Source organism: Desmodus rotundus, chromosome 10 (genome assembly GCF_022682495.2).
Source record: "Desmodus rotundus isolate HL8 chromosome 10, HLdesRot8A.1, whole genome shotgun sequence".
NCBI classification, from domain to species: Eukaryota; Metazoa; Chordata; class Mammalia; order Chiroptera; family Phyllostomidae; genus Desmodus; species Desmodus rotundus.
Window position 1 is genome coordinate 19,159,453 of NC_071396.1, and position 103,463 is coordinate 19,262,915.

Sequence of the window (103,463 nt, forward strand, 5' to 3'; positions counted from 1 at the left end):
GGAAGGAAGGAACGGTCCGGTGGCGTCCGTTTGTTCCCGGAGACCCGCGCCGCGCGCCCCACGCAGTGCGCCCTGGCACATAGTGCGCGCGGTGGGGACGCTGCGCCCTTCACCTCTCAGTAGTGCCGCGGGTGCTTGGGAGCGCAGGGCAGCGGGCGGCCGGAGCTGCCGGACTTCCGAGGGAAGTAGCACCGCTCTCTGGCCCTGCCTCCCATTGCTATCCAACCCGCCCAGTAGGGCTGTCCCTTCGCCGGACCAGCAAGCCCCACGTTTGCTGCGGCTCAGCGGGCGGCTGCTTGGAGGCAGTGAAGTTGACTTAAGTTTTTGTCCCAAGACGCCTCTCTAGCCTTATCCTGGGGGCGCGGGTGGTGTAGAGCGCTCTGCGCTAGGAAGGGATGCCCCGCTTCCTCTGGAAGCATTTCTAGGCGAGCAGTTCCCGTATACAAAGAGAGGAACCCGATTCTTCAGAGCGCGGGTAATTTCTTGTGATTTAGTTTCTTCTCTTAAGTTACTACAAGCTGACCTTGGAAATACTGCCGGTTCGGTCCCAGACCAGCACAATAAAGCGAGTGCTAATCTTTTTGCTGGTGGAGGGTCTTGCCTTCAGATCGTAAAAAATACAAAACGTGAAGCCCGATAAAGGGGTGTGCCTGTATCAACTCCCTACCAGCTATGTGGTCTGTTTCCTAACAGGGGTTCCCCAGAGCCCGAATCCAGCCCTGCTTTCCCTCCCATTTATTTAGTGTTTACACCCTCCCAGAGTGCTTCAGGTGCTCATCAGGGGCAAGTGTACCTTTGGGGGCAGGTTCTTTTTCTAGTTCTGCTACCCTGTCCCTCCCTCCCTATCACTATTTAAAGAGAAAATATAGAATTAGTCTCCCCATCTCCAATTTTGACCCCCTCTATCCACGCTGCACAGAGCAGCTGGAATGCACTTTCTAAACAAATCTGACCATGCCATTCCTATGCTTACATGCCTTTCACCTTCCCCTCCTTGTTCTGAGGATCAAGTCCAAACTCCTACCCTAGCTTGTCTGCTGAACTCTCTTAACAGGAGAGTTAACACCTCTTAACTCCCTGGGCCAGGAAAACTCTCTCCACCCTGTCCTCCAAAAACTGAACAAATCCTCTTCTGTAAGGGAGTCACTTCCTCCAAGAAGTCTTCTCAGACCACACCAGCCACCGTGCACTGAGGCTTAGGTGAGGTGTACCACCTGTGCGCTTACAGGGGCACTTACAGAGCATCCTTGCATGTTGCCAGTCACCCCACGTTTAGGAGCTTCCTCAGGATAGAAACGACGTGTTGTTTAACAGTGTCTTCCTGGTGCTTGCCAGGACATCAAAAAAAAAAAAAAAACAACACAACACAACTTTCTATTTTATTATACTGAAAAGAATGTAGTCTGTCATTAGAGGCCCCAGCTGTGACAAACACTACGTCCATAGTGAGGACGTCCAAGCATTGTCTCTCTCTTTCCTGGAGTCGGTTGTGCAAGGTTCCACAGCCCATCCTTCACTTGGACGCCATCGTGCAGCCTAAATCGTGGACCCGCTGAAAAGCCTCCTTGAGGTCACAGCCCTGTAGGTTCACAGAGTTTATTTCTCACACTACAATTTGGGTGTTTCTCACTAGCATCTAGAGTAACTGCCGTTCCTGGTCTGCGGTCCTCAGCGTGATGCCCTAAGGAACATGGAGGTGACTGCGATTTCTGCAGACGGAACTGCAGCGTGGCGCCAGAGCTGCCGTAACTCCGAAGCAAGGCGGAAAGTCCTCCTCGCCAGATGAGATTAAGCAGCTCTTGGAATTCTTTGCTTACTGGGAATGAGAAAAACATCATTTTCCTTGAGGGGCCATATTGATGTCACCACCTTACTGAGTTTATGACAACCTGTGGCCACTCTCCAAGACCTGTGCGTCTTCCACATCAACTGGCCCGTCGTGGGGGCGTTATAGGAACTTACCACTCCTGTGGCATTCAAGCTCCATCTAAGATTGGTATGGGCACCAGACTGTCTGTTGTCCACTTAGAGAACTTCCGGTTTGCTTCTGTCGCACAGGCTATTGTGTAGACCATACAGGGCTGCCCATCTGTTTTGGTCCTAGGGGCTCACGATTAATTCCTTTCTGTCAAAGATATCTGACAGGCAGGCATGTCTGATCCCCAGACTGGTCCTGGGTGTGCGCGTGGTTACCATGACTTCTACTGAGATGATCTCCCCTCCCCTGGTGGTTACAACCCGCTGGCCTCGGACAGCTAGGGTCCTGGGGTCTGTTTAATGCCAGCAGCTCTCCACAGCACCGTGTGTCAAATAGCCAGGACGGGGCTTAGGAGAGGTGTGGCCCTTCCCTCACCAATGTATTTCCCAGTGCCTCAGTGAAAGGAGTATTTTTTGGTCCCTCTCAGGGGCCAGGGTTAGGGGATTGGCGAGCGGGTCAGGCACGATATGTCCCCACCGACATTCCTAGTTCCGTGGATTCCTGCTCCTACATGGTGTTAAAGAAATTCAGGCATCTTGACTTCCCTTGGTGTGGGTCACCAGGGTTCATTCAACCGAGTTACGCTGTCTTGGGAAGGAAGTGTCCTGTTCTTCTCTCCCAGTGAAGACCCTCAGGATTGGTTCCCATGAGTGTTCCCAAGGCTTTTACCAAGATAAAGAGAAAAATATTACCATTCCTTTGGAATAGAATCTCCGCCATCAAGGTTTGGTTTTGCAACATGAAGGACATGTTAGTATCTACCTAGGGTTTTGGTCTGAAGACAGAAGAAGGAGGCACAACGGGACTTGCATTCCTCCTTGCAAAGTGACTTCCTGTGAAGTAAGGCAAGAACACTACGGGTCTTGAAGCAAATGGGGAGCAATGTCTCCATCCAGGGAGCAGGGAAGCTGTGTGCTTCCTGTGTCCTCAGTCTCCTAGGTCCCTGTTCAGAGTCACCGACGCTCAGTTTCCAGTCAGTCCCCTAATCGTCAGTGGGACAGGAGCAGGTCGTGAAGTGAGCAAATACTGTGATCAGGAACCCACAGACCTCCCTGTTGGTTTAGCTGTGGCTGCAGAAGTCCCGGTCTGCAGACTGCCTCGAGCCAGGATTCAGGGCCCTGCCGTTCACTTCCTAAGCTTTCCAGCCATTCTCATCTATGGCCCCTCCACCCACAGGTGTGGTTTCTCGGTGCCCTAACCTCACTATGCTGGTGGCATCCACTGCAAGTGACCACGGGGATCGTGTGTGCCCGGAACTGTCTCAACACTGCCTGAATTTTTATTGTCCTTACATCCAACCAGACCACATAATCAATCTCAAATCCTCCCCACCCCTGAGGGTGTGTTGCTGCCGCCACTCCTGGGGTCCGTTTCTGAATTTCTCAGCATCCTTGATGGCAAGCAACAGAAACAAACTTCGGTTCATTTTTTCCCCGGTCTCTGCCTTTATCTTCCCAGTGTTCTGTCCTTGTCTAAATGACCTCATCTTCTTTTTTTTTAACGTCGGTGAATTTAAGCAGAAAAGGAATGTACTAAAATACATGTTACGTAGCTCGTGAAATCTTCAGGGCTTCAGAAAGCGGAGTGACCAGAAATAATGCTGTAGAACTGGTTCGACAACACTGCCCCCATGCTGGCTGGGACGCGCTGGTTCGCACCACTGACCAGGCGATGCTGGACACTGCATTACTTCGGAATGGAGACAGTGGCAAAGAACAGAAAATCTGGCAATAATCGTTTAAAAGTAAATGCTTATTTTTTTCACATATCTGGAAGGCAGCTGTTGCAAGCATGGATTCAACCACCTAAAAAATTCTGCCAGGGACCCTGGCTCTCTCCATCTGCTGTATTCCCCTGAGCTTGCTGGCTTTAATCTTCAGAGTGGTCCCCTCGAGGCTGCAAGATGGCTATTGCAGCCCTAGATGCCACATTTGCATTTAAGGCAGAAGGTAGGAGAAGACAGAAGGGTTCCTATGTCAGGAAGGCAAGAGTTTTCCAAGAAACCTCAAGACAGACCTCCACCTATAAGGCCCCGCAGAGGTGCACCGTGAGCCACCTAGAGATGGAGACAAAGGAGCATGGGAGTTCGCAGACTTCCATCCTGCGGGCCGCAACGGGGCAGGGTGTAAGGGCGCGTGAACCTCCCTCTGCGGTAGGTTATGTGTGCTCCATGCACTCTGAGTCAAGAGCTTTCAGTGCAGAGTCTGGGCAGTGCCGGCCGGTTGGAGAGCCTAGCTGTGTGCCCCCACGCCAGCAGCCGCAGTGGCCAGGGGCCTGGAGGCTGGCACCTTCAGATCTGACTTCCTAGAGAAGGAAACTCCCCCATGGGCCGGCACGATGACAAATGTCTTCCCACATGGTTATCGACCTTTCCAGTCGACTGTGTGCACGTAGCTAAAAGTTTAGCATTAACTTTTTGGGAGACAGATATAACATTTGCTTGAAATGCCTTTTTTTATTGTCTGTCAGCTGTCCTCAGAAATTCTTTTATTTAAAAAGTGAGAAGAAGGTGTGCCAAAGATGAATTTGTGTTGGCCCTTAGCAGACCACTCAGGTCCAGCTACCACCAGGCATGTCTCCCCGCTCTGAACTTCCTGTTCCTACTGAAACCGGAAAAGGCACTCACGTTCGGACTGCCTGTCACTACCAAATGCAATAAGCAATGACAGCGACTGAATCTTTATGGGCACTTTATTCAGATGGCCGGTGATCTGAGAAGATGGCAGGTTCATACCCTAACAGACCATCTTGTCTTTTCTTTCCAGGCCAAAGCTTTTATAGCAGGGAATAAACAAGGTGCGGTGAGGGGTTTTGAAGGTCAGGGAGGATTAGGTAGAAGAAACTGTAACGTTCCCGTCCTGGGCAGTTAGCTGTTCCCAGGGATGGGTGGTCATCTGTCTCTCCCTGGAACACAAAGGCCCAGGTGCCTCTACTTGCCCCCAGGGGGTAATCTTCAGCAGCACCCCAGGAGGTCAGCTGTTTTCCCAGCAGCCAGGATGGGCCTTATCTGTAGTTTCTGAAACAAAAGCTTTAACATATACATTACTTACTAGGCTTATAACTTTTTACCTTAAACTAAAATTTGCCAACTCTTGAGTCCCCTATCACTACTACACACCCACCTATGGTAGCCTGGGACCCCCCCACTGTGCAGCTGCCCTGGCCACCTGACCACACTAGGCCCAGCTCCCGGCCTTTGTCACACCCCACCCTTGCTCCAGGCCCGGTGAGCGTATCTGCCTGTTGCTCCACTTCTGAGACTTCCCAAGGTGGTGAGTAGGTGTTCATTTCAATAAATAAATCCTCGCTCATATTTTCCTGGGAAAGTGGCCTCTGTTGTATTCTGTGTGGCTGATTCCTGCTGCTGAGCAACATGATCCCGAACCACAGCCTGCTCAGTCAAGGCCCCAGAAGGGGACACACGGATCAGGAGTGTCTGTCACTAAGAGGGCATGCCCGCTGGACAGTAGAAATGACACACATTCATATTGACAGGTGGACATTGTTAGATGAAATGACTCAGCAGCTACAGGAGCCACAGAGTTATGCTTTTTTGCATATTTTAAATTCAACCCCTGGAATCTGAATTCAACCCCTGGGTGTCCCGTGGCTTCAGCCTCCAGATCCCACTCCTAAAACATCTGTTTTGCTCTAAGCAATGCTCTGCCATGCTTCGTCAGGCCAAGACGCCAGAGACACGAGAGCTCTTCATTTCCGTGACTGACACGTGTTGGGTATTTGATTTACTATTGAACGAGCGACTGGCTCGCTGGCTACAGCTTTGGTTCTTAGCCGTTCAGGACACCGTTAGCATTCCTTGTGGGTTTTTGGTCTAAATCGCAGGCTTAAGCTGTGAATGCCAGGGCTTGCAAGGTTTCGGGATGCTGGGCCGCTCCAGGGGGAGTGGGAGAGAATGTCCAAGCAATGAGGGCTTTGCAGGCTAAGGTCATTCTGGTGTAAAATGTCCCATTTCCACAAACAATTCTGACTTTTTGTGAAATACGCACCTATTTGTTTTTATCTCATGCTTGTAATTCCTAAATTTAAAGGGCAGGAAGCATATCAGATTTTTTAAAGAACTTTATAGAATCATAAAATTCACCCATTTCAAGTGTGCCATTCAGTGATTTTGTCGTAGTTTTACCCAGGGGTGCATTTTTCACCACAGATCCGTGTTAGAGATTTCATGTCCTGCCCCTCCCCTCCCAAGCTTGTCAGGTTTGACCTCAGCCAGGCGGCCCAGCGGAATTATTTATAACAAACCCAATCTAGGGTAACTGTTGCCCACTGACGAAGCAGGCAGGTGGGTGGTGCTCAGAAGTGCTCTGTCAATGGTTCAATAATCTCATTAGAACTTGGGTAGTAAGTGGATCTGGGGTAAAAGGGAACTTAGTGTGAACTGGGGCCCACAGTGGTCAGGAGTTCAAAGGCTTCTTTACCTGAAAACAGACGAAATCTCCCTCTCGGCCCTGGGCAGCCACTGTAAGTGGTTCGCCCACGTTGTCTCCTCAGTCCTTGGAAAGGCCTTGAGCTGCCTGCTGTAGCCCACGTGCTTCTTCCAGGCTCCCGTTTTCACCTCCAGAAAAAACGGTGTGTTGAGTCGCACTAGCAGGAGAGGGAACTACTCCCACCAGGAACTCTGTCCTGGGACTGAGGTTTCCAGGTTCCTGCCCAGCAGGGGTCTGGCTATAGTGACTGCCCCAGCGCTCCCCCTGTACCCCTGCCAAGAGCTGGGGTGGCGGGTGGCGGGGCCCAGGGTGCCATAGAGGAAGGCCTGCTGACAGCCTCAGCGGGCGACAGGCAAGGGCGAGGGCGAGGGCGGGCTGGGAGAAGTGCTTCGGAGAAAGCATTCAAGAGGCCGCGCCACCGCCAGCGTTCACGGATCCTGAAGCCTCTTCAATGTTAGAGACCCTCTTAAGAAAAGAAAAATAAAACTGCCCATACAAAATAGGTACTGAAGTGAATATTTATTAAGAACAACCAATTACGAATTTTCAGATGCTGACCAGTACTACCAACATCACAAAATCCAGAAGAATCATGCAGCGTTTTTACTCACTAATGGTCTGAGGCATCTCTAAATACCCCTCAGCTGTGTGGGGGACCTTTGGCTGCGTGGTCTTGCTCCTGTAAAAATGAATCTGCAATATCACTTTCTGTGGAGAGAATAGAAAGCTTGTTTTTTTTTTCTCTTGCACAATTGATCCAATACTGCTTGTATTATTGACATTCAGGAGAGCTTCAGCTTCACAACGTGTTCCTGTTAGTTCTGTAGACCTTTAGGGTTATTGTCGGTTGGGAAAACGGCTGTGAACTTTTCTGTCACTTCTGACCCCTGGTCTCCCGGGCACCTCAGGCTGCCTTGTGCACCCACCACTCTTTGATGGCCTGTGAATTAGGGACACTCATTGCCCAGTGTGCTGTGATGTCTCGCTCACAGAGGATGAAGTTTTCCGTTGTCTTTCTGGTTCAGGCCGAATCTGCTGAAAGGGAAAACACAGGCTGGCCTCAGAAAATGCAAGCCAGTGGGTGGGCCTGGCACACCCTGTGCCTCACTGGCATTTTCCCTCTGTGTGCACAGTGGCCGATCTGTGTTTAGAAAGGCAAGAATTTGTTCCCTGTCCACGTGCCAGGAGGCAGCCTCCTGCGTCTCGTCCTGTGGAGACAAAGCAAGCGGAGGAGGAGGAGGCAGGGAGGCTGACCAAGGGGCCCGGAGGCGGGGCAGCTGCACCTGCTAGGACCCCGGATTCCAGCAGGTGCCCTGGGATCAGACTGTCCGACTGACCCTTCTCAAGTAGACAGAAAATGTACACCTTGTTCAGGAGCATCTAGAAGTAAATCTTTAAAAAGTACTCGCTAATTGTGCTCTTGAAACGTGAAAACAGCCCCTGGGACAGTAATTCCAGCAGGAGTCACGTGTGACCCCTTGGACTGGACTGAGAATCAGGAAAGTAGCCATGTTCATTTGCTGGGGCCACCGTGACGGGATGCCGCAGACTAAGGGGCTCACACTACAGAAATTTATCTCCCCCCAGTTCTGGAGGCAGAAGTCCCAGGTCAGCGGGCCAGCACGGTGAGGGTCTGGTGAGAGACCTCGTCCTGGTCTGCAGATGGCCACCTTCTCACCGTGTCCTCACAGGGTGGAGAGAGGGAGCTCTCTGGTGTCTCTCCTTGAAGGGGCACTAATTCTATCCTAGGGCCCCACCCTCACGTCCTCACCTAAACTCAATTATCTCCCAACTCCATCACACTGGGAGGCAGGGCTTCAACATAAGGATTTGGTCACCCAGTTTAGCAGAGGGAAGGAGAAAGCCCAGGAAAGGGGCTCAGGTGAGTTGAGGAGAAGCAGTCGTAGGTGTTGAGAAGCACTTTTGGGAGCCGGTGGGAGGATGAATGGCACCCCCTCTGCCCACAGGAAGAGCCGCCCTGAGGCCGAAGTGGCCGCAGCTGCCAACATGCACCGCCCCAGCAGGTCTAGGTTGTGGGACTTTGCTGCCTGTGTTTTGACAAGCTCAACAGCCAAGCTTCAAGGTGACCCGCTCCACCACCGCTGGTGCATTAGGAGCCCCTGCAGCTCTGAGCGCAGCCTGAGGTCCCCTGCAGTGAGCTGAGTGCAAGGCTGAGCTGGAGCACGTGGGGGCCTCCCCCGAGGAGGAAGCAGGCCCTTAGCACGCTAAGCTGCTGAGGCAGCAGGTGAGTGGATCTGGGGTCTGTCCGGGATGGACAGGTGCTCCCCTTGCTGATTCCACCATAGCCTTGCAGATCACCACGGCTCCTCTCGTCCAGACTAGACAACCAGCCTCGCAGGGCTGTGGTGACATTAAATAAGACACGCACGTGAACGCCGAGCCCTGCGTCCTGAAGAAGTCACTCACTCAGAGTGGTGAATGGCGCTGCTGCGGATAACTCCGCCAGGGTGACGGGGGCTACGAGCCGCCTTTACATCCGTGGTGAGGGCTGCGGGCTGGGCTGTCCACCTCCTCTTACCTCATTCCCTCTGTAACAAAAGTGACTCAGCTGCACATGGCCCTGAGATGCGCAGCCCCTTAGGAGACATGTGACTCCCCAGCTCCAGGGCTGAGGGTCACGGGACCGAGAAGCAAAGAGAAGGAAGTAGAGAGCTGGGGCGGGCTAGAGGTGCAAGTGGGAACTGGGAGTGTGAGCAGGAAGAGAAAAGTCTGGTAAAGGGGAGAGATGAGGGGTCTGATGTCACAGGCTGTGTGGGTTGTCAGCAGGGACAGCAAGCAGGTTTGGGACCATCCTGAGGTCAGGACATGGGAGGTGGGGGTGAGGGGGCCAGGGACTGACGTCAAATAGGCTCGAGGGAAACCAGGCAAGCAAACAATTTAACAATCATTCTCGAGGTGTTAGACTAAGACATTTCAAGCACAGTATTTCATTCATTCCTAAGCACGCCTCCATCACTCCACACTACTGCTCTCTCTGGCTGCTGGGTGAGGAAAGGCTCAGGGAGGCCAGAGGCCTTCCCTGGAGGCGCGCAGCTCTCTGAGGGCAGAGAGGGCCTGGGAAGCCTGCGCCCAGTGCTGAGCACTGCACAGGGCCGTCCAGTGAGCACAGGGCCCCACCACACCCCGGATGAGCCCCCATCTGGCCTGCCGGCTTTTACTAGCAACCAGGCACTGACTCCAAGTCTGGGGCCAGCGGGCAGCTGGCTCTGTCCCGCCCGAGTTAGAGCTGCTGGGCACCCACGAGCAACGACCATTGTGTGGTGGCATTTACACTATGAGCTGCCATATATCTGGTCTCAGCCAGGGTGCACTTGACTTGATGCTGGCCTGTGGCTGCCACTTCTGTGAGCACCCCAGGGGCTGAGGGACAGGCCACCAGGAACCGGCTTCCCCAGCTGATTAAATGTGCCATGCACCAGGCTTTGTGGCAGGTTCTGAGAATGCAGAGGTGGTACTACCCTGGCCTTGGCCTTGAAGAGCTTAAGGCAGACAGACACTCACCCATGGGACATGCGGAAGGAGGAGGAGAGAGGCTCCGCCCCTAGCAGCATCTGAATGGCATGGCCAGGGTGGTAGGCCTGGTGGGTGTCAGCAGGCAGTGAGGGCAGCTCTTCTGGTCAGTGCCCTGTCCGAGGGCCCAGATGTGAGAGCCCCCTGGCACAAGCATGTCTCTGCACTAAGGGGGCAGAGCGGGAGGGAGGCCGGAGCCCAGCCTGCAGCCACTGACTGGGAGCGGCTGAGTCGGGGTCTCATTCTTCAGGACAGTATTTGTGGGGACTCTGTGCTGCAAACCTAGTAAAGCATCTCTAATGAACTTAAGCACAAAGGGCCCAAAGGTCTGAGAGGACAGAGGTGAGGCTGGCCTGAGAGGTGTGGGCTCCTGGCGAAGGTGGGACCCTGTGTCCTCCCTTGGTCTTCCCTCCGTGTGTCTGTCCCAATCTCCTCCTCATGTAAGGTGGCCAGTCAGATTGGATTCGGGTCCGCCCTCATGACCTGGGTCACCTCTTCAAAGACTTCTATCTCCAAATGCTCTCACTCTCTGAGCTCCTGTGGGTTAGGGCTTCAACATCTGAATTCAGGGGACACAGTTTAGCCCAGGACATAGGATTAACAGGTCATTTGGGGTGAGTGGCAGCTGGGAGGTAGTGGCGGTGAGAAGAAGTGTGACGGTAATTTCCAGTGCTGGGGTGCCAGGCACTGTTCTAAGACTTCCTCATGAAGTCACTACTTTCATCCTTGTAGCAACCAATGAATTGCTTATATCCATTAAAAAAAAAAAAATGGAACAGATGCAATGGTTAGTCCTGGATCAGAGCTGGAAGGTCTCGGGCAGACTGTGCTCCGGGTGGGTCCACAGTCCGCCTGTCCTCAGGTCTTCTTGTGAAGTTCCATTCCCTCTAGTCCCATACCCACCCGTTAATCAAACTCATCAGCAGGTATCTGTGGAGGATTCGCTCAGCACTGGGCCCAGAGCCCGGGGGCTGGAGAGCTTGCAGGTACAAGACGTGGGCCTGCGGGGCAGGTAGTTTCGTGTGTGCCTGGACTTCAGAAACCCAGAACCCGGAGAAGCTGACAGCAGTGGTTCGCTGTAGGTGGGACTGGGCAGACGGGGACAGGCTGGTGAAGGAGGAGTGTCACTGTACCCCTTTTTTGTATATTTTGATATTTTTGAACCACATATCTATCTATATGGCCTGTTCACAAAACTTAAGTTAAAAAAAAAAAGGTTATACATGAGCCCATCCCTCAGAGGGCCAATAATTAGTCACGTTTGTATCAGACTTTAACTTTAGCAACACAGTGAGTCTAGAATTGTCCCATTTTCTTCACCTTTGAGAATATGGAGGGCTGGAACCCTTGACCTCTTTGCAAGTAAAGAGCCAAAGGGAAATAAAGAGACCCCATGAGACAACAGCAAGGTAAATAAATGTCTGTTCAATGTGGTATTGTGTTAAATACTCACAAAATAAGCCTTTCACTTTTTCTGCCTGGAGAAAGACATCTCCCGGTGAATGGGTTTAGCATATTAAACGTCACTGCCTATGGACATGCTAAAGGCACCGGTGAGGATGCCACCCCCGCTCCCTTGGATGTGGGACCCAGCACCCTGAGGTGGGTCCCTCGACACTCGGAGATGCTGCTGCTCAGAGCAAGGCCACTCGGGACAACCAGGAGCTGATAAGTAAACACCCAAAGGAACATCAAACAAAAAAAAAAATGAAAGAAAAAAATGAAAGAAGCAGAAGAAGAGAAGAAAAAACAATCAGGACATAGTTTAGGACATAGTAAAAAAAAGTTCCTCCTACTCATCAGAGATTCTCAGATGGCACTGTGCGATAAAAAATTCACAAAACAAAAATACCCCGTTTATCAATGTGGACATCTCATAGACACGTGGGAAAGAATAACTCAAACAGGTAGCTTAGGACTCCAGTTTATACACGTTCAAAAAAGAATACGTTTACAGCGGAAAGGAATAAAAACCCAGAAAGAGATGTCCTCGGAGGGACTAACAGGGATCGCACAAGATAGAGAGTGGGACATTTCGGTTGTGGTCTCAGGAGCTGCAAGAGGCTCTGACACACGAGGTGACTGAAGCTGAGGACCCAGCGTCGCTCCATGAGCCCGGACCTGTGGTCGTAGGTGGGTTTCCTGCTGGCCCGTCACCCAGCGCACTCAAAGTAATGTGCCCAGCTTGGCCAGGTCATTTGGGATGAAAAACAAGGCAGGAAACTTTGACTTGAAGAAGCGTAGCCCTGCTCGAAGAGGTGAAAGTCACCGTGGGGCAGTCGTAGCAAGTTGGAGGCGGATGGCCCCGGTGTGGTTTGCTCAGCAGCTGGCGGGATGCGGGGCCCGGCGGGCAGAGAGTGGGGTGCGCGGTCCGGGTGGGCAGAGGGGCGGAACGGGGCCCAGCGGGGCTTTGAATGGGCCGAGGGTGACACAGTGCAAGTTATTCCTCCTCTCCGACTCCCGGTTTCCTAACCTGGGAACTGTCTTGGGTTTTCCACGCCTTGCGTGGTCGTGAGTGTTAAAGGCAGTAAGGTACTACGGCCTTGGGGGTGAAAGCCCCGCACCCGCAGCCACCTAGGAGAGGAGCCGGCTCTGGGTAGCGCGGGCGAGGCCCCGGGAACTGCGGGGCCACGGGCTCCGCCTGCTCGTTTGCACCCAGCGCGGAGCTGGAGACAGCGGTCCACACTGCGCCCCCTAATTGAGAGTCCTGCCTAACAGATGGGTGGGTCTTGTGGAAACCACGTACAGCTGCTAAGAAAACCGCCTGGGTCCGAGAGGAAATCGCCCCGCTGCCCCCCACCCCCGATCCTCCCTCCCTTTCCTCGCCCGCCCGTGGGCAGGGCCAGAGCTCATTCAGGGCCGGGGCCACCCTTCGGAGGACTCCGGGCGGGGTCGCTCTCACGTGTCCTAACTGAGTGTTCCCTTTACTTCGGCTCCTCGCGTGTAAGGATGGGTCGGGCTGAGAGCACAGCCCTTCCTCTGGAGAAGCGCCTGGAGGAACCTGGGCCCTGAGAGGGCGGCAGCGACCCAGAGGCAGGCGGTGGTCCAGGAGGGAGGGGGGTGCCGAGTCCCAGCGCCAAGGGGAGCCAGCTGTGACTTCGATGCCTTGGCCAACGTGTGGACCAATTTAACCTTAAACGTGGTGAATGGTCTCCCTGGCTGGTGTGGCTCAGTGGATTGAATGCCAGCCTGTAAACCAAAGGGTCACCGGTTTGATTCCCAGTCAAGGCACAAGCCTGGGTTGCGGCCCAGGCCCCCCAGTAGGTGGCGCTGGGGAGGCAACCACACACTGATGTTTCTTGCCTTGTCTTCCTCCCTTACCCTCTCTCTAAAAATAAACAAATAAAATCTTAAAAAAATTTTTTTTAAACAAAGTGGTGAACACTCTTTAAAGGCAAATGTTTCCTCTTTCGGAATTTTCAAGTTGGAAGAGATCTAAACAGCCCTTCGGGTTGTACATGCAGAAAAAGGCCTCCTGGCCCCAGGCCGCTCGGTCGAGGGCAGGTCTAGGCAAGCAGTACCGAGGTGTCCTGATGTGCAATGGCCTCCCCTCAGCCATGCCTCCCTGCCTCCTTCCAGCCTCGGGGAAAGGCGACCTGTCAGAGGCTGGACAGAGGGGCACCCCCGCCACAGGTGGCACCTGCTCTGCCTCTCGGGAGGTGGCTTTTGTGCTCTGGCTTCCAGCACGCCTGGCCCAACTCTGTTCGCTCCTGCGCCGTCTTAGGAGAACAGGGTCTGTCTGCTGAGGCTGGGAGGCCTTCTGATTTTTCAAGATGTTTTCAATAAGAAATAGCCATCAAATGACTTGAGAAAACATCCACCTGACAGATGGAAACACTGAGCCCCGGAGGACAGAAACCTTTGTACTAAATAATAGTATATGAGAAACGCTTACTCTAGTCTACACCAAATAGAAAAAAAGATTCGAGGAACGATGGCTTTGAGGAATTATGATTCATCCTTGAAAATCTCTGAGAAAATTAGCTGGTAGAAGCCGGAGGCAAACATGAGAAGAATATAATTAAAGAGGCCAGTGATTGGACTAAAAATGCTTATTTACCTCAGGAGCTTTTCAAAGAGAAAGAAAGAAACCAAGAAACAGTCAGTTGAATGTTAAAAAAAGAAGAAAAGAAACTAGTCAAAGAAAATCTGCCATAATAGACTAAGTACATACCTCAAAAAGTCAGAAATATAATTAAAGAGGAGACTCTTATTACAGAGCATATAGGTTTGAACTAATCAAAAGCGAACACATTTGGAAAGAGAGGAAGATAATGACAAATTTGGAGAAAGAAGTCCAACTGGCCCAAGAGTTACTCATCCTCTTGCCTCGGCTTCCTCATCTGTAATCATCCAAATTTAAAATGCAGTAAGAAATATGAGGGGGTTTTTTGTTTCTTAATTTCTGAATTTTCTTATTTCTTTATTTAAAAAATGTTTTATCCTCACCTAAGGACATTTTTAAATTGCTTTGAGAGACAGAGAGGAAGAGAGAGCTCTCAGCTGGTTGCCTCCCATATGCACCCACACCGGGAATTGTTTGCACCTGGACCGGGGATCAAACCCACAACCCAGCTGCGTCCCCTGACCGGGAATCGAACCTGCAATCTTTTGGTTACGAGATGACACTCCAACCCACTGAGCCTTATTTCTTTACTTTTAACTAAAACAATACATAGGTAACTTTTATAGAAAAAGTAAAATGTACATCTGAGAAGAAAGGTCAATTAAAATCACTCATCTTATCACACAGAGAAAGTTACTGTGAGTACACGAATGCACGCTCTCCCAGACTCATATACAAATACAGGTAATTTCGTTATTGCCTGTTCTCAGTTAACAAAATATTTCCAGGGTATTTTTGGGTCACAGCTGTGTTTCCGTGCCATTGTTGCGGGTTGCAGTTTAAACAAAGGTATAGACAGTGGCGTTTGCTGTGGTACAAATCGGAGCGTGTCCAGAACGGAAGACATGAAGAAAGTTGAGAGGGGAAAAAAAAAAACCAGTGTGTGATGCTTCTGTTTTTACACAGAAGCTTTCTAACCTACAAAGATGTTGTTAATCTCTGTGACTGCCCGGATAGCGCAGTGTCTAGCATATAGGAAACGTCAGTAAACAGTGTTGAATAAATGAAGAAATAAGTGAATATGTATTATTTGATGTATTCCTCATAACACTGGGGGGAGACAGGCATCATTTTACAACTTGTACTGGTTGCCCCTGCCACCTTGCAAAAATCCATCATGGTTTAGGCCTTTTGTGTAAATGCATCTCCTTTGAGCTACAAACCTGCTCTGCAACTAAGCAGAATTTAATTGCTTTCAAGAGCGATGGAAACCGAGGCAGTGGGTGGGGAGCTTGACCTTGAATCCAAACCCATGACACCTCCCGTTGCTTCCCAGCTAGAAGCCTCTGTTCCTTGTCTGGGTTACGATGGGACAGAGCCATGGGAGTGCTGGTTTAACACTGGGCTCTGGGGGTGGGGAGCCCTGATTTACAGTGTCTGCTGCTTTCCCCGGCGTAAACCCTCTGACTGTGGCTGATTTGAGGCTGATGACATGATGTCGCTGAACTCAGGGGCAGAAGGATGTGACCACCATCAGCCCCCAGCAGCCTGCTGACTCTAACAACTGAGTGTCATAAACTTTTTTTCCACCTAACTATCCATTTCTGGAGCTTAGGGATTGTATATCTTTTCGGTTGCACAATGCCACACTCGGAGGCAGCAATAAATAGATACTTTCAGGTAAACATCTAGCCTGGCTTTGCTGGTTTGGTTTCTCACTCTCTTTAGCTTCCACACCCAGACTTGGGGGGCTACATGGGACGGTACTGTCACTTTGGTGTTATCCTTTCCTCCATCTCCATTTGTGTCCTGGCCATGGCCTGGGGCACAGTCCTGGGCATGATGCAGGAGAGGCCTCGGGAGTCACAGTCTCATGCTTCCCAGTCTCTTAAGACCAAGAGTATTCCTAGGGTCCTGGCACCTCGCTGTTCCCAGAAACATCTGGGCTGTTGCTCTGACGGGGTCAAAGGGTGGTGGAGATGGCAGACGGGGTGGGGTTGGGGTGAGACTGATCAGGCCTGTTGATGAATTTCTTCAAAACTGAACCGGCACAAAATCCATAAACAATTTGGAAACCAGGAAGTTGCTGATTCTACCAACCAAGGCTACAACTTTGGGGGCTCTTTTCCCCTAAACATCTCACTGGGGAATTTCTGCTGTGGATCTTAGTTAGAGCTGGTGTCTGCTGATAAAGAAATTCATTTTCTTAAGCGTGAAAGGTGCTGGAAGACAGTCAAGAACCAGGAGGAAGGAGAAAAGACGCACTTTGGCGCCATCTGCTGAAAGCTTCTGTTTTTACATGCCGTGTATGAGTTTAATTACATTGACAAAACAGAAGTTCTGTGTTCTGTTTTCTGAGACATGGTTGATTTTGAACATCTCCCATAAGAAAAAATATGGGAGACATAAATTTAATGAAAACATTACTTAATACTAACTTCTCCCCCCCAAAAAAACATTTATCAAATCTGCTATCAGATTGAATTTTAACTCTACTTACTTCCCCCTCCAACCCACCCTCCCTTCAGATACTGATATCCAGTGGGACAGCCAAAGATGAGGGAAGAGACAGCGGGAAAAGCCAGGGCCGGAATGGTGACTGGCCTGGAAAACTGTGAAAAGCTGTGGTCACCCTCGCCAAAGCCTGGGTGGCTGCTGTCCACCCCCACCCAGGCTGCTCGAGCAGGAGCTGGGGAGGGAAAGCTGCAGGGAGGTGCTCAAGAACCCCTGGACCTAATGGCAGGGGGCGAGGAGCAGGTGGGGTGGGGTGTTGAGTGCAGCGGTTCATCGTGGAGCTGCAACTGAAACGCAGGTTCGGCTGCCAAATGGAACAAATCCGAACTCGCGAGGCAGGTGCTGGTGCAAAAGGAAAGAGGTTTACTCAGGTGCCGTGCGACCTGGGAGACCGGTGGACTCCCGTCTCAAAGACCACCTCTCCTTCCTGCACAAGCCCTCAGTTCTTACAGGGATGGGGGGGGTGCTTTTTTCCTTCTAATTATCTTGCAGGATTTTGGTGTGCTCAGGTCCTTTCCTTTCATCTTTCTAGCTTTTGGTGGCTCAGCATAAGAACCTCCCCCTGTGCCATCTTGGCCAAGAGGGGAGACTCCTCAGCAATCCCTGACTGGCTAGGGTAACAGAGCCAGGATCCAAAGCCACAGTGACTCCCGCGTGGCCCCATGGGGCTTTTAGTTACACCAGCAGGTGAGATGGGTGTGAATAACTACTGTGCAGGTTTTTCCCCACACCAGTGAACCCTCCAACATCAGCTGGGTGTGCTACAATTCCATTCAATTCTGACACTACCTGAGGGTGACATCAGAGGCCACAGGCTAAGGGCTCACTCCTGCAAGACTGCTCTGCGTCTTCAGACAACAATGGCAGGCCCGAGTCGTCACCTGTGCCTCTGACCCCCTATAAATCAGAGGTTCCTGTGACTCCTCCTCAGTCATTGGCTAAAATGGCTCCCAGAACTCAGGAAATAGTTCACTTACTAGATTACCGGTTTATTATAAGAGGGGTATTTATGACAAGGGGAAGGGGCAATTACATCAATAGAACAGATTTCTGTAGGGGCAATAAGCTAACACAGTGATGCTGGATGTAAAGAATGTGTTTAACTTCCAGTCCGGAAGTCGTTTAATAAACAGTTGTTTGGAATACAAAAGTGCTTTAAGCTTAGTTCAAAGGTTGTTTTGTCCGGTTTTAAATCCAAAGGTTTGAGCAGAAAGACGTGCAAGACCGTCCCTCTGGTGTGGCAGCTCCAATTTGAACTCCATGATCAAGTGGCTCCTTCCCATTATTCCCCGCACATCCCGTGAGAAACAAGGCGAGTGCAGGGAGGGCAGCTGGGAGACAGAAGCATGCAGAGGCAAGCTGTGGTGAGGGTGTGCGGTCGCGGGTGGTGATGGAGAGGTCAAGCTTCAGAGTGCAACATCTGAGTCTCGGTCCCGCGATCTATTAGCCTCCTGACCTCGGGCAAGCTCTCTGTGCCTCCGTGTCCTCGTTTATAAGAAGCTGCCAATAGGAATACCCACTTACTTTGTATGACTGGGTAACACGTTAGGGATTATACAATGTCTGACACACAGGATGTGCTCAATCATATGAGCTCTAATTACTACTACTGATTAGAATGGCGAAAGTGGGACTGGAGAAGCTGGGGGAGATGACAGTTTCTAGATGGAGCCAGCAGGGGAAGGATGAGGAGTCCAGGTGAGGGGGGAGAGCACACTTGGGGAGAGGGGAGAACTGAGGGTGTTAGAGGGAGGGTGCTGGGGACTGTTGAGAGGGAGTGAGACTGCCCAGCAGCAGCACTGCCAGAGGCTGGGCCATCCCCCAGAACCCTCTGTGCCCTGCTTTCTGCTCCCAAGAAACTCACAGGAAGGTGCCTGGAGCTACAAAGCCTCCCTCTAATGGGCTGTGATTATGCTTTAGGTGTCTCTTTTCTTTTTTCTCTCTTCCTTATCACTCGCAATTTCTCTGCCCATTTCTGCTTTTGCTTTTAGGGTAGCGCCCAGAGGCTCAGCCCTGGGGTAGAGCTGGTCTACTGAACACAGGACCCGGGGGGGCTGGGCCGGCCAGGCCACCTGTCTGCGCAGCCTGCCAGGTACCGGCAACGCATCCTCTGCACATGCACACCGCCCCACCCAGGCGGGAAGTGGAGAAATGAGTTAAACACCAGCCAGGAAGGAAGGCAGAAAATGTTAGAGGTCTGTGAGAATGTATAATGCAGCTGCTTTCGAACCTCTGGCTTTGCAAAAGGTCCATGCTCCTCACAGTAACTTGGAAGCATGTCTAGTTATGGTACAACAGTGCCATACACGTCTAGGGCAGGCAGAAAGCTCTATTTGTGTGATTCTACTTGTTAAACATCACCACGTATTCAGAGGGTGAGTGGGAACTAATAGATGGGAACCCTCAGCAGCTTAGCGTGGAGCTGTACCTCTCCTGCCTGTTACGGGTCAAATTCTTCCCCACCTGCCCCAGATGCTGCTGAGAGCTCCCTCTCGGAGGAGACCGCGCTGTCCCTGAATGAAAGTCTGGGTGTCCACGCTGTGCTGCTGACTCTTGTCCCCCACTCTGCTGACAGGGCAGGTGCGCAGGCTCGGTATGGTCTGAACAGGCATTTTTGGTCCTGGGTAAGGAAATCTTGGTGCCCAATGAAATACAGTTAGTTTAGTCAACGTACAGGTGCATAGTGAGGAGGGATGAGGGTGACAGTTCAGGATTAAACACATCCCTAATGCTGGATGGACCAGCTGTCATTTCAAGCACTTGACCTGCAACGACTGATCGTCACAACCAGATGAGGCAGATGCTGTTACTAGCCAATTTAACAAGTGAGGAAACCAAGACAGGAGTTAAGTAGCATGCCCAGACTGCACAGCAGGTAAGTGGTGGAGCTAGGATTTGAACCCAGGCCTCAGTGTCCACCTCTCCGACTGCATAATTGCTGCATCTCTCTATAGTCCCGTGTGTCTTGATTAGCTTCGCACAGCTTTTTTAAAAGTGGAGATCTCTTTTATCCTGTCCCTATGCCCATTAGCTCTCTAGCTCCTACTCTTGCTAATTCACATGAATTTTCCCTTTGTGGCCTTCTGTTCACTAGGGCCTCACAGCTACTGGGTTCCCTCTTTCGAAAGGCCCCTTCTGGCAGATGGCCTCTCACTCACTGCATGCGGACTGTCCCCTCCATGTCCGTCAGTGTGAGGAGGGTTGTGCCCGAATGACAGAGATGGAGGCACTACCATCTATGGGTAGGAGGGGCATTGTTGCTAAAGCCCCTCCCCCCCGAGTTGCCACATGGGAAAGGGCAGCTTTCTCCTCTGTAGATGAAAAGACATGAAGACTCTCGTATATTATTGGGGGAGCCAAATTGATTCAATATTTTCAGGGCGGAATTTTGTGCTATGTAACAAAATTTTACATGCCCCTTTCCTTAGCAACCCAATTCTCTAAACCTATGTTTCAGACCTATTGCCAAAAAAAAAAAAACAAAACCAAAACCACATTGCAAAAAGTGTCTGTGAAGAGGACGCCCGTAGCAGCTTGGTCTGTAAAAGCAAAAATCAGAAGGAGCGTCAGTGAGCGTCAGCAAGGCCCCGTGCAGTGGCTCGAGGGGCCTCTGCTCCCTGGGATGCAGTGGGCTGACGTCGCGCACTAGATCTGTGCCTGCTGACCGACGGAGACCTTCCCCCTCTATTGCTGAATGAGAACGCCGTGCAAAAGCAGTACATACAAAATGTATCATTAAAGACAAGTGTGGGGGCAGGGACCGGGTTGTTTGCCAGCATTCCTTCTTTATTTCCTTTAGGAATAGATCTGGTGTCCCTCCACCCCCACTACCTGGGGGTGTGGTGAAGACCCAGGGACCGTGGAGCCCAATCCTGCACTTAAGCAGCAGGCAAAGCCTCTCTCCAGCAAAATTTGACAGAAGGTCTACAATCTGGCCAACAGGATGTGAGCAGAAGTGGTCACATCCTCCAAAAGGAAGCTGGCTGTCGTCCACTTCCTCTGTCCCCTTCCTGCCAGTGGACCCCAGAGATACACCTGTTGTAGACAGGGACCCCTGCTAGGGGATGGAACTTCATGGAACCCAAGCAATTGCCCACTTGGTCCCACTCCTCTAGTTGCTTCTAGACAGAGAGAGAAACTTCTGTCTCGCTTGTCTGAACTACTGTAGTTTGGGGTCTCTGTTACAGCAGTTAATCCTATTCCTAAGTAACGCAATGTGTGTTTATAATATTCCCACTACTACTACTAATTAGCATACACTAGTGCTTATTATGTGCCAAGCGCTGTTCTAGGCATTTGACATGTAATAACTCATTTAATTTCACAACAACCTTGGGAGGTAATTGTGGACATTGAGACCGAAGGTACCTACTAGAAAGGGCTCCTGGTCACTAACTGAGCTCAAATTTTCAAGCAGAGCCTAGCAGCCATTTCTGCATAGAGGCCTCTCACACAAGCCACCCTTCAGGGCGAAAGGAGGCTGCACCTGCCTCTGCACTGAACTGCCTGCCTGCACTGTTCCTGCCACCTGAGCCAGCCCTTAGAGAGGAGTTCCTGCAATCCTATTTCAACCAACAGAACTGACTTTCCTGTCCATTCCAAGCTGTGCAGCTATTTCCCCATCAGCATATTTACTGACCAAACAAAACAACTCCATTCTGTCCAATCAGGAAAGTGTCTGTTGAACCAATAAAACTTTGAGGACCAGGAGTACTCATTTGCATAACGACAGACCAATCAGGGACCAGGGGTATGGATTTCTCTATATAAGCCAGCTTCCCCTCTTCCTCTGGAACACATTTTGCCTCCCCAGCAGAGAGTGAAGACTGTTTTCTGGGCTGAGCTGAAATAGCAAAGATGTTTTGCTGTTTCAGGAAGCTCAGGCCCCAGCAGACCAAGGAGGAGCAGAGCAGAGCTGAGCTGTCCAGCCTGACAGGGGCCTGGCCCCAGGACTGCTGCACAGCTGTGCTATATCACGACCGAGCTGTTTTGCACTGAATAAAGTTTCCTTCTTCACCACACCCCAAGTGGGGATTCCTGCTGGCGCACCAACAACCTTCCCATGACAGTAGCATTATTATCCCTATTTTACAGATGACAGAACTGAGACGTGAGGAGAACAAGTAACTTGCCAAGGGCCTTCCGAGACACGTGGCGGAGCAGGAGCCGCACCCAGGCCCTCTGACTCCAGACCCTGTTCCTGAGATGGGATCCCAAATTACCCCTGGAATATGGGATTTGGGGAAGCGAGAGGACAAGTTCCCTCTTTGTATACATTTCCGAACGTTTGCATTTTTGTAACAGTTATGCATTATGTTTACAACATTAAAAAGGGGAGGTTTTCTTAAAGAAGTCTAAATATTTTAGTGAAAAATAAACACAACGGAGAGTGATAACATTAATTTAAAGTGCAACTACAAAAAGAAAAAATATGCTCTTCAAGCCCGATTGCTGGCTCCCCCTCAGAGAAGCAGGAAGGGCGCCTTGGGTGAGCCCTGATATTATAACAAGACGCGTGGAGGGATGGATTTGATGCTGAGGTGAGCCCAGGGGACCGAAAATGCCCCCAGACCGGCCAGAGGAGCCAGCTGCTGCTGCTGTGCAAACAGCCCTCTGAGTCAGCAGGCCTCCCCGAGAGTCACGCACCGCCGCTCTCCACATCTGTAAATATTTAGTGCTCCGGTTCCTGGGGGAAGAGAAGTACTGCAGTTCTGTAAACTTCCCCGTGCTGTGTGACAGCCCCGAGGGGCACGTATTCTGGGCCACGCTGTTGCGCCATATTTGGGATGAAATGAGTAGACGGGTGAGTGTTTTAAATCTTCTAACTGGAACAGAGGACGTTCGGTCCACACAGTTTGAATGGACTCGAGGGTTCTGTCCAAGTACTTATCTGAAGAGCCTCTGGCATCTCCGTCCACCCAACAGCCGAATGGGCTCTTGTGCCTGGTGGAGTTTCTGAAAGCCGAAGAGGCGGCCTGGCCACGTGGGGAAGTCAGCATTATTTTAAAAGCAAAGACAGAAAGTCACTCTTGGTGGGAGTTGACCTTTCATAGCTCTGTAATGGAAAGGACCCGGGCTAAAGAGCAAAAACGAAAAATACCTGCACTTGGGTGAGGTCTTTTGCTGCTTTAGAATTTTGAACAAGTCCTGAGCACCATTATGATGGTGGGAAGCCAGTGATGTTTGGAGTCAGGATCGCGCTTTACCCTCAGCTCCGCCAAGAGCAGCTGCTGAGCCCTGGCTGGTTGGCTCAGTGGGTTGAGTGCCAGCCTGCAAACCAAAGGGTTGCCGGTTCGTATTCGCAGTCACACACATGCCCAGGTTGCAGGCCAGGTCCCCAGTAGGGGGTACTCTAGAAGCAACCACACACTGACGTTTCTCTCCCTCTCTTTCTCCCTCCCTTCCCCTCTCTCTAAAAATAAATACATAAAATCTTTTAAAAAAGAAAAAGAGCTACTGTCTGACCCTCTCGGGCCCAGGTTCCTCACTAGTGAAGTAGCCGTGGTCATACATACCTCCCAGGGCTCTGCAAGGATTAGATGACATCACATACATGACCACGTAGTAACTGAGCCAGTCCCCAAACCTCACGGTTTTCCTGGCTGGTGAAGGCTGAAGCCGGGGAGCCAGAGGAGGCAGGCAGTGCAGGCTTCACACCTGAGGAAGAGAGGGGCAAGGCACGAGGATGGGTGGGAAGACCCTCAGGTGCAGCGTCCGGTCACTCGGCGGAGGGGCGCACATCCGCAGGAACAGGCCTGCACAGCCCCCACTGGCTGGGTGCGTGTGGTGGGTGTGGGGCCAGCGGCCGGGTCTCAGTCAGCCGTGCTCCCTGCACCGGGCCTGAGCGCATATTCGTGGTTGCCACGTTTCTCTTCCTGTCCCTCCTGTTGATCCCGCCTCTGCAACTATTGGTGTCTCCTCCACTGTCCCTGACACCCCCATTCCCATGCCAGTTCTCCACAGACCCCACCCAAACGTACTGACAGAGGAATCTTCGCAGAGCACACCTCAGCTAACATCACCACTCAACCCTCTAGTGGCTCCTAGGTCCTGGGGGAAAAAGTGAGAGCAACAAGAGGGAAAGGGGGAGAAGGAAGAGAGGACACGAGCGGAAACAGGACAGAGCATCGCTGGGCCAGACGGCCAGGGCGGCCGGGGCAGCCGGGGCCCGGGTGGCTGCTGGGAGCAGTGCCAGGTGGTAGGAGGAGGACCTGCAGTCAGGGAAGCTGTGACCCAGGGCAGGGACCGGGCAGCTGGGTGTCTGGGCGCCTCGTGCATTCCTTCTCTGCTCAGTTAAGCTGGGTGCGGTTTTCTGTGTTCATCTGGTGTGTTTTTCTAAAATATTTTATTTATTTATTTTTAGAGAGAAGGGAAAGGAGGGAGAAAAACATCAATGTGCGAGAGAAACGTTGATTGGTTGCCTCCCGCAAGCCCCCAACTGGGGAACTGGCCTGCAACCCAGGCATGTTTCCTGACCAGGAATTGAACTGGTGACCTTTCGCTTTTCGGGGATGACGCACGACCCACTGAGTCAGGGCACATCTGGTGATTTTTGAAGATAAAGGTTTGCATAAACAAATGCAAAAACACATTATTCCTAGTATCATCCGTGTTGGAACAGATTTGCTTTTCGAAGCCAGCGTTACAGCAGAACCGACAGTGCTTAAATTCAGTGAGAAAACAGCCAGATTTTGCTCGCTGTGTTTGTCCCCTTCCAGTGCCCACATCTCCGTGAGTCTCCCACTGGAATCGCCTCCCTCCTCGGCTCCCTTCGTCTGCACCTTCAGTGTTCTCTGTGACCAGAGGCAGCCGGTGAACTTGGTCGTCTGGGCTGGATTCCTTTGGCTTTGATATTGCCTGCAGAACTATTTGCTAAATGTCAAAAGCCCTTCTTGTGGCAGACAAGGCCAAGGGCCCCACCCCTCGCTCCCCCAGCTCCCCCGTTTCCATCTTGTAACGGAGGGAGCACCTTCTGGCTGAGGGACTGGACATCACACACAACATCACCCAGGGCTCATATCACACTCGACATCACCCAGGGCTCACATGCGGCCGTGCAGACCTCGGCCTGCTGCACACCCACCCACAGCACTCTCCAAAGGTATTTTTATTCATAGCACTTTCCTCACCGCCACCTGACGTGATGTAAATTGTTTACTTGTTCCTTTACTGTCCATCTTCCCCACGAGGCGATCTTGTTCTCGGGTGTGCCCCAGTGCCCAGGTACACAGAGTCAGGTACACAGGAGGTGCTCAGTAAACATCAGTGAAGAATGAATGATCAGCATAGGTCATCAATGGCGATTAAGTTAATACACGAAAATCCATGGTTGAAGTAAGAAAGTTGAGAACAGGAGCTGAGAAACCATAAATGTAAACTTTCTAGATTAATCTCTCAATAGTTTTCTGTGACATTGTCTTTGGATGAACACTGTTTTGGAACATGACATAGTTATAAAAATAGTCTCACAGATAATTACGCAGGTAAGAAGTAGAAAAGAATATTGACATTAAATAAAAATTTGAAAATCTGTGATTGGAAACGAAATTAAGTATATGCAGATGCTTTACAAACCCTGAAAATATGAAAGATAATGAGTCTTTGTTAATAATAAGAGTGATGATTCTGGTGCTTACTGAAACATTACTCAGTCATTTCACTTTCTGAGAAAAATCCAGTGGAGCCCTGGCCTGTGTGGCTCAGTTGGCAGGAGCACCGTCCTGTACACCAACAGGGTGGGGGTTAGATTCCCAGTCAGGGCACACACCTGGGTTTCGGGTTCGATCCCATGTCTGGGTGCATTTGGGAGGCAACCAACTGATGTTTCTCTCTCCCCCCCTTCTCTCTCTCTCTCTCTCTCTCAAATCAATAAATATAGTTTTAAAAATCCAGCGGAGAAATCTGGCAGACACCAAATTTCAGCTGATTGGAGTCAACACCACGGACAAGGGACAAAATGACACACGCCTCAGGGCGTGACGCTGCGAGAACAGCAACACCCCCATTCCGTGGTGCTGCCACCAGCCTGCACAACCTTAATCTAATCATAAGGAAACACTGAGACAAACCCACACTGAGGGCTCATCCTACAAAACTGCTGACCTGTTCTTCTAACAAAAGACCACCCCCCCCAAAAAAAAGAAAGAAAAAGGCTGAGGACCTACTCCTGAATAAAGAGGACTAAAAAGATGAGACAACTTGGATTAGATCCTGGATCCTAAAATATTCATTACAAATGACGTAATTGGAGCAATGGTAAAAGTTGAACACGGACACGTCAGTGGCGAGAAGAGCTCCAGGTGTTGCTAGGGTGGTGGGGTCAGGCCAGGCCCCACTTCAGGGTCCTCAGTACTTGAGTTCTGGCTGGGAGAGAATTCAGGGCCAAGACTCAGACTAAAAGAGAATGTTTATTTATAAAGTCACACACACAAAAGTCATGGGGGTAGGGAAGTGAGCTGTAGAAGAAGTGGGCTCAGGAAGCAAGTTACAGAGGCAAAAGGAGGCTCCATGGAGCTTAGGAGGGAGAGGGGTAGGGGTAATGTGCCTGGGGGGACCAAGCTGGGGGAGGGGGTGCTGGTGTGCTCCTGGGAGGGAGAACGCACTGGGTCCTCCGTCCTAAGGTTTTTAAGGGTAGAGACTTTAGGGGAGGTCCCAGAGGAAGATCTAATAGAATATTTATCAGCTTTCCAGGTGTGTCCTTTCAGGGCTGTGGTCCCCACTGATTGGTCGGTGTCAAGGCAGGGGGCCCTTAGTCAATGCAGCTTGTCCAGGGGCAGCCATGATGTTGCCTGTCTGATTTTGCTGCTTTTCTGGGCCTGGAGCTGAAACTCAGCTGAGGCCTGGATGTAATCCCTAGGGGTTAATGCTTAAGGGAGTGGTCATTCAGGAACCTGCATGGAGTCGCATGAGGCCACTCTTGGGCCTGTTGTTCCTCCCCCAAAAGGGTCTACCGAATACTAGCAATACACCAGGGGAGAAAAGGTTGCCCTAAGGGTGGGTGAGGTCCTTGTTTTCCCAGTTTTTCCCCTTGCTAGACGTCCAGGGCTTTCCACCCTAGTGACCTGGCCCATGGTCCTTGCTCAGCTTCTGTCTGTCTAACTGCCGAGCACGGATGACATACTCAGATGATGGTGTCGCAGGTGGGCACGGGTAACCAGGTTCTTGGCAATCACGGACAAAGAATAGAACCGAACACAGAGAGAGTTTATAGCATAAAGAGAGAGAGCAGATTTATTAAGCAATAGTACACTCCACAGAACATGGGAGCGGGCCAACTCTGAGCAGAGACTGACCTCAGGGGCTGGAGGGATTCTATTCTTACAGGGCGGACATTTCCTGGCTAGTTGTGGTGGAGTTTTATTGAGCACGTACAAGTAGTTATATTACTTTAAAGCTACTTTACACGTGGTCTCCCATGGTTTTCCTTGATTGGCCACGGGGGAAGGGGGTCCCAAAATGTTAATTTATTATAATGATATTATAATGAAGCAGGAGTCACGTAGCATCTTCTGCGCAGGTGCATTCATGAGTCACCACGATTCAGCGCTTCTCCAGAAAGCGGAACAACTGGTCTTAGAACAGGGTCTCTGTCCAGTGTCAACGACCTTTATCTTAGCCCTGGGGCACCTCCGGAGTTTCCTCCTTCCTATTTTATGCCTCAGTGGGACTGTGTGACTTTAAAATTTCTGAATTGTGATCATGATACTTGTTCTTAGGAAACTTGTGCTTGAGAGTTTAGGAACAAAGGGCTATGACGTCTGTAATTTGGTTCCAATGTTTACACAAATAACAATAATATACAGAGAGACATTGAAAGAGAGAAAGCAAATGTGGCAAAATCTTAATAACTGGTGCCTTTGGATGTGTTTTTTTAATATAAAGGTTTTATTTATTTATCTTTAGAGACTGGGAAGGGAGGGAAGAAAGAGGAGAGAAAGATCGATGTGAGAAACACTGATTGGTTGCCTCTTGTCCTCGCCCTCGGGGACAGAATCTGAAACCCAGGCAGCATGTTCCCTAACTGGGAATTGAACCTGTGACCCTTCACTTTATGGGATGACACCCAACCAACTGAGCCACACCAGTCAGGGTGGTATAAATTCTTTATCAAATTTTCTAAAGGTTTGAAATTTTGCAAAATAGCCCCGGCTGGTGTGGCTCAGTGGATTGAGTGCCAGCCTGCAAACCAAAGGGTCACCAGTTCGATTCCCAGTCAAGGCACATGCCTGGGTTTCGGTCCAGGTCCCCAGTAGGGGATGCACGAGAGACAACCACACATTGATGTGTCTCTTTCTCCCTCCCTTCCGCTCTCTCTAAAAATAAATAAATAAAATCTTTAAAAAAAAGAAATTTTGTAAAATAAAGAACTTAAAAAAATGACCACCATTAACAAAAAACCTGAACAACCAATTCAAAATGGACGAAGAACAGACTTGAAATAGACATTCTCCGAAAAAGGTACACAATTGGCCAATAAGCACATGAAAAGATGCTAATCATCACAAATCATTAGGGAAATGCAAATCAAAACCACAATGAGTATCACCTCACATCCATTAGATGGCTGCTATTAAAAAAAAACAAAAAACAAAAAAAAAAAACAGAAAGTAGCAGGTGTCAGTGAGGTTGCGGAGAAATTGAAATGCTTGTAGGCTGTTGGTGGGAATATAAAATGGTACAGCTTCTGTGGAAAACAACATTTTATCTCAAAAATTAAAGAACACATTTACCCTATGATGCAGCAATTCCATTTCTGGGTCTGTATCCAAAAGGGTTGAGAACAGAGACTCCAGAAGATATTTGCACACCTATGTTCTTAGCAGCATTATTCACAGTAGCTAAAATGTGGGGGAACCCCAAGTGTCTGTTCAGGGATAAACAAACTGGGTAACAAACTGTGGAACACACATGCGACGTTATTCCACCTCCAAAAGGAAGGACATTCCGACACAAATTATAACAAGGCTGTATCTTGAAGTCATTACGCTCAGTGAAATAAGCCAATCACACACAAGACAAATACTATACAGTAATTCCACATGTGTGGGGTCCCTAGAGGAGTCAGATTCAGAGTGACAGAAAGCAGAAGGGCGGGTGCCAGGGGCTGGGGGAGGAGGAGTTAGTGTTTCACGGGGACAGAGTTTCAACTTTGCAAGATGAAAAGAGTTCTGGGGATGACGGTGGGGATGGTTGCACAACTATGTGGATACCGCTGAACTGTACGCTGAAAAATGGTTAAGATGGTAAATATTGTGTACTTTAACCACAATTTTGAAAACTTTTTAAAAATGACAAAAGAAAGTAAAACAGCATTTGGCGACAACTGCCAAGTATCACACTAATAATTGATTCTGGCAAGAATCGTTCATGGAGTTAAAATTAGTGGGTGAACTTAACTCCCTACAATATACTCCTTAATTGCAAAGGAAGACAGTAGATGTATTGTAGTGGAGAAAGCTAGGAGATGAGGTTGAAACGACCATCCCAGCACTGGGGCCAGCTGACGCTGTGCGTCTCCTGACGGGACGCGCTGGGACGCCATATCCTGTCCGCGGTCCTCCCGCCAAAATGGATGAGAAAAATCCGATCTGATTATAAAGGAAACATTAGAAAAGCGCAAAGTGAGAGCTACAAAGTGACTGATCTCTACTATTAAAAAATGTCAAGGCCACGAAAGAGAAAGAATGACTGAGGAACTCCTTCAGGGTAAAGATGGCTAACAGGCATGACAACAGTCTGGGATATTCATTGTTACAGGATGTCATTTTGACATTTGGTGAACTCTGAATAAGGTCCACAAGTCACATTATAGGTAATAGATTGTAAATACTCTATATCTCCACATAAGCAGTGTCAATTTCCTTATTTTAGTAATTGTACTGTGGCTACGTAAGCAAATGCTCCAGTTCATGGGAAATTTATAGGGAAGGATTCGGAGTTAAAGGGGCACTGTGTTCACAACTGGCTCTCAAATAGTCTGGTCGAGATAAAATTCTGTGTGTGGAGGGAGAGAGAGAAGGAAGGCAGATGTCGTAAAATGTTTACACTTGAGGAAATTTGGGTGAAGGGTATTGAGAAGTTTTGTACTATTCCTGCAACTTTTATGTGAGTCTACAAATTACAAAAATCTAGGTAAAATATTAAGACAGCGAAAGGCAAGCGGAACCCAGGCAGTTTAGGATGCAGGTGGGATGATAAGGCAGCAAAAGGTACAGAGGGAAACAGGTTGTCGAAACAGGAGGATTAGACTTTATCCGGCGGATGTAAGAAACACTCGAACCTGTAGAGAGTTTTTGGTGAGTTTATTTGAGCCATACGGACAATTCCTGGGAAGCAAAATCTCAGCAGATTAAGAAATGCTCCGGAGAATGGCAGTTTTGCCCCTTATTTTACACATTGCAATCAAAGGAGGAGGAATTACAGGGGCTACAGGAAACCCATTGGTGACAGATAGAGGTGGGAGATAGCAGAGGAGGAGAAGGGTAACCTCTGGGATAGGATAAAAGGTAACCTACTTCTTTCACACAGGTAGGTACAGGATAGTTAAAGCCCACAGTTAACATAACAATAACCAGGAGGAGATTGGTGGTCTCAGCTCTGCTGAGGTGGTGTGTCCAAGGAGTCTGGAAAAAGGGAAGTTACCCTGACATTGCAAAGCCGTGTTATCCTAGATGCAAAATGACAATAGACGGGCTTAATTAAGGTGAAGACTGACCTTTGTCAGGGAAAATACCACTCTAGGGCATGACCACCCACCGTGAACTGCTTTTAGTTAATAAGTTTTCAATTCAGACCATCCTTTGTGGTCACTTTAGTTCTCTGAGTTTGTAAGGCTACCCCGCAGGCCTCCCCGAACATGTGGCCCCGTTTTTTCCACAATCCTGAAAACTTTGGCATCTTCTACACCAAACACACAGGTAGATGTAGTCGTGTTTCCCCAAAGTACCTTGTACCCAAATCTCCTTTAAAAATGCAATAAATTGAGCGCCAAAATCCTGCTCGATTCTCATCCTTTGTTATTTAGTTGTTATTGTTATCTGAGATAATGATTGACGGCAAACTGTTTAACTAAAATAGTGATCATCTTATACATGAATTACAGGAATTCCTTAGGGATTAAAACAGTAACACAATTAACTCCACCTGATGTCTGGTTCATACAGGAATCTTCCATGTCTGCGTGGGTCAGTGGCCAAAACTCACAGGACACTGAGTTGAGAACAGGTGTCTCCTTCAGAGAACGTGCGGCCGACTGAGCTGTTTTCTTACTTAATTGCCTGGACTTTTGTTACCTTGGCTTCTTATAGGTTTAGCCTGCTTCCTAAATGTTATCTTCCTGCCTCATCGGCTGTCCACAAGACGACGGGTCTCTAAGGCGCAGGGTTTAATTTATACAAAACGATGCTGGGATATTACTGCAATTGTGGGTGCCTATGCTACGCCTATATCTAATGATTCTTAAAGTACAATTGAGTTCTTAAATGGCTAACTTTCATTAATGCACAGGCCTCATTGGGATAGGTCCCGTGAACTTTGGAAAAGAAATAAAACACATAATCCTTGCATAGGGCTGTGAAAAACATGTGAAACAACTAGAGAAAAGTATCTAATTATTATGTAGACTTAAGAAAGTTAATTATTCTATGAGGAAGGCTTTGACTGCACACCAAATGAATTGGAAACTATGAATCCCAAAGGAGGGCCTGGCACCCAGCCCACATTGTCCTCGTAGGAGGCACAGCGAGGATGTCAAACGTCCACCCCCTCCCCCAACACCAGGGAGCGCGCAGTGAGTGCAGGGCTATAAATAGGAAATGACAGATAGTTTACAGTACATGCTAGACGTACTTAAGGCAGATGATACTGCGGAAAAAAGGGAACAGGAGCATATGTAAAGGGGCATGCACATTACATGTAAACGATGGAGAATTCATATCGTGTGGATGCAAATTGAGGGAGAAACTTCTGTAGAAAGACAGGAGGGTGCGGCAGAAAGGGTGTCAGCTTTGGTTTCACATACCCTGGGATTCAAATCCCGGCTCTTCCACCAACTGCTGGGGACTGGGTGCATTTCCAGCTCTCACAAACCTCGTCTGCCCCCATCTGCAATGAAGCTACTAGCTTGTGCGATTGTTAACAGTATGAACTACGTTAGGGCAGAGTTAGCACATAGTTAACATCCCATCGTGTTACTGTTACGTCTGTCTTCCTCAATGCGTGGTGCGTTGCTCACGAAAGGAATTCATCTCAACAGTCTTGGTATTTGAAATTCCCAGTGCAGGGTCTGACTCATGGTGGATTCTTAGCAAATGTTGAAATAATAACAATCACGAAAACTGCCAGGGGTGTCCAACACGCGGCCTGCGGGCTGCACGTGGCCCAGGATGGCTGTGAATGCGGCCCCACACAAACTCGTACATTTACTTAAAACGTTACGAGATGTTGTTTGTGATTACGTGTCACAATGTCTTCAATGTGTGATCCAAGACAACTCTTCTTCTGGTGTGGCCCAGAGCCGCCAAGTTTGGACACCCTGCTACACTGAGATTGTAATGATGGCTTAATATTAAGGGAGTATTTCCTGTGCTGGAACAGTTCATGAATCATCTTATTTAATTCTCCTAACTATCCCGATTGTAGGTATGAACTTCCCATGCCAGTGGGGAGGATACGGAGTCTCAGAAACCTCCCGGGTTTCCAGGGTGACCCTGAGACCGCGGAGCCAGACTTCAGCCAGGCCAGACTCCAGGAGCTGCTCTGAGCCAGCAAAGCGGAGAACTGCGCTTGCTCCTATATTTGCTGAGGAAAATCCCATGGACCAATAGGAGTTTCAGATGCTGTCTCAGTGCCAAAGACGGCAAGAATTCATGAGAGGGGTGGGAGCACTCTGGCACCTGTGACAGCTCCAGAGCAGGCTCTGCGTTGAGACAGAGGGGATGGGGCTTGGAGGAGGAGCACCTGAGGTACATGCTGAGTTATGGGGCCCAGGCTGTGGGCAGGTGAGCACTGAGGAGGAAGCAGGGACTCCATTCGGAGTTCTTGGCAGTTGGAATGAGCGATGCTGGGGCCCAGAAGCCTGGAGATGGATGGCATGGGGCAGAGTCAGAAAGTGCTGCTGGGAGGGAGCTCAGTGCTGCCATTCTGGGAGGGAGTTGAAGGAAAAGCCATTGGATTTGGCTTTTCTCACTCTTCAGCAAGGGAAGAAACTGTAGCAATAGAGACGCCACTCTAATTAGATGGTCATGCCAATTCAAGGTCGACAGGTATCCCCAATCTGGGGAGCGGTGAAGAAGACTTTATTCGGTGCTAATAGCTGAATTGTGATACAGCACAGCTGTGGAAAAGCTCAGCCAGGTTACAGCTCAGTTGCGGAACAGCTGGGCTAACGGTGGGCTCCCTCTTGCCAATGTCATCCGTGTTGCAGCTCCAGCTGGGAAGAGCCAGATTCAGTGCGAAAGGAAAGTGTACTCTCCACCAGTGGATCCCCTGAGAACTGACTTATAAAGAAGGAAGTCCCAGCCCCTGGTCCCTGATTGGCCCATCCTCATGCAAATGAGAACTCCAAATCCTCATCATCTGGTAGAGGCAAACAAAAAACAAAATGAAAAACCACTGTCCTGATTGGTGGGAATGGAGCTGCTCTGACTTCTCAGTGAAGATGCTGAGGATATACAGGTAGCTGCAGCTCCAGCTGGATGGGGACAGTCTCCCTTTTACTGGCTGAAATGTGATTTCAGGAACTCCTCCATGAAGGAGAGCGGGAAACACAGTGCAGGGAGGCAGTTCAGCGCAGGCTTCTCCCTGAAGCTGGCTTGCGTGAGGAGCCCCTGTTTAGCAATGGCTGCTAGGCTGTTTATAAATTTCAGCCCAGGTAGCCACCAGCCATCCTTCTCAACAGGTACATTCATTCTTGGGGTCAAAACCCAACTAATGCATTTAAAACATGTCACGAGTAGGTCGAAGGCTTTATGTTCAGACAGTGTATTTCATTTGCTTGTTCTTTGTGTTTCCTACTGGTTCAGGACTCACACTCCCTAATCATTGTTTGAAATTTGCTGTTTATTAGGAGAATTATTAAAGTGGGTCCCAGGTCCTCAGTTACAGCTGGTGACAGAAAGAGATGGCTGTTGTTCTCTCCAGGTTAACACAACATCAAGTACATCCAGCCCGCTCTTGTGCCAGGTCCTGTCCCCCGACTTCAACAGGCAGCCGGGATTCTCACTTTAAGCTCGAGTCCAATTCTAGCTTTTCTCCCCATCCCTGCATATAAACTTCACAATCTCGTCTTACTCCTTGCATTGTAATGCCGTTCAGACTCATTTCTTCTCAATTTCCATCTTCTCCTTTCTCAACCTTTTCCTTTCCTTGCAGTGTACTCCAATGATCCCCCCCACCCCGGGCCCCCCGGACCCCAGCGCCAGATGACCAACCAGCTGGAGGAAGCCACGGACACCACTCAAGCCGACTGTGAAGAACTCCCCATAGTCCCCCCGAGGGTGCGAGCGAGTTTAAATCCCCAGGTCTGATACTAAAGGCTTTACTCGGAACAGTCCTTTCCCAAATTCTCCACTGGGGATGGTCCTTGACTCCACCCACAGCTCAGCCCTCCTTTTCAAAAGGTCCCTCCTCCAGCCTCTTGCTTAGACCTGGCCAGGTCCCCACATCCCACACGAAGCGCTCCTTGGCCAGTTATTCCAGCCCAGTTGTCCTTTGGCACTTGGGGACCCCACCCCACCTAACACCGAATTCCGTTACACACCGACTCTGTCTCAGAGGGTGGGACCCCATTCTCGACGGAACTTCCACTCAGGGAGCCCGGGATCCCTCCTCCTCGAGGCTGAAAGAACGGGGAGGGTAAAGGAACGTGCTCCCGGCCCGGGCCCTCCTTGAGAGTCCCCCGCACCTACGCCTCTTCGCGTCAGATTCGGACCGGGCGGACGCCGCCAGGCCGCCTCGAGGTGGCACACAGCCCACCATTCCGGGACACAACTGCGTCCAGGGCGCTTCCCTGCCACCTCCTCCCCACGACTTGGCCTGGGCTCGGGACACCCTACTGAACCCGGCGGCTAGTTCCCACCTCCTGTCCCCGCAGGGGTCATCCGGTGGGGGCCGGGCTGGTTTCGGGACCCTAGGCCACTGGCGCCCACCACCCCGGGGACCAGCGCTGGGGGCGCGGTGTCGCCCTCCCTCGCGCGCGGATATTGGGCGCGCCCTGCGCACGGGCGGGCCTTCCCCTCGGCCCCTCTTCTCCTCCCCCATCGCCGGGGAGGGGCTGCCGAGGGGCGTCCGGTTACATCTCCGCCTTCCAGCCTCCCGCGCCGAGCCGCTCGGGTTAGCGGGACCGTAGTCGGGGACCATGTGGGCCGCGGTCTGCTGGGGCCGGGCTTCGTGGATGTGGGCGCTGCTGCTGCTGCTGGCGGGGCCCGGGGGCTGCCTGCGCCGCCAGGAGCTCTTCCCCTACGGGCCGGTACACGGGGACCTGGAGCTGGAACCTGGAGACGACCGCGTCTCCCCGGCCCTGGAACTGAGCACGGCGTTGCGGTTCTTCGACAAATCCGACATCCATTCTGTCTACGTGAGTGCGCTGCGGGCGGAGAGGGGGCGGCCGGCAGGGGAACTGGGCGCGGAGTCGGGAGGGGAGGAAGGAGGCCGGGGGCCGAGGCCCCAGCGGAGCCGGACGGACGTGGGCGTCGGGGGCGGGGACCGACCCGCTGGCCGCTGAACTCCGGGCGCGCGCGGGCTCTGCAAGCCCAGTGCGCTCCTGACCCTTAGCCCCCGACGGCCCATCGCCCGGTCACTGTCGCCGGGGAGCTCGAGGGGCTGGTGAGCTCGTCCCGTCTGCGAGGTCCTGTGTGCACCCTACTTCCTCCGGGACCTCAGACCTGTGGCCCGCAGCGGGAGTGTTCTCCCCCGCGGCTGTGTGGGACGTCGCGGCCGGGAAGTCGGTCTCGCCATTGTCCCAAGGCTTTGGGGACAGGACTCTGGCCCGGTGGGGCTAGGCGCGAGCGCGGAAGCTGCGGGGGGGGGGAGGGCAATGGCCCGAGCTGGGGCTCAGTGGCAGATAGAGACCGCCCAACGCAGCTCTCCGCGCCGGGAAAGGAGCGGACAGGCCCCGAAGCTGGTGTGTGCCAACTCCGGCTCGGTCTGGCAACGATTCTGCTCTCCGGTTGAGCTAGTTCCGTCCGAGTTCAGGGCAAGGGAAGCAGACGTCCCCGGTGAGCCAGTTTCCTGTAGCCGAGCATTGTCACCTTGGAGGCCCCAGCTGAGAAGCGCGGCCAGGTGACCTCTAGCTCTGGAGCCCGTTCAGAACTGGCCAGTGGGCACCGTCTTGCGGGTCAAGGCCTTCGGTGGCGCTGCCGCGCCCCCTGTGGATTTCATGTAAAGCTGTGTGCGTCCAGAAGGGGGACCACACAGCCGCAGCTGGAGTCGGTCCTGCCCAGCCCGGGAATGGCTGTGCGCCGAGCGGACTGCGCCTTCCGCCACACCCACGTGGAGCTGGTCGCTTTGCCTAAACTGAAGTCAGACCTGAAAACCTCCCCCCGCAGGGGCAGGGACAGTCGCCTAGCGGGTTGACTGCACTCACCTCCTCGTGCGGTCTGGTGAAGCTTGTGAGACCCTTCTTAGAATAATGTTTTTAAATGCAAAAATTAAAATGCACAGGAGAGCCAAGGAAAGTAATCATATTGAAATACCGATCAAAATATTAAAACAATTTTTTGTGAAGTTATATATGCGCTTCTTTTTAACCACAATAACAGCGAGATGTAGCAGTGGATGCAACGGTGGGTTCTGGTGATTACTGAACTTTCAGGGTCGGGAGGTCTGCACACAACCTTGGAGACCCCTGCAGTGACGGGGGAGTATCTGTGACCACCCGTGACGAGGTCACTGAGTGTCACTATGGCTGCCCGTTGCTGCCTCTGTGCTGAATGCAAGGAAATGCTGGGTACCAGTGAGGGGTTACTGGAAAAGGAAATGAAGTTCCTTTTTTCTATCTAAGTTAACAGGCTCACTGAATTGTAGTCATGATCCCCCATGGGGGTCACTGGGCCCCAAGTTAAGAACCATGGTGTGAAATGTGGGACCTCCTGTCCCTCCTTTCCTCATGGTGCCAGACTAGCCACACTGCATTCTAAAGACCTGGGAAATGTGTTGCTAAAAACTGATTCCTGTCAAACATCACTCTTGGGTATGTGTGGGTTTATTTGGGATTTCGGTGCTACGGGTTGGGTTCCCAGGGAGCTGGCTCTGCCATGCAGCTTAGCAGGCCGGTCATTTCTCTAAGGGAGCGCCTCAGAGCCCCACCTGTGGGAGGGAGGAGACTGAACAAAGGAGGAGCAGAGGGGAAGCTCAGCTGCAGCACAGTCCCAACAAAGGTCTCCGCCGGCCCCCTGGCTGCTCTGAAGCTGGGATGGCCTTTCCAAGCTGTCTCAGGTCTGCCTAAGAGCGCCAGGCCTCTGGGCTCATACAGCGATCAGCCGCAGGATAAGGGCTGCCCTGGAAGGAGGTATGGCCCTGGGGAAGGCTGCATTCTCGGGAGGTGACCCAGGCCGGTGTCCACCACTCTCTGTAGCTGTGTAGGTGCTCTTGGAGTGGATAGAAACCCTCCTGTGGCCCTGACAGAGAAACTGAGTGGACAGGCAGTGTGAGCGTGAACCAGATGGTCTGTACCAGACTGGGGAAAGAGAGGAACACCCATGGAGAAAGAAAGCAATTATTGGATGAGTATATCTACCCCTGTCAGGGACTTGCTGGTTTTATATTGTTTAAGCTTCAAAACAACTTCCCCCCTTCTTTCAGATGAAGAAATAATAATAATAATAATAATAATAATAATAATAATTAGTAATTTACCCAAGGTCATTCCACCAGTCAAGTGCCCAAACTAGGATTACAGCCCAAGTCTGTGTGTGTGTGACTCATAAAACTTTCAAGGATCAAGCCCAACACACATGGAGATGGACTCAGGGATTCTTGTGGGCCAGTCAGGGGAGACTTTTCAGAGAAGGTTTCATTTAAGACTTGAAAGACAGGTTCAATTTCAGTGGGAGGAGGGGGGATGGAGAGGCTATTTCAGGTGGGAGAGACTGCAGGGGTGAGTCCGTGAGCTCGGCGAGTGCGGGGAGCGTGAGGAATACAATCCAGCTGGAGCTGAATATTCCTGTTGGAACAGGAGGTGTCTGTCTGGATAGGTGGGTGGGGTCAGAAGGTATCAGTTAGTTTTTGCTGCATAAGAAACAACCAGGAGAAGCCTTACTGCTCCCGTGTCTGAAGCAGCAGGGTGAGCTGACCGAGGGTGGCCTTGGCAGGGCCAGTTGGTTTTTCTCCATGGCTCGCTCATCGTCCATAGCTGTTTTGTCTAATACAGTGTCCATTAGCTATACGTGGCTATTTACAGTTGGATGAGTTAAATGATAAACATTCAGCCCTTCAGTCATAAATCCCACCTTGGAGATGTTCGATACCCCCCTGCGGCTAGTGGTTACTACCTGGGACAGTGCTGCTGTGGAGTGTTTCCACCATCACTCCACATTCTGCTGGAGGGCGCTGCTTCAAAGGCCAGCCTCAGCCTGTCCATCTTCGTGGGGGCTGTCAGCGGCCCAGAGAGTAAACAGAAGTGCGTAAGTGCTTTTCCAAGCCTCTGCCTGGGTCATGTCCCCTAACATGTCATGGATTAGAGCAAGTCACGTGGCCGAGCCGCGCAGTCAGTGGCTGTGGGCACGGATCCAGGGACAGGCGAAGCCGTGGGGCCGAGGGATGGAATGCCCTCCATGGAGGGCCGTGAAGGACGGCCAGAAGGTTGGTGGTTGGCGGGGGCAGCTGTCTATAGCTGGCCTCAAGGCAAGCCTGCCTTCAGTGAGTTAAGTCTGGCAGGGTTTGCAAGACAGCCTGGACAAACAGACAGGGAGGAAAATCAGTCCCACAAGTTGATGGTTTTATCCAGACATGCGGGATAAGGGCTTATAGGAGGGGGGTGGGCATGGAGAGAAGAGGGCAAACCCGAGAGGTGACCTCAGATGCACACCAACAGGATTTCTGACCAGTCACACATGATACCATGTGAGGAGAAGGCAGAGGTGGGGGGAGGAGGGAGGAGGTGGCACTGGGGCCAACAAGGGACCAGAGATGCCCTGCAGCCAGCAGACCTCCCAGCGAGCAGTCTGGCTGGGAGCAGAGGGGAAGCCTCGAGATGCCGGGTGCAAGGGTAACTCCGGAGTGAGAAACAAGCTGAGGGCAGGTTCACGCCCATGAGTAACGACCAAACGTGGCAGTTGTCAAAGTGTGGTCTGGAGACTCCTGGGTGTCCTGGAGACTTGATCAGGTGCCGGCCTGAGAATCGGGGGGTTGCCGGTTCGATTCTGGGTCAGGGCACATGCCTGGGTTGTGGGCCAGGTCCCTGTTGGGGGGTGTGCAAGAGGCAGCCACCCGTTGATGTTTCTCTTCCTCTCTTTCTCCCTCCTGTCTCCTCTCTCTAAAAATAAATAAAATCTTAAAAAAAAAAAGAAATTGGCAGGGTCAAAATACTTTTCCTTATAATACTAAGATGTTATGTGCTTTTCATACTCCCCTGCTCTCATTAGGATGCAGTGAAGTCCCCCAGAGGCTACGTTACCTGTGCTTCTCTCCCAACAGGTCACACGCAGAGTCCAGCTGTCTCCCTCCCGCCACGCAGCACATCGGCCGGCAGAAATGTAAAATAAGGACACTTTTCTCTCTACATTCATTTGAGTTTTATTTTTCTAAAAAATGTCATTTATGTTAACATATGCATTCACTATTTAAGTATTATAAATATTTAATTTTTTCTCAGTTTTAACTCATGACATGATAAATACCGAACTATATAAACCCAAGCTTTTGGGGGGGTCTTTAATAATTCTTGAGAGTGTAAAGCAGTTCTGAGACCAAAATGTTCAAGAGCCTCTGGTCGCTTGGCCTCAGTCTGAGAGTCATCAAAGGCAGGAGGAGGGGACGTTCCGTGTGGGGCGTGCTAAGAGCCACGCTTCGGGCCACAGCAGGCTTCCCACCGCAGGTCTGGCTCTCCCCAGGGACTAACCTCAGTTTTGGAAGGTGAGACAGGCCAGCCCCAGCAGTGAGGACAGCATTCTTTGGTCCTCATCCTGGGTGAGAGTGGGGAGTGGACCATTCTGTAAATCGAGCCAGCCAGTGCACCCAGCCACTGGGCTCCTATGAGCCTGCAGCCCTGGCTGATGAGCTGACCTCCCCGGTGAGAGTTCTTCAGAAACATCATGAGGTTGTACAGAAAGATGAAACATTTTCTTCCTTTGACTAGAATTTTATCACCTCAGTTAGTTAACACTGCTTGTCATGCTGATCGGTAGCTCTGATTGGCTGTGTAGACCAATAGAAGAATTTCTAGAACACGATTTTATTGCATACTAAATTATTGATGTCTTTATCATAGAAATGGAAAGATGAATTAGTTATTTGATAAGTTTGGTTTGTTCTGGAAATAAAATCCATCATGCTATGGAAAAATAATAAAAGTTTATTCTTGGTAGCAAAAGTAAATTTGTAACTATCCTGACTCATCTCCCTGCCTCACACACATGCACCGCTTACATGCAGGAATCTCTCCATCTGTTGGGTAAATTTAACTCAGCCTTCCAGACCTTCTAGCTTTCTTCCCATGCTCGCCCCACCTTCTCTGCCAGCACAGGCCACTCACTTCCGAGCTGGATTCGTTGGGCCAGTGTTCACCAAGGGCCTCTTAGGTGGGCGGGGTACTGTGATCGGTGCTGCGGCCGTAAACTCTGTGAAACACAGCAACTGACCGTGACGGAGTCCCTGCCCTCCAGGATGGGTCAGAGTTGTGAGGGAGCCACAGAGAACAGGTGATTCCAATGTCCTGTGAGAGAGGATCAACCCTCTGAACTTGGGGGAGCTCAGAGCTCAGGAGGAGCCCATGCAACCGGGCTCCCCTCGGTGCACGGTGCTCATCGCAGACGTTTCCTTTGCTTGCCTTGGATGGTCTCTGTCCACAAACCCACTAGAGAGCCCCTGGAATCAGGGTATGGTTTGTGTTTCTTTTGTCCAGTTATTCCTTTCTTTGGAGATCTTGCCAACCTCTGGCTTCACCCGCCTGCTCCATGACAATGCCTCTGGCCAGGGTCACTCTCGGATTTTCAAAACCGTACCAGATGTTTCCACCCAACTGTCCGTCTGCCGCTTCAGGTTCCCCATGGCAACTGAGAATTATTCACCTCCCACCAACCTCGGCTACTTTCACTGCCACTCACCTTTCCTTGGTAACGGCACCTCCTGAGGATTCTCACACCGTCCTCCCTCCATTCAGTTACTCTACAACTACTCAACACGCACCCACGATGGGCCAGGTGCTCCGTAGGCACTTAGAAAGGACCCTGTCCTCAGGGAGTTCGCATCCTAGCGGGGAGGAGCAGGAGAATAAGCAGCAGACCTGGTACGTTAGTAGTTGCCGTTGCTACTGAACACCAGAGCCTGGAGTTTGGAAGAGAAGCCCGGACTTTGGATATCGATTTGGGGCCACTGGCACATGGGCGGTGTTTAGAACAAGAGAGCTAACTAACTAAATGCACTCCACCACAGGAGTGAGTGCAGGCAGAGAATAGGGCACAGGAGCATCCAACAGGTCGGGTGCGAGGAGCTCTGGAAGCCAAGTGAAGACAGGGCACCTGGGAGGAGGGAGGGGACCACCGTGCCACATGCTGTGGAAGGGCCAAAAAGATGAGGTTGACTAACAGAGTCGTCATCTTGGAAAATCACTGGTTCTTCATTTCACCTCCACAGCAGGTCCCTGCCCCTTACCTGTCCTGTCCTGTTGGCAATGACTCTGTCCAGCTGTGTTCAGTTTCTGTAGTGCCTCCACCCCCACCCCATTCTAACCTCGGAGGAAGGTGGACTCCTTGGCAGGGAGTCAGGGCTTCCTTCCCAGCTTTATTTCCAGTTTGCCGTAACGCTTCCCGGAAACGTGAGCTAGGTCTTCCTTTGGCCCTTTGCCCATTCTTCTACCCCTCCACTTAACCATCTCTTCTCTCTCAGGCCCTCCTCCTCCACCCTGCAGGGACCAGCTCAGTCCTTTCCTAACTAACCGGGGCCAGCCGATGACACTGACCTCTCCGTGCTCAGAAATGCCTGTAACTCCAGTTGTTTCTCCTTCTGACTGTTAAGATAATGCTGCTGTGAATGTGCACAAGTTTGTGTGTGGATATCTGCTTTCAGTTCTTATGGGTGTACATATATACCCCGGGGTGGAATTGCTGGGCCTTCTGGTAACTCTGTTTAACTTTTAAGAAGCTATCCAACTCTTTTCCAAAGCGGTTGCACCATTTCACATTCCCACTAGCAACGCATGAGGTTTCCAATTTCTCTGTTCTCCCCACACGTGTTACTGTCGGACGGCTTGATCCCAGCCATCCTAGTGGGTGTGAAGCGCCATCTCATTGTGGTTTCCATCTGCGTTTCCCTGATGGCTTATGACGTTGAACATCTTTTAACATGTTTATTGCCATGTGTATATCTTCTTTGGAGAAATCTCTATTCATATCCTTGTTCATTTTTTAAATTTTTTTAAAAAAGATTATTTATTTATTTTTAGATAGAGGGGAAAGGAGGGAGAAAGAGAGGGAGGGAAACATCAATCGTGTGGTTGCCTCTCGCATGCCTCCCTACTGGGGACCTGGCCCACAACCCAGGCATGTGCCCTGACTGGGAATGGAACCAGTGATCCTTTGGTTCGCAGGCCAGCGTTCCATCCACTGAGCCACGCCAGCCGGGGCTCCTTGTTCATTGTTTAACTGGACTATTTGTGTTTCTATTTTGAGTAGGTTAAGTATTGTACAACGGGAAGACCTCATGAAGGAAGCTGTATATGTCATGTTGTATAGCATCAGGAGGCAAGCGACGTTGGGTTATTGCTCTGCCAGCTACCAGCGCTGCGGCGATGACAGACACCCGGGTCACATCTGTCATGTTCCTCCCTGTGAGCAGCGGGCAGACTCAGGGTTACGACTGGGCCCACCAGCCGCCCCTCCCCCGTCAACCTTTCATCTAGTGCTTTGGCATCCACTCATGATCTTTGCCCAAATCAATACTAAATCAAGGATTGCCAAATGGTGTGGTAGTTTGTTTTGTTCCCTGCTTGTTTCCATCATTCTTCCTGCATTGATTAGCTGGCACACTTCTGTGAAGAAGAGCTGTCCCTCCCACTGCGGCCTGACATACGGTCAGTTATGCAGACATATGGTCATTCTGGAAAGGTGATCGATGCTTCATCTTTTCCCTGTAACCTCCCTGTGATTTCAAATTGAGGGATTGTGTTCAAATTAAGGAATTCGTGTAATCTGAATTAGGGGAGTCCTGGTGCTCCAGTGGGCACAGGTACACACACCTGGCCTCTACATCCCAGGTGCTAAGGACGAGCACGTTTCTCCCCAGAGATGGGGGCTTCAGACCGGCCCTGTCACCCCCCGTTCTGGAGTATTGAAGGGCAGACACTGCCGCTCCTCTCCTCTGACAGACAGAAGTTAAAATTTAAAGACCCCCAACCATTTAAAAATGTTGGAAGGTAATGTTAGAAATTCCTTGCAGAAGAATGGGTAACTGATCCAGAGTCTTCCTTTAGATAGTAACTGGATTAAGTTGCAAACATGAAGTCAGCTCTTAACTAGTACCCGTAGGTTGTCCCTTATTTTTATCTGCTAACCCTTTCGTTTCTATTCCCGATTCAAGCCTCAGCCATGTCTCTGGCTCTGTGGGGTTAATGAAAAACATTTGTAATTTGCATTCAAGAATTTTGTTCTGGCTCTTCTAGTGTAGGTCTCAGGCGAGTCTGATAAACTGAAACTCGTATTTTCTCAAATGAAGAATGAGATGAGAGTAACGCTTGCTTTACTCCGTTTAATGAGATATCTGGAGTGAAAATGCTTAGTGAGCTGTGACGGGTCAGGCCCCGGGTTCTAGGCTGAAATCAGGCAGCCTCCCCCTTGGTTGTGTATCATGAAATCGATGATTTCCAGGGCTCCTTTATCAAGTTTTTCTTCCTAGTCCCTTTTAGTTCCCCAGCTTTTCCTAGCTGCCCTGTCTCTGACAACTGTGGTGCCATCCCATGAATCTTTGCGGCTTCCAGGACTTTTGCTCCCAATATCTCTAAACGAGGCCGTCAAATACACAGGAAGCACACAGCTTGTGGACTCGAGCAGATGTGGGTTCAGATCTTGTTTCCATCACTCGCTGGTCGTTGACATTAAGCTAAATCAAGTCTCATGTCATTTCCCGATCTATTTCAGATATGTGAAGAGGCATGGTTGTATGATTTTTTTTTTTTAATTGCAAACAGTTTTAGTAAAGGGCCTGTAACTTTGCAGACACTCGGTAAATGTCTGTTGCCTTCCAGTACTTTGCCTTCCAGTACTAAGCCCTAAATTATTTTACCTTAAGTCGCTGCTTCCTCCCACTGTTTCCTCCCACCCAAGGACTTTGCTTTTGCAACTTCATGGGATTTTCATTGTCTCCTCAGTGTGGCCGTCCGCATTTCTAAAATGACCATTTGTTTCTCATTTGTGGCGACCTCCTGTGTTCTCTAACCACATCTGTTTGGGAGAAGGCTTTCCTGCCACCCCTGCAGGCTGCTTTCTGCCCTGCGGGCCGCAACCAGACTCATTTAAACCAAAAATGTGGCTGTTGTCTCGTTTCAGTTTGCATTGAATATAAGGAAGCCAACATGCCATCTGAATTTATTGGGTAGCTGCATTTAGACTTTTTCCAGTAGTTCATGCCATAAAGGTGAGATGAGCCAGAAAGTGCTCCTTTAAGTGGGGACAGCCCCCCGTTAAGAACAATAGATCTGTCCATTCTCTCATTAACTTGGCCGGGTTGGAACAATTGCACGTAAGTGGCTCCAGCTGTTAGTCATGTGATGCTTGGCATGTCACCCTGGGGTGCTTTCGGCTGTGGGATGGACATGCTCTGTATTAAGGGGCATTAAGTTGCTAGCAGCACATGGAGTTGAAGTTCAACTTTGCTTAAGGAACTTTTTTTTTTCTCAGTGTGAACTGTAAGCGAGATTTCAGGGCAATATTTACCTTGGTTCCTGTGCTGGCTGAAGCTGTTTTTCCATAAAGAGCTGGTGTATTACTTACAAGAACCTCAGCTAGGCAGTACTTGGTTAGTCTGAGCTACCCAGAGGCAATAATGTAACAGACAGGCCTCGTCAGGAAGACATTCAACCCACAGGGCCTCTAGCCATGTGACCTACAGGGAGGATGTGCTGGTGCCCTCAGGAGTCGAGACCAGTCTGTTCGCGTCAGGACCGAGGCCACCGCAGAGGCAGAAAGGAGCTGGCAGTGACCCTGCTGGGGCAGACCCGGAAGGTGTCACAGCAGAAATGGCACTTTGCCAACGGCTGGAGCTGCATAGGGGTCTTTAAGGCAGAGGGGCCCCTAGATGCAAGAGTGTACCGGTTAGTAGGTGAAATACCACGGTGAGTTTGCAGAAGTGCACGCACGCAATTTATTTATGTCTGTAAAATAGACATTTTATTTATTTGTATTTAAACTTATAAACCAAGCAGCCTAACGGGTATTATTCTCATGATACAGCAAAATACAAAACATATTTTACAAACACTTGAGTCATAAACAAATGAGAGGTTGCAGTAATGCAGCGAAAAGGCAGAGGATATTGGTAAAGCATATTGTAGTTTACCAGTCACCTGGACTGAGGTTTCCAAACCTGGAAAATACGAATAATCCTTTATCATACACCTTTGTACTCTCAATTTCTATTCTTGAGGTTAAGATTCTAGATCCTAGAGTTATCCAGAATACTATCATATCTGATTATGTGTAGCTGGAGACATCTTTTAATCATTTGTCTGTAGCTGCAGGCTACAGAAACCTCTCAGATTAGACCTCCGTCACTCCCTCCCCCCCCCTTCCAGCCCCTCCCTCCCCTCCCTCCCAGCCCCTCCCTCCCCTCCCTCCCAGCCCCTCCCTCCCCTCCTCCCAGCCCCTCCCAGGTGGCACAAGATGTGGAATGCGAAGCAGCATGGGAAGGCAGAGGCACGCAGGAAAACCCTGCGAGAGGTAACACAGATGCTGCCCACACTGAGAGTGAACAGTACACCCATGTCACACTGTGTGTCCGTGGGGATAAACCCACTGCTGTCGGCCACTGCACTACTAGGGGTTTGCATTATTGCCTCATAGCTTTGCCCAGCAGTTTCCACGGTGGCCTCCAAATCACTGACAGGATTTTGCTGGACTCGGATCTGGGGCTGCAGGGATTCCCCTGCATGGCTGTGGAACTGAGGGGTCCAGGGCTGCCCACTCCAGGAATGGCGGCTCCATGTGAGGTTACTGCAGGTCTGATTGCTCCATCAGAAGGTTTCCAGGCATCCCCAGGGACAGGGAGAGGGGTGCAGCTACTCTCAGTTGCTGAGCTCAGCTGAGTCACATGGTTGCTCTTTGGCCAGTTGCATTTCTGCCGCCTTTCACATTCCATTCTCTGGCTCTGGAACCTTGTCTTACTCAATCTGTTTGCAGCTACGGTTCAGGATGTCAGAAAGGTCTTGCATCGGCTGGAGGCTGAGATATTTCCGTCTCTGAAACCTCTCATTGAGTACACAGAGCCGGGCCTGTGAGCACACGGTTCCGATCTTCTGTGTCTTGACCCGGACTTTCTCCTCCTTCTCTGTACTGCCTCTATAGAGGTGGGCAGGTTCACGCTGGGGCTGGGGAAGGGTCAGGGCTGTTCAGAACAAGCAGACCACGGAGGGAGGAAGAGTGGAGACAGCTTCCGCGTGCAGTGTCTCTGCAGATGACATTTGCAAGGATGCCTAGTTTTCCTCAGGTGCTGGTGAAGGTTTCCTAGAACTGGATGCTTCAGGGCAGGGTAGGCTCTGGGGACAAGCTGAATCCACACTCCTGTTGCTTTGCAGCAACAGGTGCCAACCAGCCCAGTCGAGCCCGAGTGTAAACAGTGTAAAAGTTCTTCCCAGCACACGGAGTTCGACTCTGGCCTGTATCCATCAACATTCGTATCAAAACTAACATCCGGTCCCAATCACCCAAGTCATTTTCTGAGCAGCACAATGGGTGACCGGAAAGCGATGCTGGTGCCTGCTGCACTGTCCTTAGGTCTCAGCATCGCTTCTTTCTGGACTCAGCGCACCCGGGCCTCGAGGCCCTGTGACTTCCGATTAATTGCTGGATCTGCTTTCGCACGTACTTTCTGCTCATTATTACAGTCTAGTGCACCCAGTGCAATGAACATTCCCGAAAATCCCTGGTGGGAGGGAGGGGCTGTGATCGGAAGGTGGACGCGTCTGCGGCAGGGAGGAATTGGGATGGAACCACGGGCTCTTCTCCTGACGATGGAACATTGGCGTGGGCTTCCCTACAAAAGCCAGCTGCCTTTCTTTGCTAATCTTTAGGTCAGTTCTGTTCATTATCAGCTTTTTTACAAAAATCTTTTATTATGGAAAATTTCAAACATATGCAAAAATAGAGAAAATATTAGAACGCACTCTGGGAGTCACCAACTTCATTAAGAATCAATTTTTGGCTTGTCTTTTTAAAATTTTTTTTAATGTTTTATTTTAGAGAGAGGGTAAGAGAGGGAGAGAGACATCGATTGTCTGCCTTCCATATGTGCCCTGAGTGGGAATTGAACCTGCAACCTTTTGGTGTACGGGATGATGCTCTAACCAGCTGAGCCACACTGGCCAGGCTATGGCTTGTCTTGATTCATTTCTATCCACCTATACCTAATATCTCCTCCTCACCTAAGTAGCATTATTATTAAGCAAGTCCCAAACATTTGATTTCATTCTAAATATTTCAGAGCATATCTCTAGAAAAAGTACTGTTTTTAAAACAAAACTGCAAAGTCACAATCACACCTAAAAACAAGTAATAATTCCTTAATATCACCCAACCTCCAGATATTTTGCTTTTTAGGTGATTGGTTTAAAGCAGGATCCAGACAGAGGCCATGCGTTGCATCTGGTAGCTACGCTTCCTATGGCTTCCTCACTCTATAGGTTCCCCTCACCTGTTCTTTTCTTACAGTGTGTTTATTAAAGAAACTGGGCGTTTCTTTAATAAACACAGAATGCAGGGTGTCCTGCATTCTGGCTTTGGCTGATCGTGACCCTATGGGATCATTTAACATGCCCATTCACTTGGCCCCTACCTCTCCTGTACACTGGCAGTTAGGTCTGGAGATTCGCTCAGATCGAAGTCATTGGTCCATATTCACGCAAAGTCTGTGTTAGTGCCTCCCGCCAGCAGAAAGAGCTGCAGTGACACCTAATGCTCTGGCCCCCCCACGGCTCGCACATCTTCAGGCATAATCTCTAGAAAGACCTTGGTATGTGGGCCGTATCCTGCAGGAAATCCCCTGCCCCATTTCCTGGAAGAAGTGAGGAAGAGCGGGGACCAACACTTGCCAGGTCGCTGGTAAGATCTGCAGCTACCTGAGTGACTAAGATGGACAAGGGACGGACTGTGTAGTGGGGACAGCAGCCAGAGCCAGCAAGCAGACAGTGACTGCCTTACAAATAGGAGGTAGAGATACAAATCGGGGTTCAGGGAGCGAAGGAGGGGAAGGAGGGGTGAGGAGCCTACGCTGATGTTTAGAGAAGGCTCTCCCAGAAGGTGTTGCTTCAGCTGAGGCCTGAAGGATGAGGCAGAGACCGCAGGAGGTGGGGGAGGGTGCTGGTGGCAGTGGGGTGGGGAAAGTGCCGGATGCTCAGGAGGCAGGACCGGGGTGAGGACGAGGAAGGAATCAAGGCTGACTCCCAAATGTCCTGGCTTGAGCCACTGGGTGAATGGTGGTATGGGGACAGCCCTGGCCCTGGGCTGAAGGAGAGGTGGCCGTGTGAGTCCCTTCAGGGTCCCCAACCTAGTGTCCTGGGAGACTGTACCCAGGTCTGACCTCCTGGCCTCCTCAGTGCCTTTCCTTTGTGTCCGCGCCCTCCTGTTGAATGGGTTGATGGTGCTTTAAACAGATGGGGAAAAGGCACAGAGAGCATCGTGTGATCGACGGATGTGTCAGATGAGACCGGCCCCAAATGTACGGGAATATCGGCCATCTTCCTGCTGCTAACAGTATAGCTGGGAGAATAAAAGTCTCCTGGGGTGGGGGAATGGAGTTTAATGCTAAGGATCAAATGAAACTTCTGGGCGTTCTGTGTATGACATTTGTCCATAATGTCATCTTTCTTTATGAGCACAGTTGAGCTGAATGTACAGGAAAACTGGCTGAAAAATCGTTTTCCAAAACTAGTGCTAATGTGGTTATCTGGTCTTTGTCCAAAGCGTCTGCAGTGCTTCGGGACAGCAGTCTGCAGCTCGGTTCTGAAAGCATTGCTTGTGAAAATAGGAGCATTCCAGGCCCAGTCTCTAAACAGTGAGAGGCGCTGGGAGTCTTCAAAACTGTAGGGCTGACTTGAATTTCACTGGAAAATTTTTAGAACTAAGTTGTGTGTCTGTGGCCCCGTGTGTCACTTCCCACGGGCAGCTGGTGACTGCTGACTGCTGGTGTCTTGAGAAAGCGAGCCATTTCCCACGCTCTGGCTCCTTGGCCACCCCGTCCGTGCTGGGAGGTGTTCGGGTGGGGGCAGGGCACCGCCAGCTGGGCCAGCTCACCCCTGACCTTCTCTGCAGCCTGTCCACGCAGCCCAGAAAATTATTGCTGCTACCAGGCGACATCCCCTAATGGCTCACAGCCCATGAGGTTGGGTAAAAAGGGGGGCGAGCTGTAAGTTCACTCCCTAAACTCCCATTCGGCTGGCTCTACCACACTGAGCCTTTTCCGTTTTCACCTGGTTCTGGGCAAGTTGTAAAGGTTTAAGTTCCTGTCCTTTTTGCCCACCCCGTCCCCTCCTCCAAGTGACTGAAGGCTAAGGCTGTGGGTAGAGGAGGGAGGGACAGAAGTGACCCAGAAAACCCGCAGGGACAATTGAGAGTCCCCTTTTGCACTGGTGTCTGTCTGTCCAACCACAGCCTCTTAAAGTGCAAACTGAGATGCCATTTGCAGTCTCTCCCATGTGATCAGGGATTTTTTTTTTTAATTCACAGATTCTTGAAGTAAAAAGGCCAATGGAGTTCATTCTGTGTCATCAGTGGGTTGTACAGTAACGAGATCGTGTGCGGGGTCAAAGCCTCATTCTCAGCGTGGCTTTGCAGGAGGCCAAGTGCCCCCCACGAGAACTGCAATACCATTTGACAGGCAGTTGTTGCCGACTTCAAGACAGCTAGCTGTCCGCGTGTGTGGTGATGAGAGCCAGCGTGGCGTTGGCCTCCCTGGGTTCACATCCCAGTGTTGGTAACCGTGGACAAAGGGATTCGCTCCCCTCATTTTCCGCAGCTGAAAAATGTGGGTAGTGGTGGTGCCTAGTCTTACAGGGTTCTTCTGAGAATGAGGTGTTACAAGGATGGCTAGAACACGGCAAACATTCAACACGTGTTAGCTGTTATTCTACGACATTAAATTATGCACAACAATGACACCGAAATGCCCCATGCAGATTGACTCCTACGCAGCTTACGCCTCACGTACCTGTTGCATCATCCTCTGTGTGGGGCCGTCCTTCCCCATACCTTTCTGCACGGTGGGTTCCTTGAAGGCAGAGTCTCTGTAGCGCCCAGGGGACCTGCTATGCAAGGAGTACTCAGCTCGTTGAGTAAAGTAATGAAAGGTTTAATAATTACTGATGTGGAATGGCTCTTGCAGGATCCAAACCCCACCTCAGGGAAGCCCGAGACTCTTAATTAAGACACTTGTCCACAGTGCGGGACTGGTGCATGCCAGCGTTAGGGCTGCGATTCTTGCCTGGTGCTCCTTCTACCGGGACATCCGCCCAGGCCAACATGCTGATGCTATTGTACCGGGCGACCTGTGGGCCCCTGTGACAGTGTTCTCTGCGTGGGCGCTCAGTCACCCCTGAGGAAAACATCCTGTCTGCGCCCCTTTAACTCGGCTTGGTTTTGCGCAGGTCACCACGAACGGCCTCATTGCCACGAGTAAGCCCCAGGCCGAGGAATCGCACCCTGGGCTCTTCCCTCCGAACTTCGGGGCAGTGGCGCCTTTCCTGGCAGACTTGGACACGACCGGCGGCCGCGGGAAGGTGTACTATCGGGAGGACACGTCACCCTCCGTCACTCAGCAGGCAGCGGAGTGTGTCCAGAGAGGGTTCCCAGAAGTCTCCTTCCAACCCACCAGTGTGGTGGTCGTCACCTGGGAGTCCGTGGCCCCCTACCAAGGGCCCAGCGAGGACCCTGCCCAGGAAGGCAAGGTGAGCGCTCTCCCAGGTACCAGTGCGTAGTGTGCAACAGGCGTCTGCTACTCTGATGTACAGCAGGCTCTGTCACCCATAAAGACAGGGTGTGCGAAGCAAAGTCGAGTGGGCTAGTCATCGCAGTCCAAACCTCCGGAGCCTTCTCTGCAGGGCTCTACCTCTGTGTTCCAGTGATGCGTAGGTTCAATGGAGCCAGTTCCGAGAAGGCTGCTGCAGGGGTCGGGTAGTGGGAAGTCGTTTCTGGTTCAATAGAGATGCTATTGCTATGAGTGGGAGGGTTAAAATAATAAAGTAGCCCTGACGGATGTGAAGAGAAAAAGACAAAACCACTTGTACCCTGTGAATGTCTCAGAACAGCGGGGTGGGGGGCTCTGCGCGCAGAGGTCAGGGGCCGCTGCAGGCCGCGAGCTCGGATAGCTGAGTAGGTCAAGAAGCCGTCCCTAGATCTGAAGCCACTCTTCGGGGCATGCTCCAGTTTCTCCTTGGAAAAATAATTTTGCTCCGCCATGACTTAATTTTTATAGGATACACAGTAGGGAGAATCTGGAAAGGCCCGAAAGTACCGTATTTTGCCATGAAAAATGCGCACTTTTGCCCAAATTTTTGAGGGAAAATAAGGATGCTCATTATATATGGGTATGATGATTACTTACCACGGATATAATAATGGGCATAATAATCCCGTGTCTAATGCACACAAAACATGGGTGTGCATTGTACACGGGAGCTCATTATGCACGGCAAAATACCCAAAACGAGCACAGGGAACACTTGTCCTAGTAGCCCTGAGAAAAGGCCGCCCCGCCCAAATGCATTTGGGAAATGCTACAACTTGACCTTCTTGGTGCCTCACTCTGAAAAGCCCTGTAACAAAGAAACCTCCTTAATTTTGATTGACTTAGCAGTGCCCCGCCTTTCGGCCACCCTGTGGGAGGGTCTGGTGTGGGCCGGCCCAACACATTCTGCATTGTCGCCTCTATCTGTCTTAGTGCTGTACCGGAGCACTGCTCAAAACCTTGCATTTCTCGAGTTTGTGTCCCCTTCTGTCCCCTTCCTCTGAGTGACAAACGCCCAGCCCCCCAGCACTGCCTCTGGGCCTGACCCACCCCCTCCCCCGCACACCCTCTGCAGCAGCTACCTGTCGGCAGCAGTGCCTTGCCCTCCCTGTCCTCTGCTGTGACGTCTGACCCCCTCTGCAGGTGCTCATGCAGGCCCACCTCCCAGTGCCGGCGTGTCCCCCTGTGGCTCCTACGGTGCCAGCATGCTGTCACAGCCTCTGTCACCTCTCCCCCTTTGCGATGTCTTGTTCACACGTCAGTCTTGCCATCCGGCCCGGACATGCGTTCCCAAGTGCAGGGACCACTTACTCTTCGTGTCCCTGTGCCCGGGGCTACACCTGGTCCACAGGAAAGGCCCTCTGTGCAGGGAACCCTTCCTCCACAGCCCCCCACCGTCTCTGCAAAGGAGGTGGTTTATCTCCATTGAACAGATGCAGAAACCGGGGCTCAGAGAGTTTAGGTCACATGCTCGAGGTCACACACAAAGCATGACTGAGGATTTGGATCCAGACCTCTTTTCACCCAAAGCTCCTGTCCTTTCTCCCCGCCCGTCCTTGGGCTCAGGAGCGAGTGCTTAAGGAGGGATGCGGTCGAGTGTGTTTAGTGGGAACAAACGCTGAGGGTAAGAATTTGCTAAGTTACATGAGATTTTCAGGCCACCGTCTGGAGGGAGGTACCCTCTCTGTAATTTCTGGTTAGTCTCAGGGTCACAGTTATGCAGAAGGTAATCATTAATTCATTAGAAGATGCCACGTTGCCATAGCCTTAGAGACATTTAATTGGCGCTGTCCTGGAGTACTTCTTTTAGAATGAGGTGGGAATGCGGCCATCTCCGGGCGTTTCACGGGGAGTCTGGTCGATACTTGCCCGAGTAACTGAACTTCAACTCGTCTTCCCAGAGAAACACGTTCCAGGCTGTGCTGGCCTCCTCCGATTCCAGCTCCTACGCCATTTTCCTCTATCCCGAAGACGGTCTGCAGTTCACGACGACGTTCTCGAAGAAGGACAACAGCCAGGTCCCCGCTATGGTGACCTTCAGCCAAGAGCTACCGGGATCCCTGTGGAGCAACAACAGAGTCTATAATATATTTGCTAATGACAGAGACTCAGTTGGAAATTTGGCCAAGTACGCTTCTTTGTTCTTCAGTAGAGTCCCCCTTAATAAGATCAGCACTCTGGTATTGTATTAAGGATAATGTAAGGGAACAGCGAGAAGTGGAGACGAGGGTTATTCTGTGGTTGTAATTATGAAATGGCTTTAGAGTCTGAATCCATTTGCGTTTCGCTGTACTTTTTGAGCATGAAAAGGTTAACTGAAACTGTCCAAGATCACACAGCTGGTAGAGATGGATTTCTAAGAAACCCAGTCTGTTCTGTTTTCACTCCCAGCACTTCTGACACCAAATGTGTGGGTTTCTTTCTCACACCAGCCAATTCTCCGGCTCACCGGACACCAGCCGGCTGTCCCACAATTCAGTTCAGTTGTGACAGTAACTTGTCTCCAGACTCAGCGCAGACCCCACAGGGGAAGGACTCGGTCCCACAAGACACCCCCACTTCAGAAGCCAGTCACATGTCTCAGGTTGCAAGCCTCCCCCCATGCCTCAAGTCACAGAATTCAGGAAAGCACTAACTGAGTATTGCCAGCTTATTATACGAAGAAACAAGTTAGAAACGGGCAAATAGAAGAGGCGCACAGGGCAAGGTGTGGGAGGGAGAGGGCCCCAGAGCTTCCCTGCCCTCCTAGAACCTCTGTTCTCAGCAGCCCAAAAGCTCACCCAGCCTTTGGGGGTTTTATTACTGGGCAGGGCTGATTAAATCCTTGACTGTTAGTGATAAACTGTGTCTCCACTCCCTCTCTCCTTGGAGGAAGTCAGGGGTGGGGTCGAAAATTCCAACCCTCTAATGGGTCTTTCTGTGGAGCGGCCCCCATCCAGAAGCTATCTAGGGTCCCCAGGCCCCAGCCATTCATTAGCATAAAAAAGACTCTTATCACTCCCAAGATTACAAGGACTTTAGGAGCTTGATGCCAGAAACAGAGAAAAAGTCCAACTACCGTTAACCCTTGAACAACAGGGGCTTGAACTGCGGGGTCCATTTATATGGGGATTTTTTTCAGTAAACACTGAATGTATTGTCACTTATGATTTCCTTAATATCATCTTCTTTTCCCTGGCGGACTTGATTGTAAGGATACACAACCTAATACATAACACAGTAACATACAAATTATGTATGAATCGACTATCTAATTAGTATGGCTTCTGGTCAACAGCAGGCTTTTAGTAGTTAAGCTTTTGGGAGTCAAAGGTTTTGGGGAGATGGGTTTTTGACTGCACGGGAGTGGTGCTCCTATCCCCTGCATTGTTCAAGGGTCCGCTGTACACGTTTCCTGCGACCCCTGTGCCGTGGGAAGAGAATAATGGATAAGTGAATGACTGCAGTCAACAGCTTGCCTGCGGTTGGGCACGTGACCAGGGATTAGCACAGTCTCATTTTAAGGCCCGGCAGTGCCTTCGAGTGCTCCCCTCAGGTGGCCAAGGGTAAGCCTTTGCTAGTGTGTGTCCGTTGGGACACAGCCTCACCCACTGGCCTGGATGGCCTCAGCTCTGTGCTGACCACAGATGACCCAGTCTGCCCCCCACCCTCCAGCCCAGCTGGGTTCAGATTGGCACAGATCCCCAGGGCTCCTGCGTGGGGAGCAGGGGCCTATTTCCAAGTCTGTCCTTTCTCCTAGGAGCAGCAACTCTGGGCAGCAGGGCGTCTGGGTGTTTGAGATTGGGAGTCCAGAGACAGCCAGTGGGGTGGTGTCCTCGGACGTGAACCTCAGACTGGACGATGGAGAGGAGTATGATGATGAAGATTATGACTCGGTGACAAGCCTGGGCCCGGAGGATGTGGGCACCACATCCTTCCCCTCTGAAGCCCCCAGAAGGGGAGACACTGGCACACACAACATGCGCAGAGTCCTGTCCCCCCGCCGCCTGGCCACCGACAGACCTGCAGGGCCTGCCACCGAGAGGACCAGGTCTTTCCAGCTGCCCTCGGAGAGGTTCCCCCAGCAGCACACACAGGTCCTAGATGTGGATGAAGTCGAGGAAACAGAAGTGGGTAAGGCCGCTGAAGTGGCAGTTGGTTCGTTCTTGGACACTTGGCTTTCCGGACAGAGGAACAAGTGTTGGAGGGGTGCCTGCGGTGTGCGTTCTAGGGTGGGTTGTGGGGACGCGAGCTTGGGAGGCGGGGCGGTTGGGGGGTGGGGAGCGCGCAGTGCAGAGCATGGGTGGACAGGCCCCGCGTCTGCAGAGGCTCAGGACAACATCCGGGATTGGGGCCTTGGCTGTGGAGACTGTTGTTCGCGTCCTCATTGCAAGTTCCCTCCCATCCCTGCTGGTCTGTTTCAAGGAGAAAAGTGCTTTAAGAATAACTTTGAAAGTCAGATTTTCTTATTTGTGATTTCTGAGGTCAGAAATACATTCCCCCACCTGAAAAAACATTTTAGAAGTTCCTTGGCCGGTGATGCAGTTTATCTTTGACATTTATTTCCTCTTGGTTTTGGAACAAGAAGAGTTGATTGTTTTTCCTCCCAGCTCCTGTCACTTTCAGAGTTGGTTTGTGAAGATTTGAAAATGCAAAATAAGTAGATCCTTCTTTTCAAATACGAGCAAAAGCTTATTTACAGAGTCACAGAGGTAGAAGTGGGCCATGGATGAAGTGAGCCAGCTGGGCTTCGTGGGCTCAGGAAACAAGCTCCAGAGGCAAAAGAAGGCCCCTGGGAGCTTAGTGGGGAGAGAGTGGGGAGGGGGGGAGAGAGAGAGAGAGAGGAGAAAGGCAGGGCGTGCCTTGTGGAGGGAGAGCCAAACCCCTCTTTAAAGGTGGTTTTAAAGTATCAATACGGTATTTTCTAGCCAACCATATTGTGTCAGGTTTTTACTGCATTTTGAGGGAAAACCAGTATGCTTTGATTTGTCTTACAAAAGGCGTCCAAACTAAACAGTGTTCATTAATTTTTGCTCTTCGGGTTGACGTGTGATGTGCATTGGGATTCCTGTAAACGGCGTGGCCCAAGACTATTGAGCTGTCTGTCGAGACTCTGCTGTTCCACTGTGAAGTTTGCTACGGCTCTCAGGAAACCTCCTCCGTTCCACATAGTCCCTCCTTCTTATTTCTCCTGACTCGTTCTGAGTTGTCTCCTAACCACAGTCACACGTTTGTTCTTCTGGAGTATTGCAAAGCATGGACAAGATCTGGGGGCCCGGGCTGCTGCACTTGCTTCCTTCCGAGGCACACAAGTGGGGACCTTGCCCTTTAGTGGCACGATGAGGACACAGGTCCATGTGTCGCCCCCCCCCCCCCCCGGCACTGCACCCCAGGTTTCTCCCTGGGTTTCCTGGGGCTGTGCTGACACCCCTTAGTGCATGGCACTCTGCCCTCGCAGCTGGGTTTCGGAGGGAGCTCCCCAGATGTGTTGGGCTGTTTACTTGCAGATGTTGAGATTTGAGCCTTCCTCCTATCTACGTGTCTCTGAACTTCTCCTTTGTGAAGCCCTCACATTGAAATGAGATCATATCTAGCCCCAGCAACACGCGGTGGTGCGCTGCCCGGTACTAGCAAAGCCTCGATTTGAGCCCAACATGTGTCTGAAACAGATGTTTTTCTGTCCATCTATCCCAGTTATTTCACTGCTTATATTAAAAGGGGTCGGCAGTGCATTCCTGGTGTTATCTGAACTTCGCCCTCAGATATGCGGCCTGTGGCGACCCACTGGGAGTTGGGCCTATCGCTGGAGCTGGGCTTGACCCCCCTTCTACCACACCCTCCTTCCCCTCTGGTGATCACCACACTATAGCCTATGTCTCAGCTGTTTTTTTAAAATATCTGTTATTTTTTTAATTGAATTTATTGGGGTGACGTTGGTTAATAAAATTCTAGGTTTCAGGTGTACAGTTCTACGACACATCTGTACACTGGGTAGTATGTTCTCCACTCCAAGTCAAGTCTCCTTCCACCACCGTTTGTCCCCCTTTAGCCTCTTCTGCCTCCCCCACCCCTTCCCCTCCGGAATTCACCATGCTGTTGGCTGTGTCTGTTTTTTTTTTCTTAATCCATTTACCTTTTTCTGAATGACATTTTTATACACCCCGGGAATTCCCTTCTGGGCAGGTAGGACTAATTGAATCTTCCTGGGTTAAACTTTATCTTTATCCCTAACAGTCAGTTGTATAAATTGCACCACTATCTCCCGGAAAGGTCATCCTCTCTTGTGATGTGGGGCTGCATTCCAAATTACTTTCCTCTGGATTAACTGTAATGAGTGTTAGTTCCTAACTCAAATAAATTGAACCCGAGCGAAAGGCTTTTAGAGCAGGTATGACGGAGGATTATTTCTCACCAGCTTTTGAGAATAAGAGCTTCTGGGATATCCCCTGGGCAGAAGGGGCAAAAAGGTTTCAGAATACTTTAAAATCATTAAAATGACAAATTTTGTGTTATATAATTTTGCCACAATAAAAAAAAATAACAGTAAAAACGAAAATTTAAGGCTTCCCTGAAATGTGAAGCCGGTGTTCCTGAGTGCGTTGGATGGAGGCCACCCCCAGGCCGGTCCTGGAGCGCAGCAGCCGGGCGTTGCTGCAGGGACCCCGAGTAGATTCGATTGCAGCGTTTTTTTGATAATTCACCCCTGTGATTTCCATAGTCCTTTCTCCCCGCACGCCCTGGCGGTTTGAGTGACGGAGCCAGCGCACCGTTTAAGTAGCTCCGCGCGGGCGGTCGTGTTGATGAACTGCGTCCCCCTGCAGCGCGAGCTCCCCCTGCAGGCGGGGTGCGGGGTGTGAGCCGTGGGGGCCGGAGCCCCGCGACACGCTCATGGGCGCCCGGTTCTCTCCGCAGTGTTCAGCTACAACACGGACGCCCGCCCGACGTGCGCCAACAGCAGGCACCAGTGCTCCGTGCACGCGGAGTGCAGGGACTTCGCCACCGGCTTCTGCTGCACCTGCGCCACCGGCTACCTGGGCAACGGCCGCCAGTGTGTTGCCAAAGGTACGTGCTTTTCTGCGCTCGCTCGTGGGGAGGCGGGAGCGGCGGGGTTTCCTTTCCGGGCTCGTTTTGAAATGCTGCCTTATCCCAGATGCCATTCATGCCCTCTGCTCTCTGTCCCTGGTCTTTCTCAGGTTGCTGGGGGGCGGTCCCCTGGGAGGCGCCCTTCCCTCCCGGGCTGTTTCTCCATCACGGAAACGGCTGCCCCGGGGGCCCATCTCTGCAGCTGCCCGCCCGCCCGCCCGCGCGCGGGGCAGAGGCTGAGGTGGCCAAATTATGCCGCCTGGACCGGGAATTGTTGGTGCGTCTCATTGTCCCCAGTTTCTGTCAAACCTCCGAGTTGGCACCGCTCACAGACCTGACTGTCGCGTGGTTGTTAAATTCCAGCAGGGCCTGGGCGAGCTGGAGAGACCACCGTATGTGGTGGGCGGGTCTTCCCTGCCCGCATACTCTCGAGTCGCCCTCTCCTCGGGCCCCTGGGTGATGGCAGAGCATGCAGGTGACCACAGTTGAGTCTGGAGCACCGACCCCATATGGGGTGCGGTCCCAGCTGGATCCAGCTGTGGGCCGACCTCACTTCTGAGCTCTGCTCCGCAAAGGACCAGGCAGCCTCGCTGCTCAGAGATGCTCAGCCAGTCGTGGAAGTTTGGAGGCTCCAGATAACAGTTTACTCAGAGTGAGCCCTAGGGGAGCCCGGGGCCACAAAACAAAAGCAACAAACACCCTACCATACTGGACATTTGTCCCTTCAGATGCCAAATCACCTCACTTGTCACTGCTCAGTTTCCTTGTGTTTTTAGTGAGGAAACTCAACTGCTTCCCAAATAAAACTTAGAAGAATTTTCCTGTTTTTTTTAGACCCCCTGCCATAGCTATAGTTAAATCAGCTTTTTAATTTACCAAAAAAAATGTTTCCTTCTGAGTCACAGTGAGAAAGTGGGTTTTGTTAAATACTCACTTTGGCAATGAAGGCGACTTTTGTATAGTTAGGTTAATTTGGGGGGATGTTTTTAACTTCTACAATTGTGTTTTCTGTTTTCACCTAAATCGCACTCCCCGGGAGCAGCGAGCCTATGCAGCTTTGTTTTAGGCTTGGCTTTAAATCTGGGGTGAAGCTTCCAAAATCCACAGCAAAAGCTTCTTCTCACGGAGCGAACTCAGTAGCTCCTCCTGGGCCAAGTGTCGGAGCTGGAAACGCTGAGCAGTGTGTTTGGCAGCAAGCTCCGCTGTGACAAACCGCCCCGCCCCATGTTTTACCATTGTATACACGCCCTGTAAGAATTTCGTGGTTTAAATATTTGTGGGATTCTATGTGGTTTAAGTATCTGTTGGATTCTTGCTACTTTGACACATTTTTCTAGCTCAAAGTTTGGCCGAAAAAAAATTGGTTTCCTTAACCTGGCTTTCCTGCTTGTGTCTGTGACTGTTCTGGGGATGCAGCTTTTCCGTATTCGTCTGGTGTGACAGTCTGTGTGCCGAAATGCTCCACGTGTCGCGTAGCTTCCGCTCGTCGGTCACCTTTAGCAGCTCGGACGCTGAGGGGGCCAAAGGCTTTCTGCACTTGGTGGTGACGGCCAGGTGCAAGCCGTCTGTCTGCCTAGGGTTATTCAGCAACTTTACCGAGAACCCACTTCGCACAGAAAACCCTGCGGAGGCTGGGTGGGGGCTTGGGTGGGAAAGCCCTTTCCCTAGTAATTTCTAACCTGGGAAGAAAACAAGGTGTGTGCACTCAACAGCTGATGGAATTTAATCTACCTCAAACCTGAACAGTCCACGGTGACGTACACCTGTCACTGATACCCAACTTTAAAACATTTTCATCACTTCGGACAGAACCCCGGACCTGTTAGCGGTCACTCTCGGTTCCCCCAAGGCCCCCAGTCCCTGGCAGCTCTCAGTCGGTATGGGTTTTCCCGTTCTGGACTCCTCGTGTGAATAGAAGCGTACAGCATGTGACCTTTTATGTTCGGCTTCTTGCGCTCAGCATGATGCTTTTGAGGTCCCTCCATGTTTTAGCGGGTGTCAGGGCACTGTTCCTTTTTCCACTAAGCAACATTCCACGCCACGGATGCGTCACATTTGTTTCCACTCACCCACTGGTGGACACGGGTGGTTCCCCTTTTGGCTGTCGTGATCGAAGCGGCCAGGAGCGTTTGCATACAGGTCTTTGTGTGGAGGTAAGCTTTCTGTCCCCTTGGGTCCACACCTAGGAGTTGGGATTGCGGAAAATCCACAGTGGAGCCTGATTCTTAAAGAGCAGACTCTTCTGCGACGGAGGGCAAATGGTAGCCTTCGGTTTTCTTACTCAAACACAAGAACAACTTAATTTCTCTAGCTTCTCTTTTCCTGATTAAACAACAATAAGTATATGCAAGTTGTAAACAAGAAACGTTAAGAGACATGTAGTGCAGAGAGTGGGAGCCGCCCACAGCACCCCAAGTTAATTGCTGTGCGCAGTTTCGGGAGCATCTCTTCTGATGCTTTCCACCCAGGGGTCTGTCAACGTTCCTTGTTACTGTAACTTTTAAAACTAAAACAATATTTGCATACCCTATTTGGCAACTTGTGAAGAAAGCTTTTAAATTTGCCACAGTAGGCCTCACATCAGTCCCAGTTGTCTGAGTGGAGCAGTCAACACTCATCCCCATCCACAAGCGGGTCCGGGTCAGAGGGCGCGTTGGTGTGGCCATGGCGACCTGCCCGCCGAGCCTGAGCGTGCTGGCTGGGGCTGCAGGAAGCTCCAGGACTCAGGCTGGCAGCCCTGCCCTGGGGGACAGCGCTATATTTCAGCCAGAGACGCTCGTCAAGGTGTTTTAGGGACAGTGACCAAAGGTCCGAGATTCCCAGGACCGTCCAGTTCAGTCCTCTTGTTTCAGTGATATTATTAATTCTGCCCCTTACACTCTCCAAAGTGAGCGGTTTTATGGTCCCTAATTCCAGGTCCCCATGATACTGCTCTTCTCCTGGATTAACTGCTGTGCCCCTGAAGTCCCCCATCACACACAATACCCGTGGGAGCCCCTGCCGCGCTGCCCGCAGTTGGTCAGCGTGGGAGGCAGAGGAGGGACGCTGGGGTTTATCAGGCTCACACACACGGGTGTGGGTGCTGCGTTCTGGGGCCCTCGCCCCCCAGTGCTGTTCTGCTGCTTTGCCCTGCAGGGACAGGTAAACCAGATCTGGCATCTTTTGTGAAAGGCTGGGTGCTTCCTTTGGTTCTCACTCAGGCTCCCCGCAACGGGTTAATGGCAAGGTGAAAGGAAGGATCTTCGTGGGGAGCAACCCAGCCCCCATCGTGTTTGAGAACACGGACCTGCACTCCTACGTGGTGACGAGCGATGGGCGCTCCTACACAGCCATCAGCACCATCCCCGAGGCCGTCGGCTACTCCCTGCTTCCCCTGGCCCCCATCGGTGGCATCATTGGATGGATGTTTGCAGTGGAGCAAGACGGATTCAGGAACGGGTTCAGCATCACAGGTACCTGACCCAGACGTTAAAATCAGTGGGCCCGGTGGCCTGGGGATGAACAGGAAGGGAATTCGTGTCTACCAGTAACAGGATGGGCTTTTGTGGCCCTGGGAATAAGATGTTGTGGTAAAATTATCAGTATTTTGTCATTCATGGGTATTAACTAAGGCTGTCTAGAACTGTGTCAGACCAGGGGATTCAGAAGTCCCCAGCAGGGCAGGTGATGCCCTCTATATGCTCACGACCCCAGGAGTGGGGTTCCCAGGCCCCTCCTCCTGTTTAGCTAGTGGCCTCCACGGTTCAAACGGATCTGAAACTGGTGTTGGACATTTCCTCAGTGTCTGCTGGGGAGAAAGGAACCTGTCATTTCCAGCTGGTAGGCATGTTCCTCGCAAGTCGGGAAGCCTGAGTCTCCTTGAAGCTTCTTAGAAGCTGCCCCTGGCAGGCAGAGCTCAGCCTTTAGCAAGCACTCGAGGGCAGATGGTTGGGGGGACAGTCCCCCCCATGGCAGTGGTGGCCTCTCCCATGTTCTGCCCGCTGGTGCAAGCTGGAGGCCCTTTCCTGGGAACCTCCCAGGTGGGAGAGCCTTTGTCCTTTATCTCTGGCCACTTGCAGGACCTTGCGCCTGTTGGCTGGGGCCCGGGCACACAGCCGCTGCCCTGCCTGCCTTGCCCTGCCCGCTCCCCACCACCCAGCCTCGCTGGAGTCTCAGCCATGGCTGGAAAGCAGTGCTTCTAGAATGTACACCGTGACCCTCCAAAAGTCACAGACACCAACTTCCTGAAGTGTGGCCATTGGAAGAAAGGAGAGGCTACCTATTTGAAAAGGGGTGAACCTGCCCATCAGGTATCCAATTTACGGCCTGATGGGTTTTCTCCCCATTGCTGAGGCGTATAGATCCGAGTGTGGTAACCACGTTCCTGCTCGTGTGTAGACACAGCAGAGCTTTAAGTCAGACCCAGGCCCTACTGCTCCCCGCACAGCTTGCCGTGGGGCGGGGCTTTGTAACACGCCCCGGATGCAGCAGGCTGGGGGCTCTTTACAAGCTCCCACAATGGCAAATCCTTGTGCCACTCCAGTTCCGGGCTGCCCGGCACTCGTGTGGTCAGTGGGCTCTCGCCTGGAAGCGGCTACAAAGCAGGTGTTGTCGACTTTTTCTGCAGAGGGCCAGATAGTAAGTATTTTACGCTTGGCCCAGCACTTCAGGCTATGCGGTCTCTGCGGCAACTACTCCCCTTGGTCATTGTGGGGGGAAAGCAGCCGTGGGTGAGATACGAAGGAATGGGCGTGACTGGTCCAGTAAAACTTTATCGGTGGGCACTGAAATTTAAATGCTATGTCATTTTCACATGTCCTGAGACACTGTTTTGACTTAAAAAAATTTTACAAATGTGAAGTCCACTTTAGCTCAAGTGTTGACAGACGATTTCACCCTGGGCTCTGGCGTGCTGGCCGTGCCCCTCCTCAGCGGGGGTGGGCACAAGTGGGAGAGGGAGCTGCGGGAGGAGGGAAGTGCTTTCCTAGCCTGTCTGGGCTGCTGCGTTGCACGGACCCGGGGGTCTCTGAGCCTGCACTGTCGTGTGCGTTCCTGGGCGGGCCTGGGCTGCTGACCAGGATTGCCTGGCATCTCGGAGCACTTGACATCCAGCACCAGAGGCCCTGCAAACATCGTCTCCTCTCGTTTCCACGAGGTAGACTGTATCCCTTGTTGTCACCAGGAACTGCAGGCTCAGTGGCTTCAGTGCACCCAGCCAGCACCTGGCACAGCGGGGTGTCCAACCCTGGGCTCCTGCTTTTTTCTGCACAACCCTTGAGCAGTCCTGTCTTGGATTCTGGTTTGTGGCTGGAAAGCAGCTTCTCTCTGTGCGTGACTTAGGCCACATGGATGTCCCTGCTTTGTCCTCAGGTGTCACAAGCCCCATTTCCACCAACCAAACTGAAGCACCTGCAGAGGAGGTGTATGGTCCCATCACCTTGGTGACCAGCACTGGGAGCCAGGGGCGGGCACAGGGTGGCTTCCCTGATGGCAAGGTGACAGACTGACTTTGCTTTCCAGGGGGTGAGTTCACCCGCCAGGCTGAGGTGACCTTCGTGGGGCACCCGGGCAAGCTGGTCCTCAAGCAGCGGTTCAGCGGCATCGACGAGCATGGACACCTGACCATCGACACGGAGCTGGAGGGCCATGTGCCGGAGATCTCACCCGGCTCCTCGGTGCACATCGAGCCCTACACGGAGCTCTACCACTACTCCCGCGATGGTGAGCGGACAGCCTGGCGCCCCTGCGGCCTCCTGGCCGCAGCTGTGACAGCCCGAGCTGCTGCAGCCCCTGGGCTGCAGGGAGGGAAACCCAGGGCGATACCTCCGTACAGCTACCCGTCCCCTAACAGCAGACACAGTGCATGCTCGCGCCAGAGAATTTAGCGTAAGAAGAAGATAAGCATAACTTAGAGTTGCAAAAACAGGACGTAATTCCTACTAAATTTAAATGCATTTCCTTTCAGCCTTTTCCCTAATATATACGTATAAAACATCCCAACACATATAATATCCCAACATAAATATCTCAACATACTATAGAATTTCAAAATACAGTAACATAACTTTATCATGCTATACATCTATATGTCGTTAACTTATTTTCAATATATCAAACTTGTAGAAAAGCTGAAATAGTACAATTTCCACACTCCATGTCCCCAGCTTTCTTCACCAGTTGTTAACATTTTGACACATTTATCACTCTCTCTCTGTCTTACATCCGTATGTATTTTGAGAGTAAGCTGTAGACATCGTGATTCTTTTTTGATTGTATTTTTCCCATCACCATTTATCCCCCTACACCCTCTTCCACCTCCAGTGCCCCTCTCCCCCCTGCAATCACTACACTGTTGTCCACGTCTGTGAGTCCTTTTTCTTTCTGGTTCAATCCCCCCCACTCCACTCCCCTCCCCCAAGACAGCGCGATCCTTTATCCCCTAAATACTTCCCGTGTTTTCCTAAAAACGAGAGCGTTCTTTTACATGGCGGCAGTGCAGTTATCAAAATCAGGAACCTCAACGTGGACGCAGTACCGCCATGGAATCCACAGTCGGGTACACAGTCATATTGAGTGAAACTGCAGTCACACCGCACTATCCTGTCTTCACTTTCCCAGTTCACGGCAAATCCTGAATATTTCATGGTTTTATTAAGTAGGCTTTGAGAACACTTTTTAATGAATTTATGCGATGCTATTGTATGGCTATTAATTTAAACCATTCCACTTCCTAAAACTTGGTTATTTCCACTTCCCGCCTCTCATAATGAATTGAAATAACCATGTTTATCATAAATCTGGACCAAATTTCTGATTCTTTTCTAAGACTCAATTCCTAGAAACAACAGTGCTGAGTCAAACAGTAAGAACCTTTTCCAGGCTCTTATTAAATTGCCGTGTAGAAAGGTTGCACCAGTTAGCCAGGCTCTGCGGCCTGGCGGGCTCTCCGGGGCTGAGGTGGGTGACGGGCAGGTGGGGTGAGCAGCAGGACCCCGGCCTGCGGTCGCCTGCAGGCAGACGGTGTTTCTGGCAGCCCAGCACGGGGGGAGCTGGACGGGAGGCAGCTTCCACTAATCTTTTATTTATCTTCTGGCTTTATTTTGAACTGCAGCAGGGCACACAAATATAAAGAGTCTTTTATACTTTTTTTTAAATAGGAAGTTGAGAGTTTCATGGTAGGGGTGAAAAGCCGGCTCTCTTCTGAGTGGGAAAGACTGTCTCTCTTCTGTGAGGTTTGCTCCCAGCATTTAGTAATTTGTCAGGAATTGGCCACTGAAATCCATTTAATGTCTTATTTTTAAACTATCAGTGAATTACTTAATCTCGGATTATACATAGTAACCACCATTTATTGAGTCCTAAGTGAGGACACTTCTGTCAAGCAGTTAGCACTGTGTTAGTCGCATGGTGGTTGCTGCATAAGTGATGGTTGATCTTAATCATATTAGCCCATTTCCAGAAACTTCACATACGTTATCTCATCCTCACCTCAGCCTGTGCTGCAAAAGAAACTGCGGCTAAAGAAGTTTAGTGACCGGCCTGTGATCACACAGGTTGTGAGCGATGGCGCGAGGTGTGACCTCAGGTCTATCTCCTTCCAAGAGTGCTCTTTCCAGGAGCCCTGAATCTTCAGGTTGGTTCTGGGCAGCTTAGGAACTTACAGAGAAGCAGGTAATGGGAAAAAGCAACAAATGTCACACATGCAAATAAACCAATAGTCGTACAGGAAACCTAGGTAGCACAAAGAGTCTCCATGTTGAAATAAATTGTCCTATTTACCTGCTCCTCCTGCTCTCTCCTCTGGGAGCTTTGCAGCAGGGGATGCTGCTGATGGCTGTGAAGCCCTGGACAGAGCCTCTTGCATCCTCACGCTCTCTCCTTTGTTTCCCTGCCTCGTGTCCCTCCTGCCCCCAGTGATCACATCCTCCTCCACCCGCGAGTACACCGTGACAGAGCCTACACGGGACGGGGCTGCCCCTTCCAGCGTCCACACGTACCAGTGGCGCCAGACCATCACCTTCCAGGAGTGCGTCCACGACAGGTCCAGGCTGGCCCCGCCCAGCACCCAGCAGCTCTCGGTAGACAGCGTGTTTGTCCTGTACAACCAGGAGGAGAGGATCCTGCGCTATGCCCTGAGCAACTCCATCGGGCCTGTGCGAGGTGAGAGACGGCGGCTCAGGTGGGCCTCGTGGGTCTGCACGTCTGTCTGTGTGCTCTGCGACGTACTGTTTTTTTTGTCTCTTACTCTCAGTAAGAAGAAAACTGTGCAAGAATGTCTCCTAACAGAAAAAAAATGTCTTGTCATCTGTGATTGTTATGAAGCCTGCCCATCCATGTTCAGCTAACCTAGGCCCTCCTCATGGTTCTGTCTGCGGTGGAGTGGAGGGTGGTTGCCTGTGAGTTATTTTATAGAGCCGGCCATCAAGGCTGCGGCTGGCTTTGGCAGGGCTTTTAAAACACTCTAATACCCAACCCCGAAAGGAATGTGTGCTCAGGGCCCGAGGAAATCTAAATGAAACCTGATGAAAGCCAGGCACGCAGGCTACCACACACTGCCCAGTGCCCGCACATCGTGGGTGCTTCTGGCCGTGCAGAAGGAGCTGGCATTTGGGGAGCTACTGTGACATCTGTGTCATTTCACACGGTCCCGGTCTTCATGCCCCAGGGGTTCTGCATATTTGGGGTCCAGGCGTTAAAGGCCTTTCTCCTTCTTGGTCATTTTGGTTCTCTCACCACACCCAGGTCACTTCTCCAGCTGATCAAGTTTGTCCTTCTTTAGCCCCATGGGGCGGAAGGAGGGATGGTGTCTTTTCCTTCCTTCAACAACTACAGCTTTAGACATCAGGGGATGGCGCTTTTTTGGCTAGGTGGCCAGATCATGACTATTTTAGGCTGTGCCAACGACCACCCAGTGTCTGTCACAGATTTAGCACAAAAGCAGCCAGAGACCGAAGGCAAGCCAACCGGTGCAGCGGCTTCCGGTGAAACTTGGTTCACAAAACAGGCGTGGGCCAAGGGATGCCGTTTGCAACCCTGAGGCAGCTGGTCTCCTGCCCGGTATTTTTGCCGCAAACATTGTCACTGTACACCTAATTGGTCACAAAAAGAGGTAAACTGCTGTGTGACCTGCAGCGCCCACTCGGGGACCCCCGTGAGCGCCGAAATGGCTTTGGAGTCCAAGCGAAGGGCCGCCTTTGCGTATTCCCTTCCTCCGCTGGTCATTCAGTGGGAGAGAGTTAAATAGTGGTGGTCTTAAAACAGTTAGCACTTCCTCCAGACGCCACGATTTTTGCCCCGCTGTTGCTGTTTCTTGTTTGGAAACAAGGGCCTAGGGAGCAGGAGGGCGGCCGGCCCCAGGAGCCGGGAGGCTTGCGTTCCATCCCAGAACCCAGTGGTGTCCGACCCTGCGCACGCGCAGATGTAGTCGCATGGCTTCTGTTTCCCAATAGGTCTTTTTAATTTGAGATGTCCTTAAGGTCCCTCTTTTTTGTGTCGTGATTTTGTCTTTTTTATAGCAAAATCGCCTTACCGCCAGTTGTGAGGCGGAGATGCTGGCTGGGAAGATGCTGCGGTGGAAGCGCCTGCGCGGCCCCTGCTGAGTCCTGCCCGGTCCTCGACCCTGCGGCTCTGCGGGCGGGGCCCTGCCCTCCTCCCCCACCCCCCCACCCCCCCCACCCCCCCCCACCCCGTGGAGGCGGAACCTGTGGGCACGTCTGAGGTTGATGTCTCTTGTCCTCACAGAAGGCTCCCCGGACGCCCTGCAGAACCCTTGCTACATCGGCACGCACGGGTGTGACACCAACGCAGCCTGTCGGCCCGGCCCCGGGAACCAGTTCACCTGCGAGTGCTCCATCGGCTTCAGAGGAGACGGGCGCGCCTGCTACGGTACAGCCTCTCCTCTGACACGGTGGGGAGGGGAGGAGGGAGGCCGGGCGTGGGGGAGAGGCCTCACCGTGGGATCCAGTTGCTCCGGGAGGGGACGCGTGGCTCCTGAGATGAGCACTGGCGTGCCACTCGGCGTCCCCTCGGGAGTGCTGTGGCACTGTCCCGTTCCGCGGGGCCGATGTACCGACTCCAAGCAGCAGAGTGGCCTGTGTAAGGCACACTCCACGCGGGAGCGAAGGGAACCTCAAGCCAGCGCTGTTCGCAGCTCTCAGAGTGTATCACCCTCAGGCATGCTGGTGTGAGTTGCTTCGCAGACACCATGGCATTTAACTTGGCCACTGTAAAATAATGTGTCATATAAAATTTACCATGCAACCGCTTTTCACTGTGCTGTGCAGCCACCACCACCAGCCCTCTCTAGAGCTCTGTTCGTTTGCAAAACTGAAGCTCCCTTCCCCTTAAACCACCTCCCGTTCCCCCACCCCAGCCCCTGGCAACCACCGTGCTACTTGCTATGAGCTGCCTGTTGCAGGGACCTCGTGTGTGTGGGATCACACAGTAACTGTGCTTTTGGAACATGCTTATTTCACTCGGCAGAACTTTGTCAAGGTTTGTCTATGCTGGAGTGTGTGTCGGAACTTCGTTCCTTCTAAAGGCAGGGTGGTGTTACAGCGTAAGGATCTGCGACAAGTTTTAAATCCATTTATCTGTCCACGAGCACTTGGGTTGCTTCAATTTCTCCACATCCTCACCAACACTTACTTTCTGTTGTTTTGATAGCGTCCATCCCACTGCATGGGAAATCCATCCCTCTTTCTATAGGTGGGAATTGAGGCTTGTTCAAGTGAGCCCCTGACAGCATTGGAACTCAAGTCCGTGACCCCAGTGTGTGTGTTATGCTGTCTTCCTGTTGAACTTAGCATTCAACTTCAAATATTTTCACGTAGACAGCCTGGTATTTACATGTTTGCTGTTAAAGCGTGATCTGCTACCAGGGGCACCTAGCGACTCCTGACTCGATGAAGTGCTTCGCTTCACAAGGCACAGCCGGCTGTGCTTGACGTGATCTGCCGCTGTCATGTAACACCCTCGGGTGTCCTCGCCCGACAGGACAGGTGGCCTTGTGTGCACTTGCCTTTGTCCTGTGGTTAGTCCTCGTTCTGGCAGATTAGCACAGTGGAATGCGGGTTTATTCCCAATGAGGCCAGGCTTTGTTCTGGGCCACTGGAACACGCCTCAAAGTGTTAATGCGCCGAGACACTGGGCTGTTGATCGGAAATTGCATTAAGCAGATCACTTCATGTATTATTTTGGCCTGGAGAGGGCCTTAGGAGAGAGCGAGTGGGAGCCCATGAAATTCAGTGTGCGCAGCACTGATAAGATGGCAGGTGACATGTGCAGGACTGGTGGGCGTGTCTCCACGGGAATGTGGGGAGGTTTCCAGCTGAATCACAGAGCTCCGGCGCTTGGCAGAATGGCTTCCCTGTATTTCTCACCTGGGCGTCTGTAAGGATGGTTTTAGACAATCTGTCAGAGAGTGACTGAGTGTGCGCAGGCATTTAACAAACGGACAACGACACTTCTCTCTCAGAGTGCCTGGCCTTTGGGAGGGACAAATTGGAGAAGCTTAGAGTTGTTGAAAACATGTGAAAAGTAGCTACTCTGAAAAAAAGATATTCAAAAAGGGAGTAGTGATTAATTACGAGAATAATCCAGCATTTCCCTGTCGGGTTAGGGAGTGATTTGTGCGAAAGGAAGTGTCTTCCCAGAGAAGTGCTCGACCAGATACCAGGCAATAACAATAACTCAGGCAGATTGTGATGTTTCCTCAGGGACAGTTATCACCGACTCGCTACTTCACTGCAGGAAGAATTGGAGTCCTGGCCTCAACTTAGAGAAGGGGGGATTTAAATTAGACTTTAGGGAGAATTTCCAAGCTGCAAGGACCAGGAGACATCAGTGGGGAAGTTGCCCATTGTCGCCAGCAGGGGTCCTCTGTGTGGACCTGCGTGGAGGTGGGGGTTGTGTTGGGACTGCCCCCCACAGGTCCCACACCCTGTCTGCCAGTGGTTCTCCAGGTGGGCCGTGAGGGTCGAGGGCCCTCTTTTTCAAAACACACAAATTCCCTGTCCATAAGGCTTCCCAGGGCGAGTGGAGCTTGGAAATGTTCCCAGGGTGATGTTTTCCTGTCCTTTGGCGGTGGCGTGGGAGCCTCGGGGCCCTGCCGTGCGCACACTGCGTCCAGACACCTGCGCGGGAGTGTGCTGTGAGCTGTGGCACAGGCGCAGGGGAGCCGGAAGGGGCTTTTCTGTCCCTGCAGGTGGTACAGCAGCTGGGGTGAGCTGTGGAGTCCACACTGGAGGAGTCCCCCCTCCACCCTGCTCCTGCTGGCGGAAGCGGCCGCCCCAGGAGGGACTCCGTTCTGTAGCCTCCCGGCTGTGCCCCGAGCCGACATCTTGCCCGAGATCTCGTGTCTGAATCATTTCACAGAAATTGCATTCATTTACATTCATTGCAATGTTTTTTCAAAAAGCTGAACACCATTTGGTTTGGGCTTTTGCCTGGGTTTAGGCCCACGCGCAGGCAAAAGTGCTTTCTATTTTATTATGTGTAGTGATGTGAAGAGGTGTAAAACAAGTCTCCTTTTTTTAAAACTTCGCTGTAGACATCGACGAGTGCTCAGAGCAGCCCTCGGCCTGCGGGAGCCACGCCGTCTGCAACAACCACCCGGGGACCTTCCGCTGCGAGTGCGTGCAGGGCTACCGGTTCTCGGAAGAGGGGACGTGTGTGGGTAAGCGCTGGAGGTTGGAGTCTCTGACCCCTTCTTCGTGGGGTGTGTGTTGGTGCCTGCGGAAAGGTGTCACTGCAGGTGGCGGTGCTGGGTTCTGCAGTTTGTGGGAAGTTTCCAAAGTTGAATCCCACGTAGTCCCTGTCCTGCAACTCCCTGGGGAGTCACATGCGCGAGGAAGGAGCGCTGTTACTGTTCACGCTGGTGGCACCGTCACCTCACCGGTTGCAAGCTTTGTATTATGTTCTATGCTTACAAAACTGTTTTTGATTCTCATTATTCTTTTAACAGCTGTGAAAACAGTTAGACTCATTTTCCCTTAACTCCCTGGCCTTGGGATTCCTGTGGAATCTCCAGGACCTTACAGGCCCTCGGGTCCTTTCCCGCCGTGGGTTGTCCTCTTCCTGATTTACATCTAAAAGTCCGTTTGGCACCGTCCTGCGGCTGGACTTCAATTTTGCAAACCGCAGTGGTACTAGAACTTTCTAGCCTTATCGAAGTAAATGAGTCGAGGCTACGGGTTAGGCTAACTCTGCTTTGGGTTGATGATGGTTTGGTGATGATGATGATGCGCCATCCACAAAGAACCAGATTGTTTGACTTTTCCCGCTTTTTCCCACTGCTGCACTTTGACCTGTGGGTTCCAAGACTTTTAAGTTCAAAGATTCTTGGATATTTCCAGTCTGGAGGGCAGCATGCTGAATGGGCCATCTGAATTCAGCATTTCTTCCCAATTTAAAACAGATTTCTCTTTTACGGCCTCAGTGACCCTCTCCTTGCCCTTCTTCGCTGTTTGCTCAACCCTGGTGTGCTCTCTGTTTGCTCCGCCTTGAAGCTGGGACGAGGCTGCCGAGGTCACAGGGCGAGGTGGCGTCCAGAGGGCTGGAGGGAACAGGCAGTTCTCATACTTGGAGTGTGACCCAAACATCTGTGAATTGAAAGAGGCCAGTCCCCTTTGCACAGAGTTGAGATTGCAACTCTGCTAAACTTACATCGCTCTTTTAAAAAAAAATTGAGAACAACAATTTCTGTGTATTTGGCCTGATTTCCCTCTCTGCTGTTTTTTTTATTTATTTTAAATCCTCAACTGAGGTTATGTTTATTGATTTTAGAGAGGGAGGAAGGTGTGGGGGGAGGGGGTCACCTCAATGAGAGAGAGAAACATAGATCAGTTGAACCTGCAATTTAGGTATGTGCCCTGACTGGGAATAGAACCCACAACCTTTTGGTGTGTGGGGTGATGCTCCAACCAACTGAGGCACCTGGCCAGGGCCCCTCTCTGCTTTTTGAGGTAGAGATTCAAAGGTTTGCTTTTCCTGGTAGCAACATTTATATTACATTTTGGCTCAAACTTGGATAGCGGATCCTTTACCCCTCGGGTGGTGAAGTGCATGGCCCTGGGACAGGTATGTGTGGGGCATGATGTCCTGAGTATCTGGATCCAACCATTCCTGATATCCACACTCACTGGAGGGGCTGGGGGGTGGGTGCAAACGTCTATTCATAGGCATTGGGTTTTGAGGAAGATACTTAACCTCTCTGGGCCTCTGGGCCTCAGGGCCTCACCTGTAAAATGAGGTGATTGGACTGGATCACAGGTTCAGTGTGTCCCTGAGCCCTTGGAGCTGCCTCGGGAGCTGCCAGAGAGGCTACAAGGAGGCCGTGGGCAGACTCCTGGCCTCTGGCCCCAACCTCCATGCTTCCATTTTTATGTGTGTCTATTTCTGAGTGAGATTTTGTTTGAGTAATGGATCCCATGGTTCAGAAACAAGTGTGAAAACCACCTGAAGATCATGAAGTTCCACCAAGACCTAGCACGGGGATGCCTCCCCATTCTCCCTCTGCCTTCAGACCCTGCGCTGCTCCATCCCCTGGGCCCTCCCCACTGTGGTTGCTCCTTTGAGACATACTGTGCAGGGACATGGCTCCCTGGGTCCAACCAAGTCAGCCCCAGCGCAGCCCAACACGGGGCTCTGGCTGCTCACTGGGTAACCTAGTGGTCAGTGCCCCTCTCCTGGAATCCTTAAGACAGTCTCCCAGCTGGAGGGGTGGGCCGGGAAGGTTTCTCTCTGGGTCAGAGCAGGGATGGGAGAGGAAGATGTAGGCTGTTTGAGAAGCCAGCAGTGTGCGCTGCCAGCTATGAGGGCTGGGGCTGCCAGAGGTCGTTGCCTGTTCGTTGGAATCCATCACGGGAGGGCTGCTTTGTGCCTTCCGTACTTGCCATCTTCTGTACACCTGTGGCTTTCTCTCTTCTGCTGGGTGAAAACTTTTACAGCTAATTGGAACATACAAAGTGTGTTCATGTACCAGACTGGCCTCAGCTCACCTGTCAATCAGCTTTATGTGACAACCCTGACACCTCTCTGCGCAGACTCAGCCCTGTGATGTGTGGCCTGGCGTGGGGAGTGCAGGGAAATGCGAGGCCCCACTGCACCCTCTCCGGGCGTCCTCGTGACGTGTGCAGCCCCACACACCTGCGCACCGTCAGGTGGGATGGGGCCAGGCTTAGCTTTGCCTCACCCAGCATTCCTGCTCTCCCTGACTCCCTGTTATATTGTGGGGAAGGTTACTTTGATGCGTTCATTTTTATGATCTTATTCTCAGTAACTACAGGCCATGTGAGAGTGCCCACCTGGAGCTCTTTACACCCTGCCCTTCCTGTCTAGACTTCTTTCCCCAGCATCTCTTTCCTTCTCCCTCGTTCCCCCGTTTCCCAGCCCACCGGGCCTGTGGGTGTCTCAGGGACCACTGTCAGGTGGTAGCAGCATCTCAGAGCCAGCCACCCGTTCTGCTCCTTCCCCATCAGGCGCTGTCCTAAAAAAGTGAAACCCCACCTTACAATTTAATTGTAATTTTTAATTCCCATTTTGAGCCCAAATTTCTCTCCTTTCCAAAACTTTTCCCTCCATCCCACGGCGTCCTCCCCTGCAGCGTCCCATTGGTTGAGGGGCCGGGGTCAGAGTTGAGGGAAATTGCCTCTCTGCAGGGTCAGGAGCTTGAGGACAGCTCGCCGGGCGCACCCGTGTCCCCCCCAGTGTATCAGGTCTCCTTTCGGTGGCTGGGGCGGCGCCTTCTCTCTTGTCGTGATGGGCAGGGGCTGTCCCCGTTTTAAAGTGACTCCTCTTCCAGTGAACGTAACCAGTAAGGCCACCCAGAAAGTCCGTTTGCGTGAGGACGGGGGGAACTCCCTGGGCCCCCAAGGGCCTAAGGAAAGACTTTCCTCGTCATTGATGGGAAACAGTAGCTAGAAAATGCCCTGTTTATTTTAAAAATGAAAAAGGTAGAAGTAAACTGTAAAGTTGACTTTTAAAGCTTATGTAAGAAGAAAATTCCTTTGGCATGAGAAGTGGTCTTACAGAGAGGAAAACATGATTTTAAAAAATTAAGTTATAAACTACCTTTTTCTGCAAACAACTTGAGGATTATGGAAACACACCCAGAAGAGGGGGGCCGGGCAGGGGACCCCCTGACCTCCAGTGTCTGCAGGCGGGCCTCCTCCGTCTGTAAGGGTGGGGCACGGGGAGGCTCTGAGCAGACACAAACTGATCTCTTACAAGCTATGAAAGGCACACGCTTGCTGGAAGGGATGGGGAAGTGAAAGTGCAGGGAGATCCAGCTGCTGGTGGTTGTCTGTCTGAATAGACCTCTCCCACCTTTCTGGGTCACAGTTCTTTGAGAATGTTCCCGTTCCCACTTTGTGAGCTGAAGGAGTGGGGTGGGGGGAGTATCTGGAGAAAGGAAGAGCATTAGAAATGACAGGAGGGGAGAGAAGAAAGCAGGGTCCACAGAAACAGGAGTGTGTCCTTGCACTGGTAGCTTCCTGGGTTCCTGTTTGCAAGACAGGAGCTGGGACCACTGGTAGCAATTTAAAGTCCCGCAACCCTTTGGCCCATGAGACGTGGCGTGATGGTGCCAGTCTCACGGGAGTTTGTCAACATCCTGGACTCAGGAGTCTGAGCTGCTGAGTGTTGGACCTGAACCTGCCAGTACTTGCTGATCTCTTGTTTGGCACAGACCTTTGAAGAGTGTCCCCTTTTTGACCTGTCCCTGGCAGCGCTTACATCTCTCTGCCACAAAGCCCTGGAGGCAAGATAAACGGGATTAATCTTGGGAAGACCCACCACCTCTGGGATGTGCAGACACTGAGGCTTCCTGGGAGGGAAGGAAAGGTTCGTTCTGACGTGGCGAGGCGTGGGACTCTGTCCTGGGCCTTAGAGCTTTAAGACCAGCAGCTAAATGGCGCCTTGGGAAGCGCAGAGTACTGAACCAGCCACTGGAAACCGCCCCTCGCTCTCAGCCCTTGGTTTCTCTCTCGAGGCCAGAGCACCGATGGGGTTGTTGGCGCGCCTCCATGTCCCCCACCCACTTCCTGAGCCCCCATTCTGTGAGTCCTCCCATCAGGACCCTGAGACGACAGGAGTCCCATTTGTTGTCCCCGCCTGTGCTCAGCCTGCTGCAAGTAACTCCTGTTCCACTGGGGAGAAGGGAGGCTCCGAGAGTTTGGGGTTCTCACAAGGCCATGTGGCGGGCACGTGCACACCTGCTAGAAACCCAGGGCTGCGTCCTCCAAAGGCCCAGACTTCCTCACTGCCCTGGAGGTTCGTTTCTCTTCCCCTGGTGGGAAATGGCCACCCTTGGCTTCAGCGTTCACAGCAACTGTCCCACCTGCCCAGTGAGCCACGGTGGGACACCGTTCGGAAGCTCAGGGCCTTAGCTCCAGGCATTCCCTGGCAGAGCTGCCCTAGCAACGGTGTGCACCCACGACGCTCCACCTCCACGTCCAGAGGAGGGGTGTTGGGTGTGAGACCTGGTGGGGAGAGTGGCCTGAGGCAGAGCCCTGGGGTGAGACTGAGCGTGAAAGCCAGGCCTCGTGGACGGCCCTGGAGGTGGTGTGCCAGGACAGACCAGAGGCAGCATCAGCGGGGAGGAGGCAGGAGAGCCGGAGGTTCCAGCCCAGGGGGAGAAGGGACTGATGCCTGAGAGATGCCCGCAGGTCTGGGGTCCAGGCACTGTGCCCCCAGTGGACTAAACCACTGGTGTGGAGGACCCGGGAGGGAACAGGGGACGTCACAGGGGCCTCCCTGCCAACACTGTGTGCCTTGTGTTCGAAGCTGTCGTGGACCAGCGCCCCATCAACCACTGCACCACCGGATTGCACGACTGTGACATACCCCAGCGGGCCCAGTGCGTCTACACCGGAGGCTCCTCCTACACCTGCTCCTGTTTGCCAGGCTTCTCTGGGGACGGCCGGGCCTGCCAAGGTGCGTGGTGACCCTGGTTTTCCTCTCTGCATAACCTGGGAAATGCCCTATGTGGGACCTGCCATGTGCTAGTTCCCGACTCCCCCGAGTGTAAAAGAGCTATTGGCCCAACTCTGATGGTAAATGAGCTGCATTTTTGTCTCTACTAATCTGAACTATGCGTTTTCCTTTGGGGGCTGTTCTCGGGGGAGAAGACACTTGGCCTCCCCCTACTGTTTCGTCCGTGTGACTTGCTTGTTGAGGCAACAATTAGACACCTGCTGTCTGCTAGGAACTGAGGAGGGTGCCTGTCTTTTATGAAAAGAAAACCATCCTCGCATTCTCGGAGCTTACAGTCTGGCCGTTTACTTAATGAGATGTGTGTAGTCACCCCCCTGGCCTGCTGTAGTCGTCTCTCCAGAAGGGGTGCAGTCTCCGTATTGAGTAAGTGGGAGCAGAGTCAGAGGTGCATATACAAGACCCCACAGAGTCCTCACAGACCCGGGAGCTGTCCCCGCTGGCTGCAGGTGGCTCTAGGCGGGTGGCTGTCAACACAGCGCTCCAGTCCCTCGTTTGGCAAGATTAGTTTACGCCACAAAGTATGTCTGAGAGGTCCAGGCTTTTCTAGGATAGATCGTAATTTCCGAGAGACTGCCTCGTCGTTGCTGAGCATGTGCGCTTTCTCTGGTTTCCGAGGTCTTCCTGTCAAGCAGTTACTAGTCTGTCTGTAAACACTCAGACAGTTTTGAAGCTCTCGTTTATCATGAGCAGAATCATCTTATGATACAAAAGAATCCTCCCTTTGTTCGTTTGCAAGCTTGACTTTTCATGGAAACACTGTCATCCAGGTGAAACACACTAGTAAATGCACGAGACAGAAACTGGGGACTTGGCGTTTAGATAATTAACGTTGAGTGAGTTCTAAATCGCTGTTCCCGGATCAGAAGCAGGATCCTCTAGAGTTGAACAAGTGGCTTAAATTTCTGTGTGAACTGCGAATTGCGGAAGAAATCTCATTGTCCTGGGCCTGGGGGCTGTCCTACAGATGTGGATGAATGCCAGCCAAGCCGATGTCACCCTGACGCCTTCTGCTACAACACTCCGGGCTCCTTCTCCTGCCAGTGCAAACCCGGTTACCAGGGAGACGGCTTCCGCTGCGTGCCTGGAGGTAAGGTCTCAGGACCCTCGGAGCTGGCAGGGCAGTGCCTGTGGTGAGTGCTGAGGGCGTGGCCCTGGGGGGAAGGTGAGGTGGGGAAGTATGGGCTCCACGGGAGTCCTGAGGACTGGAGGCAGGGGATCAGAGCGCAGCCCAGTGAACGGGCACGCAGGTGTGTACTGTTCAACCACAGGGTGCCAGACAGGGACCAAAACCAACCACCGCTGCACTGGCAGCCTGGGGTCTGGTGTCCTGGTGACCTGGTCTGGAGCAGCCAGTCTTCTCCAGAGACACAGAAGCAATACGTGTGTATAAATATGTATATTCATATCAAAGAGGTTTATTATAAGAAACTGGCCCACATGATTATGGAGGTTAGAAAGTCCCCAGATCTGCCTCCAGCCAGCTAGAGACTCGGCAGAGCTGCTGGAGCCGTTCCCGGGTGGGTGCTGGCAGGCTCGAGACCTGGAAAAGCCAGAGCTTTCATTTGAGTCTGAAGCAGGAAACAGCCCACGACCCCATCCTCAGGTGGTCAGGAGGGAAGAATCTTGCTTGGGGAAGACCCAGCTTTTTGTTCTGTCCTAGCTTTCTCCTGGTCTGATGAGGCTTCCCCCACGAGGGAGGGCAATCTGCTTCACTCAGTCCGCAGAGTTAATGATTACTCTCGTCCAAAACCCCCTCACAGAAACACCCCAAGTAATGCTCAACCACGTATCTGGGCTCTCTGTGGCCCCATCAAGTGCGCACGTAACAGCAACCATCACAGGTTCCTAGGGTCCTGGGGTGAAGGCTGGGGTGAAGGCCAAGGTGAAGACTCACCAGTGGGCGGGGAGATGCAGCTGGGCCTCCACAGAAGTGTTCGTAGTACCGGTTATACCCGGGCTGTGCAGTGCAGCCTCTAAGGTTGCCTGCTGACCTGAGAGTTGAGTGGAATCTCATTGGGTCATGAGGATGGTGACAGCCTGGGGTCAGTGCCAGGGACTCGGGAGGTGCTCAACACATGCTGCCAGATGAGTGCAATTGGCTGCTACTCTTGTAGAACCTACTGTGTGCTCAGTGCTTTGCATATACTGTTTCATGCCCTGTTTATCACCATCTTTTTAAAGTAGGTGCTAGTACTATGTCCGTTTACGCCAAAACTTACAAGATAAAGGCACAGTCGAGGTCCCGCGGGTAGGAAGACCTAGAGCTCAGTCTCCCACCCAGGCCTGTCGGGTGGACCCCACCTGGTGCCGTCCTCCGAGCACATGGGGTGTGTCAGGAGATTAGTGGAGTGTTGGACACCTCAGACTGGAGTTAGCCTGTCGTGTTAGTAATTATTTTTAATTGCTGCTGCTGTTCTTGGCCAGATATGTGTATGCCACTATCAATGTTTCAGTAAGCGATAAGTGGAAAGTTCCATCTCACCATTTTTTAAAGCAATTAATAACTAAAGCAATGTCTGTCCCCTTTGCTAGCCTGTCAGTGCCCTGAGGACAGGGCGCATGTGCCTTTTATTTGTATGTCCCCAGTGTCTGGTGGAGTATGTCGCCTGTGGGGGGGCTCACAGCTGTCTGGAGTTGTTGAAGGAATAAACAAATGTACCCGTTTGCACTCCTACCAGCGGTACTTACCCACACTCTCAGCAGGATTGGGTGGGTGTGATCAGTTTTTAGGATAGTTGCCCATCCAAAAGGAGAAAACTATCAGATTAAAATTTAGAATTTTGATGTGTAATAGTACATGTTGCTGGTGTAAATTGTTTTCTTCTGCTTAGAATAGTGATCGGCAAACTACCACTCGTGGGTCAAGTCCCGCCCACCTCCTGTTTTTGTGACTGCAGTTTTATTGGACCACAGCTGTGATCATTAGCATATGCGTAGTGTGTGGCTGCTCTCTATCCACCAAGGCAGAGTCCGGGGATTGTGGCAGAGTCTGTAAAGGCTGGCAAAGCCTAAAACATTGACCACCTGGCCCTCGGCAGAAGTTTGCGGACCCCCAGCCTAGAGGAACCCAGGGAGGGCCAACTTTTGTTCCTGAAAATATGGGTAAAGACTGTAGTACTGCCCGTGATTCTGATGGGCAGGTCACAGAGAGAAGACTTCATGATAATTTGAGTCAAGATATTCTAGCGGCTATTAAAAGTGACTAGTATTCATTATCTCCTTCAGCTTGCTTCACGTCTGCAGTTCAAAACGGGGTAGAGCTTTATTTCTTGTTTTGTTCTTTTGAACCTGACCCCTCGTGCCCTCGCTAAGGCTCTGTTGACTAAACAGACAAATCCAGACCTGCAGGCTGGGACAGAAAGACGGACAATGACAAAACCAGTAACAGCTACCTGCTGGGATTGTGTCTGTAAATAGTTTCGTTCCCTTAAGAAAGTCTACATCTAGTTATAGACTCGAGAGAGAATGTGCACTAGAAATGCAGTATTGTCTGTAACCGAAAAAAGTCTAAACGACTGTCAACGGGAGGAATGGACAAATGAGTTTTGGTATAATTCATACGATGAACTAATATACAACATTAAAAATGAAAGAACTAGAATTAATGGGTAAACCTCAAAAACATGTTGAGCCAAAACAAGAAAACTTATAAAGGATAGGTGCAGTATGGTCCCATTTGTATAAAATACGAGCTTGTATGGAAATAAACCTACCTGTGTGGGACCCTTTGTAAGGAAACATAAAATGCCCACGCGGGACTGAGTGAACGGCTTGAACGAGGGGCTGCAATCAGAGACTGTGGAGAGAGTGTAGTAGGAGTACATGGTGGGAGGAAGTATTGTTTCATGAAACGATATTTGTATATATGCCTGTATAAGCGCATGGAAGAGGGGGGAGAGAGAGAAAGAGAGAGTGTGTGTGTGTACTGAATTGCCCAGTGAATTGTATTTTTGTGGATAATTATCGGAAAGTTTGAAAGCCACCATATTAGTTATCTTTTGTTGTGTAACAAATTATCCCACAAATTAGCTTCAAACAATAAACATTTATTATCTCACAGTTTCTGCGAGTTAGAAACCTGGGAGGAGCTTAGGTGGGGTTCTTGTTCAGGGTCTCTCACGAGGCTGTTGTCAGACATAAGCCGGAGCTGTGGTCTTCCCAGAGGTCCATCTGGGGCTGACGGGTCCACGGGCTGTCAGCATCCCTGGTTCCTCACGGACTGGCGACTGAGGGCCTCAGTTGCTCACAGCAGGGGTCTCCACAGGGCTGCCTACGTGTCTTTGAGACCTGGCAGCCCGCTCCCTCCAGAGCTAGTGGTGAGAGAGGACCCAAGAGGGAAGCCACAGTCTTTTGTAACCTAATCTTGACACGACAGTGCTGTCGCTTCTGCTGACACCATTAGCCACAGGCTGACCATCTAACAGTGGGAAAAGGCACCGCATAAGCGTGAGAATACCACCAGGAGATGGAGATTGGGTGAACGTAGGGCCTCTGGCCTCACCTGGACGGTGTTTGGGGAGTGTCAGGACGCGAGTTGGGGAATGTGGGGAGCTATGAGAGGGTCAAAGAGGAGAGTGAGAAGTCCTGGGCTGGACATGGGAAGCGTGGTGCTGAAGGGCAGATACCGCACCTGTGGGATTGGATCCGCTCTCCACGGCAGGCTCCAGCACGCACGCACCAGCATGGCCTCCTCGGCGCACACCCGCACAGAGAGGGCAGCGAGAGTCCAGCAAGTAGGGAGGAGGAGCACTTAGGAGAGAAAACACAGAGTGTTGTTGTTTGTGTTACCGTTTGCACTTTATTTCAAACAAACCCTGCGTTAGAAAATCTTGAATTTCCCAGTTAGAGCTGGAAGGGGCTCTAGAATTTCTGGAATTCATCTCCTTTGTTTTATAAATAACGGACGTAAGGCCTGAGTAATTTCTTAGTTTTACAAAAAGATTTCTTGAACTCTTTATATAAAATTTTTAATAGAAATTTTCTCAAAATTGAGTAAGAGGCTTTTAAAAGAAAAACATTCTTAAGGCTTCTTGTGTTGGCTTAGATTATTTTTATTATGGGTAAATCTAAGAACCAGCTTGTTTTATAACTATAACGTCAAAACACGTTTATAAATTAAATAAAATTACAAATCGTAAAGTTCCAGTCAACCTTCATTTAACGTGCCAGACAGCTGTCTGAGATGAAGCCGGTGTCCCAGCTGTAGGCTGCGCTGCGAGATTCCAGTCTGCCTGCAGAGAGGCTGTGATATTGCTCATCTGAAAGACAAGACTCCCCGACCCCAGCCCTCCGCTCACGCCGTCCCATTTCCGTCCTCCCTTCGTAGTTTAATTCCTCAGACAGGCCCTCTGGAGTTACTGCATCCACTTCCTCTTCTCACATGCCCTTTTTTCCTACCATTTCTTTATAAAATGAAACTTAGATACAGAAAGTCATACAGAACAAATGTATAGCTCAAGGAGTCATTCTACGTTGACCCCTGTAGCTACTACCACTCAGGGCCAGAAGTAGGACTTGTCCGGCAGCCCCGGCAGCCCCTCCAGGTGCTTTGGCCCAGTCAGAGCCTTCCTTTGCCCAAAGCAGCCACCTCCTCAACTTTTACAATAATCACGTCCTGGCATTTCTTCATAGTTTATCATAGTGTGCATTCCTAGACACTAGAGGTTTAGTGTTCCTCATTTTCCTGTCTGTAGCTCCCTCCTCCAGCCTTCCTTTTCCTTGCATTTTGTGTATTGAAGAACCCACAACTGAGCCAATGGACTTCCCCACGGGCTGGATTTTGCTGCTTGTCGCTCACTCACGGTGCTTTCAACATGCTGGTCCGCTCTGACATTTGTGGACGTCAGGGGCTTGATCAGACTCAGGTTCAGTCCTTTCGGCAAAACAGCAGGTGGCACATCACCTTACATCCGAAGCACTTAAAGTCTGCTCACCTCATGCTTTGTGTCGGTAGGAGCCATTTATGATTATGGCCTCGGTCCATTAATTTCTAGAGAGTGGCAAACGGTAAGATTCTGGATCTGTCGGTTCTCATTTACAGGTTGAAGTTGACGCGCATTGCGTAGGTCCTTTTATTTCTACTGGGTGGCGAAAAACGTGATAGTCTAATTGTGTTGACTCTTTCTGTCATTTGTTAGTTGGAGTACTTAAAAAACGCTTCCCCTCGTCTACCCTTTCGTTGCCTGGGGGCACGTTTCATGAAAAGCAGGACAAATGCTTGGGTTTTTCCCTTTTTTGCTAGTTGTCAGGACAACAGATTAATTCCTAATCAGCCATGAAGGTGACCGACTCATTTTGAGGTTTCTAATACCATTGTAAACTCATGGGCCTCAGTTGGTTGTCATTATTATACTCCTGTGGCTCAGAGTCCCTCCCATCTTTGGCCCATGGAACCTCTTCAGTTGGTCCCTGGTCCTTTTTTTTAAAAAAAAATGTTTTATTGTTCAATTACAGTTGTCTACATTAACCCCCACCACTCCCCCCAAACCCTAGCCAACCCACCTCCCTCCCTTGCTTCTACCCCCCTTGGTTTTGTCCATGTGTCCTTTATAGTTGTTCCTGAAAACCCTTCCCCCTTTTCCCCCTGGTCCTTTTGACTCGACCCTAGTAGCCTCTGATAGCTTGCTTGCTCTCTGGTATGACAAGGTGAGTGGGTTCATGTGTATTTCCTGCCTCAGAACTGGAGCCAGCCACTTCTCCATGAAGCCCTGGTTTTTTTCAATGGAAACTGGTACTGCAGGGCCACAATCTCAGCACTAGGGATGCTCAGACAGAGAGCTAGGAACACCTTATGAGTTCACGCTGATATTTCCAGTCCAAATTCACAACTATGGGATTTTTCTTAACCGCTTCTGGATTGTATCTGTAGCTGTTTTCTTCCGCGGGGAATCCCGGTTCTTGCAGCCAGTGATGAGATTAGAATAGACCACGATTCCTTATTGGCTTTATCTCACACACTCACCCAACAGTCTGAGAATAACGCTACCAACGCTACCACCACCAGTACAATTTCTGAGAACAATGAAAAGCTTTTTGCATCTGCTCTCTGCATCCCCCCACCTTATTTTTATGGTTGCACCTCTGTTGCCTGAGCGTGTAGCCATTATATTCTCTCCCTTTCAACCCTCCTTTGGTCTTAGTTCAAGGAGGAACTATATTGCCTGTTACTGGTCCTTAAGTCAGTGTCCTCTGGTTACGTGATTGTCAGAAGCTTCCTCTCTGGCTGATTCCTCGAAAGGGCTCATGCAAGCAATATTGTGTGGTTCACTTTCTTTCCTTGACTGTCTCAAATTCCTTCTGACATAAAGTATGATGGTCACAAATGCAAACGATAGCCAAAAGACACTTTTCCCCTTTTTAACCTAGGTGCTCAAAGGACTTTTTCTTTACCTTCTATGGTTCCTTCAGAAGTTCAGTAGTTTCACTAGAATCTGGCTTGGCGTTGGTCGTTCTGAGTCTGTATCACTAATTATACTGTGTGTTTTTTCACCTTGTCATTTCAAGTCTTTATTTTTTATTATCAGGATTTTTTTTCTTGAATTAACAGCGTCAGTGTTTGTTCTTTCCTCTGTTTGGTTTACTTCTTCAGGGGCTCCCATTTTTTGTGTTGAACCTTCCCTGCCTGTCCCCAGTCTTGGTCCGCTTCTCAAATTCATTCTATCACATTTCTTTCTGGCTTCAAGCATTTTCCTCATCTCCACCCTCTGCTCCTCTTAAAGCATAATGTCTTGTGTCTCCTCACTTTTATGTTCCTTCTAGTTTAGTCTTCATTTCTGACATGATTTTTTTCTTTTATTTCTACTTCTTTCCTGAATTCTGTTGCCTCATTTCCTGAGTTTGTCAAATTCTGATTCATTTTGTTCTTTCATGTTTTATAGCGTTTTCTTACTCTTTTTGGTTATTTTGAAATAATAGAAGGTTGTCGTTTCGATCTGTCCAGTTTACATGTCTTTCCTGCACTTTCATTGTCTGTAGGGTTGTTTTCTACTCTTTATTGTCTTTTTGCTTATTGTTACTTTATATTGGATTTGACTTCCGTGTTTACTATTGCTTGTTTTTATGTGAAGCTTTGTGTTCCCGAACTATCAGAAAGGAGCTTGTTTCAAATACCTTTTCTAACTGGCAGAGCTTCCTCTTTTGTTCTCTTGGCAAAGTTCTTAAAAATACTTCAACTTTCATCAAGATGTCCTGGCTCTGTCCCCTCCCCCACCTGTATCTGGCTGTCTCCTTCCTTCTCCCTGCTGTCTTCATCAGGCTGGATTGAGCTTCCCTTCCCAGCACTTGCTCCCACTGGGGGGCCCTGCCAGCCAGATAGTGTTGAGAATTGCTGCAGGGTAGATCTCCCAGCCCCTTGAAGCTTTTCCTCCCAAGTGGGTAGGAAAGCCCTCTGAACTTCAGGGGCTACATTCCGCTTTGCTCTCTGAGAGCTCTTAACGGTTTGGGGTTCACCATTTCCCAGAACTCTCAGAGGCCTGTTGCTTCCCTCCACTTTGTCCTCACAGGCACTGATCCCTGCGGCTGCTGCTGTGGCCTCCCCTGCTTGTATCTGGGGTTCACAGGACTCTTTGTCACCTCACTTCATTGTAAATGTTTTCCACAGATTTGAGGGTCGGTGTCTAGTTAATCTGTGCGTAATTAGATTCTAAAACGGGATGGTTACCTTCTTCCCAGAGTCCCTGTTGCTCTTGAACCACTGCTACCTGGCTGTGCCCTTGCCCCCAACTCCACCCCCACCCTAGAGCTACCCCAGGAAAGTCCCCAGTGATGCCCATTGCTCAGATCTCAGACCTCACCTTTCCCAGTCACACCTGGTACAGTTGATCCCGCCTTCCCTCCCGAAACACTCTCCCCATTTGGTGCCCAGGGCACCCATCGCTGGCCTGTGTGTCACTGGGGGACAGCTAGTCTTAGTCAGTGGATGAGGGACTTAGGGAGACCTAACTTGCCCGAGGCCCCCAGCTAACTGGTACCACAGCCAGGACCAAGTGTGAGTGTTTCTTAAGCATCTGTTACGCACTCACCGCTGTGCTCAGCCTGTGAACAGTGAGGTCCCAGCATGGAGGAGTTCACACTATCAGTGGGCAGGAAATGGGGCCGTTTGTAATTCCTAGGGAACCTGTAAGTGTAGCCAGGGGCTGGAGATCCTGGGGAGAGACCCCAGAGAGCTGGGGAGCATTTGCATGGCTTTGCAGGGTGGGTAGGATTTGAACAGAAGATGGGGTGGAATAATGAGGAGGAGAGGAGGTTAGGCAGCCAGGGGGAGGTCAGGCCTGAAAACCAGGCCCCCGTGGCCCGCTGATGACTCCCAGCTCGGTGGTGTCACAGCTGGGCCTTGCAGCTCCTCCATCCCGTCTTTGCTCCAAGGCCTCTTGCCTGAACCCAGGGGGCTTTGTCGGCCACCGTCCCTGACACCCCAAAATCAGCCTGCAAACCTGCAGCCTTAATCGGTCAGCCCTTCACTCAGGCTGCTGGGCTCAGCCCCATGCTGAGCACGCTAGGAACAAGCAGGTTTGTCGCCCTCGCGTCAGGCGAGCCCTTGACCACGGGGCACAGGCGCCCTCCTCTGCACCCACCGCAGCCTGTTCGGACTGGCCAGCCACTCACACTGCCACCCTGAAGGGGTCCTGGGCACCCCAGGCCTCTTCCAGCTCTGACCCTTGCTGCTCGCAGGGCACCTGCTCCTGGCAGGTTTCGGTAGATGCTTATAACACAGAGTCAGGATGCCAGGGGCCGTGGCGCTCCTGATTTAGGAAACATCATGAATGCAGTAATGTTGACACCTGCACTGGCAGGACGTTGGGAGATGTCAGCACAGCAGGGGGATCCAGGACCAGTTCTGCGTGATGAGACCGCGCGCAGACTGGAGGTGTGTTTTCTCATCCTGCGGTTTCATGGCTTTTTGCTTCCGCAGACCTTTCGCCCTGCTCTGGTTGCTAGTTCACTCCCCACTCTGGGCCTTCTCCTTCCTCCCCCGCCTGTCAGGATTGGGGATGCGTGTCAGGAAGAGGCTGGAAGAGCGCTCATAAGTAGAGGTGTCTTCATCATCATCTGGCAGTGTTCTCAGTAACCCCCCGGGAACATGAGGATAAAGACCACGTCACACTGACACTGTCTCCTTCGCTGGTAAATCCCCATTCCGGGAAATCTGGCAATCTTGGACTAATACGCGTCCATCTGGCAGCCGATGAGATGAGGCCACGAGCCAGGACGTCTGAACCCCAGTTGAGCGCCCGCGTGGTTGTCCCTCCATGTGAGCTCCTCGGAGGGCGCGTGCAGAGGCCACCAGGAGCAGTGGCACCTGGCAGAGGAGGGGGGTGCAGACTCTGCAAGAGGAACTGAACCAACCCTTCCTCCCCGAGTTCCTCCACCCAGCAGTAGATCAGATGCTGCAAGCGCTATTTAAAATAACACAGGCGAGGGTCTTTAATCAGCAAGGGAAAGGGATACAAATCAAGAGATTGAAAATGTGGGTTTTTTTCCTGATTTCTTCCTCTTTGTCATTTTCCTCTCCTTTTCTTTGTCCCCAACCTCAAGAAAAGCCACCCTAGACTTCCTGCTGTTCCCAGATAAGTATCAGGTCTTGCAGCTTCTCCCTGTGCAGATCAAACTCAATGAGTAAAAAGAAGCTTGCCTGATTATCATTTTATCAACCGGAAGCAAGGCCAGGAAATGCATCTTTATTGCCCCATCCCCTGTCCCCCACCCCTGGCCCTTAAACTCCCTCTGGGGCCTGGAGCTCCCACTGGAGCTGCCGGCCAGGCTGAGAACCATCCCGAGAAAACCAAGGATGTCTCAGCTGTCCCTAACACAGGAATTTCCATGTCCTGAGTCACTATTGAGGTTTTTCGTACCACTGTGAATTCTAGATCACTTGAGGTTTTGAATGTCGGCCAAACACCGTGTTAACACAAAACCGTGAGCCCGCCTCCCTTAAAGGTTTGGGACAGCGTACACAGAACACCAGGCCGTTTGCTGGCTGCAGAGGCAGCACCGTGTACAGACGTGGGTGGGAGGAGAATGAGTTTGTGGGCCCCAGATAATTTTGGCCATTGGAAATATCACCACTGACAATGTGTCTAGTGTGTGTGAGCTGTCGTGGGTGCAGAGTTGGGGGGCTGGCTGTGGCCCCTTCTCATTTGGTGTAAAAAGTGTGGCTGCCTGTTGCACGGGATTATGGTGAGAATTAATGTGTGAATGGAGACAGCTTGTATGGAAACTCTAAAACCCTGTGCAAATGTAAGATTGAAGTAAATGCCCTATGTCCCAGAGTGAACAAAACCCAACACTTTTATTCTGAACCAGATGGCTTATTTCTGGCCTTGTTTGGCTCTTGTTACATCAGATTTGTTTTTGTTTTTTGGTTTTTTTTAAATTAGCCTTTGGGACAAGAGAGGACGCATACACAGTGTTCCCTTGACAGGTTCCACTGCACTTCCCTGGTAGGCTCACTGCCGCTGCCGCTGTCGAGGGGCAGCCACATCCAGCCAGCGGCCGGAGCACTGGCAACGTGGCCAAAAAGTACTTTAGACATTTATTGGCAACATGTGCACCGAGCGCCGATGTGAGTGTGGAATGAACGCTCAGCCTCGTGCAGGTGCGGCTCAGTGAAGGTGGGCGGGGACCGAACGCTCCGTCCGTGAGCGTCGTCTCATCACGTTGTCCTCGCTGCTCAGAGCGTTGCTGTGAGATTAGTTACTGCTCCCACCGCCATCCTGCCGCTGAGGGATCCCGGCTTCCCCTGCACCGGTGACAGGCTCCAGATAACAACAGGAGTGCTGGAGTGGAATCACAAACATTTCGCAGAGAAAGAATCCTTGAAATACACAATGTCAGTGTTCTATTACTACAGTATATACTATAGTACCACTTTACTGTACGAATTAGCATGTTTATATAAAACTTCCCCCAACACAACTGGTGCCCTAGAGCGGAGGCTGACAACTACAGCACCCCCCCCTCCACCCGCCCCAGGCCAGACCTAGCTAGTGCCCATTTTTATAAAGTTTTATTGAAACACTCATATGTTTATGTACTAAGCTTCGTTGCTTTCATGCCATAACCGCAGGGTTGAGTAATCGTAACAGGGAACATGACCCCCAAAGTGGAAGCTCGGCGGGGCTCTGCCCCGGGTCTGCGTGGCCGCATCTCCCCGTGAAGGCCGGGGACAGCGCATGCGCGCACCTTGGCGCTCACCTTCGGAGAGCATCTTGGCCTCCCCTTGTCTGTCCCATCCCGGGCCCCTTTGTCAAGGCTGTGGCTGGACCGCCACTGTGTTCGCCGTTCCCTCGCTCCAGGCTGTGAGCTCCGGGGGGCGGGCCGTGGTCATTCCCTGGGCCACGGAGAGGCAGCCACTCGCTGCCTCGGAGCCTGGACTGGGCCCAGGGAGGCCAGGCAGGACTTGTCCCTGTGACAGGCCACGGTGGCAGAGCCTGGAGGGCCCTGGAGAAAGGGAGGAAACACCTAGCAGTTTAAAGGGTTAACTGGGGAGGGGGTGGGGGCTCACACAGTGAGCAGCCTGTGGAAAGGCCTGGCAGAGGGGCAGCTGACAGCGTCCCGTTTGCGGGGTGTGGGCAGTGCTGTTCCTGCTGGTGTCTGGGCTCTGCCATGCAGGGCAGGTGGGGGGCACCGCAGGCCTGTGCTCTGGGCCCTTGTGCTGGCCGGACTCTGGCTGTGTGGAAGCAGCCACAGCGCCATGTAGGATCTGGGAGTTGTTTATTCCAGGCCACAGCTTGTTATCAGCAATTCCCCACAGATCCGGAAGTATTTCCGGCTCTGGGATGTGAGTTAGGAGGCCATGTTTTGTGCCAAACGTTGAGTGTGTCATTAAAGAGACACACACATGTCAGTGAGTGTGCCCTCTGCCTTCCGTCCCCAAATCTTTGACTGTGACTCAATGTAGGTAGTCAAGAAGTTGGATTTTTGAAAAAGACAAATTTAAGAAAAAGCAATTTTTTAAATTTAAAACAAGTGTCAGTGCTATCCATCAAATCAGGCATGGGAGGCAAACAGAATGTGGCAAACCACACGCTACTCAGCCACAGAAGGAAGGAAGTGTGTGCTGATAACGAGGCTGCAACCTGAATCAGAAACTTTCTGCCGAGTGAAAACAGCCAGACGCAAAAGCTCACGTGTTGTGGGATTCCATTTATATGACGTGTTCAGAGTAGCCACAGAGCAGATGGGTGGCCATTGGGGCTGGGGTGAGGGAGGTGGGGAGCCACGGCTCGGGAGGTATGGGGTGTCCTTTGTGGGAAATGTGCTGGAACTGGATGGAGGGGTGGCCGCCCAGCACTGTGACTGCTAAATGCCCCTGAATTGATCACTTAAAATGCTTTGTTTCATGTTATGTTGATTTTGTTACAACCTTTAAAAGAAAAATTGCCAGGAGAGAAAAGAAAATGCAAATATAATCCTTTTGACTATTCAGTCCATTAAATAACAAAGATGTTTTGAATTTTAAAAAACTGGTAAAGGCAACTGAGTGGTGCCCAGGTAGCTCAGAGTTAGGTGTGGGGACTCGCGCAGCCGTGGCCGCGAACCCCGACGGTGGCACAGCTGACGTCTCCCCTTTGCTTATCTTGACAGAAGTGGAGAAAACCCGCTGCCAGCTCGAGCGAGAACACGTCCTGGGGACAGCCGGGGTGGCCGGCCTACAGCGACCCCTGCCCCTGGGGCTCTTTGTGCCCGAGTGTGACGAGCATGGGAACTATGTGCCCACCCAGTGCCACGGCAGCACTGGCTACTGTTGGTGTGTGGACCGAGACGGCCGTGAGCTGGAGGGCACCAGGACCAGGCCCGGGATGAGGCCCCCCTGTAAGTTGGGGCAGCGTGTGCTTGGGCCTAGGCCTCAGACAGGCCTGCGGACCAGGTTCCCAGTGCCTGTGAGCATCTCTGGGGGGCCCTACCGAGGACACAGGTGTTGCTTTCTGCTGCCCTCGGTCCTGAGAACTCCCCTGGCTTAAGCCCATTCCCTCCCTCCCTCTCTGCCCTCTGCACCCCTCTTCTCTGTCTCCCTTGGCAGTCACCCCACTGCTGTCCATCTCCCCCTCACGCTCTCTCCCCCTACCCTCCCTCCTTTTGTGTGCGAGTGACTGGTGTGCACGCTGTGGCTGGCAGCAGAGAGAGCACGTGCCCCTATAGCGGGCAGCCAGGTCTTCCATTGTCCCCACACTGGGACCCAGCAGGCTGGTAGGAACCCTGGGGCCCAGCCTCCTCAGGTAGCGGGAAGGAACTGTTCTTGCCCTGAGACCCCAGCCTCCTCCACAGTTGTGCCCGGGGGCCTCTAGGCCGCAGGCCATGTAGAATGCAAGCAGATTTCAACAGCTGTGGCTGTGGGACCCAGGTGTCCCGATACCTGTCCCGTGCCGTTACCCTGCAGCACAGACTACCTGTCCCCTCCTGGGATCCTCTTGTCAGGTGAGCCAGGGAGCCATGCTCCAAGACAAAGCTAGCAGTGAGGAGGCAAGCCCAGCCCCAGGGAGAGTCAGCCCCTGGTCATCACATGCTCTAGACAGCCCAGAGGGGCATGTTGCCCTTGTGGGCCTGAGACCGCCCACCGTGGGCCAGGGAGTGTGGACCAGTTCACTGACAGCCTGTGCCGTACAAAGCTCAGCAGCATCCGCCGCACGGAGCTCACTGTAGGCAGGGCTCTCAGGGCTGCCACATCGCTGTTCACTGTTGTGGCCCATGTCCAAAGCAGGCACGCACAGCAAGGTAACTTCAGTTTCTGTGACAGCCCTGCGCCGTCTTCTTCACAAACGCCCTTTGAGGTCTTTTTGCTCCCGTGCTTTCAGATATAAAATGACCTTTGTGTGCCTGCGGTCTGTGGTGGCACGCAGGTGACATGACCTGGCATGTGGGTGCGTGTGCATGAGTGTGTGTGGGTGTGCATTCCTGCTGCACTCAGGTCTTGCTCACTGACCTCTCCTGCCCCCTAGGTCTGAGTACAGTAGCTCCCCCGATTCACCAGGGACCTTCAGTTCCTCCCGCTGTGATCCCTCTGCCCCCTGGGACCCACTTACTCTTTGCCCAGACTGGGAAGATAGAGCGCCTCCCGCTGGAGGGAAGCACCATGAGGAAGATGGATGCCAAGGCTTTGCTCCATGCCCCGGTGAGTGCTGGCTGGCTTGTTGTTCCTGGTGACACTTCGATGACCTAGGGACACAGCGGGGTGTAGTCAGACCCCCTCTCAGAGAAGCCTGTCTCGGCCATGTGCCCTCTCCTGCTTTGCCTGTCATCGTGGCACTTGGCATGCCTGACACACGCATGTCAGTGCATGTGCTGTGGATTGGACGTGTGCCTTCCTGCCAAGAATAGGGGACCCGAGACGAGAAACTGCCCATCTGTTTCACGGACTGTTCGTTCTGTGGTGCGGTTCCAAGACGGCGCTTGGCGCTCAAACTGTGCTCACTGTACACAAGTGTGCGTGGTCTGGGTGTTCTCCTGCTGCCTTGGGAGACGGGAACCCCAAGGGATGTTGCTCCTCTTCCTCAGCAGTCTCCCACACACGCACAGTGGGGACGGGTTAGGTCTCTGAGAAAGTCGTTCCCCCGAGGCCAAGGGGAGAGGCTGAGTGTCCGTGAGGCTCTGGGAAGCCGAGAGTGGAGGTGGGAGGGTGCTGACGCACAGCGTGAGTGTCCCCTGTGTGCTTTGGGCTTACTCATTCATTCCCACTTCAGTCAGTTTAACTATATCCCTTGGTGGTGCATCACACTCTATTTCTGTTTCTGCCACTTTTCATCATCCCGACCTGATGTTTTATGACCGTTCAACACGAACTCTGCTTTCCCTCCTCCCCCTGCCCCTGGCAGCCGGCCTTCTGCTTCCTGTCTCTGTGAACTTGCCCTTTCTAAGCACCTCATGGAAGTGGAATCACACAGTGTCTGTCCTTTCGTAACTGGCTCACGTCACTCAGCATAACGTCCTGAAGGTTTGTCCGTGTTGTAGCAGGTGTCAGAATTTCCTTCTTTTTAAGGCCAACGGTATTCCATCGTGTGGACGTGCCACATGTTACTCATTCGTTCATCAAAGGGTGGGGTGGCTTCCACCTGTGGCTGCTGTGAACACGCGTGTGCAGATATTTGTTCGAGTCCCGCTTTCACTTCTTTTGGGTATGACCCAGATGTGGAATTGCTGAATCATGTGGTAACTCTGTCTTTAATTTCTTGAGGACCTGCTGCCATTTCTTTTCCCCCAACAGCAGCGCCATTTCCATTCCCACCAGCAGAGCACGAAGCCTCCAGTGTCTCTGCCACCTGGCCAGCGCTTATTTTCTGCGCTTCTTGGCGGTGGCCGCCCTAACAAATGTGAAATGCTCTCATTGCGGTTTTGATTTGCATTTCTCTGCTGATGAGTGACAGGGAGCATTTCCTCATGCACTTGTGGACCGTTTGTGTATCTTCAGGAAAATGTTTATTCATATTCCTTGCCCATTTTATCACTAGGTGGTTGTTCGTTGTTGTCATTATTGAATTGTACGAGTTCTTGATATATTCTAGATATTAAACCCCTTATCAGATCCATGATTTGCAAATATTTTCTCCCCTTTCATGGGTTGCCTTTCACTCTGTTGATTGTGTTCTTTCATGCACAGATGTTTTTAATTTTGATAAAGTCTAATTTATTTATTTTTGTTTTTAATGTCATATTCCAGAAATCATTGCCAATCCAAGGATATGAGGCTTCCCCCTTGTGTTTTCTGCTAAGAGTTTTATAGTTTAGCTCTAACGTGGAGGTCTCTGATTTCATTTTGAATTGATTCTTGTGTGTGGGGTGAGGTGAGCATCTCTGTGTCCTTTTTGACCTGGCTCTTGAGGGAAAGGTGTCTGCTGAGAACCCCGATTTTCCCACTCAAAGGCAATCCTGCTCCTGCACCTCTGTGGTCCCCAGAGCCTCACTTTGCATTTCCACGTACATTGCAGAGTAAGCTTGTCAGTTCCTACTCACCTCCCATCCCCAAAGTAGGCCTGCTGGGATTTTGATAAAGATGGCTTAGAATCTTTAACTCTATTTAGAGAGAATTGGTACTTCAGCAATAGTGTGTCATATAGTCCACTACACTAATTACCTCTTCATTTATTTGGGTCTTCTTTAATTTCATTCCACATTGTTTGGTAGATTCAGTGTGGAATATGGCAGATTTTAAAGTATTCCTAAATACTTTGTTTTTGATGCTATTGTAAACATTATTGTTTTCAAATTTTATTTTTTGCTAGTAGAGATACAATTTTATAGTGACCTTGTATCCTGCGACCTTGCTAGGTTCAATAATTACTTATAATAGTTTTATAGATTCCCCAGGATTTTCAACATTAACAATCATATTGGCTTGGAGTAGAATGGTTTTACCTTTTCCCAATATTTATGTCTTATATTTCTTTTTTTAATGATCTTCAGGTAGGCAAAAATTTTTTTAATGATTTTATTTATTTTTAGACAGAGGGGAAGGGAGAGAGGAAAAGAGGGAGAGAAACATCAGTGTGTGATTGCGTGTTGTGTGCCCCCTACTGGGGACCTGGCCCACAACCCAGGCATGTGCCCTGACTAGGAATCGAACTGGCAACCCTTTGGTTTGGAGGCTGGCACTCAGTCCACTGAGCCACACCAGCCAGGGCATGTAGACAAAATTTTTTTAGGTGATAAACAAAAAGCATTAGCCAAAAGAGAAAAGATAATAAATTGGACTTAATAAAAATTAAAACCTTTTTCTCTTCAAAAACACTGTTAAGCAAACGAAACAGTGAGCTATATACTGAGAGTAAATATAACATACACACATGTGCATAGGTAGATGACAAAAGGGTTTTATCTGAAATATGTAAAGAACTCACACAACTCAGTAACAAACATTTTAAAGTGGACAGAAGACCAGAAGACACTTTATAAAACGAAGCACAGAAGCACATGGGCTACTGTTAAAAGGGTCACTGTGGTGCCTGCGGGTGGCCCGCTCTCACCCCTGGTCTGTGCTTCCAGGACAAAGTCATCATTGGACTGGCCTTCGACTGCGTGGACAAGATGGTTTACTGGACTGACATCAGCGAGCCCTCCATTGGGAGAGCCAGTCTGCTTGGCGGGGAGCCCACCACCATCATCCGGCAAGGTAGGTGAGGGAGGGCCTGTCTTCTGTGGAGTGGACATCGCTTCCAGGATACGGGGACTTCCGAGGGGCTGGGTCTTTCCAGCGTTCTCTGAGGAGTCCTCCGAGGACTCGTCCTTGAACCGGGAACACCTCAGCTGGGATTCGTTGCTAGTCGAAGAAGAAGAGACTCAAAGTCAGGTAAGCGCGTGCCCTTCTCTGAAGCTATGCAGCCAGTTTTGATGAACAGTGAAGGCCAAACCCAACCGTTCAGTGGGGGTGTGCGTTTCTCCCTCTGGCGGCTGAGCGTGGAATCAGTCCTCAGAGCGTGTGCCCACTGTGTGCTGCTAGGGCTTTCCCGCTGGCAGCAGGCACACGAACCACACAGACGGAGGGTCACAAGCACACTGGCCAACGCTGCCCGTGACAGCTGAGCTTATTCCCAAGACTGTTCACGATAAGGGTTTGTCACGTCACCCCAGTGAAGAGGGAGTCTCCTTTTCTCTACCTGTCCCGCACCCCGTGGGCTCGGACTGTCCCAGAGGAGCCCAGCACACCCGGCTGAGTTCTTGCTGACTTGCCTTTGTTGCAGAACTGACAGCCAAGTTCACCATGGTTTGGCACAGGCTGCTACCCCTTAACCTTTAACCTCAATTCCTTAACTTAGGGATGCTGTTGTCAGCAAAGGACCCTATGCATTATTTTAATGTGCACATTAAACAAGTCAACACTATTTCACATGGATGTGTTCTGTCAGCATTGAAGAGCGACCGTTACAACAAAAATCCAAGGGCTTTGTAAAAGTCCCCGTGTGCTGGGGCGGGCAGCTGACTTCAGGAATGTTCAGTCCAAAGATGGGGTCCTGCTGGTGGTGCCTGTGTGAAATCATCCTGCTCCCTCCACAGAACACTCAAGTCAAAGCTACCACTTTAGAGTAGATGGCCTCACTTGGTATTTCTCTTTACTTGACTGAATGAAGCTTTTCCAATTTCCTGAGTAACATTTCCCAAACAGTTGATTTTCCGGAAGGTTCCTTTGCCCGTGGAGCAGCCCTGGGGGCATTTTTCCCTTCCTTGGATCCCTCTTTGGTAAGAGATGATGCCACAGGCATTCAGCTGAGGCTGAGACGAATATGACCAGCTTTGGACGCAGACACCATGTCCTTTTTTGGAAGCCAATGTGCTATTTCAACAACATCTGCTAGTTTTCATGGTTTGGTTTAACGAACAGAAGTTTGGAAACGTCTTTTCGCATCCTGTCTCTCTCTGTTAAAAATGTGCTGTGATCTGTGATTTGACTTGGAAACCCAGCGGGAGAGGGGCGAGGGTCCTCGCTGCTATTTCTGGTCGCTTCCGAAGCTGACTACCATCCAAGAAAGCTGTAAGGCCCGTCAGAAGCATTCCAGATGGGGCCCATTGTGGGGACACAGTAAACCCACGTGTGACCTTTGCAGAAGGAAGGGAATTGATTTTTGTTAGTGAAAAAGAGAGCAAGGAACTTTTACTTAAGCCTTCCTCCTGGGGCAGGTCGGTACATCGCTGGCGAGTGAGCGTGGCAGCGGGCCTCTCTTTGTCTTGTCTTCCTTATTTAGTACAGTCCTCGGCTTCTTTCTTTCCTTGAGTTAAAGTCCTAGCAAAATATCTTCAATGTGTCATAATCTGTTTCCTGAGTAAATTGCCTTGCTGCCTTCGCCCCTCACTCTGACTGCACAGCACAGGGTGGCGTTTCCAGGCCCCTGTTGGTGCTGTGGCTCCTGGCTGGGGATGGGCGGGGGGCCAGGGTTGCTTGCCCTCGGCCCTGTGGTCAGGACCAGGGCTTCCGGGGGGTCTTGTGAAGAGGACCCCCGATGAGCAGTCTCTCCCCTTCCGCCGTGTGTCTAAGCAGCTTCTGCCGCCTGCCCGGGATGTGCTCAGTGCAGACGGACCCTGGAGTTATGTGTTCTGGGTCCGTCTGGAAGTCCAGAGAGGCTTTGGAGGTCAGTCTCACTTGTCCCTTCGCCTCTAGGGGCATGGGAAACAATTCCATACTTTATAAATCTCTACTTTGAGTTTGAATAATGAAGATCTCATTCAAGGGCTCTTTCTAGTTCTTAAAACACTGCCTGCGGTGGGCGCCTCTCAGGCTCTGGTGCTTCCAGCGCCCACAGCCACGGGTGTGTCAGCCGTGCGGTGCGGGGGCTGCCGGGGCTGAGGTCTGGCTCGCTCCCACGCTGATGAGGAAACACACGGTGCGAGGGTTTCCCTGTGCCCCAGACCCCACCGGGAGGGTGGCTTCCCCCTCCGGCCACAACAAATGACCTTCGACTCGCTCATCAGACGAGGGGAAGGGACCCTGAGTGACACCAGTAAGCCCTGGTGGGCTTGTGGTTTCATTTACCGTCGGGAAGCCGTTGCCGTCTTGAGCGCCTGAGGAGCTGGGTGTGCGCTGAAGGCCCCCTTGTCGTCAGCTTGCCCTGTGGCAGCCCCTGCTCGAAGATCAGTTACTTACAACCCACTGAAGACTCCCCAGAGTGTTCCTTTGGGTCTGTGACACCCCTTCTTTGTACTCCTGATACTTCACGTATTTTTTTCTCTGAAATGACCTTTTCCCCCCGATAATGAATGAATATGATGTATCTGTTTTATTCCTCATCTTAGTATCTTCCAGTGCCTCCCCTTTGCCTGTAAGCTCGTTAACACAGGCATCCGAACTTCATCTCTGGCCACTCTCTACCTTCACGGTTTCCAGCCACAAAAAATTACACACAGGTCACTCCAAACCGTGTCTGTCTTCCTTTAGACTTGTGAGCCCGCCCCACAACCTGAAAAACCCTTATCTAGGACCTTTGCCTGACAGACTCCTGTTGGTCCTTCAGGAGCCAGCTTCATGAATGTCACCTCCCCCAGGAAGCCTTCCCTGGTCTCCCCAGGCTGAGGCCAGTGACCCTCTCTGTGCTCCCGAGGAACCCAGAACTCAGACTTGGCTGTGGGTTCCTTGAAGGTGGGGCCAAAGCGTCAGCATGTTTGGACCTGGTTCCCAATGTGGTGCACAGGGCGGTCCACCAAGTGAATGAGTGGCATCTATTAATTTGTCACTTCGAGTATTGATAACAACAAGCATGTCACATTCCCGTTTGTTTTCTCAAAGTGCAAGCATTGGACACCATGTGAAACAGCACGGAGTGGTCAGAAAAACCGATTCTTACCTGCTTAAAAAATCAGATGTGTTCTGCATTTGCTTCTAGATCTCGGAAGCCCGGAAGGCATTGCCCTTGACCATCTTGGCCGCAACCTCTTCTGGACAGATTCTCGCCTGGATCGAATAGAAGTTGCAAAGCTGGACGGCACCCAGCGCCGGGTGCTGTTTGAGACGGACTTGGTGAACCCCAGAGGCATCGTGACGGACTCTGTGAGGGGGTGCGTAGTGTCAGTCTGCGTGCATCTGCTGTCTCTGCTCCCACCCCCGGGTGTGTCGCTGTGAGGCTGACTCCAGCGCCTCTCTACTGACACGAACGGCTGCAGTGAGCAGCTGACAGCTACCCTCAGTGACTGTCGGGGACTTGATACATGTTCCCCTTTCACATCTTTTCCCTAGAGATGTTGTAAGTTGGGAATTTCCACGTGAGTTGAATGTGGATCGGCAGCCGAGTTGTACGGACCTCAGCAGGGCATTGGGTATAAATGTACCCTCAGGGCCCTCCCCGGGGGCTGCCCAGTGCCAAGGCCGTGGATACCCCTTCCGATGGTTTCATCAGTGCCTCGGGCTTCCTCTCCCTCTCCCTGCTGCAGCCTCTGAGTCTGACACACCGGGCCCAGGCTCCTCAACACTCTGAGGCCACTTCCCTCGTTCTGGGGCCGCCACTGCCTCTGCCAAGGACGGGTGTGCTGCGCCTCCCTGGGTGGTGACAGCATGTGGGGTGCCCACACGTTAATGCCACTTGTGGTGCTCAGTTCTGTTTTTCTCCTTTAACAATTTTACGGGGTGTTTAAGGGAAGGGGAGTCAGCACCCACAGAGCAACCAGTTCCAGTGAAGAACCAGAAGGCAGCGTGTCTCCACCCCTCCACGTGCTTTTTACCTGGCCTGCGTCCTCGTGTCTGCTCAGGCTCCATCCGAGCCTCCTCCTCAGCGTTTTTCAGTACGCTTTCTCGTGTGTCTTCATTATTTCTCTTCCTCCTTCCCTGCCTTGTCCTCCCCCAGGAACCTTTATTGGACAGACTGGAACAGAGACAGCCCCAAAATTGAAACTTCCTACATGGACGGCACCAACCGAAGGGTCCTCGTGCATGACGACCTGGGCCTGCCCAACGGGCTGGCCTTCGATGCCTACTCATCCCAGCTCTGCTGGGTGGACGCAGGTGACCCCGGGGTTGGGGCGGGGCTTTTTTAAACCAAACAATTACTGTTACCCACACCGAGCCAGCCCAGGCCGTACCTCAAGAGGATGTTACGGGAAAGGGCATAACTTTTTCTTTCCTGCACAAAAATAGCTGCATATCCTCGCTCTGAAATTCAGTGTTTCTCTGGGCTTGAAGTTCTCTGGGGCGGGGTCTCCCCCATCAAAGTCGGGGGTCAGCAAACTACAGCCCACAGGCCAGGCCAACCTGCCACCTGCTCATATACCACCTGGTGTAACCTGGGAGCTGGAAACGGTTTTCACATCTTTAAATGCTGTATTTTAATTGGCTGTATTTTAATTTTAATTTGAGTGGTGTTTTCAGAAACTGGAGATAGCTGATAAGATCAGAGACCTTTGTCAAACATTTTTAAAAGCCCCTAGGGGAAGGGAGAAAGGAACATTTGTGTGAAGCCTCCTGTTTTCTTCCCCAGGTCTCCCTGCCGAACTTTGCAGGGTGCATTTGAAAGTTTACCTTGACTTTCTCCTGTCTTCCTCCTGAAGAATGGGTGGCCGACACCGTGGCCTGCAAAGTCTTAAACATTACGCTCTGTGTCCCTTTGTAGAAGTTTGCAGGCCCCTGAGCTAGGTACTCAGGTTTTGTTTGCGGACTAAAATGACCCAGGGCAGTGGTCCCTCTCACACCTGAGTGGGCAGCGGAATCGCCGGGAGCTCTGGTTGAAGTGCCCCACACCCAGAGCTGCTGATCCAGTAGGTCTGGGGCAGAATTTGCCTTTCTGAGGAGTTCCCAGGAGATCAACCCAGGGACCACACTTTGAGAACCATTGCCTTGGGGATTTGCTAAGAGCATCATCCTGTGACCAGATCTTAGTTAAATAAGTATAAAATGTCCTAAGGGTTTCTCAAATAGGCAGTTTTAACCACTTGGTGGGATATTTTGTAATGATGCAGATACTCTGGACATCAGCCTTATCCCTACTCACTGTTTCTAATGCACAATAGATAATTACTGTTCCCATGATCGGTACAGTAATGGGAACCCTGATTGCTGATGTCAGTGCTCTCGGTTTGTCCAAAGACGTGTTCGATCTGCAGGTTTGGGGGTGGTGAGTAGTGTAGCACCCAGACCTAATGGGCACTGACCATCTGTCCTTGGAAAAGCTGACTAAGACATTAGTGTATGACTTGGGGCATGTTACCTTTGACCTCTCCGGTATTTCCTCACCTGAAATATAGGGATAGTAGAAGTACCTGCCTACACAGTGTCATTGTGTATAATGCCTACACAGTGTCATTGATTTTGCCTCGTGGCCCACAGAACCTAAAACAATTACTATCTGGTTCTTTGGAAAAAGTTCACCAACCCCAGAGCCTGATCTCATCGTAATACCTATTAATTTGTGACCTATGTTCCTGTAGCTCGCACTTGTCCCCAAGGGCCAGGGCAGGACTTGGAGCCAAGAGAGATGAAGTAGTGCCATTCTGACATGTACCACCCCCCCCGGCAGATTTGGGGTATACCTCGGGCGAGGGCTGTGGGCAGGGTGCTCAGTCAGGGCGGGACATCAGTCATCCATCCCTGTCTGTTGAGAACCTGCTCTGCTCCAGACGGTCAGGTACTGCAGGGGCACAGGGACCATGTCTTGCACTTAGAGCGCCTGGGGGTACAGTGTGCAGGCTAAAGGGAGCACAGCCTTGTCACCACACCGGCACGGGCGCCAGGCCCTGCGCAGCTGCTGACCTGCGAAGTGGTTTGGTTCTCAGGCCCTCATTCCGGAGGGTTCTGGAGGGGCTTCGGGGATCGGGTGCAAGCAGGTCAGGGGTGCGAGCGAGAGCTCGCTGGTGGCGGCGTTCCTGCTGAGCCCCGTGCTCCGGAAACAGGCCTCTGCTCCACTCACAGCTCCCAGCTCAGCCAGGCTCGGGGCCCCACAGAGGTGGGGGTTGGCCCACGGGGGCAAGAGAGGGTGAGTGCACAGCTTCCCAGCTCTGAGGAGCGCACCCCCTGTGCTCTCCAGGACCCGCCATTGGAGCGCCCGGTCTCTCGCCCTCGCTCTCGCTGCACTTGGCCTGTGGCACAAAGGGGCCATTTCTTGTGCGAACAATAAACAGCCTGTTCCCCCTCACACAGGCACCAGCCGGGCCGAGTGCCTGCAGCCGGGGCAGCCCAGCCGACGCAGGGTCCTTGAAGGGCTCCAGTATCCTTTCGCAGTCACGAGCTTCGGGAAGAATCTGTATTACACAGACTGGAAGACGTACGTCAGTGGCCGGCCCTGCCGCCCTCCACCTCTGGGGCGCCGAGCCCTACCCATCGGCCTCTTGGCTTGGCCTCCAAGATGCCCCCTCCACTTCAGCCCTCTGGTCCTCGGAGACCAGCGAGGCGGGGCTCCTGGGTTGGGGCAGGGGGCACCACTTATAATGCAGACGCAGCAGGGTGGGTGGCAGTTTCCCTCTGTGAACTTGAGCTTGCTGAGTGCTGGGCACGTCTGCTCTTTCCCCAGGCACTGGCCCGGGGTCCCTTGGCTGGTGGGCTCCATGCCCACTCCATGCCTTTACTTCTTCATTGTTCTTAAACTGCAGGACACCACAGCCCCATCTTGACCACCCCTGCCTGCTAAAAGGAGGGTTCAGCCCAGCCAGCGAGCCAGTCTGTGTAGATAGCCGATTTCCCAGCTTGGAATTTAGTGCCGGGGTGGGGAGGAAAGCCAGCTAATCTACGACCTGCTTTAGGAGACAAAAATGCAGGCTTGACCCAGCCCAGAGGAGGGAGAGAGGGATGGGTAGGAAGCAAGGCCAGTGTATCTGTTTACAGCCTCTGATTTGTCCCCTGAACTACGAGAGAGGCTGGTCTGTAGAGAACGCTGGAGCCATGAGACGTGTTCCACCTTCTGCCCTTTGGTTCTTGCAGGAATTCTGTGATCGCTGTAGATCTCGCTGTTTCCAAAGAGACGGACGCCTTCCACCCCCACAAGCAGGCCCGGCTGTACGGCATCACCACCGCCCTGCCTCAGTGTCCCCAAGGTAACTCGGCTGTGCTCCTCCGATTGTCCAGGGCCAAGAGCCCCGAGGCTCAGAGCCCACACTCTGGCTGCTGCCGGCGCAGCCTCTGGGAGCCTCAATCACATGTCCCTTCTGTCAAGGGCCTTCTTATTTCTTGGCGGGGGGGGGGGGGGGGGGGGGGGGGCGCCAGGTAAAGAGAAAACAGGAGGGAATGAAGTGGGCAGGGGTGAGGAAGGGTACCGAATCTTGGGCTGGGTCTAGACGTGTGTGGTCTTCAGGTTCCAAACAGGAATATCAGTGTTAGGGTCTCTGCTGCTTGGGAAGTCCATTTATTTGGTCTAAAAGCAACAATAATTAATAATCAAAATAATTACAAACATGAACACTTTGCTATGAGCCGGGAACTTTACATAGATTAACTCACTCAGCATTCCCAGTGCTCTGTATTCCTTCCTTCATCTAATCCTCATAGCAAGCCGATGAGGGAGGTACTGTCGTGCTCACTTCCTACGTAAGGAAACTGGAGCCACTTGCCTAAAGACACACAGCTGACAGTGGCAGAGCTGGGGGCGTCTAGGCAGCTTGGGTCTGGAGCCTGGGGTGTCTCTTCAAGACCGCTCCCCCAACACACTGTCCTCCCTGGCTTTCCGCCTCCCCCAATCAAGGGCAAAGCCAGCCGGGCAAGCTAGATGGAGGGTACTTTGTGCTTTGAAATTCCGACTCCATATTGCAGTCAGAGGAAGGCCGCTCTCTCTGAGACCCACACAGCCCCCAGAGCAGCAGGCAGGGCTCTTGCCTATCTGGCAAGTCCCAGAGGATGAGGGCACAGCCAGGAGATGCTCTTAGCTGAGTGCCTGGTACAGCCTTCCCTGGTCCCCTGGAGCCCCACAAACCTGGCTTCCTGAAAGCCAAAAAGGGGGTTAACCTGGAAGCCATGCTCTTGGAGGGCTGTCGAGCTGCTTGCCACCTTTTCCAGGTCACAACTACTGCGCAGTGAACAATGGGGGCTGTACCCACCTCTGCTTGGCCACCCCGGGAGGCAGGACCTGCCGTTGCCCTGACAACACCCTGGGAGTTGACTGCATCGAGCGCAAATGAGGATGAGAATGCCTTGTTCCCTCACTGAGTACTGCGCAGCGACACCTACGTCAAAGGGTCCAGATGGAAAACTGTCTGACCTGGTGGCTCGGTGGCCACCAGCCTGAGCCTTAACAACGTGCCCCTCACTGTTCCCCAAAACATCAGCCCTGAGCTTCTGGAATGGGAAAGTCTCTGTACCTACACAAAGACAGAACACCCCCACCCCAACCCCTCAGACAAGCATATGCAAATATGACCCAAATGTGGGTCATAGGCCCCGCCCCAGAGCTCTGGAACTGTTCCCCAACCGAGCACCCCAGGGGTGCGCAGAACTCCCCAGGCCTGAGCTGCCCCGCCCCGTGGCCTTATGAGCTGAGCATCATGTCGCACCCACCGTTTCATCAGTCCCTTGGCACAGCAGCCAGGGCCACAGCCCGTGGGCGCCGGAATGGCGAGAAGGCCCTCCCGGGAATGATTGGAGTTCGTCTTCTCAGAGGCAGATAGAACCCCAAGAATCACAAGGTTCGGGGAGCCTGTGGGCCGTTTACGTAGCCCAACCCGTAAGTTAGTTTCACTTTCTTTTCATATTTATCATTCATTCCATATCAAGCCCTCAATATCAAATGTTTGCCATGATTTTGTATAATTTTTATAACTATTCATTTTTTTAATGGTAAATTCTTAAACTGTGGAAACCATTGAAGGTGCTTACTAACGATCCCCCAGGTTATACCAGTGTGGATAATTCCCTGAGTTTACAGCTGTATAAATATTAGTGCTGAAAATAAAAATAAAATGGTTAATAAATCTTCCTCTGTCCCGTTTGAATGAAGGAATTTAGCGTTGGGAGGCTGAATCACAGAGAAAAGAACCATCTAGTAATCTGCAAGCCCGTGGGACCCTAGTGTCGGGGGCTGGTCGGTTTCCCAGGCGAGTCAACACAAGTCTGAGGGGCTTGAAAGTGACTAAACGTGAACTCAATCACAGACCCCAAACCACCCTTTTGGACATTTTCATTTTTTAGAAAAATTCCCGTCTCCTGGTT

General features: G+C 51.5%; 1 protein-coding gene and 1 pseudogene across 1 annotated transcript; one reads left to right on the forward strand and one right to left on the reverse strand.

Moving 5' to 3' along the window:
- The first annotated feature begins 34,601 nt into the window (after positions 1-34,601).
- Positions 34,602-103,227, forward strand: NID1 (nidogen 1). The gene is made up of 20 exons (XM_024561867.4): positions 34,602-35,111; positions 50,538-50,837; positions 52,798-53,024; positions 54,636-55,009; positions 57,788-57,937; positions 61,159-61,410; positions 63,458-63,658; positions 65,852-66,097; positions 67,679-67,822; positions 70,488-70,613; positions 75,722-75,871; positions 76,896-77,018; positions 89,516-89,743; positions 90,868-91,040; positions 93,905-94,031; positions 97,231-97,402; positions 98,185-98,342; positions 100,470-100,593; positions 101,247-101,359; positions 102,315-103,227. Exons 1-20 carry the CDS (start codon positions 34,893-34,895, stop codon positions 102,434-102,436), a joined length of 3,729 nt encoding a protein of 1,242 aa, XP_024417635.2. The 5' UTR covers positions 34,602-34,892; the 3' UTR covers positions 102,437-103,227.
- On the reverse strand, positions 45,731-49,251 carry LOC128779404 (homeobox protein NANOG-like; annotated as a pseudogene).
- Positions 103,228-103,463: the final 236 nt, after the last annotated feature.

What these genes read in the sequence shown, in the direction of transcription:
- NID1 (XM_024561867.4), top strand. Translation starts at nt 34,893, where the DNA reads ATGTGGGCCGCGGTCTGCTGGGGCCGGGCTTCGTGGATGTGGGCGCTG. An exon ending in TCAGTTGGAAATTTGGCCAA is followed by an intron (nt 53,025 to 54,635) that starts GTACGCTTCTTT and finishes CCTTTCTCCTAG; the next exon opens with GAGCAGCAACTCTGGGCAGC. An exon ending in GTGACGGACTCTGTGAGGGG is followed by an intron (nt 97,403 to 98,184) that starts GTGCGTAGTGTC and finishes GTCCTCCCCCAG; the next exon opens with GAACCTTTATTGGACAGACT.